This window comes from Myiozetetes cayanensis, unplaced genomic scaffold, assembly GCF_022539395.1.
Source record: "Myiozetetes cayanensis isolate MyiCay16 unplaced genomic scaffold, myiCay2020 scf9, whole genome shotgun sequence".
Taxonomy (NCBI): Eukaryota; Metazoa; Chordata; class Aves; order Passeriformes; family Tyrannidae; genus Myiozetetes; species Myiozetetes cayanensis.
Window position 1 is genome coordinate 13,937,249 of NW_026088185.1, and position 144,179 is coordinate 14,081,427.

A 144,179-nucleotide genomic window follows, 5' to 3' on the forward strand; every position below is an offset into this window, starting at 1 on the left:
CCGGCAGATGAACCTTAGGATTAAAGGGTGGGCTCAGTTCCGCGCACACTGTGTCTCACCTAAAAAATCCAATGCGCAGGCTGGAAGGTGTAAAGACCTTCCCCGGATCTTCGCTCGCGAAGACTGGCCATTATTACTTTAAGCGTCACATATCCAGGGAACACAGAGAAGAGTGTCTTTGCATCCTTCTACAGACAAAGAACCACCTCTGCTTACTTTGTTACCTTGTTTCCATCCACGTTACTGCAAGTAACTCCACCAACATTGGTAAAAGCTGCCCTTAACTGAAAATATCATTTTACATGATCATTTCTCTGTGTGCTAGACAAACCCTCTGTACAACAGACAGTCTTGTCGAAATTAACATCTTATTTATTTTGTACCTTTTAAATCAGTTTTATTTACAACAAGCCTTAGAGTACAGCTCACACGCAGTAGTCAAGCTCTGGCAGTACTGATGTCAGGTAGCTAACACGTTTGCAGATTACATTTCTAAGTCATAGAAAATGAAAGAAAAATTACTTTAAAATAACTGTTTTATCTTCAGGTATAGGGGTCACAGGACACATTTGCAGGTGTCTGTGAAGCCCATTAGAGGGCACTTTCCGGGGAGCCCTGGTAGCACATGGGGCGGGCGGTGGAGGGTCTGGCACACACACGGCCCCGCAGTTCAGTTACTCTCCGTGACGGGGCTCGGGACAGCTCTGCCCTGGTTAATGGCCCCACTCCTCTTCCCTTTCACCAGCTCCCTCTTCTTCTTCTGGAAACACCGAATCACTCTGACTCTTCAGATGCTTAATCCCTGAAAATATAAAAGTCACAATTAAAGTTGTATTCGTTTTTTGTGTGTGTGTTTGTTTTTTGTGTTTTGGGGGTTTGGTTTTTTTTTTGGGGGGGGTTGCTATTTTTGGGGGTTTTGTTTTGTTTTGTGTATATTTTTGTTTGGTTTTTTGTTTGGTTGGTTTTTTGTCAAGGAAGAAACAAACAAAAAACCAAAATAATCTCAAGTGTAATGCCCATACTGACTCCTCTTTTCACAAACTTCTTAGTTCAAATAATACTATGTTGTATTTATAATAGAAATGTTCTCTTCCTTGAATATTGGCTCAAAACAGTATTTGCTTCTCTTTTTTCCTTTGTAACCTTTGATCAGATTAGTGTTGCCCATCTCAAGCATGAAAAGTTTCTAAGACTGTATGAATGGAAATTATTCTACCAGATTTCATCTGGATCTTCTTTCTGAGGCTGATCTGATGAAGGTCAGAAGGCTCACATACGATCCCTTGCATGATCCCAACTTCCCGTGTGCACCAGAGGTGTTCTCCAGTGTGCATCCCCACAGCCTGCCCACCACCTGCAGAGCTGTCCTGATGCAAGAGAGAATTGCACCTGACAGCGAGGGCACTGCTGGCACCAAAGCCATGACAAGATTGGATCATTTCTTACATGGAGAATGTGTTCTTTTTGACCTCCAAATACCATGTGGGGCTGTGTGAAAAGGGTAAATACCTATCATAGGACATTTGGAAGTTTGAATTACCTACTGCTGGCTGGTTTCAGCCAATAAGTGAAGTAGACTCTATGAAAATTAATCAAACTACAAAGTTATTTTCTGTATCCCATGTTCAGTACAAGCAAGCAGGTCTCAATGAATGGGCCAAATCCCATTTTCTCAGCTCTGCCTTGTTGTGATAGAAGAATTCAAGCAGGAAAAGGAGGTAACATCAAGCTAAAACAATGGCAGACATGACAGACTGCAGATGAGGAGTTGTTATTTTCAAAAGATTTGAAGAGCAAATGCACAAGATTAACTTCTGGGCCCCTAGTTTTTGAAAAACAAAGTAGGAACATAACTGTTGATTTCAATGAAACATAAGCCTTTTTAGGTTTCTTGGTGTCATTACTGTCCTAACATAAAAAATGTTTGGTTTCATTAAAGATCATACATTGTTCTTGTCACCATTGCTAACTGCTGGAAAAAAGGCTTCCCTTTTGTATCACTTCCTCTCTGTGATGAGAATTACATCACAGCTGCTTTAGACAGCTACTGCTAGAGAATCAAGCACCCTACAAGTTATAGCACTTGTAAAGGCACAGTTTTCAAAAAGGTGTGCACCCTTATGGGGTAAGATCCAGATCCAGATTACCTCTAATTATGGGTTAGAGGAATTGGTGATGGTGTATGTCTGAGAGTCATGGAGCCAGCTGCCACTAAACCTGAAGGTTCCTACGTTTCACTGTTTATGTCCACACCACTCCAAAGTATGGGATAGACTTTTTCCATTTCTATCACTTGAAAAAAAACTTCAACATAAGTTATTCCAGTTCAAGAAAGTTACAAGTAACTGAATATGGTATCTTACAAGGGGTTGTACAACAGTCACCTCCACTTCTAGCAGGAGCCCATCACTCTGTGCTGGGCCTTGGGTTCCCCTCACTTTTTTCTCCACACAAACAATAGTACATGTTTCCCTGGGAAACTGTTGTTCAGATGTAAACCAAACAAATACATTAACACTCCCAGGCTACAGTTCTTGTAAGTGGACCCTGCAATAATCCAACCATTTCCAATTAAGTAACTGTGATACATGAAGAAACACTTTGATGCTCAGCTACCACCAAGCTCTTAGCACCCCCTCTTTAGCAATACCCTTTAGTAAGGCAAACACTTTAAATATGATTTCACCTATCTATATGTTAATGGACATTTGAGACAAATTATATTATATATGTTACAGAGCCATTTCTTGCACAGTTCGCAGTACCCCTGTGATAGCTACTCTTCAGTGTTTCAGACAGGAACTTCTAGGAGCCAGAGCACATAATTTTCAAAGATGAGAAAGGGAAAGCTGGGGACAGAAAAGAAGGTCTGTGATATACAGTTAGTATGACGAAGCTTCATGGAATGGTATTTTTTGTAGAAGTAAATGTCAGGGGTGGACCAGAAGAGGCCTACAGAGAGTGGCGAGAGATGCAAAAGAACTACAAGGAAGGCTCAGAAGAAGAGATCTCTATCGAAGTCTCCTAGTAACTGCAGCTGCGCAGAACTGCTTGGGACCCAGCTACAAGGCCGCAGCCTTGCAGCCTTTGCAGATTCCCATGTCTCTGCCCCCAGGACAATCCTTCCATTCTTCCCTAAGCTCTCCCTTCCCCTGGCGTGACCAGACATATTCTATGCAGCCTATCCCTCCAAGTTCACTTATCACTAGCTCACGGGATTTGAGGTTCCCCAGCAAGAAACCCACCTCTATTCCTGAACCTTCTGTATCCCCCTGTATATAAACTGTCTTCTTGTTCTAATAAACGCCATTTTGTGGGTCACATACACTTGTGTGTGTGTGTGTCCTGTTTCCCATACAAGATGTGCCGCTGGGTCTGTCGCGGGACCGAACCCCACCCGCGATAAATGGCGCTCTGAACGTGGAGCTCGAACTCATCTTTCTTATATTAAGAGAGATCTCAGCTCCCGAGAGCTACTGATAGACTTGGATTTCCGGAGTCCGGTCTATCCCAAAGACCCCACTCACAGAAGCCACCAGTGGGCTTTGCCCACTCAGTCTTCAGCCGCTGTTACTGCGAGAAACCAGCTGCGTGAGACCCCGGTGCTGGGACAACCCGCGCCGAGCGAGAGGAACCGGGACCGCGCGCCGCCGCCGCCCGAGCAGCGCAGCTGTCCCCCCCTGCCGCCCGGGCAGCCGCCGCTTCGGACGGCACCGCCACGCCGAGCCGCCGCGGAGCCGCGCCGCGCCGGGAACCAGCGCCCAGCCCCCCTCCGCGCCGGGACCCGAGCAGTGCCTCAGCGGAACCGCCCAGGCTCCCGCGATCCCCGCGCCCCCGCACACGCCACTGGGAATCGTAGTCGCAGCCCGCTCCAGCGTCAGACTGCGTTTGGAGAACCGCCTCGCTGAAGATAGCCTGTGAGTGATCCTAGAATCCTTTTCTTCTACTTTCAATATGGGCAACACACTTTCCAACTCAGAAAAGCAGTTTTATAAACGCATTAAAGCCATACTACTCTTTGAGGGTCACCCCATAGATAAAAAGTCCCTCAAAGCTTTAACGAAATGGCTTTCCAAGAACAAGCTCATTTCCCCAGATTTATTAACCTATCGGCGGTGGTACAAACTAGGAGACACGCTGGGACATGCCTTTGAACAGGGCGATAAAAATGCAGGTCTCTCTCTCATGTCGTGGCGTGCCATCCTTCCACATTTGAAAAACCAGAGACATGCCAAAAGTAACGACGAAAGCCCTACTCTTCCGTCCAAAAAGCCCGAAAAAACTACCAAACCCCGCCCACCGCCCTCACAAGACAGCGCGGACAACCACCCCCCCACCCTAAAGCGCGTGAAACAGCTAGGCACGCCCCCACCCCGGGATGAGGTCAGCGCACAAAGTGACTCTAGCCCTGACTCCACGCCCCCTCATTCCCCGAGACCACGCAGCGCCCGCCCCGGGGGGAGGAGCCGGAGCCTGCGTTTCTCTGACTGCACCCATGGATACCGTGCCGCGAGTAGAAACCCTGCAACAACAGACACCCCAGCCGGTGGCAACACAGGCTGTGACTCCCCTACCGCAAGCAATAAGTGGCAGGGTCCGAGAAAGCAAGCAGAAGATGCAGGGGACTTGGAATTGCTGAAAGTTTTCCCGGTTTTCCGAGAAAGCAATCGCGACCCCGAATGGGAACCGGTCCCATACCCCATCCTACGGGACGCGAAAAAAGCGGTTACAGACTATGGTTTAAACTCTCCTTTTGTTTCTGGAATGCTAGATTCCTTATTTGCAGCATACACCCTGACACCAACTGACATACGGGTAATTACCAAAGGGATTTTAAACCTAATGCAGTATTCCCTCTTTGAACAAGAGTGGAAAAAACTCATAAGGCAATATGCTGAGAACTCACACCATGCACTGCGAGTGCCTGTGGAAGATTTAATTAATGAATTGTACGGGGAGGGTCCCTACTCTTCCAGCAGAATGCAGGCAAGGATACCCTTCGGCAGGCTAGATAAAACAAAAAGCCTGGCTTTAGAAGCCATCAAGGCTGTGGCAGAGGCCTCAACCACTTCTCCTTCATTTGCACACATACAGCAAGGCCTTAAAGAACCCTTTTATGACTTTGCCACCAGGCTGAGGGAAGCAATAGCTCGGCAAGTGAAACCTTTAGAGGCCCAGGATGCCCTGTTTATCCGATTAGCTATAGAACAGGCTAACCAAGATTGTCAGCCTGTTCTCCGTTCCTTGGTGAACCCCACACCCATGTCCATGATACAAGCCTGTAAAGACATTGGCTCAAGCAAATATGAAAGCAAAATAATAGCAGATGCACTGATTGAGGCAGAACCAGTCAGAGTACAAGCCATCACAGAAGCAATCATGGAGGCACACAGAGCTAATAGTGTGTGCCACAAATGCCAGCAGGCAGGACACTTTACACGAGACTGCCCTAACCCAGATCCTAGCCCCAAGTTTCCTAGGACCCTGTGTCCCATATGCAAGAAGGGGTATCACTGGGCACGCTACTGCCGCTCCATTTTCAACAGAGATGGGGAGCCCATCCGAGCCAAGGGATGAGGATCACCTTAGCCAAAGCCACCAACACAGACACAATGTGCCTTTCCCTCGACAGCGTGAGTCATCCTTTTAAAAGCTGTCTCGTGGGTATACCTGAGTGGAACAGGTTTATCCAAAACACTTCCCTTGTAGATAATTTCCTTCCTTCCCCAGACACTATTTCCCAAACTCTCCTACGTCTAGGTACCCTAGATACTGATCCCCAAGAATTAGATCTTTTAGGCTCATCTGTAGCTACCACTTGCTTTAGGTTCACACCCACTACTAATCGCCTTACCCTAGAACCTAACATATCCCCCAATTCTTCCATCTATACTAACACCACCGCATGGTGCAATTACTCCCAACCTTACCCTCTTCCCACTGAACGTTTCTCTAGACCCACAAAACTGCCTTCCACCTACTTTCTTATCTGTGGTGATAGAACGTGGCAAGGCATCCCGAAAAATCCAGTGGGAGGGCCATGTACCATTGGAAAACTTACTCTGTACAACCCAGCTAAATTGCAAATAATCAGGAACCAAATTTCTGACAGACCCAAACTCATTCGAAACAAAAGATCCTACATTTTAATGCGCACCAAATCTAGACCACTCCCAGTCGTGCCTGATTCTAAACCACCGGCACGTAAGGCCCCTCAAAACAATCCAGCCAAGGAGGATAAACTAAACATCCATGTTCCACCAGACTGTGACCCCAAATTTCAAACTTGGTCCCATACTCAGAAATTCTGGGGTAGTTTTCCACTTGCCAACATTGGTGCAGCCAAAGCCCTCTCCACTCTAGCCCACATGGCCTGCTGGATGGCCAGCGAAGCCAATGCCACTTCCCTCGCCATTGGGAGCCTGCTAGCAGACACCCTGAAAATCAAAGAAGCTACTCTCCAAAATAGAGCAGCCATTGACTTCTTACTTCTTGCCCACGGCCATGGTTGCCAAGAATTTGAAGGGCTGTGTTGTCTGAACTTCTCAGACCACTCTGAGAGTGTGTTCCAAAGCATCAACACTCTAAAACAACTAGTTAATGGCATCACCATAAACCAAGACAAAGGTTTTTCAGGTCTCTTTAGCTGGCTTCACTTTCCTTCCCTTTCTGATTGGGCCAACAAGGTTGTTAAAGGAATCATTTTGTTTCTAATTGTCACTTTCTCCATCCTTGTCTTCCTTCCCTGTCTAATTTTTTGTGTTAAAAAATCCATGACTAAAAGTTTTTCCCAAGCTTTTCCAGTTTCACAAAACAGAGAAGGGGGAAATGTCAGGGGTGGACCAGAAGAGGCCTACAGAGAGTGGCGAGAGATGCAAAAGAACTACAAGGAAGGCTCAGAAGAAGAGATCTCTATCGAAGTCTCCTAGTAACTGCAGCTGCGCAGAACTGCTTGGGACCCAGCTACAAGGCCGCAGCCTTGCAGCCTTTGCAGATTCCCATGTCTCTGCCCCCAGGACAATCCTTCCATTCTTCCCTAAGCTCTCCCTTCCCCTGGCGTGACCAGACATATTCTATGCAGCCTATCCCTCCAAGTTCACTTATCACTAGCTCACGGGATTTGAGGTTCCCCAGCAAGAAACCCACCTCTATTCCTGAACCTTCTGTATCCCCCTGTATATAAACTGTCTTCTTGTTCTAATAAACGCCATTTTGTGGGTCACATACACTTGTGTGTGTGTGTGTCCTGTTTCCCATACAAGATGTGCCGCTGGGTCTGTCGCGGGACCGAACCCCACCCGCGATAAGTAAAGACTTTTGGTTATGTAGTTTGATTGTAATATTAAATATGAAATTGTAGTAAATGGAGGGAATTTTCATCAATGAGCATTGCCCATTGACTTTCCCATAGCAAGTAGCTATTAATCCTATTTCATGATTTTTCCTAACCTCCATTTGGTATCCTGCCTTCAGCTCTGCCAGTTATTTAATGCCACAGTGTCACGTGGACGTAAAGACTCCCAGGGCTTCCTGCTCTGACAAATAAGTGCACAAGACTTGATGTCTTTATATATAAACCTCAAGATGTTCTGACAGCATCAGGTTGTCTGAATGAACTGACCCTCATTATGAAATAAGGTGCTCAACTACACAATGAAATGTTAGTGTGAATCAACAGGTAAAGAAATTCCTGTCAGTAACATACGAACATGCATGACAGAAAGTGCTGGTGGCTGTCCTGAAAAGATTCATTTCATGCACAAAGCATCAGACTTTTACAGTGTAAAAAATTGTTTGGAGAAATAAAAATACTTAGTTAAATTATAGCAATCATACCCTTGGATTAAAAGTACATCCAGCCACATCATATTGCAGGCTGGTGGTCACTGATGAAGCACAGTAATAAAGATGAACATCAAACATAGACTGTAAGATTTTACTCGTAGCAAGAACACAAAACAAAAGCAGAATATTTGTTGGGTGATGAGGGAGATATTAAGAAGATATTGTTTGTATGTAAAAGCACATGTTCCAAGTTAGAAATATCAAGGTACTGGTTCCATGTAAACTACACAAGCTTCATAATATCAGTTGCAAATAGTGAGGACTGCAAATGCTGATCTGTGGAGTCACTTTGTCTCCTCAATGTCCCTTATTCTAGGCAATGGATAACTCTGAATTTGTGGGCACCTTCACCATCCTGAAGTGCAGGCACAGGCCTGCACTGTCCTGATGTTGCTCTGTTTCTCTCACTGGGTGCCCTGCCCTGCTCTCCCCTTAATTAGGGATGGGGCTTACAGGGTCCCAGCCATCTCAAGGGGCTGTTCCCAATCTCCTCTACACCTGGCCCAGACACTGCTCCACAATGTCACAGCCTAACTGGGGTTCTGTTCTTCACCTTGACAGCAAAAAACTCCCTTCCAGACCAAACACTGCCCCTTCTAACCACCCCCTGGCATCCATTTCATACACTCAGTGTGTTCAAACTTACCTTTATGCTGCTTTAAAACAAAACCTGTCTGAAGACTGCTAAAGCCAGCCAGACAAGGAATTGTTTTTCCTCAAAGGGCTTTTATTTCGGAGCAGGTAATTTAATCCAATTAATGTTGATAAGTAAACCCATAATTTCAAGCCATATTCAGCAGCCATGCACTAATATGATTTGAACTGGTAATTCTTTTAAGATGAAGTCACTGCCTCAAATAATATTTCTATATTTCTAGGTAGTTATAAATTATGAGTGCAAATGGAACAACTTTCTGGCATTTTTGTAGTCATGGAATAACATCCATGCTGTTTCATCATCAGCTTTTGCTTCCTTCCATCTGACCAAAGCACCAGATTAGAAGGCTAAGCAGTGTCACAAGATATGAAATAATAAAGTGCTCCTGAATTAAGTAAAAAAAATTAAAAAATACTCAAGTAATTAAGGCAGCTCCCCATCCTATTTAACACTTCTTCCTTCACCCCGCTTCACTGCCCAAGGAAGAGTGTTGACATTTACTAAACTCAGGATTGAAGTCTGGTTGGCAGCTTGAATTCCCTGAAGCTTGAAGGGTATTTAGTTTTATGATTTGGAGCTGATCCTCTCTCTATCAAAAACACATTTCCAGATTTTCAGGAAGCAGTGAAAGGCAAAGCTGAGCCACAGACAAAACAAGCTGATTTTCAGCATTTCAGAACTCGAATCACTTTGAAATTATCATGCAAACAAACCTGGCCAAAGAGGATAACAGCCAAATAAAAAAGTCTATTTTATGCCAATGCTAAATGAATTATGTTCATGTTCCCTCAGCAAAAATGAGAATATCAAAAGAAACATCATATATTCACACAACTAAACAGGAAAAAACCCTATTCTCTTTAGTGGTACATTTTGTTTTGCATTTATCAGTCAAATATGTTTTGACTTCTCTGATATGTCTTCTAATTTTTTCTCAACTGAAAAGAATTCTTGATTTAAAAAAACAACAAAACAAACCCCTCAAAACCCACCCAAAAACCCCATACCAAACCAAAAAAACAACAAAAAAATGCACATAAACCCCCAAAACAAACCAGACCAACATCAAAAAACCCCACAAAAAACCCAAAAACCAGGAAATTTTAAAAAACCACAACCAAACTCCACAAGAAATAAACAAACAAACCCAGAGAAAAACCCCAAAAGTAATGTCATCAAAATCAGCATCCACCACAGGTCTTTGGCTGAGTGCAGTGGAAGGCACCTGTGAAGGTGACAGAGCCCAATAAGAGCTGATAGGTCTTCCAGGGCAGCCTCCTCCAGGCATAGGGATGGCCCATACTGATACAGATTAACAAATAGCTGTTTCAGATCACAGGCAACTTTGGGGCACCTAACAGCAGCCTGCCTGTACCAAGGAAAGTTACCTAGAAGAGGGACAGGTCTGTTCATGAATTGGAAGAGAGTATATTCTGACTGGATATAAGGAAGAAATTATTTCAGTGAGTGTACTGAAGCACTGGTGTGCTTTCCCAGTGAAAATGTAAGGTTTGTCTCCAAGGAGCTTTTCAGTACTGATCTAGACAAAACCTTGAACAACTTGGTCAAATTTGGTGCTGATTCTGCTTTATGCTGCACGTTGAACTGTGGGCTTTCCCAAGGTTTCTTGCGACCTAAATAACTATAGAGTTTTATGAAATCAAAACTCTGTAAATCCATCTTACAGTTTATAACAGTGTCTTAATATTAATTGTGTGATTGAATGCTACAGTTGGGAGTGTCAAATGACTCCTTTCTCTGGAAAAGGGATGAAGCGCCTAATTGCACCAGTCAGAGTGATTTCAGGAACAAGGTTTCTCTTCACTCCTTAAAACTGTGGGACCACACTAAATCAGTACTTCTGTACTGATTTTGGAAAACATACAAACTCATAATTAGGTTATGTAGTCCACTGTGATCTATACACACATATATATGAGTGACATATTGTTTCCAAACACAAGGGATGAAAATAATAGCATTAAGGGGTTGCATCAGATTAAGTGCTATTGTGTTTCCAAAATCAGTGAACATGGACCACTTATTGCACTTGACAGATACACCTGTGAGACAAAATCTCACACGGAAATCACACCCTAGTCATGACCCAGTGCATAGAAATGTAACAGAAAACATGTAATCTCCTGAGATGAAGATACAGGAGCTGGCTGTCCTGTGGAGGGAGTCCTGGCACACTACTGCCTGCTGCTGAAATGGCTTATCTTCCCTCTGGAGTTTCAGGGGTAGATCATTGTCTGAGTCACTCACTGCCTGTGTGTGCTGCCTGAGGATGCTGACTACCACTGTAGTTAAAAGAGTATTCTCACTGCCTGCAGATATAACAGATTAAAGAAATATACTGTAGCAATAAAAGCAAAGCCCATGCACTCTGTCTCTAAAGAAATCCCCCTCTTGCTCAGCTAGGCATCTGCACAATGGAAGTAACACAGACTCTCAAAACTCCGCAAGAGGTTTTGCCAGATGTTTCCAGAAGCATCCAGTGTTCCATGTTAGGGAATGTGCTCCCTTCTGCTGATCACTGTCAGCAGGACAGCCCTGAGCCTGTCCCTGAAATGGGTGCTGCAGTCCAGCTCAGACAGGCACAGCTCAGCCTCAGATCTGGGAGCACCACAATGTGGGAAGCATGAAATGCTTCCTGCTCTTGGCACCTCTGGCAGAAGCTGAGGACCATCAGAACCCACAGGAGCAGCTGCCTGGCAGAAATCTCTTTTGACAGAAGATGAGTAATTATTAAACACTTTTCGTCTCAGTGACTTTCTTCAATTCAACAGAATACAGCTTACTCAGCCTCCATTCTCAGCATTTTCTGTTTCATAAAAGTTTTTAAAAAGCAGGTTTACTAATCTTCAAATGTTCATTGTCAGGTACATGCCAACTACACTGACAAATTTACTTAAATGCAAGAAATACATGTCTTGCCTTCCTTCTGCCCCATTTGGAGCAGGTGTAAGAAACAGAGCTGTCATCACTGGTCATGGAAAAACTCAAAACATATCCCCTGCACAAATACATCCTAGGCATTTCGACTTTCTTGATAAAAAAATCAGTTGTTTGGCTGGAAAATAATTAAATCCTACTATATCAATTTTTTTGTTTTAAACAGCTGAAATACAGAAGGACATATGTTCCATGCCAGAACAGGACAGGAAACAAGTAAAAAAATACTACAGTTTCCCAAAAACTTATTTTGAGCTTTCTCTTGTTTCCTCTTTGCATAAATAACCTGTTATCTCTCTCCTTCATCTGTACAATCAGTTCCTGAAACCTTTAATCCATTTTTACTTAATTAGGTGGTTTAGATAAGCTCTCCTTGCATACAGGTCATAATTCAGTGCTTAGGCTTTTCTTAGTAATGCTTAAAAACCATTAACCCCATCCGTTGTCCTTGGAGCCAGTCTGAAAGCTTTCTGGCACAAGTGCCTAGTGGTCTCTGTCTTCATCCTTTCCAATTTGTTGATGTCTTTGCCTCTAACATTTCCTTGCCCTCTTTACAACTTTCCACTGTTGTAATACTTTTCCCCTTGCCATCCTCTGACGGTCATTTTTCCCTCTCTCCAGCCTCTGAGGACAGGTGGCAGAGGCTGCAGGTTTTTTTCTACTGTTAAAAGTACTCCAAATTTTCAACCATGTACTTCTCAAATACAAAAATAGTAAACACCTTCATAAGGATTCTGACAGATAGTTTCTTACTTCTATCCAAATTAAAACTCTAGAGTACATCTTTGATGCAAGCTTGTGGAAGTCTAAGACATTATCTCAAAGCGGTCAAAATCAAGCTCGCAATTTTCAGTCCTGTCCAAAATGTTCATTTGTTATCAACAACACCATCATTTTCTCCTGAGATTTAGGCTCACAATTTCCGATTCCCAATCGCCTATATGTCCCCATATGCAACTGTCTTGCATATTTTTCTTTCTTAATATGTCCAACATGGTCTTTACCCTTTATTCAATCATTGAAACTCTCCTTATCCTGGGGTCTTCACTACTACCACATCTCCTTCTCTTAAGCTTTATAAACACACATTTGCTCCCGACACTACTTTCCCTTTGGAGTTCCCTCCATTGATTCATTCCAAGATATTGCAGACTAATGGTGGCTATTTATGCTTTCAAGGAAAATTAAGTTTCTTCGCATATAATGAGCATCATCTGCACTCAAATCTGGAAATGATACAGTTTGTGTACTCAAATTGCTAGACTTTTAAATTAGCATTTTCTTTCTCCTGCAGTTCTGAAGAGGTGCAACTATCAGCCTCCATGAGCATTTCCAAATCCTCCTTAAATTTCTCAATTGTGGAATTTCAGAAACAACCTAAGAACATTTTTGTTGCCAAACTGCTGCATTCCTCCCCAGCACTCTCTATTCATTCCTGGTTTTGATTGCTACACCCTGGCTGGGACTTCTCTGGTGCAACAATCAGCTCCTGTTAAATGTTTGAATAAGGCTTATGTGGCATAGAGCTAATCCCTGACTTGGGCTCCTGGATGCTTCATTAACATCAATATGATATGAAAAGAATTGTGGCATACAGTGAACAGTGGAGGATTACTGAGTATGAACTAAAAGCTGGACGATGCCTGATATTTGTTTGCAAACAGAAGATGCCTTTTACATACCTTTCCTTGTGTTTCTTCATTCCCACCTAGAAGAATGGCTTCAGTCTGACAACCTGGTAGCTATTATTTCACCTGCTGATGCTCATGTTCAATAATCACACCAGATGACCCGTGCAGGAGGCTAGTCCTGCTCCCAAGCAGACCTGGCAACAAGAGTAGCTGCTCAGCTTCTCTGAAGGGAGCAGCCCTGGTGTGTCTCAAGGCAGCCCTCTCTTGGGTGGTCTCTGAGCCACACGCAGTTCAAAGAACCAAAAGGTTTTCTCTAACATGACAGGAATAAAATACACAGATCCAGACCTTGACAGTTTCTATATGTGTGAGTGAACAGAAAAAACATGAGGGAGGGAAGATCAAATAAAAGTAAATGGATGTGGAAAATTTGGTTTACAGATGTTGGCAACTGTGAAAAGTCTGCTTGACACAGCATTTGGAAGTTTTCTAAAATTTGGAAGGACTCTGAATGGTACTCATGTCTATCAGCTTTTGTTAACCAAAGTATTATGGAGGAGTAAAACCAATCCCTTGAAGCTTGATAACCAACATGCAAGGGTCACCCTTACTCCTGTGGGCGACAGGTCTGAACATAATCAGGACATTTTTTATTACATAGGGTTTGGTCCCACTCCTCCAGAAGTTAATGAGATTTTCTCTTACTGTTTTTAAAGGAAGAAGAGTCAGCTTTTGCAACTGTTTATAAAATATCATAAATTACTATTATATGTGGTTTAAATTTTGAGATATGAGATTAACAAAGTGACAGAGACAATAGGTGCACTAGATACTCTCAAACTCCTGCTTAGATTATCCAAGAAAAAGCAAAGTCAGGCTGTCACTCTGTCATTTACAGCTAATGGAGTCTTCAAAGGCCAGCAGACATGGTGGACCTCCAATGTTTAGAATAAAAAGAATGTTGAGCACCACTGTGGTAGTTTAAGCTATGTTGACATTTTAGCAATCTATAAATCAGAAAAAAAACCTGTGTGTGTTATATTATTTTATACCTAAGCTCAGGCTGAGAAGGAGAAAAAAATTCCCATGTGTGTTATGATTATAAGACCAAGACATGATTCAGCCTTACAATTTCATCTCCTTTTTTCTCTCTCTCTAACGTGCATGACTAAATTAAAACTAATGATCTGAAGCATTGGCAAATATGACAGGTTTATGTAGGTTGCATATCTGATCTGAGCAGACCAGATCATCAGCATATTCAGCAGGTCACCATGGCCCCACAGATGTTTGTGAATGTTCATTTGGAAACCCAGCAACAAGGACTGACTAATTTTCTAAATGTCTGCTGGTTGCTACTAACTCTTCTCTTAGCTCCAGTCATACAATACTCAGTTGTCATGGTGAGCCCTTTAAATGACAAATGTTGAGGCTCATGTTACTTTCTCTCAGTCAAAAGACTCACTGTTAAACTATCACAATGAAGACTGTATGAGAACAGCAAAAATCGTGTTGCAAATGTCTGGCTACTTTCCATTTTGTTTCTCAGACAGCACTTTCCACTCCATTTTCCCCTCTCGGAAGCGGTTTGAAGCAGCACTGGCTCTGTAAAAGTAGCGTGAAGGAGCTTCTTGAGCACAGAAAGGCTTTTGTTGGTCCTCCACAGGCTGGCCAGAACATGCACCAGAGAGAGGGGTCAGCTTTGCTGTGGCTGAAGGGACTGCATCTCCACTTACAGCAGCCAAAAGAGTAATCAGAGAGGCTTTTGTTGCCCCAGGCAACTTCTGATAGTATGAAAACATCTTGTTCTGCTGGTTCCTTCCTTCCTTCCCATGCTAGCCCTCAGACTGCAGAAGTCAGCCAGTCTTCAGAGTTCAAATGAAGACCAGAAGCTCCTGCAGTCAGGCAGCCAAGCGGGTGTTTCAGCCTGTATCAATCTCAGCCCAATACTAATTACCCTTTGGAAAGCTAGAAAATATTTCTTAGCTGATCCTGTGGAGGATGGCTCTTGGTCAAATACCTCAACAACTTGATCAGAAAAACATGTAGAGATGATTTCCACATCAGTAATGAATCCAGACAGCACTGCAAGGCTCTCCTCCTGCATGTCTCTGGTCTGACTGGCAGCCGGAGGCTGAATCAGGAGAGGATTACGGTTTTTCAGCGGACATATTTTCATCCCAATTTTTCATAGCTCAGAGAGAGGCTTAAAGCTGTTGATAAATGTGCTTGAACTCAACCAGCACAGGCAGACCTTCAAAGATGCTGTGCTTTGACAGGTCCTGGGAAGCTTTTTAGATGGTCAGAACCTCCTCTGAGAAGGCAGCTGTTTGGAAGGCAGATTTTACCGGTGTTTCTTTGCTGGAATTGCTAAACTCTCACTTTTGACACCAGCACCACTTTCAGTCAGGCAGCTGTCTGCCTAAGAGTAGGTCAAAATCACAAGATGGTAGAATTGTTCACTTATGTCAAAGGATTACAGTAATTTGATCAAATGAAAGGCCGCATTTTCAAACCTGAATCATAATAACAGAAGCCAAAGCTCTGCTACTGTCACAAAGTATGCATTAGAACTCACTGAACTTAAAAGTTTATGAGTAACATTTTCTAAGTGTGGTTTCTTTAAGTTAAATCATCTTATATTTTCCTAGGCAACTTCTGTCATGATTCGCCACATGCTTCTGCTGGATAGTTTATGTATCCAGTTGGAGACACTCTGTAGGCTGACTATCTTAAAATAAGCCAGAAGGCTAAAAGTGGGAAAAGGTTTTACAGCTAAAAAATCACATCAGCGAAGACTTGGGAAAGCTGATGCCAAAGATGATATGAAATGATGCTCAATATTTCAGCTATAGCAGGTAAGTCTGTTTAGAGTTAGGGAAAAGACAAATTTTAGTTATATAGACTGCTATGTACTAAATGAAACAATGTTATTTTTCTACCTCCTGTAAGTAATATGGGAAAAGTTAAGAATAATTAGAAAAATCTGAACTTTCATGAGAAGTCTTAACTTCTGCATTCTAAAATATACGCCATCATTCAACCTAAAATATGGATGAAGTGTAGAATTATGTTGAAGGCTGTGCTTTATGCCAGAGATTGAATTATATAAAAATAGGGGTCCTTTCCAAGCCTTGAAATCAGGGGTGTTTACAAAAGGGGTCCTCCTCTTCTCTCTTTTTCCCTTGTTTTCTGCTCAATGCTGTGACAACATAAAAACTGTCCCCACGGGATGTCCAAGGCCAGCCTGGGCTTGTAGATAAGTATAGGTGTCTATCCACCTTTAAGTGCTTTAATGTCAAATGCAGTTGTTTATGATTCCTTGTCTGGTCAGAAGAAAGACTTCTAGGGCCTGATTTTTCACTAGGCAATCTATAACAAACCCAGAGTAACTCCATGCCTGACTTGGTTTAAGCAGGATGGATTCATCCCAGAGCACTTCTAAAAATGAAAGTAGTAGATTTCAATAGCTGAATATTTGCATTTCCTTGGAGCTGCACAATTTTTGTTTGTTCACAATTAGAAAAAAACCCTGAAATTTCACATTTCCCTTTATGAATAAAAAGTAAAAGGAACCCCCCCACCAAAAACAACTGATATTAGCAGTATCAAAACATGTAGTTTTGCCTAGTTTGTTAAACATAAATATCTAGACATGCTATAGGAAAATGAATTTGATTTTTTATACACATTCAAAGCACAATGGAAATTAAGCTTTTTTCCTTCAAAACCTTACTGGAAAAAAATGCTTTACAAAACATTTTCATCTGCCCATGAGCCCTTTCCAAGAAGTTGTGTTTCAGTTTTCTTTAGGCATTCTCATCTGACTTCAGCATTAGTTGACAGCATTATCCAGCTGCTCGCTCTTTCCTGGACAACTGCAATGTGGCTCTACTGTTTTATATTTTGGCTGCAATGGGGATTTTTCTGAGGTGAAGAACCCTAAGCAATTGAGGAAAAATCTTACCGCCACATCCTTAGGGGAGAGAATACTTGAAAGAGAAGGGGAGGCTGTAATACTGAGGAGAAGAAGCCTGAGTATGTGATGGGGTGAATGAAGTCCTGTATGTAATGACTTAGAAGCTTTTGCTTTTTCATACCTTCTTATATTTCATCCCCAGGCCTGGCATGGTATCCTCAGCATTCTTTTCAGGTTATATTCTGGATCCATATTTTCTATTTTTGTTATCCTTTTTGTGGCTATTACTTCTTTCTGTGGTCTGGGGCAATACAGAACAAAATTTGTTAAAGGTTGATTTAAATCTCTTGCTGAATATTCTGTGCAGCCTGATATTTTTAGGATAAGGAGGAAAAGCTTTGCAGTGAGTTTTCAAAAAGAAGACAGGAGCAAAATCTTCCTTGGTCACCCAACATTCCAAGATAGTGGTTCTTTGCTCTACTTCCGTGTGTTGTGTGGCTCTCACTTTTAATTAATCCAATCTGTTTTCTTTTTGTCAGAAGTCTATAAGCTTCTCTATTAATTTGCTGATGAGTCCTCTACGGAGTTATAATGATAGTCTTAATTGTGATCCTTCTTCTGATGACAAAGATAGGATTTTGGCATCAGCATAGCCTGGTATCAGTAACATTGTAAACGTTGAAAGTTCAAGTATTTTATAAACAACTTCAAAATTACAACAACATTGTGATGATTAAACAAGTGATTGATAGGTTGGTGTTTACATCAAATTATCCCCATTGCAGTTGCTTCATGGATGGCACATGAATAGCAGTCAATTACTATTTTTCATGTTACAGGTACTGTAACTGTAGTACTTACACCCAAGCAGGAATCCGTCAGAAAGAATGAGCCTCTTTAGTTTCCATCACCTCAGTGCCTGGGAGTTGCTGAGATCATCTCAAGCAGCTGGGATCCATTTCAGAAGACTGAAGCTGAAGATGGCTTTAATTCCTCCCCTCTCCTTCTGCAGCAGGCATTTCATGCTAACCAAAGAAGAGCCTATGGTATGAGCCACGAATCAAGCCAGCTGAACTCCGTAGGAGTATTTCTGGAAGATCAGATGCAGTCTCTCTTCTGTTTTCCCTTGGTGCTAGAGAGCTTTTTGTCATTTTAAGAGCTAATTTATATGGGGCTTACAGCCTACTCTAGTCCTAATTCTTGCTTCTGAGACATTTTCCTAAGACAAGGATCACCCAGATAAACTGACATGTAGAGACCTCTCTTCCAGAAGCAGGGAACGTACTTCCACAAAATATGTCACCCGTTAGACTAAAAGGTGAAATTCAGATATAGGCAACTGTGGGATGATATTTTCATGGTGTTGTCATATACTGTGTTGTGAACAGTTTACAAGTAAAACTGCTGTGGCTGGAAGGTACTGCCAGGGATTGTCTAGTCAATGCAGGGTGGGCTGGAGCAGGTTGCCCAGGACTGTATTCAGTCAGATTTTGATTTTCTCCAAGGATGGAGATTCCATAAGCTTTCTGGGCAACTTGTTCCACTGTTTTACCACTGCACGGTAAAAAGTCATCAAAAAAAAAAAAAGTGCCTATCATTACTGTTTCGTGACATAACTGTATTTATATATAAAACTGCATCTCTGGCAGATGGGTTCCCTAATTTTCAATACCGTTCCCAGTGTTCAACTACGAAATGCATGCTAGCCCCTGAGAACCCAAGTCTTGTAGACTGCAGCTAAAAACACACTAAAGAGCTCTGTGCACTGATCTCTGGCTGCCCTGAGCAACCATTAGCCCACGTCCCCAGATTTATCTGTGACAATTAGCTGTCACGCACAAAGCTCCTAGCCCGGTGTAGGCATCAGCCAGTGATCATTTTCACTGCGTGCTTTGGATGACTCCCATGACTTGGGAGCATAAAAGGGTTTGCGGTGTGCATGTGGGCTGTGTGGAGCCAGCTGGCCTCAAGAGAGAAGAAAGCTCTTGGGCAGGTGTAGCTGTGAGATCTTACACTAACAAGCACTTTGCAACTTGACTGCTTACCTTGTTATCCTAAAAAATAAACTCATACAACAAGAAAAGCATGTCCTTTCTCTCATATAATAGGTTTGTAGGGTTTAGATATGCTAAGAAGCTTTGGTTTTAACCTTTTAACCTTGTCCAATTACAGCTCTTCAGACTGAGTAACCAATACACCCTGCATGATCTCTCATCATTTTGACCTACTCACCTTGTTGATCAAGTCTGAGACTATGCAAATATTTTCATCTGCTGGAATCTTCTCAGATACACCAGGCTGCTCTGAAGAGCAGGGTCAGCACATCTCCCAGTAGGTTCGTGCAGCTGCTTGTGAGGACTGAGATTTGATATCAAAGCTAGAGAATAAACACCATGAGGTCCTGCAGCACACAGCAACTTTCAGAGACTTAGGTGGGGTCCTCACCAACCTGAAACTGAAGCGGGAGACCAGCCTGGACAGCCAGATGGCTTTGTCCACCAGCCAGGCTGGTGGCACCAGAGGCATGGGGAGCTTGGCCCCATGGAGCTGGGCTGCCTCATCAGCAAACCAGCAGCAAAACAGGAGCAAATGGGCAGGTGCTGTTTATCCGCTTGCTGGGGATCCTGCTGAAGAGCCCACCCAAATGCAAGCTGATGCCTTTAACCCTTAAGAGAGGGTTGGTGATCTGTTAAGTCCCAGTGCAGCTGTCAGCAGGAAGGGGAGGAAGCAGATATGCTGGTTAGTCCTAACCAAGGGATAAACTGTGATCAAACACACACCCTGGTCAGTGGGCAAGTGGGAAGGGGGATGGGAAAGCAGTGACTCTTTTCTACACAACATTGAATCAGAAACACCTGGTTGGTGGAGAACAATTCTCCAAACTGCCCAACCACAGAGACTTCAAAGGGAGATAGAGAACAGCATCGGTTTCATGCAAGGAACAATTTCCACAGAGGAAGGGTACAAATCCCTTGAGTCAAGGGAGACAAACCACAGTGCAGCAATTTATGGTGTTTTTCACAATAATATAGATAGATTTTCACACCCTTAAAACAAGTTTAAAACAATTTAGTACACAATGCTTATGCACAACCAGAGTGCTTCTCTGGTACAAAAATTCAGTTAAATCAAAGTCCTAGCTTAGACACCAGTGTCTGACAGAGTGTCTCTGATCTTTTGGGAGAGGAGAAAAGAGAACAGTGAAAGGTTTAGTTTGACATCTTTAGTAATATTTTAAATCTGAAATATTTTCATTTTAAATTGTTCAGCTAACGGACAACTGAAACCCCACCAAATTCTTATATTTAACTATTTTGATTGCTGGCAAATTAAAAACCAATGTTAAGAAACCCATAAGTCAATATCAAATGCAGTCACCACAAACTATTTGCATTGCAATAGATACAACTGGTCTCACTTTGTAGTTGCTATGCGCAGCAAAACATCGTGGCAAAATCTTTTGTGGTTCTTTATTGTGTGAGTGGCTTGAGCTTCTAAGAAACCTACCTCTTCTGGTTTGCCTAAGGCACCAAAATACCCCAGAGCCAGCATCCAGTACAACCAGAATGTAATTACACCATAGAAACACATTATCTGGCACTCAGAACTGTCAGAGCCTGAAAACAAGTATTGCTCTCATTTTTTCTGGGAAGCACAGCCAGAATATCAGTTTACTCAATTTCATTGTGCAAAATATAGATAAAGTATAAAAAAGGTAGACTCTTCTCTAAAGGTTTAGACACATTCAGATCACAGTCACCAATTCTTGAAAAATGAGTTTTAAAACTTACTTTCCATCTCGCTAAAAGTCAGCTGGAAGAAAAGTCAGGCTCTAATCACTCATGGGATTTGGGAAAAATCGCTGGTATAATTTGCGTTGAAATTACTCAGATTTAATATAATTCCACTTAAAACCGTTGCCATCCAAGAGTGGAGCTGCACCGAGGAGTCACCAGGGGGAGCCTGCATGCCAAAAATGCCACTGACTTAATTTTTAACATCCCCGTTTTCTTATGGCTCGCAAGGAGATCGAAAGCTGAGTTTACATAATTTCTCTTCATTGTTGAAAGAAAAAGAAGAGCCTGGTGCCTCCCACTGCCTTTGGAGGCGATGTCTGGCCCGTGGGTACTCGTATGCTGGGATGCAGCTGCTTGCCCCGCCGCCCCAGTCCCTCCGCAGCGTGTTCCGCTCCTGCCAGCTTTCCCTGCTCTGGTTTAAACTGGCCTCTTCTTCCTTGTGACTGACGTCTCGAACTGGACACAGTCCCAGCTAGGCCGGGTAGGTGCCTACGGGTTTCCTATGCATTGCCAACTGCTCTCCAGGGACAGGAGCAATCTTGGTGTGTCCTGTGTCCCTGTCACCTGGAAAGATGCCGTGGCAGGGAGTAGCCCAGCACCGTTTCAGGGTTTACCACACGTGTATATATGTACTTCTTGCTGTGTGCCAACATACACAGTAATGGTGTACCTTGGGCTGGGAGAATCACAGCAAGCATTTTAGGTGTGTGTTTTCCTTCTGGGCAGTCACTAGATCCCACAATTTCTTTAATTGTATTTCTAAAGATACTTTGTAGATTTCTCAGAGCCTGCTGATCATCTCTTCTGGTTATAAAAGACCCATGAAATAACACTGGCTCATAGGCTGGGGGAGCACTGAAAAGCCTGAAGTATGCTCCCTCTGTTTCAAGAAAAATTAGCAGCTACACCAGATGAGAGCCTTTAAACAACATCCTCCTGGCCTGTGCAGCTCACAGGAAAATGAATTCCTTTTCAGATCCATATGCTAGCTGCAGTATTTCCTGTGTTTTTCTGGTCACAGTCACACACATAATTCACCAGAGTGTTCAGTCCTAGCTGCGAGTCTGAAAGGATGTGGTTGAAATCTTCAGGCTGCTCATGTTCTTGTCTCCATGCCAAAGCTCTGGTGGATGGTTTAGGGAACTCTGTGTTCTTGCTAAACTGGGCAATGTCGCATCCCAAGGGGTGAAGAAAGGGAGAAATTATGGAGGGGAGTAGAACCACATGGCTTTCTGTAGAAAATTTTTGTTTTTCAATAAATTCAGACTAATAGGCCTCCACTTCTAAAGGAAAAAAACCTCAAACACTAAAAAACCAGACAACATCCCCACCACAGGAAACCTAACACAGATGGTTCCTAAGAATCAGGACCATGGTTTCTTATGGTTTCTCATGGTTTCTCTTAGCCTAACCCCAGAAATAAGAACCTTGTTGTTCAGAGACGGAGATATTACAAAGCTAACCCACTACTTGGACATTGACTTGAGTCGGGGTGATACCTGATGGTAGGAAGCAAAACAGCTGACTGTGAGCTAGTGTCCCTGGAAGAGCAGCTTGTGGCCAGGAGCTACTCTCATGGAAATCATTGCATTTTTCAAACCCCTCAGCTCTGATCCCAGGAGGAGTGAGTGCAAGTGGTGGAAGCTCTGGTGACAGGCTGTGAGCCTGTGCCTACTTACACATGCTTGTAAGGACCAGCTCAGCTGATGGAATCTTAGCTGGAAGGTCATGGAATGATTTTGCTGTGTCACGCTAATGCCACTGCTCAATGCACGGTGGTGCCATTCATGTTACACAAATTCACTATTAACCTTGAGCTTGCCTGTAGCTTGTCATTCTGTCTTTCGACAGCTTTGCCTTAGGGGGTGGGGGGTTTTTACAAGTGAAATCTGACTACATGGAGAGGAGGCATTAATAGACAAAGAAGAACTGTAGAAATATGCAGTTAGATACAAATGTAGGGAAGGACTTTCTTTTAAGGGTAAATTAAATGAGGCAGCAGCCCACATACTATGGAGACCTTTTAGAAATATACTATTTGGATAGGTACCTCTGTATTTTCACACTGCATCTATCTCTATCTCCAGAAGACCCTAATATAAATTGAGCAAGCTCCCCCACTGTTTCCCCATCTGCAGACCCCCTGGCAATGCTGTAGGAGCAATGTGCTCTCCCCAGAGGGCCTGATTTGTGGCACAGAGCCAAGGAGCAGTGAGGACCTGACAAATGCACTTGCCTCCACAGAATGCACAATCCTGCACCTCCTGTCCAGGAGCCCAGGATATGTCAAACACTGAACAGGAGCAGCAACATGTAATCTAGGTTTTCATTTTTCTGTCATGCTTGGGATCAAATTCCAGATTTATAATGCTTTAGATGAAACAAAGGGGCAATTATTATTTACTACAATAGGACTCACTGGAGTCAGTGGCTGCCATGAGGCTTGGTTGTTAATGTCCAGTGTAGAACACACAGTTAAAGCCAGGAAATAAAATTTAATACCCTCTTAAATGACTGGCTTCATAAGAACCTCACATCTTCTCAATATTATCTTTTCTTCAAAAGCTGTTTCAATTCGGAACACAACACTGCCAAAATCTTTTTAATTTCACTATATCTTATGATATAAAGTAACCAGAACAACAAATGCTGCCCTCTCTGGGCTTTCTACTTTACATTTTAAAATATGTACTATGTACTATTCTTTTTCTATAATATTTTGTTATCTCTTAAAAGGTTGCCTTTTTAATGTTGTTGATTATGTTACTGCTTAGAAACAGTATGATGTTTACACAGCTCTATATTTCATACAACAATGTTTAATAACACTATTTTCAAGTCATAAATGCTGTTGCACTGATATTTCTAAGATTAGTTTCTATCATAAAAATAAAGCTGTACCCTTCGGAGGGGGCCAGTTTATCATTCATTGCACAAAGATTAGAAGGAATTATCAGATACTTGGACTTTACACTGAGCTGAATGAAGTCAGTGGAAATACTCCCTCAGACTTTGGTCCGTGTTACCACACGTGGTAATTCAGGGACTGACATTAGTGCTCGGCACAGCCTTTTCTTTTTCACTCTAGGTAATAGTGGCAGATGACAAGTTATAACACAAACATCCCAGCTTTGCTGTAGAACAGATGTCAAGCTTAGTCTCCACTGAACACCTCGGTCTCTCTATAGGTACTGCAGTATTTATAGCAGCCAAGGCCAGAGCCGTTTTGAAACAGGAGCCGCCAGCTGTGTGAAGAGAAATGTATTCAAAGCTGCCAACAGTAAGAAATTAAATACAGACTACGGCAGTGTCTGCCAACATTTTGGGCAGTAGCATAATGGTGGCAGCCAACTGAACTTGAGATGGCAGCAATCTAATGCATCCCTATCACCAAGGCAGTGATTCACTAATTAATTTAGGGCTTTTTTTTTTTTTTTTTTAATTGTATCTACTGTCATCATCCTACTGTACAAGTCTGAGGAATTAGAGAGGAGGGTAGAGTGAATAGGAAAGAGACCAGGCGCTGGAAGGTAGCATCTTTGTAAAGATAGCCAGGAAATTTGTTCAAGGCCATCCTGCATCAAGTGGTATGGTTGCATCAAGGTGCATCTGACTAGGATAGAGGTAAGAACAGTATATAAATGAAGAGAACAACTAGTTTTGAAACTGAAGCTGCACCTTTCTTTTTTTGGACTTGATTAAGGAAAAAGGAAAAGACACAATGATACAGGACTGCAGCATAAATCTTCTATTCCCAGTGCTACAGAAGGTCCAGGCAGACACGGGTCTTCCACCCAGGAACCCAAATGTACTGATGGCACTTTGTCACATCACAGCACATGAACAAACAAGAATAGCACACGCAAATAATGTGGCAGAGCTTAGCCTTCTGTCACCCAAGAAATTACATATTGAGATAGATCTTCCACCTAAAATAAATATATTGAAGAATGGGTGCCACCTGGCTAAGGAACAGATGCCCCAGGAATATGGCAGCTCTGCTAAGCAGTTAGAGGAAGACTTTGCCCCAGCCCTGGGAATTGCTTCAGCTACCAGACAGTGCCTGCTTTCTGCCCAGTTATCACAGCCCTTTAGCCTACTGGAAAAGGCAGGAGGCTTTAAACTACACATTCAGGATTGAGAGGATAGTTGAAAATCATCTCCTTCTGTTCTGGCCTCATGGCTCATGTAGCACAGAGGTCTTTGAAAAAGGATCATCATTGGAGAGATTGGGAAAATGTAACACACTGAGCCAAAGTGACTGACCCACACAAGAAAAGTTTGACTGAGCACCAGCTTGGCCTTGATGATAACTGTAAGATGATTTATATTGTGGCTAACATTAATTTCCTAAAAATTAAATTTGAGCCCATGTTTGAAGCAGAAACAACAATAAAAAAAGACATGGTATTTTTCTTTCTAGCACAATGTCACTCTTCATGTTCTTACACTGATATGTTTAGTTAACACCAGAAGCTCTTCACAGAGTTTGCCATGTAAGAAGGCAGCCCATACAATGATACAAGTTTCTCCAGTCACCACTGAAGACTTAAAAACTTCATTCCTCTGCCACTTGAAGTAAATCTAGCCTGAGATTTTTGTTCCACAATGATTCTCGTGGGCTCCAAACTCAGTGCTTACCATACTAACAATAATCCTTCATGTCTCCAGACTCTACCCATGTTCGTTGTTAATCTTCAGTCACAAAGTAATGAGATGCATCAGACATCATCAAGCTGGCCTAAGGGGTTACAAATTTGGATGAGGGCCACATACTGTACTAATTGCTTCTAATAAATTACATATTTCAGGAGGGACATCATGATTTTAATCATTTATTCTGCATGTTGTTTCCTTTGGAGAGAAGAACAAGCAGGCACTAAACAAGCCAAGCATCTGAAATTCATGGCAGAAGTTAGAAAGAGCTCATTTAATATCAACCATCATTGTAAATACTAGAATTATGCATGTATCAAATCCCTGGGTCTGAACACTTTGGGAACAGCCAGTGAGTTCTGGCTGTTTTAATGACTCAAACCAAAATGATGTCTTTGAATGTTCCTTAAATTTATAACAAATCAGATTTAATCCCATTTCAAATCTTGTAACTGGGGCCTATCTCAAGAAAAAGTCTTTGTTTCTATGCAAAGAAAAATATATTAAGAGGGGAATTTAAAACATGTATTTCCCAAAAGGCTGAGAGGGAAAACAGTCAAACATACATTTCACTTCTGTGGGGAAAGACTTTAATTATGATTTGATGGCTGCTCATCACAGAGGTGGCCCAGTGAACACAGACAGCAACGGGAACTTTCTTTAAAGCCTGCTGAAATTGGTAGGGTCTTGATCTGATCTAAACAGCTTCTCATAGGGTGAACTAAGATTAGTGAAGGTTTCCTATTTCCCTGACCTCTAGCACATCCACACCGGTAGACTTGCTGTTAATGAAATCCTCTTGGGAATGTGTACTTCCTTCACAGGGGAGACCTTGATAGTACTTAAATAGCCACCAGTATTAATAGCAATAGCTGGTAGATAATGCAGAGGGAACTCTAGGGAGTAATGCAGGTTTGGGAACAGCTCAGGCTGTCTTCCATTTGTCTTTGTAAGGCTTTCTTCCTGTCACTGCTCTCTGCATTTCCTTGCAAGGATGAGCTGAGATACCAAACAAAACATGACTACCTAGGTAAAAGGAAACCTGCCTTGGCACAAAGTATGTTTTGGGATGGAAAGCTGCAGTTGCAGCTCTGAGACTCAAATGTGCTCTTAATTTTCAAGTGGTAATGAGACATCAAGGAAGCACCATTACCTGGGATAAGTGCAATCTATTTCTGCCTTGGCAGTCTAAGCTGCCTTCACCTGGTTCCTCTCTATTTGTAAGGTTTATTATCCCACTATAGACTTCTCTGGCAAGTGTGAGGGGAAAAGGGTGAGGTTCCAGCAAGACTTCCAGGGGCTACTCTAACCCACCAACCAGAATAATGAAGATATCTCTAAAGATGCTGTTTGTGCATGGATGGATGGACAGATCTTTGTGCTAAAACAGCTGGACATCTACTTTGGTACAGAGGAAAAGGACCAGAGGATTCTTGGGTTTGTCACACAGAACAAGAAGCAGATTACTAAAGAGGAGAAAAGGGCCTTACACAATGAGAACTGACTGGGAAAGATTGCCCCAGGTAATACTGGAGACTATTCAAATTGTGAAATATTTGTCTGATTGCTTTTATGGTATTTTTCATAGGGAGGTTCAAGCCAATCTCTGCACATGAAGATTGAGAGCTTAAAGCATGAGAGAACTGGAAGCTCAGGCATAAATCCTGAGTAACAGAAGTAAAAATTACACTAACAAGGGAGATAGAAATAATGAATCCTCAGTTAAGAGTGCTGCTATACCTAGAAAAAACTGTGAGGATGTAAATCACAACATACAGAAAATATGATGGATTAGTTTGGTGTAGTCTTCAGATACTGACTTGAGCTAACATTGCTTGCTGCATAAGAGCATGGAATTAACAAACACTAGTGTGGCAGGTTAGAAGAAGGAATATCTATGAAAGTAAAATGGAAAACCTATTTGACATCCATTAGGTTTGGTAATATAATACTAAGAAGCACACCATACTGAGCTGTTATCTGGTTGGCTGGCTCAGTCCCTCTCCAGATTACCACTTAAATCAATAGCTCTCACATTGATTTTTCCAGCACACTGTATTCCAGTAAAAAGAACAACGCTCCGAGATGAGTCAGCTATTTATTCTATCTGTAGGAACTCTGGTGTATTTTCATTTAGGAAAATAAAAGCAGGAGCCAAAGCACACAAAGATATCTAGTAATAAGAACCTGCCTGCTGCACCATAACATGACACAGGCTCTGCAGACACGCAGGTTTGCTACAGCTTGCTGCAGCAGCCACAGGCCAGCCTTGAGCTAGAGTAAACTGCTGTAACGATAGGACTGAAATATTTGGGGATTATCTTCAACAGACCATAACACTGAATTTTAGTTTAGTAAATGCTATGGCAGAGAAGAAAAATATGCCCATATGTATATCACATCATAGAATTACAGCATCATCAAATGGTTTGGGTTGTAAGAGACACTAAAGACCATCTCGTTCCAACCCCCCTGCCATAGACAGGGATGTCACCCACTAGACCAAGTTGCTTAAAGTCCCAAAAAACCTGGCCTTTGATAATTCCAGGGATGGAGCATTCAAAACTTCTCTGGGCAATGTGAACCCCTTCCCTGGGCAATTTACCTAAGAAGCTGATCTTCATATATTTACCATGACATGTAGAACCTCAGCAGTACTGTATTTGCATTTATTGCATATATTTTCATGTATTTGCATATTTCATGTAACATGTACTATAGTTCTGGTATTGTAACTAGTCATCACTGTTGTCTGATGTTGTTTCTGCTCTTTTCAAGCATGTTTACAATTTCATATTTTATGTAGGTTCCTACAACCACAACATGCAGGTTCATTTACTTTCTCTCTTCAGCTTAGCTACAAATTCAGAAACCAGCAAACTTTCTCTCATCCAGTATTGTAACTGTTTAAAGAAACTTACAAAAACTGCAGCAAAAATACTTTCAGTCCAAAGAAGAAATTACAGTGTCAAGAGCTACTAGGAGATTTGGAGTCAGGCTGAAGCACAACTCTGCTCGCGGTTTCTCTTGACCCCTTTCTGCTGCAGGCATAGAGAAGATCCTGCCATGACCCCTCATCTCTCCCACAGCTCTCCACATACACCTGCTGTCTCGGCTCAGCAACTGTCTGTGAGGTTGGCCTGTTTCTGGGAACTTGAGTTAATAGTAGCTAAAAACTACTAAAACGCCAGAGAAGATAACAAATGAAAATATTTGTCCCTCTTGTTCACTACCTTTATTATCTCCAGCTTTGACTGTAAGGTACTGGATTATAGTCTATCCCACCTTCCATTAATAACAGCCTCAGAGGCATTCTGTGCTCTGCTTTGTGCAGTTGACAAGATATTTCAGGTTAGCTATGATCTATTTTGAATCACATGCTCTCCTACTTTTGTACTCTTCCCTGAGAATTAAGTTGGTGCAGAAATAAATTATGCCAGGCACTTCCCGGGTCTCAGCAGAGTGTTACAGGTAACTCTGCATTGGCTGCAGTCCTTGAATGAAGATACAAGGACCTATTTTACATAGCTGTTCATTTGCACAGTATTTAGTTTAGGCTTGTAAAGGAAAATAATACAGCAGTGAGATCAATAGGTATTATTTTTATCCCTGCAGAGCATTTTCCTTCCACAAAAATTATTGTAATTGACTCTAATAAAATTATTTCTAATATTCAGTACACACACTTTAGCCCATTTTGACAAATAGATAGTAAGTCTTTTGCGACAGCTGAGTGATGTTTTAACAGTGTGCAAGACAAATACTAGAGAACTGAAGCTACAAAATGAGACACATAGAACTGTATGATAGGCTGATATGGTAAATCACCTAATAACAGCAGCAGTATTCCACACAATGAATCAGATATCCTACCTTTTGTGCCAGGTAATAAATTATGTTAGGCAGACAAAGGCAAATTTATGTATTCATTATCAAGAGTCACTTGGCAGAATAGCCTTTGGTCTGCACTCTGAAAATAATTCTTCTTGACAAATGTCACTTGGAAGTGCTAGTGAATCACTATAGATCTTGCTTCAGTGCAAGCACCATCAAGTCAAACTCTGTTCAGTTACTTAAGAAGCAAGGCCTAAGTGTAGTTGCTCTGATCCCAGCTGATATTCCTGCTGCTTTTGTATTTCTAAAAGCATGTTAGCCCTTGAAACGTTTAGCAAGACTTCTCATTATATCTCATCTTCCCAAGAAAGGCTTCACACTTCCTATGATCAGATACGTATCCCACAATTTTGGCTATTCTCCTTTTCACAGCTGCCTGGAAAGGGAGACAGAAGATGGTGGAGTGGTTTAAATAAGAAACAGAGAACCCTATGGGGCCAGCACTAATAGATTTTACATATTCAAGAAACTCTCTTCAAAGTTTGGCATTGAATTATCTGTTATAGCAAACTTATAGAAGTCTCAAAACTTTTTGTTTGTTTGTTTGTTTGTTTGGTTTTGTTTTTGTTTTTTTTACAAATAAATTCACCACTGCAGCAAGATTCTGTGCTGAGGATAAATAAATGGTCAGCATCAGGCAGATGGTCAATGCCAGACAGTGACTCCAAAGTGTGAAGGCAGCGATGGCTGAGCACGAGCCTCCCGCAGTTGTGCTGCTCATGGGCAGAGCCACCGCTCACACCCTGGTGTTTCCTCTGCCAGAGAAGACACTGAGCCATGGCACAAGGGGCAGGGGCAGGACCCACACAGTACCTTTGAGGGCAGGAGGGGTGAAGACACTCTGCTTCCTCTGCTTGGGAGAGGCGCTCTGGGACTGGGGAGGGACGAAAAAACAGAGAGAGGCGGTAAGAGACGGACAGAGGGAGAGCTTTCTGTTCTGGGTCTTGCCCCACAGCTGCTTTCAGAGGGTGCACACACTATCTGAGGAGTTTCTCTATGACTTCCAGGCAAGAGAGACCCAATACTACTGAAAATTACTCTTCACCCTAAAAAAATATTGTTAAACATCAGATTTGGATAGTCTGTGCTTTTAACAGTCTGTGTAACTGATTCTCATAAGGCAAATAAATGTTTACATACATTAAAATAGCTGCAAGATTTACATTAACCAATATTCCAATTAAGTATAACTTATACTTGTATAAGTAAGGTAGAACTAAAATTATTAATAAATACATTTTAACATAAATAAGTGGAAAATCTCTCTCCCTTCACTTTCTCAATGTGTTCTATTACACTTAAGATAATAACTTCAGCAGCCAATCATTCGGTCTTTAACTGAGACTGATTTGAGTGTTAGATTTAGATACAGTTAAACTTTTTATGGCCCTGAAATTGCACCTATGCACAAAAAATAAAGTATTCCAAAATAATGGTAGCAAAATTACACATAGAGTAATAGTATAATTTTACCAATGTTTAGTTAGCAAAAACTAATGAATACATTCAGTGCTAAAGCAGAGCAGCTTTTGCAAAATGAAAGGAGCTAAATTGGTGCTCATTTTATACCAATGTGAAATATGTTCATGTACAAAAGACAATAAAGCTACATAAGGTCACACCCATAGCTAGCTTTGGAAGACATAAGCACCATATCACACTCCTAAGGAAAAGCCTAAGGAAAAGCTGTGTGTAGGCAAGCTAATCAATTTCTATTTATATTTGATCATAACAATGTTGCCTTTTCCTAAGTATTTTCTAAAATTGCCTTTTATATAGACCGTGAATTTTAATCATATCTATTTCTTCATGGAACATTTGAGACAGCTCTTAACAGAATCACTTTCACACAAGTATGGCCAATACTATTACCTTACCTTATCACAGTGGATGGAATGATAACATTTATAAATAAAACATTGTCATCTTTGGAAAGAGAAAGTTATTTATACACACTATGGGATAGGTTGTTGATCCTCACTTCAGTCTCTACAAGTCTGTATTTGAGTCCAAATTTGAACTAATCAATACCTCCTGTTGTTATTTAAAATGCTGCCTGCTGCTCTGGGCAATGGGTGAAGGAGAAGGAGATGAGGGATTTGCAGGAACTATGCAAGGGAAGATTAGAAAACAAGATTGGGGAGCCCACTTTTAACTCTTGTGCAAACAACATCACTGCACTGCCTGCTGTAGGCTTGGCAAATGATGGAGAGAGTAGGGAGGAGTTTGCAATGCTTTTATAGACCAGCAGCGACCTGTAGATCCAAAGCAATGCTTGGATGGGTTTAGCTGGCAGGGGCACCTTGGGCCAAGGTTGTTATGCTTTGCTAGGGCACGGCAGAAAGGCAGAGGGAAGCTTGCCTCTCCCAGTTACAAGCCACAGGGAGAAGGAGAGCCAGCAGACCTGACACACACAAAAACAGGGCCATGTTACTGAGGATGGCATGGCAATGGAAACAAAAATATTAACCAGGATGAATCAGGCTGAGTTTCAAAAAGGTTTTAACAATAGACCTATTTTAACAATAAATATGTTTAAAAGAAAAATAAAATTCACTTACCTCTGCCTGTGAGATGCTTGTTCTCTTCTCATCTTTTTCTACAGAAAAAGATATGGAAAAAGAAAAGTTAGTACAGAAGTGTTTCTCGGTGCTAACACTTGCAACCCTACAGCACTGTTGTAAATAAGAAATTAACCTTCTGATTTACAGCTTTTCTTTCTTTTTTGTATGTCTCAGAAAACCAGAGGCCTTAATTAGCATTTAGACATCAGAACTTCATCTGAAGCACTTAACTCCCATTTTTTGTCTGTGAATAGCAGTAAGCAATGGAGTGCCTTCAGCAGCAGGTCTTCTGTCCAGGCTGGCAACAGGGCTCTGCACTTGCAAGTGGGGCTGTCAGGATACAGGATTGCTTTGCCCAGGGACTGCACTTTCTTTTATAGTCAGAAAAGGCTTTGATTGCCAAATGTCGTGCAGCAAACTCACAAAGGGCTCTACGCACTCCAATTATAATAACTTCACTTAGGTTATCAATATAACAATACTGGTACTGAAGAGCACCTTGAAGTAATATGTAAAATTAACAAAACAAAGTTTAACAACGAGTAATCTTTCACCTTAGAAATTTCATTACACTACTGGACTAAAATTTTTCCTGGAATTTCTTACTTTTATTGTCTTAATTTGCTTTGGACTATATGCATGGTAGAATTGGCAAAAACTAGAGATTTCTTATAAAACAAGCATCTCTGAGAATCTGCATGAACAACTAAGTCAAATTGTATGAAGCAGAGGAGGCTCAAGGATCCTCCTAACCACACTATATAACTAGTCTTTGCACGGGCTAAATTCTTTTGCTACTGCTGTCTTGATACAGTTGAGGGCCAGACAATGTCTGTCTTCTGCCAATGATTTCACAAATACTTGATGAATAACACATAGAATCTTTGATGCACTCTAGTTTGGAGCTCTAAAATAAAATGCCATTAAAAACAGTGACATCAATCTCTCACTGCACCAACGCCCTTCTAAAATTTTCCACTTGCAGATATCAGTGTGTCATTTTCACTAAGGTGTGGCAAATCTGTAAATGTAGGTACAAGGGAAGAATAAGATCCAGGCTATATCACTTTATGTGACTTATTTTGTAGATACTGGCTGGTTGTGGTGTGCTGTGTATGAGGGTACAAGCCAGTCCAGGCAGCTGGATCACATTTTCTATTGCTTTCTTTGCCATTGTATCTGTGCATCTTGCAAACATTAATTGGCTTACTGGATTTTTCAACGCATGTATTTCCCATTACCTGAATGAAAGGCATTCAAATCCCTCATACTCAAGGTTAAAAAGTGTAGTTGAAAACAGTGCTGATTACTAAAGCATGATCCCACAGATACAGAATTAGACAGGACAATCAGGAGGCCAGTTTCCTGCCATTGACATTTGTGTGAACTTCAGTAAGGTCACTAAACTACTTGACTTCCCTACCTGTAAATAAGCATAGCAGAGCCTATTTCAGTATAGCAGTGTCTATTCAACTCTATAAAACACTTTGTGGTATGAAGTCAGGATGGCCAAATGGGGGATTATTTATGTGCTTGTAATCTTTTTTATTGGTTGTACACCAAACAAAGCCAGACTTTAATGAGTCAACACTGGATGGTGTTGTTTTTTTTTTTAGCTCAGGATCCTGGATTTAGTTCGGAGGCTGAAATTTGAATAAATCCGGAACTTTCAGAAGAGAACAAAGAAAAGTAAGTTACATCCCATTCCCTCCCAAAACTCTAAATTTGTCCAGATTAAAAATATATTTTGTAAACCGAAGCTGAGAATTGCATAAGGAACAAAAACTGTGATCAGCAGCTTTGTCAGGTTTCAGGTCTTGATCCTGAGAATGTGCACAACTGTAACCCTCTGGGCTTGCACATTTATTGTTCTAAGTGATGTGACATTAAAACTACCAGAATTGGAAAGTTTCCAGCCTTTCCACCCAGCAGCCCTTATACAACAGGCAACTTTGGGAAAAAGAACTGGTCCTATATGGAGTTAGAGAAATCATGCAGATCCATGGGGCAAATAGTGTCAATGAAAAGCACCAAACACGGACATTTAAGAGTGACTTACAAAATCACATACACCTCCCCACACACACATTTTTCAAATCAGTAAAGAGAGATCAGAAATTAACCTAAAGGAATGAAAGATACAAACTTGAGGCAGCAGCCATGAAGTGTTTCAAGTGAGATGAAGAGAAATGTAGAGCTGGCTGGAGATGCAGTTTGGTCAGTGGTATATTGTGACATGCATTTTTGAGGACAGAAAGAGCACCACATGCTTATTTTTGACAGACATTACAATGGTCAAGACCCAGAGGAGATATAGATTTTTAAGGACAGGTGGCAAGAAATGGGAACAAGGGAAGCCTAGACCCCTATGAATGACATAGACTGAGGCAGAGAGCAGAAAATAAACAAAAATTCTTTGTCTAGAGGAAAAGATGAAAGGCAAAGGGGACATGGAAGGAAGATACAGTAGCTGTGTGTAGCTGAGGTAGCAATGAGACAGGAAGAATGGGGTTGTAGCAGCAGTAAAAGGGGGAATTTAGTGATGACAGAGCAGAGCTGGAGTGCAGTGTGGGCTGGAGCTCAGTCAGGAGTTCTCTGCCTGGGGAAGTACTTAGAGCCATCTTGGTCTAACTGAAGGATTACATTAATAATTGTGTGAAAATTCTTCCTTGCATAAATAGTGCTTTTCCAGTGTAACCTACAATGTTTTGAAGGCAATCTAAATTAACTAATGAAAGCACGTCTCACTAAGAAAGTATCCTTGTGAGAGTCAATGGAAGTAGGAATTAATACTCTCACTGGTATCAAGAGATCATGTAGAAAACCTCTGTGAGAACAGATTTTATGATGAGAATAGAATGTACAAGGTAAAAAAAACATCATCAGTTACCTACTGCAAATCAGACATTCCAACCCACAGAAACCAAACAAGCCATGCATCTCCCACCCTCAAATTCATCAACAATTATAAGCTGAATTTCTTTACTGAACTCTTAGAGAATAAATCCCTCCTGAGAAGGGTCAGGAATTAATCAGAAAATAAATCACAAATAGCAGACTATGATACCACTTGATTCCTAGGACAGGATGAAATCCCTTGTTTGTCAGTATCCTCAAGTTCCCACTGACTACTACGCAGGCAGGATTCTGTTCAAAAAATCATAGTTATACAGAATGAGAAATTCACTTATCATGTTTATAACTAGGCAATTATATCACAGAGAATGTGAATTCAAATGATCAGCTATTTCTCTTTTATATTAAACAAAACCCTAGTTCTCAGTAGATAACTTCTCCCTACAGGTTTGCTCTCTTTTTGGGGCTGGAAGGGAAGAAGTCTTTTTAATGATGCTCCATTTCTCTCCCTCACAGAATGCAACATTGTTCACAGAACACAATATGGCTGTGTTGTATTCCAAATCTCAACATATGGTTTTTTCCAGTTAAACTTATTCTCATCTGCTCTAATTACCTAACAGGGATCTAATTACTCAAATAATTTCTAGACAATTTTTGTGGTTTCGTTTCAAAGATGTGGAATAGAAACCGTAGGAAGAGCTGATAATGGATTTGTCCATACCCAAGTACTGGAAAGTGGAGGTATGCAAAAACAAGATTGAAGCTTTGTTTAGAGGGTTTTTTTACACTTGTGCTGAGATAAAAGCAGCAGAGGACTTTCTCTTATGCTGGGTGAATAATGTCTGAGCCTAGTGTGATCCTTACCTCTTGCAGACTGGATAATACCTGGCAAAACAAACAGGGTTTCAGCCTTTAGTCAGTGTCCTCAGGAAAAAAAAAAAGAAAAGTCAATGAAAGGTTCCAGTCTAAAGGATATTTCCTTCAGTCCAGATAGGTACACAGACTTTCTGAAACAAAGCCTTGTTTTTTTAAGGAGAGACACTTCTGAAAGCCCACCTACCTGCACAGACCCCCTTTCAGCATTAGACCCGTAAGCTTTAGCCTTTACCCAAGGCAAAAATCTCACCCACTTGCAGGGAAACCTGCAAGATTTGGCCTAACTATATTGCTGAAATAAGTGGAAGAAACACCAGGCAATTTGTCTCCCAAACACTCTTGTTAGCAGAGCTCTTTTGAATCTTTATTAGCCAAGCTGATATAATAAGCTGAGCTCCCCAAAGGTGTCGTTACACGAAGTCAGAAAAGAACCAAGTGGGAGGAGGCTGGTTATAGCTGTGGTCACAACTGCTGGGTGGTGCTGATCACTCTGCCCGTGAATCCCCACTGCAGTGCAAACGGAATGTCCATGCTGGGGAAAGCTTTGTGGTCGTTTTAGAATAAGATCAAAATTCATCTGCCTTTCTTCTCCCACTGGATAATGTTAATGCACTTGGAGCAGCTATATGGGGCAAGAGGTGACCTGTTTTAAAAGACTTGGCCTCTGATATCACCCATGGGCTCTGCAGTGGTCTCATCTAGCAAAGGCTTATCTCATCCAACTAAGTACCCTGCTTGCTTTCCCCTTTTCTGTAGGGTTTCAGTCAGGCACTGGAGAAATAGAACAGATCAGAGAGGCCAGCTTTTACACAAAAGCAACTCAGTAAGAGGCTGGTATCATTGTTGGAGAAAGCTTCTTGAAGAGACTTTGGAATTTTCCTTGGGAAAATACAGCTGAGCAGTTTCAGATCAAAATCACAGGAGGCTGATAGGTTTGGATTTGGTTAATTTTTGTCATATTGTCTAAATTTTTCTTGAAACTAATAAACATTATAGTCTTAAATTGCTCAGATAGTGGGAATAGCCCATGAGCTCCATGCCTATAAGAGGTGTTAGTTAAAGAATTATTTAAAGGAGAATGGTTTGAATCTGAAAGAGATGAGACTGGTGAACAGACTTCAGGGACACAATAATTAGTCTGGAGTCACTTTATAATCCTGCCCTCGCCCCTGTATATACAGTGTCACTGGAGGGAGCAAAGTAGATGAATAGAAGCATGGATCCAGCCTTTCACATGCAGACTACTGCAGGGCACCCCAGGCTAGTGACAAATCAGATACTGCTGCTGCTATGAAATGGTTCAGCCAGTTTCATTTGATTGCTTTAGTTTTGATGAAATATCTCCCTGGCCAAGCAGTACTGTGTCCATGAGCAATATGTACTGTCAGAAACTGTGAAAGATATGAACCAGTTGCTGACTTCTGATCAATGTGCTCAATGATGACACAGAGTTGGAAAAAAAAAAATTCCCACTTATCCGTGTCCTGTAGTGAAGAGGAGGGTGGCTCTCCCTTCCTGCTGTGGGGTTGAGGGATGCTTGTTTGCTTGGTTAGTTGGGGTAGAATTCCACCAGCCTTGCTCGGTGTTAATTGTGCAACAAGACAGACCACTTGTTTTGAATACTTACATTTAAATGGCATCGATACATGAAATTTTAGGAATGAAGAAAAGAAATGTATCATTTTCAGAATAATCCTTCATTGCCCTGCCATTTAGTGGTAGAAAAATTTGAAATTTTCTGAAAATTTTGTTTCAGTCTTTTCACATTTCAATTTCTCCATCAGTAAAATAAGGATATTTTCTTACCTAACAGCTTGCCTCACTGGTGTTTGACCACCATCACTTGTATAAGCCATTGGTATTTGTAAAACAAGCTCACTGAAATTTGATTTAGAAATTGACTGACATAATATTTTGTTTTCTACTATCATAACTACTTTTTCTTTCTTCTAAAGGACATAGCAAGATTAAAAAATATTTAATACTTTGCTTTTGCCAGAGTTCTAACTACACACTGCCATATCAGGTAGCATGTCTTTGCTTTTAAATAAACCACTGAGGTAAGCAAAGGAAAAAAATTCAAATCAGACAAACATAAAAAATGCTTATGTAGGTAATTTTTTGATTTTTGCTTGCTGTTTTTTATTTGCCAGTATCTATCAATGAAAATTTGTCCATGGGTTTAGATGTCATTACATTTAATTACAATAAAATATCCTGGTAAGTATTTCTGGAGTGAGGATATGTTTCTGAAACCATTCACATTGCAAAAGCACCTCATTAAAGTCCCGTATCCCAGCTGCTGTGGCAAGCATTGCTGGAAGGACTGCTCCCCTCCTCAGTCAAGTGCTGACAAGAGAGACCATACATTGTGGTTCGGCTGCATCTCACACACTAATCAGCATCTAAATTACTGCCTGGCCCTTTAGGGAGCACTAATAACAAGATTTGTATAGGAAATATTAATAAAAACATATGGGAGAGAGGAATTCGCTGTATACACAGGCATTTACGCGCCTATCCTGCCAGGTGTTTGTGGTTAAGGTGTGTAGCGTGGGAAAGGTCCTACACTGCACTGACAGCACCGTCACCGAGGGACCTCTTGTCACTCTGTCTCACAGATCATAGTGCAGCTTTTCCTATCTAGGTCCTCACTGTAACCAGCCCTCCATATTTCACTAAAATGCTACAGGCCAGATGAATCTGACCGTTAGAATTTTCTTTCCATGGAAATCAGTTATTTACATAATTCTGTATTTCCCACCTTCAATATTCAAGTAGCCATTACTAGGACTGAGAAGAGCAGGGGCTGCAATCTCCTTCGTTAAACCAAAACCTTCCTAATGGTGCTCAGTCAGCCACCAAATGAAAAGAACAATCATCCTTTTACTCCCAATACAGCATCTGATCCAAACAGTATCTATCTCTGATCATACAGACAGTATCCAAGGACCCACTTTAAAGTGCACAGCCACAAGAATATGAAATAAAACCACCTTTCATAAATTACACAGATCAAAATTTCTTTAAAACATGCACTCTGGTACCATAATCTATTCTGGAAGAAACTGGAGACATGACGAACCTCAAATGTGAATCTAAATGTATTTGTTTACATCACATGAATCTCAGAGGGGCATTATAGTGCCTGATTCAACCACCTTATTATTCCAGATTCATGCCAAACTCGTGAAAATCAGTCTCATTTTACTAGCATTAAACTAGAATATAAAAGTGATGAATGAGGTCTCAGGCCCTACCACAGAACAGTCATGAATTATTACAAGCAGCATAAAAATCATCCTTCTCTTAAGCATTTTGTTTCCAAATTTTCATTCTCCCTTCCTAAAATACATACTAAATATTAATATAAAACAAATTCTAAAGAAGTACCATAAATCAAATATAGCTTCTCAAAATATACTTTGGAAGAGAATTAAATTTTAATTATTTTCTCCCTTCTTACTAATGAGGACTGAGTTGTTCTGCTTGTCATCTTGGAGTTGCACTTCTACCTGACTTTGTGGTGTTCCAGTTGCTGCCAACTCTGTAAGGTTTTTTCTGATATTGTCCTGGTTTTGAATGACAGGACAGAAAACAGACTTTGTGGAAAAACCTGTCATGAAAAAAATACTTCCATGCAGAAGTTTCTCTTCTTGGTAGCACAAGAGGCCCCGTTCTGCAGTCCTGCTTCTTGAGAGAGAAGGTCAGGTGAGTGAGGCATGGGGAAAAGACCTTCCTGATGTGAAGTCCTGGATCTATGATACGGGGACAATTAGACCTGGCAGGTCTTCCCAGAGAAAGTAACCAACCCAAGGAGAAATATGCTTGAAATAAATATTCTGTTTGGATAACTAATGTATAGATTGACTTTAATTCACAATATAAACAATGCTAACCTTGAAGATATTTTCTTCTAGTTGCTTTCTAAGCAGCACAAAATTCTCTGAAGGTAATGGAGACAGCTTCCAAAGAAGAACTGTGTAAATAAGAGGAACCAGGAGAATGTAAGTAAAAATATGTTGGGGTTTTCTTTTAATTTTGATCTCTCAGATAAGACATTTTATGGACCAAACAAAAACATTTTACTAAATTACTAGGAATGACTCTGAGCTAAAGTTTTCATGTAATTTGCAGTTGACCAGTGTGGATTACTGGCATCAGAGCAGTGAGGAACATTCGGCAGGACCACAGGGTGTCACTGTGGACAGAAGCTCTAGATCTCCACCTTGCTTTGAAGCTCCCTCAAATTTACTCATTCTCAGTTAACAGCAAAATATTTCTTTCTGTTTCCAGCACGACAAAGTTAAGCTCAATCAGAAATCTGGGGTGCCTGCTATGCTCTGACCCTTGGCAAAGAGGAGTTTGCCAGTGCCTGGCTTGGCTGGGTGATAAGGGGAGCAGAGTGGTGTTCCAGGCAAAAGGACTCCCATAGGAGTTGAAAAAAAGAGAAAAAAAGCAAACTACTTTCTCATTTAATAAAATAGTTGTAGACTTAGTGCAACTGGGAAAGATCTTCAGCCATACATAAAGTGGTTCTTAGTCAAAACCCTTGCTCGTTATCTAAAGTAACTAATGACAGTCATATCAATACCCATTACATCATTAAAAGTCCAGGTTAACTAATTCAATTAAATAAAAATAAATGAGACAAACTGAAGAAAAGTCCTGTGATTATTTATTTGAAATTTAAAATCCTTGGTCTATTGGGAAGGTTGCTGGTAAACTCAGGTCTCAAAATGAAGAAAGTAAGACTTGAAAGATACATGATGATCTACATATGACTTTTATGCATAGCTATTTAGGATGATTAAAATGTCCCATTTAGATTGAAATACACATAAGAAAAAGATCCCTTATTGTTTCAGCAAATAAATGTAAACCAAGGTGATACTGATTTTCTGGCATGAGCCAGGAGGGAATCTGACAGCCTTCATTTCTGGGTGCCCCAGGCAGTGCTGGAGGGTCAAACTGAACTAGAAGAAAACGTAAGAAAATTAGACTTTCACAGAGATATGGAACAAGGCTAAGGACAAGGGACTGCAAAGTAGATGCAAATCACTATGTGGTGTCTCAAAGTTTGTCCTGCTGTGTAGAACAAGAACTCACCTAATTGTTGGGTTACATTGACACAGGGTCTACTCTGACACAACAGCTGACGTCAATAAAGATTGCATCTTTGCTGTAGGGACTAATGGCAGTTTCCACACTCATAGCATAATCTCACCAGGCCTGAAACCTGACAGTGAAAGAAAAGATTCACACAAAGGAAATAGGAGAGCAGTGGAGATAAAGAAGGGTTTTGAGAGGTCAGAGGAAGGCCAGAGACGTCAAGTGACTGCCAGTAAATACTCAGAAACTGGTTCAGAGCGGAAACACGAGTCTGAAATTAATGTGCCCAAGCAAAATATACTGCTAGACTGCTAAATGTTTGCTCATAATTGCTACTGTTTTACCAAATGTTCCCAAAGCTCCTACACGAAAAGCTTCCCAAACAGCCTGGAATTTGTTCATTGACTAAGTCATAATTATGTACTAGTTTGTGAAAAGACTTAATATGTTCATTAACTATTTTCAAATACAGAAGTAAGCCAAGTACCTTGAAAAGGCAGCTACCCAAGGTTATTAATTCATCAGCAATATTGGGTAGTATTAGTAATGTGCTACTTTACAGCTGCTTGCTTGCTTTAGGTTCAGTCTGTGTTCAAATGACATAGCGAGGACATTCAAGATCTAAATACAGCTAAGGCCAAGATAATGAAGTAAAATACATGCTTACCAGGAATACAGTGCTAACCAATCCCCTGATATACATTTAAATAATTTCCTAATAACTTCATGTGCAGGAATCAATTATGATGGAAAATTCTTTGTATCGGTGTTACAGCTGCAATAGTTATCACTGTGAGCAGCTCCTTTCTTGGCTGCGATCTGTAGGAGTATTCTAAGCTCTAAAATAAAAACCAGAAGCAGCAGCCAAAACCAAAAAAACACAAAACCCAACCCAAACCATCCAAACATTTCTTAGCAGGCTATAGCTCATAAAGCTGTTAAAAAAATACCGTATCTGAACAGTTATGTTTGTACATTCTGGAAAGTGACATTTGCCAGGGAAGAAGAAAACATACGAAACAATAAAACTCTTCCTTAGCCAGTGATTATTAGTGCTGCCTTAGCAGTTTCCTTCCTTTTGGAATAATACCTCAAAGATTTCAGTCAGAATGTGTTGTAAAGCTAATCCTGGCCAACTGCTCATGGCTTGCTTGTGGTTAGAATGCACATGTAGAAAGCCCCTGACATACATGTATCACCTTACACATGAATCAAGTAAGCTCCTAATAATAGTTTTTGGTATTTAGGACCCTTTTTACAGAAAGAAGAAGCAAATACCAGTTTTGTAAATTCATTGTTTGGTTTTCCAAGCTTTCCAGAAGTCTGCAAAACGAGGTTTCATAATCTCATTCTCGCCTTCAGCACAACTAAGTGGGCTGGAACAGACCAGGGCAATCATTGTTAGCTCAGAATAAATCAGCTGTAATTTCCAATGGCATTTTTCAGAATTTCTACTAATCTCACTACACACCAGAGACAGAGGGGACCCTTGGTTTTGTTTTATACATCTCCATTCTGTACTGTCAGAAACACCTTGCTGGGATTCCTGTGGAATGAGCTGTTCCACACCCTCCCATGGGATATGCTGTACACATTAAAGCTGAAGTCACACACCAGCATCAGCATTTTAAGAGGCTTGAAAGCACACAACTAAACAATTACAGCCCTGCTGTCTACTTACTGTATTTCAAAACAGACAGTTAAAACCTAATGTAAGTTAGGATCAAAAATCTCCTGGTTCTTAATTCTTTAAAGTGAAAATTCTTTTTTCTTCCCTATACCCCCACTCACTTTTTGGTTCATCACTACAACTCCACTTTAAAGAGAAAAGGTTATGAAATAACTCTTAGTAATACAAACATATTACTTTCAAACAGCTGGTTTTTAGGTTAAATTGTTCCCTGATTCTGTAGCTGTCACACAGATCCTAATATAACAGGGAAAAGGTGGGGCAAGTGCTTCAGTTGATCCCAGAGATGCTACCATTTGCTGGTGGTCAAAGAAAGAGCAGGACAGTTTCATGCAAATCTTTTCTTTCTACCACTGCTGAGAACAGCTATGGCACAGAACTTCAGAAAGACTTGAAGGGAACACTATCTCCACACTCCATTGAGCAGTGGAGGCTCAGTGCAGAAATGCTTAGGCTATAGGATGTCTAGGTACCAGGATAAGCTGTATTGTAGCTGTATTGTAAAGCTCACTGCTTTACTGAACTTCCTATTTGTGTTTCTCAAGCTCATTTTCTGCCTGGTGTGACTTTCTCTGCTCATCTCATCAGAATGAAGGACAAGGCCTCAGGTGAAAAACACAACCTTTACAATGCACCTTCATCTACTCAACACTGCTAACTCTGTTCGTGCAGTTTGTTTCCACAAGATGAATAATGCCAAGACATCAGTTCTCTGGGGTGCATCATCATGCCTGGTATCCCAGGGAAAACACAAGCAAAGAGTGAGCATGTCACTGTGCTTCATTCTGCTACTACTCCAGTAAACCCACTGGAGAAAAAATATTAGAAATTATTTTAGATACAGACAGAGGAATAGCATTTTGAAGGGGAGAAGGAGAAAACAGAGCTCCTTTCAATAGACACATAGCTTAATTCTACCCTAGAACTTTGGTTACTGAAAAAAGAGACTTGACTGGTCCAGCTGATCTTGTTTCCATCGGCTGATGACACAGGCAGCTCAGGCTCACAGGAAAGCAAAGCTAAGCTCTACACCTCCCTGCACTCTTGGTGAGTATCTGCACCCTTCTGTGTTGGCAAAACCTTTCATGACTGACACATTCAATTTTTTTAGAGTCTCGGCTAGCTTTAGGTCCAGATTCATTAAATTCCCACTTTTGATGTATTTTGAAGTGAAGCTTATAACTTCAGTTACGCCACATAAAGAGTTAAATTTTGTCTCTAAAAGCTCAATAAATGGGCTACCTTGATTGATGCTTTAAGTGCAACCCCTTCCCAATATTCTGAACGTAATGAGGTTAGCGCTAAAAGCTGGATTTGCTCTCATCTGTCTGCATTATCTATTTATTTCACACACGTCACCATGGTAAATGAGTGCTGCATTAAGTACTAAATAGCAGAGGTCAGAAAAACCCTGTGTTGTATTTTTTCCCCCTTCAGCAAGGCTGAAACATCTATTAATGCATTTTAGTTTATTACCTGATGTAAAATAAAAAAATACAACCTCCCCTAGTATTAGTACATTGTTGAAGTATGATTTAAACATAATCTCAAAACGAACTAACTCGACACTCTCATTCAAAATATTTTGTCTTACAATGTCTAAATAGACTTAACTTGAAATAGTTGCTGAAATTTTTTACCATTTAAAAAAGAAATTAAATCCCTCGAAATATAAGTAGAATGTTTGCCACAGGCTAAACTGAACATATTTTCTCCAAATTTTTTTAAATGCCATCAACCTCCTAAACTGTATGCTCATAGAATATATGATATACGAAATATAGCTCAAGTATTTTGACTGTAAGAAGTAGTTCTTACACCTAGGTTTTTCATTTCTTAAATAGAAAACTCACCACCTATTCAGGATTCTCACTAAAACAAACTACATGAGGTGTAAAAACATTTGGCACAGTGCAAATCTGTTAAGAGCCCCTCTAGCAAAATATTAAGCCTTATGAATGCAATAAAGTTAGAATCTGTCCCACTAACTTCCTGACCAGGTTAGGCAGCTGTGCATGTTGCTGTTCCCTATCCATGGCACAGCTCTGTCATGCTATATGCACGGAGGTGATAAGAAATGTAAACATTCCAAAAGCTTATCAGTCCTCACACTGAATGATCAAGCAGCTGGAGATCTGTAACATGAAGCCATATATATTAAAAATTATCTGCAAATAATCTCCTGAGGTGGAAGAAGGCTGTTTCTATGGTACCTTTGTATAAGGAACAAGGAAAACAGATGAAGAGTACAAGGTCCAGCTCTAAAAATACCTCATTCACTTTCAGATAGTTCCATGGACATTGACCCTTCCAACACAAAACTAACAGGAAGCAGGGAGCAGGAGAAATATGTGGTAAAGTATGTGGTACTTAGAACAAAGTAAAGGGTACACATTAGGAGCTTAGCTGCACTGATAATTAAAATGTATGTCAATTTTCATCTGTTGGGTATTTCAGGCCGGCACAAGAAAAATGGATTAAATGCAATTCCACCCAAACTAGGAGTGAGTAAACCTTTCTGGTTTTGGCTTCATGTCCTCTCAGCTGCACCACTTCTCTGATCTAGGCAGAAATCTGAGTCCTGGTTGTAAATATCCAGCCTCTATTTCCATCCACCAGAGCTTACTCAGGTGGTGTGTGCAACCTGCAGTGCCCTGTCTCACAGAGAGATGCTGGGCTCCCCTGAAGGGGAGGGACTCCTGCTTGTTTTGACTCGCCAACTAGTAGAAGCAACCAAGCTCATACAGGCTTATATGCCATGTAAGATGTACCTGTGCAGTTGTCAATAAACACTGAAAATGAAAGAAGCATGGATAAAAACAAACATGAAATTAAGTAAAAGAAGTGAATTTTGACCAGAACACATACAACACCTTTTTGTTTTGACTTTCTCTGAGTAGCTGTCAGACCCTTCTCCTCATTAAAGCACTGCTTATTGACTAGAGACAATCCAGACTTTGGCACTATATGAAATAGTACAAGTTTCCTATGTTTCACACTATGTGGTTAACACAATGACTAAAATAATCCCAGGGAATGTTTCTATTTGTGAATTAATGTGTTTATGCCCTCAAAAATGGTGAAAATATAGCTGGCTGCTTTGATGACCATCTTTAGTTTAGGCCAAGCAGTGCCCAACCAAAGCAAGCCTTGTCCTCCAGCCTGCTCTTCTTACTACAGGAGCCTGACAGCTCTTTTGACAGGAGGTGATAGTAACATATAAAATACTCACTCTGTCATGAAAATGGAGCATATTTATGAAATGGAGCACTTTCTTGAATGATGCTAAGGAAAACTTTTTAACTTTTTTTAAAAATTCATTGTTTCTTTTTTGGAACCTGTGAGCCATTTCTTCTGGGCTGCATTAAGAACAGCTCAAGCACAGGTTCCTGACTGTTTTCTTTCTCTTTCTTTCTTTTTTTTTTCTTTTTAAAGTACTTAAACTTCTCTTTTTGTTTTCATGGAGTCTGTACTCCCACTGATACATGTGAGGAACTTTCACTGTGGTTTGTCTCAGGCACTTCTGTGAGCCCAAAATGCAGAGTAAACTCAGAGCATCTGAGTACAGTGTATGTGTGTATGTAAGAAAAAGGGATGCAGTTTGCCACTGAACATTTGCAGTCACACATCAGCCTGCAAACAGCAGGATATTTTCAAGCATGGACATTTTCATATCTGTTCTGGAATCTCTATCACCTGTCACCAAGTATTATGAAATGTTTGTTTTATATATTTCATTGTTTCATTGTATCAGATAGCCCTTTCCAGCACAGGCTGAAAGAACATGAAGGTCCTCACTGCCCTGACAAGAAGTGTCTGATCTCTGAGCATCCTGGTGCCATTGGTAAGGTATACTGAGCTACACAAATCTTCTGGTGTGAGGGACACAAATGTTTTTCATTGCTTATAGCCATACCTCCACATATACAAAAAGAGACAGCATATTTAAATGGTATACTTATTCAGCATATAGAAAGGCCAACTATTTTGACCAAAAAGAATACAGTTAATGACAGTTTTTATTAATGTACTGCTTTTCTGAGTGCTTTATTATCACATTAGAAGTCTAGATTTGCAATTGAAAACAGCTGCTATTTGGCTTACTCACTTTCTAGTTCTTGAACAAAAGTAAGCAGTATGTCCTACCAGAATCTCAAGGTTTGGAAAAACATATCGGTTTTCATGAACTCTGAGACCAAGAGTTCTCTGCTGATTCAAGTTTCAGTGAGGTTTTTCCCTGAGAAAATATAGCAGAACTGCTTGACAATGCCCAGAAACAGCTGCCTCTTACTTAGTAGGTCTTTTTGACCACAGTTTATTTTTTCTTGGGAGAAAAAAATATGTGACCATTAGATGTAAAACAAACATATTTATTCACCTAGAAGCATTATCTAGCCATATTAGTTGCAAAAATTAATGTTGTGCAAAGCATATCACATTTATCTCCTCAAGGATGTGGTTCTGGTACGGTTTGCATCACCAGGAAAGCACATCTGTATGTGGTAATGAGATTTATTGTGCAGGGAAAGTCCAGAGGGCCTAAAACCAACTTAGCATAAAAACTTTAACTACTTTGGGTTGCCATGGAATTGACACAGGTGTAAGGACAGTTTTTCTTTCTACCACCCACCTGGCTGTGTTGTTTGCTACTGCACTAAATACTCAGGCTGCTCATGAGGCATCTCAGCAGAGCTCTGGGGAAATGGTGGTGAGCTGAAAGGCATGAATCTCCTTCTGGATAACAGAAAATCATCTAAGAACAAGAAAGCAAACCTGCTAATGCTGAAAGATAAGCTGCAAGTATGTTCCTTGTCTGAAGACAGGTACAGCTTGCTTTCTTCAAGTTATGATTTCCACTGTTCAGTAACCTCAGATGTACTGAGTTGTTTTATATTGCTTTTGAACTGATAGTATACCATTTCTGCCTCGAAATGAGATTTGGAAAATGCAAAAAGGCAGCTTTGGAGAAGAGTTATCAAAACATGTTACTACGCTTTTCTTATTTCCAAAAACTGAGTAACATTTACATTACAGGCAAGGAAGCCAAAACAGGCAACAAAGTAGAAATGGTACACGGAAACAGCAAATATGTAGAAAACATAGAAATACAGTTTATCTTAATATTTACCCATATTCTAATGCTTCAGTCAAGAAGACTGAACACTTTGACACAAGTTGAACAGTCTTTGCCAGCCAGACTGTTTGATGTTGTGTTGGCTCTGTGACAAAGCCAGTCTGTACAGGAACACTGGCATTGTTTTCTGATCAAAGCGAGCCCTAATGGTATTAAACCTGAGTTGTGGTCTGACATGCTTTCCTCCCTCAGATATCCCTTCTCCACTTTACCACCAGCTTTTTCTTGAAGCCGTTGCAGTATGATATTCTGCTAGCTTAAAGCATGGTCAGACTTTTATTTCAGATAATAAGAATTGATTTTCATATATATCCTGTTATGTTTGGTAAGGAGACATGAGGTTATGCATGTACAGAAAAGGTTGCTTTTAGGGTATGGTGATATTCAGTTTCTGTTGACTCCAATGATATTGCAAGAGAAATAGGAAGCAGAAGAGCTTTAACAATTTTTGAATTAAACTCTCGTGCAGTATAATACTTAAATACATCTTTAAAACTAAATGTGTTTATGTTCCTTTTATAAAGGACAGACATGAAACAACTGTGACTATAGCAGAATACGAGTGGGTTACCCCAGTAACACATGCAGCATTCTACAGAGGATGAGATACTTCTCATTTTTGTATCACCTTATACTTCTCTTTGCTTTCACAGATAGTAAAATGGTCTTATAATTTCAAATAAAACTGATTAAATATTATGAAATCAAACATCAGTTGCTCAGAAAACGTAGCTCCATTGGCAGCAACTGAGGCATAATAGATTTAAGCAACTTCATAATTCGAATCTCAGTTTGCTAGTGCTAGCTTCTCTGCTCTGATGTGACACAACCCATCAAAGAGCACTTTATAGAGCACTTACGAAAAGAGTTAAGAGTTTATTTAATGTTATCATAGAATCACAGGATATGCTGAGTTAGAAGGGACCCAGAAGGATCTTCAAGTCCAACTCTTGGCCCTGCACAAGACCATCCCTAAAGAGTCTGTTGCTTCACAAACTTAAATTGTCTACTGCAATCACTGTTACTGCTGCAATTCAAATTTCTTTGTTCTTGACTTTGATTGCAATTATATTTGACACCAACCAGAGTGAACATCAGAAAATGCAACAGTACATGATGCTACAGGCTGGATATTAACTCCTGTAGTCACATATATCACCTGCCCTTAAATCATTCAGTGTGGTCTAACACCGTCTCCGTGGAAGCAAGGAAATCAAGCAGACTCTTCTTATAGTTTTTTAGTACACATCATTAGTTTAAAAGGACTTAGCCTTAGTAGGTATTCTATCTTCACTTTATAGCACAATTGACCTGACCTAAGTCAGTGATGACATATTCCTGTCAAAGCTGTAGCAGATATCGGGGATGGATGGGAAGACTTAGTAGAAAACAACTTTTAGATCTTTATACAGAAGAACTCAAACTGAATTTATTATGAAATTCTGAAATGTCCAAACACATTTTACTGCCTTCTGGTTTCCAGATGGGTCCACATCCAGATCAGAATACCACAAAAATGCTGCTTTTTTCCTGCTGCAATCAGAAGCAGCTGTAACAGAAGGCTATAGAAAAGTCTGATTCTTAGAAAATGCCTGTCTCTGTTTTCAGAAAAAGAGAAGTTTAGATAATTAGATTAAACTTTGCAGGGGCATCCAAACATTTAGAATTGCATTAGGATTTCAAACTCTTGGAAGCATATTCTTCACTAGCTGTTTGTTCCTAATGAAGGAAGTAGAGTACTCCAGTGGGTAAAATCCTCAAGACAGGACTCTAATTAAAAAAGGTGAGTTTGACAGTATCATTGAAATTCTCTGCTGCTCCATTTCCCTGTTGATCTAGGGAATCATATTTCTAAAGCAATTTTTTGGAGTGTCAAATTAGCAGCCTTACTATTATTATTCTTTTATTACATGCAACCATGTGCAGTGATGAATTTACTATTTTTGGAGATAAATTGTATTTAACATGTCACTGAATTCTATTCAAAATCCAATAAATGATCAGCATTTTGGGGGTTAAATCAGCAAGGTGTCCAGAATTCCTAGCACTATCTGACTCAGAAATTTGAAGGTATACAATAATTTCAGAAGCTGTACAGCACCTTGCAAGATTGAGACTATAAAGATTTTTTTAGCATTTGCACTTGCTTTGTAAATCTATTGTCTGCCTTTCCAACCTGGCTTTACAGTCCTTGTATTCAGCAGGTTTACACAGGTACCTGCACACAACCTGTTCAAAACACTTGCCCATATCAAGCACACCACATGGAAATACGCATTTAGATGCTCATGCATGAGCCACGTGGTGAAGGACAGGAAAATGGAGCTGTTGTAAAGTTTTATTTTTATCTGACTTTACATAAAATTTTAAAAATAGGACAAGATTATAATTTAACCAAAGAATAACCTCATTAAGATTAGTTCCCAGAATCCAGAAAGAGTGGATAATACCTAAACTAATAAATATAAATAACTGAAGATGAATACTAAGTTGGGCTTGTATGGAAGTTGACTGAAACTTATAGCAATCCTAACTCAAAATAAAAATGATTTATTTAAAGATTTATTATGAACATTGCAGGAAAGGTGATAACAGACATGCACCACTTTGTTTACAGTAAAATTTCCTGTAAATTAAAGGGTTCTTATTATCTGATTGGTTTTGATTTGGTATTGTACCAGGTATCTGTTTATAAAAGGAAATATGATGGTACAAAGTGTACAAAGTGAATTGCAAAAGAGATTAACAGTCAAGGTGAATTTGTTTTAAATTAGGTCCTAGCAACATAGACACTGTAGATCCCACTAGGGTAAGGTAAGTCAGTCTGAGGCAGATTTTTCATGTGCCATTACTGAGAGCTGAACTGCTTGAAATTGAGGCCAGAAAGCTACTCTCCAAACTGGGATTGGGGTTACACGGGTCACTGGCAGGGTCAGAAGCAGATAACCTTAACAATATGACACACTTGAACTTCCTTGATCTGTGTGCTGAGCTGCAGTGACCTCAACTCCAAGAGCCAGGTTCTCAAAATGCTTCTATCTGTATGTTTCTGCGGAATTTCAGCTACTGGTGATGTTGATCAGACCTGGGGACCAGCAGCACAGTGAAGCAAGTAGAGATCCTGAAAGACCTACGACAGTTTTGTTTCACTGAGGTGCCAGTGCACACAGTAATGGCCTTAGAGGCACATCAGTGAGAAAAACCCTGAGCTGGTTTTAAAAAGAGAATCAGGTGATTAAGAGATAAGACAGGAAAAAATGTTGCAGAGCACTACAAAGGAAAAATTTGATATAAAGTAGGCACTGTGTTTCAAAGGGATTACGTGTTTGGTATTTTTCCATTTTTGCAGAGCTTTTTGGCTTATAATACTGCCTAAATAGCTTATTAAAGAACTTTTCTGAAGTCACATTTATGTGACAAAGTATGTTGCAATCTCAAGTCATTCCATCCCACAGAAAATTTTCTGCAAGGAGTCTTGGATGGAGATAGTGTATTCACAGTTGAACAGGAGTAATGAAAACACACATTCTATGTTTCATCAGAAAACTAGAAAAGAACCTGTTTTGTAGAAGCAATTCCTTTGGTTGAATTAGCCCTGGAGCCACCCTGGCATCTCTAGAGATTAGACTTTGTAGGTCTGCAAATCCTCCACCCAAGGAAAGGAAATGTTTGTGGATGGAACGGCTGGATCTGGGTCATATTAATTCTCCTTGTACATATAACAAAAGATTTACATGGAGTATAAAACTGTGATAATATTGACATTATCTGAAGGCCGAAAATTACACATATTCATGGGGTTTACTCCAAACAGTCCTAAGATCTTTATCTAATATTTAGTGCTATGACATTAATGCTGGATTTTTAAAATCATGTAGTTAATAAAACCGGTTTGCAGACAATCCTGTGCATACAAGTTCAGTGGTCTAGAAGGTATGTTGGCACCTACCTGGGGGCACATGTTCATTCATGATGACGAGTGATGCTGGTGTAGGCCTTCTTTTCCTGATCTGTAACAGGTATAAACCAAGAAGAGTCATTAGGGTCCATCAGATGCCCCATATACAAAGCAAAGCAAAAAATCCATCTAGTGCCCTCCTGAGTATAGACCAGGCAAAGTCACAAGAGAAACTATTTAAAGAACAGCAGCACTTCACTGTCTTTCTGACAGTTTGTGTAGTCTGAAGTGATCAGGGTCATGCTCTTGCTTGTACTGGCAGAACAAAGGCATGGGGAAAGCTTTCCAAAATACCTTGAGGATATTGTAACCATCTTAAGTTTTTGGATATGCATTGCTGACAAGTATCAGTCATATCTTAAAATATTAACATTTAGCTTTGTGTCAGAAAGATGATTGCAGTAGTTTGTGAGCTTGTATGTGCAAATCCCTAGTGCTGTCATAGTTCTCACAAGTAGTAATTAGTAATATTTTGCATGTGCACTTCTGAGTTGATGTTACAGGTATGCCTTCCAATGAATTTATATTTCTAAACTGTGGCCAGAGGTGTAACTACTGTTCTTTAACTTAAAAAAACTCCAGTATTTAAGATTTTCAAAAAAGTATTTCCATAAAGCACTATACAGCAGATCTTTACATATCAATATATAATCCTGAATTGTATGCAGTTTTTAGTATTCAGAGTTTATCTGGGTAACTACTTTTGTTCCATTAACAGTGGGTGAACTGCATGGTATTGGACTCCCCTCCTATAATGCACACATTTGCACTGAAAGCTTTTTGTTGTTTCACTAAAGCCTCCAGGCTTGATATTCTATTGAATTTAAGAGAGGGACCAAGAGTATTTAAGCTAGAAACCGTTCTGATACAAAACCTCAATGTCAATGCATTTGTTCTTTTTTATTTGCTGATCCAACATCTGTATTTAGTTGGATTCAAATTTTGCTTTCAGAGGTGTAAGTGGAAAATTACATCAATCAGGGTTAATGGGTTTATTCCAGATTAGCATAACTGTAGCTGACAGCAGAATTTACTATTTTAATTTCATCATATAGCCACAGTGAAACTGTATCACACTTGGAATTAAACTCACAACACACACACAAAAAAGGACTGCTCATAAATACCAGGCAGAATTTGGGCCACCGCATTTCAAAAGCCATGGGAATTCCAGGAAATCCTAATCCTATGGTTTTCACAGATTTCAGAAAACTACCAGAACACATTCTACTTGAATTTATTGCAGAACTGTTTAATAAAGTATGGACATCTTGCATTTCAGAAGCACCTATGTGCAAAATTAGGACCCGCAGCAATTCTCTTCTGCACGCTTCTAATATTTTGCTTTCAATGGTCACTCATAACTCATTGTTTTCTTGCAAAAGTGTCTTCCTTTTAAGAGACATGACATCAGAATATTCAGGAAATCAGACACCTATCCTAAAGGTGTAAAGAATTTCATAGCTAATGGTACAGAACAGTCAAGGTTATAATACTCCCCTGGTATCATCTAAAACTAGACTTACCCAAATAGAAGCAAATGCTGAGAAGGACTTGTACTGAGAGAAATATACTGGGTCACCTAATTAGGATTTATCCAGTTTTTCTCCCAAGACTCCCTGTGAATCTTTTTATGCACGTCTACGCGTATCTGTACACAATAATAGAGATATCTTTTTCTCCTTAGATGTCTGTACTGCTACACAGATATATATTATGTGTATGTTTTGGGAGTGAGTTGAAACCTAAAATAGTACATACACAATTCCAGTGGACATAAGTCAGGCATATCTCTATACGTGTATATTTTTCAAACATGTAAAGCACTGTAGGAATGACATAAAGGAGACTGTATAAAAATCATGAGAAATACAGGAAGTAACTGAAGTGATGACTAGAGTGCAAAACATAACTAGTATTTTCTCATGTAACATAAATGGGAAATAAGAGGTCTTCTGCCCAATATATCCGTTAGGTACCTATTATCAGCTTCATGTTTTGCTTTATGTACAAATAATATACTTGAGTTGATTTGTTGAGAATGTGTATTCATGTGAAGTGTATGTATTAGAGTACAAGTGCAGTTACAGAAAAGCACAAAAAATATATACTGAATAAACCTACCCAACTTAAAGAAGCCTTATTCTGGCTAGAGGACATATCCTTCTCCCTCTTTAGGTATATCCAGATATTGCTATCACCTCCAGAGCATTTAATCTACAGTTTCACTAATATAAGTTAGAAAAGCATTTAGGCCACAAGTATTACCTGTTCTCTCCCCATATTTTGCCCCCATTCCTACCCCATTCCCTCAAAACAGCAAAAGAAACTCATCTTCCTTACCTGCTCAGCTGCCTCTGGATCTATTTGACTCTGAAACAGGGGCACAGCAAACTGTATTTTTTTGGGGCTGTTGGGCTCCATTGTGATGCTGAGGTGAGTCAGACGAGAGAAGAGCCTGGAGCTTGAGACTGGGTCTGCGCCTCTCCCCAGGCGCCGTCCCCACAGCCAGGCTGAGTGCTCCGCAGTAACAGCTGGAACTCCCGACTTAGCACGGGAGTCTGCGTGAGTCGAGCAACTCCCTTATTCCACATCCACAGAGATGCCACTAGCTTGGCTATTTTCTTTTTTTTTTTCCCCCTCTCCCCTCTCTTCAGCAGTCCTTCAGATCCTCTCAGCAGAAAGCTGAAAGGAACAATAAGCTAATTGTGTACCAGCTCACTTCTACATATGCCAAGCATTCACTCAGAAGCTAATTGAAAATGCAATACTAGCATTGCATGGCCTGGAGCCCTGGGATTTGAAAAAGAGGATCTCTCCACCATATATTACTAACTGGCTGCTCAGAAGTGCAATGCAAGCTCCCTCTGAGTATTGCTGATGGGCTCTTAATTATTGATGAACACAAATCAGGAAGTTTTCAGATTTTGGGGGTGGAGGTAGCAGGAGGGGTGGATGCAATAATTCGATCTCTGTTACAGTATGCTAGAACTGCTCTCCTCTTCTCATGTATCAAACAACTGCCTTTGATCTTTCCAATCTCTTTAAAATCTTACAGGTTTAGAATCTTCTAAATCTTATAGGAAGTTTTTGATGATGATGCTATGCAGATGCCCACACCTTCATGAAGCTTCTCTGGTGTGCTAAGTAGGTTTGCACCTCAGGCTGGATTTGCACATTTAGACTGTGATTTCTTTTGGTGGACTCCATTTCACATGACTCCAGATACTGAGAACATCCACATTTAAGCCAGCTGTCTGGGCTCCCTCATGCTAAACATATCAATGGGCATTTAATTATATCCTAGTTAAGCAGAATATAGTGTTTACTTGAGATTACACTTTCTCTCTGCTAACTTTAGAAAAAGGAAAGATGATTCTAGTTATCTCGCTTTTAAATGGCTAAAATTCAGAGGCCAAATACTATTTCAGGGTACAAAATCTGTGCTTTCTTCCAAGACCAGGAAAATAATTTGGTCAATCATATCAACAGTACTCTCTTGTGAATATAATTATTTTCACTTGTCATTTCGTGTTAATTCAAAAGAAGTGTGTGAAACGATACACAGCAACCACTGGCTTAACCTACCCCTTTGTAAAACTCAGAGGAATTTGAAAACATGTTCTTTACTCAAGCCACTGAGAGCACTAAGGATTTTCACAGCTCACCACAAGCTTATTCAGTCACTGAGTATTTTCCCACCTGTGCCAATGGAGGAGACAGGGAAGGAGCAAGGATCATGGATAAAAATAATGCTCTGGCCGTACACAGCAGAAAAAAACAGCAAGTCAGGGCCAGAACACTTGTTTGGCTTTCATTTTTACAAATGAAAACTGTGACACATCATCAGAACACCGGAGCATTTCTGAACAGAAGCAAGCACACAAGCCAGCTGCTTTATGAAGAACCTGGTAAAGCCCAGGAGGTGAGGATACACTACAAATTAAGGATCCAGTTGGCTTAGGGATCAAAAATAATTCTCAGTGAGGGCTAAAATTCCCCTCCTCATCCAAATCAAAACTGCTGTGAACCATAGTGGTTTCCAGCTGACAGCTAGTAGCTGGCAACTTCCTGTTTGATTTCCTGTGATAGCTTTAGGTGGCATTAACTTAGAATTGTAGAACCACAGAAGAGTCTTTCTTCTTGGTGGGAGCCTTCTGAGGATACCTGGTCCCTCCTGATGCTTGAAGCAGGGTCCAAGATCAGGTTATTCTGGGCCCTCTCAGTCTGAGTCCTGAATATTTTCGGTGCTAAGGTGAAATGCTCAGTTTCATTTACCAAAATGAAGGAAAGATGCATGTTCAATGTTTTGTATGATCATGTTTAAGCCTTCACTGCTCTCACATAGACAAAACATAATTTGCTTTGTAGACTTCCACAGACAATTAGAATCAGAGTGCAATTGCAGCAGTTCTGCTGGCACAACTAAGTCTAAGACACTAATGTAAGAGAGAGGCAGATGCTGCTTTCACCAAGGACAATTAGAGAGTTGTTTTCAGGACCATCTAATTATCCAGTTTCACAAGTCCTTCATGCACAGACATGCATGATGACAGCTTCAGACATACCAGGGATATATACATACATTCAGGGATATACCAGGGGGGAGGACATAAACAGGGATCTGGAGTTGTGGCTTTCCTCTTGAATTTTCATACTTAAAAGAAAATAACTTTTGTTTTCTCAGTCCCAGATAACATGAGAAAAATGTTTTCCAGCTGCTTTGCTACTATATTAATAAATGACATATTTTAAATACCGAGTTTCTCTATAAAAAACCTGTTTGCCATAAAATATCGATTCTAGCTATCTCTGAAATTTCATGTATTAAATTGTGCAATTACAATGATAGTAATGTTACTGATTACAGGAGCTATAATTATTAAATAGGCTTAAAAATTTCTTACATTAATGATAAAGTAGTTTGAAAAAAACATTCAGAGAGTGAAAATTTATTAAAATATTAAATGCTCAAAGGATAATGGTGGTGCATTTCAACTCTAGATTGCTGGACATTGCTGCCTAAAGGAATCATGTCTCAAATGCATTGCCATCAGTGGTATATGAGGAAAAAGCTAAACAATCTTATGAAGAAACAAACCAACAAAACCACTTCCTGGCAGGTTCCAAAGGGAGCCAGGCAACAGGACAGAAAAAGACACAAGGACAAATCCTTAATGGGGCTGCTACATCTGGGAGAGAGGCCCACCAATAATGTGACGTGGAGGTATTTGCTTCCTGCAGCTCTCCTCTCTGTGCCTATTTGGAGCTGGCTGCCCAACAATCTTCACATGCACTGTAACAATAAAAGTATTTTTTAAATAGTATAAAAGGCACATTTGAGAGAGCACTCAGATACAGCACTTCAGGATTACTACCTCAGCTCACTCTTACACCTAATTTGCAGCACTAGAAGTCTCCAGGCAAAGTGTGTTTGCATTTTCTATAGACTGCATCATAGTCTGGGGAAGAGCTGAAACACATTTAAGCACTGCCAAGTCCTTTTAGCTCATCTTCTGTTTTTAGTGCACTCCCCACAATGTTTCAAATGCCTTCATGATTCAGCTAAAACTATAATGGAATTAAAAATAATAATAACTTTGCAAGATCTTTCCTTCCTATGTCATTCACTAAGTTCTAGTATGAAGGGCTGACCCTAAAATTTTTTGCTCAAACCAGCTAAATACAGGCACTGCAAACAGGGTGACTCCCACTGAGCTGCTGGAAACACAGTCTGCTATTTATATACAGAAAATGCAAAGAATTTAAAATCTGCAAGGGTGGGAGAACATAGATCAGCTCACATCTGTTGCATGAGTACTAAGTGCTGCCACAGGCAGGACAAGAAGAATAATAGAAAGTCTTGTCAAGCAGTGACAGAGTCAGTGGCACATTCAGTGAGAGTTAATGGCCTGGTAATAGCCTAACCCAAATTTCCATCACCAGTTCTCATCCACAGAACATCAGGCTTGGACTTGCCAATGTACTAACTATACATGTGGATAAGTAAAGCCTAGATAAGTAAAAAAATACAACTATTTCTATTTACACAATCTTTTTAGCTAAGATGATAATTTCTTAGCAGTATAGTTTTAATCAGAATCACTTTAGTTACTTTACTGGAGCTCATAAGAACTGCTACTGTCTATTCCTGTCTTCCTCTGAAACTCACAGCTCTCCAGACTGTCAAGTAATGTACAAACATTTACTGCTGGATCCTATCCACTACCATCAGTAGAACACACACATCCAAAATATAGGAAATTAGTTGGATTAAAGGAACCTAACCTGATTAGATGGTCAAAAGATCCATGTGTAATATGGGCTATAGCTCAATAGTGCAGAAACCAAACTCTGGTACTGGTTTTAGGAAGGTATTTCAACAGGAAGACATGCTAGAATTTGCTTCCTTACCAAGAATAGGGTAAATATAATACATTTTTCAATAAACAGAGGTGTAGCCAGTGTATAAAGGTTCTAGAATTAAATTATATTATTTCCATATTAAATATTTAATGCAAAACTGACTACACAACTGAATTAAACAATTATATAAAATTGAGTTACTGTGATTTTTTTTTAAACAGAAGTTAAAATATAAACCACAGAGATAATGACAGAGGAATCAACTTTCATAGTTTCAGAGTCTGAGTTATAAAACTCCTGTGTGAACACACACCAGCAGTTTGAAAACGAAAATGAAAAGTCACCAACTGGCTATAAAAGCTCAATATGCCAAATTCAGAACATGTTTTTAAATTCTCATTTTTGATTTTGACTCTCCTCAGATGTGCCTTATTTCTTGCCTTCTCCTCCCTCTCTGAGGACATGCTAAACCCAAAGCAGTCACAGCAATCCTCAAGGTCCTACCTACAGCATCTGCAAGGGAGGGATTGAACCAGCTGCACGTGTATTTCTGACACAGCAGGAGGACGGTATCTGGGTTTTGGTGACCTGGAGAAGGTGGCTGAGGCACAATTGTTTGCCATTTCCTATACAGGTGGTGCCTGCAGCAGGAATGGGGCTGCTCCATGAGCAGGGACAAGGAGCTAAGGGCTACAGCAACTCACAGATTTCATAGCAAGCAGAACAGCTACTCACTCATTGAGGTAATTCTGGCTTTTCATCGTGCTGCTCTCTCATTGCTACCTTTTCATTACTTAACTGTTGTCCAGGCTTTCTCCTTTTATCCTGACAATAAAAGAAAAAAATGTTTCTCTGTATATTCACCCATCCCTCAGCAAGCATCTATGCAGAATCATCTAATATACAAGCTACATCAAATTATCAAGTGCTTTTCATTTTTTTAATTTGTCTTCTATTTTTACAACTTTTATAACAATTGTGTGGGTTTATTTTACATCATGAATATGAAGGCTTACCATCACATCCAAGATCACATATGAAAAATCAAAATAAATTTGCTTTATGTCAAATTACTGAGTTTCCTCTTTTTCCTGAAAATCAAATCATGTATCATTTTTACATTATCATTTTAATTTAGAAGAAAGTGTTGCATTGGGCTGAAACCATCTAACCAGCAATTATTCCATTTTACGATGCCACCCAACTTTCAGAATTCTAGGTTTGTTCCCTATTGAAAAAATCCTCCAAATCAAAATTTTTCCAGTAGTTTAGGTATGGTTTTGATTTATACTGCTAGTCATGACTTGAACTACTTGAATTTCCAAACTGGGCTCTTGTTCCTTCTCCCTATTCAGCATCTTCCTGTGGCCAGTTTCACTGAAACAGATTTACCTGTGATGTAGCAGAATGAAAATGTTCTGACCTATGTTGTATTTCCAGTGTAAGCCATTTGCTCAGCAGTACACAAAATCAAAGGCAATACAAATGCTGTCCCTCAAGGCTAAGCAGAGTAGTACTTGTGAACATCGGTGACTGGACTGCATCAGCAAGGCTCTAAGTTGTCACCTTAAAATAGACAGCAATCAGAGCAAACTGGCACTGAGAAAATGCTCAGCTTGGAGCATCTTGGGCATCACTTGCCTTCTAAAAGCAGGCTGCCAAGGGCTTGCACACCACAGTTGCAGAGAATGTAGAAGATACAGGGCACCTTTCCCTCTATGAAGGTCATGGTCAGCAAAAGTACCTGAAAGAGCTTCAAGATCTTATCAATTCTTTCGGCAGGGCAGGGCCACTTTGAGTCCTCTCCAAACAGTGTTGCAGAAACTACCTGCAGCAGGAGCCTTTCCTGCTTCATACTCACCTCTGGACACGCAGCTGGCTCTGTGGCCATCCTCAGTCCTTTCCTTTCCAGGTCTCAGACACACAGTGCTGTGGGTGAGCGTCAGCAGCACCTCTCAAATGGTGTGGGGGGCTGCTCCTGCCTTTCCAGCTATTGACTCCATCTGCTGAATGCTGAGACACCTCCACATTTCAGCAGAGGTGATTTTTGTAGCTTTTCACTATAACAATGGGGGCTAGAAACATGCTTACTCACCTTAAAAACAACAGCTTGTAACTGTCCACTTCAACATTCCAGTCATGTCACCGTGTTTTCGGGATGGTGAATAAGTCACAGCTTTCCTGCTGCACAGTGACTTCCAGCTCCTGCTGTCTGTTACCAACACTCTGTGCATCAGTCTAGAGGCACTTCAGCTGGGTTATTGATTTGACCCCCAACACTAGCATGCCAGCCCTAGGCTCATCTCTAGGGAGCCTGGTTTATCTCCCTCCCCTTTCAAACCCAGTTTAAAGCCTTCTCAAATCAGCCCTGCCAACTCATGGGTTAGAATCCTTTCCCTCCTCACAGGTGAACCCCACCTGTCTCCAGTGGGCCTGGTACCATATAAGCCACCTCATGATTAAAGAGGCCATAATTCCACCAATGCATCGGTCTTTAAGCCACATGTTGATTAGGTGGGTTCTACTGTTATTCCTATAGCTAACTAGCAGTGACAAAGATCATTATCACAGTGATCTTTAGAAAAGCATCCAAAATATCTCTGGAATTACTGTTGGCTTTATTCACAGCAAATCTGATTGACCAATATTTATCAGCCACTAATAAAGGTGTTTTAATCTGCATAAAACTCACATCAAATTCCAGGCTGGCAGAAAAAAAAAGGACATGACTAATTTGCAAGGAAGGTAGCAGTTTGAATCATTAAACAAAAGAAAAACTCTCCATGCTCAGAAAAACATTACAACTGGATTGGCATTACTAAAGGATAAGCCACCCAAGTTAGGTGTGTGTCCAATAATAGTGATGGTCGTTCCTAAGGAACAAGCTGAATTGTCAATAGAGGTTGATACCAGCACAGCTTAACCTCTATTACAGAAACGCACCAAAATTATTTTTTTTTAAACAGGACTTTATAGATATTCCTATATCTACATAAATGTCACTCAGAAAATATTAGCTGGAAGTGTCTTTAGGAATGGCAAAAATCTGTTATCCATATTACGGAAAAATAGATGCTTTTATATTCATTAGTTTTAGTACAGTTTTTAGAAATGTAATTTTGAAACGCCTTTATGTTAAATTATGCCCAAACCTCAGAAATCTGCCTGGATGAAAATTTGGCACTATTTTTAATTTTTCTGTATATGTTAAACACTAGGCTTTGCACAGCTGAGATCAAATGCTCTTACCTGCTATGAGCTGAAGTGCCCCAGATACTGCAGGACGTTACCTATAAGTGACTTCTCTTGGCAGAGCAGCAGAAAGTCAGGCTGCCACCTCCATGGAGGATGCTGCTGCTCGACTGCCACCAGGTCCTGAAATGCTTTCCTTCATCACTCCATGAGTGCCACAGTTGCCACCTTTCTTGGAAAGGCGCTCTGAGCAGCACATGGGCACAGGATCTTCCTTAGTGGTCAACTGTGCTAATTATCTGGCTGGGGGACAAGGGGAGTATCTGCTGATGCAAGTATTTGAGCAGGTTTTGGGTTTGTGCATTTGCAAAAGGTTGCAGGCACTAAGGTCTGTCTGGCTGATCTCCTGTAGAATTCAGGAATGGAACTGTGTACTCATTCAAGCTGCCAAGCAAAGCAGGTATCTACTGCAGCTTTACCACTTCATATACAGATTGCTACTTGTAAGTGCTGTGAGGGTTTATATTTCAATTTTTAAGCATGCAGAATAAGGTATTTAAGAGAGCTCTGGCTCTACTCACAGGGACAAACTCTGAGGAGAGGTCAAGACTAACCAAATGCTTGGAGCCACAACAGAGGCCAACGATTTTAAGAGTGTGGTTTTAAGTGCTATCTCACAATTCCTATACGTAGGGGCTCCCTTAAATATCTGAAAGATTTGGAAACTCAAGTCCTGAGCTTTCCTGCTGTTCTCCATTCTGTGTACTGTTTGATCAAATTTATATTTCTTATTTTGCTTAAGAGTAAACCCTGCAGAATGAAAAACACTGACACAGATTATAGGCAAAATAAATATTTTATTGGTTTAATATACACTTTTTTAAGAAATCAGCCCTTGTGTGTCTTCCTAACACAATTTAAAATTTTATAAACTTTTTCATATAATATTGTAATATTTGAAACTATTTTTGATTTAAGACCTTGACAAAGTGTAAAGAGTTTTAGTGGATGGAAATGGCAGAGGAGTGAAGAGATTTCAAGCACAGCCAAAAGGGATATTACATATCCATTAAATGTCTATTTGACCATATAAAAACTGCAATGACTTCCAATTTGCTCCATTGGAACAAACGCATATTCACTAGGCTAACTGAAAATATACTCAGTGAGGGATGGAGAAGGAAAAGAGATTTTTTCCATTTTCCCCATAATACAAGCAAGGTCGTTCATCCATTCCAAGTTGCAAATCCTAATTGCTTTCAGAAGATCAGTATTTTTATTGCGTTTTGGTTAATATGAAGCAGAAGAGAACTTCTCTTGGTATGACTACGAGTAGTCAACACCAAAAAAAACAACCCGGAGCTTAAATAAGGCACTTTCCTATAGACGGATGAGCAAACAGTAAGGAAGTAAATAAAATTAGTTAAAAGTTGTCTTCTACACAGAGATAAGGCTTTCAGTGTCAGAACTTTAAGTAGTTTTAAGTAACCTCATGTCATTCTACCACTCTGCTAATAGTAACCGCCTCAAGAATTAACAGCAATTTTTACAACAGCATTGTTTCCTTCCTCTGAAGTGGCACTAAGTAACAGCAGTGGAAACCACTATTGGTTATTTCAAGCTCTTAAAGTGGATCAGTTATTGCACAATAAATACCTCATAGAGGTCAGTGTTTGGGGAGGAGGGTTTGTTGTGGGGTTTTTTTCTTTTTTCTTTTTTTTTTTTAAAGCTAGGCTGAATGCATACGTGTTATTTATAAACTGGTTATGTCTGGAAATCTTCAAGTTTCATGATGCATCATTAGACAAAGAAATTAGCTACATAAAAATTTACAACAGGGACATACAAATAAATACAAACCCTTTCAGAGCGCCACAATTTTGTTGATGCTTTAAGGAAAGTAACGAACTAGTTAAAGTGTCTGAGTCTTTACAGATGAACTCAAGGAAAGGTACACACCACAGAACCAAACGTCGAGCACAGTAGCCTATCTCAGCAGCTTTAACACGTCCTGAAGCAAAAACAACTTGACACTTTCACCAGTGTGTGCTGCCCAAAGCAGAATCCCACAGCATTTCCGACTATATCCAACCTTACAGAAAAAAAAAAAAAAAGGCAAGATGAAGATCTAAATTAGATTTTTGGAAGTCTGCTTGGTATGTTTAAGTATGTATTTTTAAAACATTAATATCTATGGGAGGCAAACTACAGAAATCCTCTTGCATGATGCATTCACATTAAAGTCATCACAGAGCATACTGGAACTAAAAATCAAGGCCCACTGTATAAAAGCTGGCAGTAGAATGGGCCAACTGTAAACCAGCTGATTCTCCAAAGCTAGCCAGGATTATCAGTATTCTCTTTATTTAACGAACTTCAATTCTGATCGCTTGTGTTTCAAGGGCAAAACGCAAACAAAGGAAGATTTAAGTTAACAGTGATATTTCATACGATAAAATAATAAAATCTGGTTCTCACAGATGCCCAAAGATTACCTGTAGTACCAGTTTCATGGCTGTGCATCTTGTTTTGCAGTTGCAGATCTGCCTTGGGGTGATACAGCTGCTAACAATCCACTTACTATTTCTCGTCTTATTTCACCAACAATAGATTCCTTGATCTGAAAGGGATTAGCCAAAGTTTTAAGGTCAGTAAGTTACATAACCAATGGATAAAACTAAATGATATTACAGATGTGTTTGACACTATCAACATATGAAAGCATACACCACCAAAAAGCCAACTTTCAAAAAATGCAAATGGAAAAACATTAGAAGAATGGAAAAATAACTGTAAGTAATTTTTAAGTTCTTGCCAATCATATAAATGAAAACCAAACCAGTTCTGTTTTTCCATATGGTAAATATATTTATGTTTTACACTTAGAATAACTGGTTTTATGTTAAGAAAAAATACATTTTAACTATGCAAAGTTCTGAAAATAGCATTTCAGGATATATACATCAAAAGCACTCCAAATGCACTGCTTCTTGACAAGTTATTATTCTCTTGAAAAGGAAGGCAGGACTGATCTACCTCACAAATGGAGTATGAAAGGCCCAAGTACATGAACATCAGCTGTTGTTTTCATGTAATTCAAAAAGGATAGGAATCCTAATCACATACTTCCAGCAGGAAAGACAAATAGAGAACTTCAACAGTTGCTTACATCATCAGTTGACCACTGGGGTGTGATCTGTGCAAGCAAAGGCTATTTTTCACAGGATTGTGACAAAGCATTTTTCCATTAAGTTTTATATAAAGCACACCTAGGAGTTTCTAGTAGCAGGCATCTCACTGTGGCTAAGGCTAGAATAAAGGAAGAGCAGAGCGCTGATGGCTACATTAAAGGAAACAAAGGAGAAAAGGAGGCAAAACACAGTTCTACAAGAGCATGTTATCATGGAAAAGAGCAGGGAATGACAAAGAAAAATACTATGGGCTTCTTGCAAGTACAAGAAATCTGTGGCACCAACTAATTTTTTTGGATGGTCCTAAGGAGGGACAAATCAGATGCAATTCCAAGGACTGGGGAGAACAACGACTGTGAGAGGGTGCAGCGGGGTAAGAGACAGAGCCTGGCCCAGGGTCACACACAGAAGCACTCATCAGCCCACTTAAGCAACATGCTTCTCTTTTTCTTGTAAGTCTCCCCTTTTCCTGGTGCGTCAAAAGGATTAAGCAACAACGTCAGAAGGGTGGCAGCAGCATTAGCAGCAGGTTATTTATCCCTTGTTCTCTTTGGCAGGCAATTCAATCCCTAAACCATTAGTGGCAAAGTTCCTCATTTCATTACTACTTTGCATCAAGCAGAAATTCAGAGACTATAACATTATTGGGAAACAGGTTTGCAGTGGGGTTGTTTGCTGATGAACAGAAAAAAGAGAAGCCAGTGCGTAATAGGACCTGTTTTACTGTCAGCTGAAAGTCTAGAGGATGTCTACACTGATACAAACACACTGATGTACAAAGCTTTAGAATCACTGTCAGTGTAGTAAGGGCTTTGGGATTTAGAAATGCAGGCACAGGAAAATCTGCACAGAGCCCAACTGTCCAGCAGGCCACAGCTGTAAGTGAGCCCCTCAGTGTTCTCTCCATTTTTCTTCTTCAGTGTCACATGGGGTGGGTTTGCGAGTATGCTACAAAACAGTCATTCTGTGCCCTTCTCTCAACAGACAGACAAAAATAAACCTCACTTTCCAAAGAAAACTGATAAAAGCTTCCCAAATTAGCAAGTAAATGGTCTAGTATGACAGACAGTCTTCTGACAGGAGACTGGAAGCAAAGCAGCTCCTGTTCTATTCTCAGCTCTTCCAACAACTTCTGGCTTGACCTTGGTGGATCATTTGAGCCCTCTGCTTCTCACCTTCCTGTCTGGATGATAACAAGGCAACCTCCACTGCTTCTTTTCACTGCCACTGCTTCCTCCCCCCTCTCCAGCCTCAGCAAGGTCATTCCTGTGTGATGAGCACAGCACTGATTCCTGCAGTGACTCAGTACCACGCGTCTGTCATGACCAATGGCCAATATTTGTCTTTTCCCTTAAAAATCATTTAGGGCAAGGTGCACATTCTATTTGCTCTGCAGAGGACACAGCCTGCTGCCAAGGCTTCCTCTGTACAAAAGACAGAAAAGCAGTCAATGAATGCTTCATCAGTTATTTTTAGCAGCTGAATGAAAAATTGATCATTTGAAGGAGGAGAGAACGACTCATTTGTGGTACATATACTATGTTGGTGCAACACTAATATTCAATATTGCACTGATGACATAGTACCATATTCATAGATAAAGTTTTACAACAGTAAACCAGTGATCTTTCTCCCAAGTAAAGAGTTACCATTACTGTAATATGTTAGTGGTAAATAAAGATCTGATTGAGAGTGAAATGTGCCACTGTGTTAATTCTGGAGATTGGTGTTCTTCATCTACTAATGATAAATGGGAACAAGGCTTTTCCCAGTCCTCCTGCTTCTGATCTTGAGGCACATTTCCTATAATTAAAAGTATTATTTTCTACTCTATTTTTTTCCTGTGCCACTTCTTCATGGCAGCAGCTGGTGATTTCTTATGCCCAAGATAGTAAGAGGAGGAACCCAACACTTGCACACTGGAAGTATGAACAACATATATTTTTGATCAGTGTTGAGCTAACATGCATTTGAATGGAAAATGGTAAGGAAGATTCTCTATCAGACCATCTCTCTCCCATAAAGACTCATTACAGCCTCTTAAAACAGATGTTGACAGGAAAATCATACATTCCTTTATAATATAACTCCATTAAACGTCATTTACAATAGAGAAGCATTGGCAAGATCAAAACTTCCACTGCGCTTAAGTAGAAAGCTTTTTCAACTTCCACATTTTTTAAACTGGAGAAGAGGACAATGAGAGGGTCTAGTGGCACTCCTAGTGACACCATGACCTACAAGTAAAGCAATAAGTACTTCATGTGATACTCCAGTGGAGGTTAGGCTGTATTTTCATCAAAACAAGAGAGCTACTATTTGGCATTTTAACATTTCATGCTGTTGAATGTTTTCCTATGGGACTTAGTCCATTAATGCTAGAAGTTAACACCACGGTTTTTTTAATGCCAGCAAATAGTTACAGGTCAAAGCTCACATGCATTACAGCCCACCCAGGCATATCACACCCACTGCCTGACTTTTCTTTCCCCAAGGCCACGCAGCTACAGAGAATGGGGGGAACAAGTAAGTGTTTAATATTTGTGAGTGCATACACCAGGAATGCATCCTAACAGATTTCTTTCTTTTGACAATGAAACTGGAATTCCTTTGCTAATGACGGGGCTACTTAAGCAAGTCATATTTCAATTTATGCTCTGTTTTAGCTCTTATGAAATACAAAAGGTTTTCCTGACCAGTGTTTAAAAGCATGTTCTGGGTCTGCAAAATCTACCTGTTCTGGGTCTGCATAAAATCTACCAGGTGCTTAGAGCTAATGCATCTCCACTCTGATTTGCAAAACTTATCCTGAGACTCTTGAGTTGATATGAAACCCATTGCCAGTGAAGTGAAACTGAGGAACAATCTGTCTGTGTGCTCAAACATTCACAAAGTGAGTCAAGCTCAGTTATTTGCTGACTACTCATCTTTGAATAGTAGCCTCTCAGTTCAACGTGGATTCCTTCAGCATTACAATGTCCTCAATGCCACACAACCCAAATAACAATCTCTGTGCAAAGAGTACGCAACTTTGTTTGCTATCAATTAATGAAGCTAAAGAGGAACTTTCACACAGGCTAACCTCAGAGAAAATATTGACTGAAATAACTCTGTCCTTTGGATCCAGCTCTCTATTGTCTCTGCTGCTTTTGCAGGACATTTGAATTACAGTTCTCCTTCCCATCTCAGTTTCTCCTTTAGCAACCCTCCACCACGACACCCTCCCCTGATACACAGCCTATGTACACATACACACAAATGCCCCATTCTGGTTTCACTGCAGAATCAGTAGCAAAGTGCAAGGTGTAATAAATATCTCATGTGAAAGTCCCTGAGCATTAGGCAAGGAATCACTTCAAAAAGACATGAAAAAAAGAATGGACCAGAAAGAGAGAGAATTTGGGATGTCTGGGATTATTTTATGGTATGTCCAAAACAAGGCCTTTCTCAAGACTCTATCCAACCCTAGCTTATCTTTAGAGAAGGTGGCAGCAGGAGGATAATGAAGATCAAGACATCTGAATGTTTGTCACTGTCTCATTCTTCCCTTGACTTTCAAAGTAGAGGTGTAAAGTTGTAGCATCACGAAGTCCACTGTAAAGATCACTGATGGTCAGCGGTTCAGCTCCTAATACTGAGTACAGGTCTGGTGGTACCTCGCTGTGAGCTGACTGCAGTACCCTTCCTTCCACAGGATAATGCCACTTTCCATAACTCATGCTACTGACTCTAATGGGGCTACTGATGGGATGAAGCACTCATTACTCAGCATCATGAGGCTACTCACTGAAAGCTGGTCTCCATTTCACCTCGCTGCCAGTCTTCACCCTCTTAACCCCAGATGGTTAATGCCTGTGGCTATGCATTATTCTTTGCACTCCCAGCTCTGATTATTTATGGAGTTACTCAAAGGTAAACAAAGTAAATAACTTTGCATGCTCTGAGCTACCCAGAACACTCCTTAATAATGCTTTACTGCTTCACAATCTCCCTGTAAAGTGCCTACACATAGCAAAGCCCACAGTGAGTCACCCAAGAAAACATCTCTACTTTGCACAGACAGATCCAGCAGAGTCTTGTCATCAGATGATGAATAAAAGGCTACCTTATGGTCTAGTACACTGCCTCTTTCTGCACTAAGAAAAGGGGTGAAGATGTGGAAAAAGATTCCTCTGTGACTACAGCTCCTGTTTTATCATGAGATGAGTGACCTGTGTTTCATCTGTTTTAAAGACAAAACTAAGGTAAATCCGGTTCCAATTAGTCACAGCCTCAACACAGGCAGATCTGGAAGGTACCACAGTGTTACAGCCTGGCCTGTTCTACATTTCTAGGCATGACACCTTGCCTGTATTTTAATTGGTTTACAGCAGAGCCATGCAAAAGCTTTAATAGACAAGCTAAAGGCTAAGGGTCCAATGACCCTCAGCTAAAGGCTAAGTGGTCCCCCTCCAGTAAAGGAATAAAAACCACAGGTTCTCCACTCCCATTTCTGTATTCACAGCAGAGAGTTCACTCCACTTTTTCACAGGCACTTCTTTTCAGAACAAGTAGTTTCTTTGACTTCCTTTTCCCATTTATATTACTTGCCAGAAAGCAGATCATGCCACTAACAAACAAAACACACAGTTTTAGTCCTGTTTTTTAACCTGACCTACAGGAAAAATAACCAAGCACTCTCCACTTTCATTGACTGCCAATAAAACTAGTCCAATAGTATTGGTCCAACATCAGTCTCCAAGTCTGAAATAACTTCTCATCTGCCTTCAGCTTGCTTTACTTATATTCTACAGTCCTTAGAGGTTGAGTAGAGAAACTGGGAAAGTATGTTTACCGTTACTACAGCATTGTTTCAGAAACATTATTTCACCATTCAAATGACCTCACTTTGGCATTGTAGCAAGCAAACATGACAGAATTTTTTTCTTGGGAATCTGAAATACTACTGCTTGCTTACTTAACCAAGTAGTAGAGATGACAAGTTTTTTGCCACCCAGACTTATAGTAGCAACTAGCTATTAATTTATGTACTAACTGCTATCACTGAAAAAACATCTGCTGCTTTGCACATGAATACAACTGTGGCTCGAACATCTAGTGACATATTCTGAGCCTTCAGACACAGCACAGTAACAATAGAGAGCCATGGCTTGAGAGGGAAGAGATTATGGCAGCGGACAGGAGTTACAGCCAGCCTGTCTTTAGGTTTCAGCAAACACTGCTCAAACATCCCATATCTCAGCCCCTCCTTCCTCACCTCCCGTATAACTTGTTGCAGCTCCTCCTGCTCCACAGTTTTGTGGATTTCATCAACTGAAGGCATGAGAGGGACTTTTTCAACTTGCTGCTCCACCTCTGGCTTGGGGTCTGCAAGCTCCTCAGAGCTTTCCACCTGCTGTCCAGTGCCTGCTCTCACTGGGGGAGTTGGTGTTAAGGCAACAGAGGCTCGGTACAACTTCTTGCTTTGACTCTTAGACTTTCCTGTTAGTTCAGAGGATCCAACACCAGCTTTTCTACCAGCATGGCCAGAGCACACCGAAGAGGAATCCGAGTTTCCATGGGAGAATACGGACTCTGTACCCTCTGCTGGGAGAGTTTCCAGTCCAAGATCTCCCAGTCCTAAACCCAGTTCAGACTTCAGAAATGACTGCTCTCGAATCAGTTCAGAGACCTAGGGATTCAGAAAAGAAACAGTCTTGAATAAGCATAAAAAAAAGACACATACAGACACAACTATGTTTCCTTGCTATTTATTTAATCACTTACTCATTCCCTCCATGTAACAAATACAGTTATAAAATAAATATATGCTTTGCCTTTATGACTGCAACAAAGAGGATAATAAAAAGGAATGTGCTTTTTTGAAAGCCAACATAAATAAAAGTTGTGGCAGTTCCCCAAGCCACTGACTTTTGCAATACTGATACATCTTGCCAGAGCCATTGACAGAGACACACGTAAGGGCTTGACTTTTGTTCGTTTGTTCTTTTCTTTCTGCAATTTTTGAACTACTTGTTTTCAGTAGCATAAAATGCACAGAAATATAAAATATAATTTTCCCTAGAAAATTCACCCTGTAGCCATTGTATCACCTAAATGCAAACATCTCACTTCTACATATTCCTCTTAAAAGCGAACAAGACTTTACAACTACTTACACCTATAGTTGAATTTGCTACAGAAAAATTGCAGCTGTTCTCAACAAAGTTATTTAAGGGAGTAACTACATGTCAGATTAATCTCCTGCAACCTTTTTTAAAGTAAACCCTTTGTGGTTCTTTTTCTCAGTAAAACATACAGTACACAACAATTACTTACTGGTTCAATGACATTCAACGGAGATGGACATGACAGATTATCAGCACTTCTGCTTCCATACATACCCTGAAAAATTAACTCAGGTTAATGCACTGAGGATTTGTTTAGAGCTGTCAGAAGCTAATATATATAAACATGCTGCATCTCAGACAACTTTCTGTAAAACCAGAAACTTGGAAACGGGAAGCAAAGCTGGTTGTAGAAAGTTTATTTCAGTAATTTTTAAAGTTGGCCCTCTTCTATAAAAGGATTTACAAATAAAAAGATATTTATATGGTTCAAAGAATGCAAGTTTGGCTTGAGATCACAGTAACACCATATTTTCCTGTTCTTGGGTTTCAATATTTTTCCCATGACAAAATACTGAAGAGGAAGATGTGGCCTGTGCTGTTTCTACAGAAGACGATTGGCTAAGAAAGAGGAATGAAACCCAGGAAAAGCATATGATACTTTTTGTCTGTGCTTCTTCTGTTTGGCTGATGACAGAGTTGCAGAAAAAAGAGAAACAGTCTTCCGCTGAGTGAAAAATAGGAGAAAGTACATTGCCACGCCACCAATAAACATACACAAGCGTCTCTTTTATTCCCCCTTCTTCTGCTTCTGGAGAGTGTTTGTGGGAGCAGAGCTTCTCCCACTGCTTTACAGGGAGCCATATGTTCATCTGAAAGAGCTACCAAAGGTAATAGAGGGGAATACTGAAGATGACAACCGGATTTTCCTGGGGTTTTTTTGTGCCATGGATTGACAGAGGTAGAGAGAAAGAACACTCCATTTATTGGGAGATAAATGTTGTGAATTTCTCATCTCTCTGCTCTCATTTCACAAGAAAATCAGTGTAGAGAAATTCCAGAAAAACTATCACCATCCCCCAATTATTGTAGACGTGAGCACTACCTACCAAAACTGAGAATTCAAGGTCACGACATGGAAAAAGAAGAAAGCACTGATGGAAGAGGTCTGCCTCTCAGACCTAAAACCTCAGAAAGTGTGTGTTGATACTTATTATCACCAAGAAAGTCACACACCCTTTTCCCAAGATGAAATGCTGACTGGAAATATGAAAATATGACCCCTGATAATACATACAGCCTCATTAGATTCCCCAGATATCATCCCACTGTCAGAGTTTTAACAGTTATGAGTTATTATTTGTTCCTGCTCATTGCAGGAGGGTTGGGCTAGATGACCTTTAAAGGTCCTTTCCAACCCAAACTATTCCATGACTCTATGACGAACATTACACTGAGAAAACACATAATGTCGTCATAAAAATCATACTTACTATGTGTGTCTGAGGTCTGTAAGGTGAAGACATGTGCAGACTTCTCAGCTGGTCTTCCAAAGCAAGCAAACGCTCTTCTAACTGCATCTCTAACTCCTGTAGCTCCATGCGGACAGACTTCCTCAGGCCCTGTAGCTGATCAGCTTCATATCTACACCAAGACCATCACAAAAAGAACAAAGCATTCACTGCACTCAGCTGCACACCACGAAGGGACGACTGAGCAGGACAGCACCATGAGTGAAGGACTTCATACAAGGGAATTCAAAGTGGAACACAGAAAAGTCACGGAAAATTTTCGCAGCGAAATTAGCTGAATGCCTATATAGAACAGAAGTCTTTCTCCACCTACAGAAAATATATATGACTTCATGGAGAAAACAAAACACAGTGTATCACAGAATATTCTCCAAAAATTTTAGCTTTAAATGCTTAAATATGTGCAAGCCAAAGAAATCAGCATTTATACATAGGTCTAATCAAACCCAATTTAAAACTGTTAAGAACAACAACAGAGCAATGCAGCAATCGCATCTTACTTCTCCTGTGTGGTTATAGATTCCCCAGCAGTTGCAGCTACATTTTGGCCAGGAAGTCATTGTCTAAGGACAATCTAACTGATTTCAACCATGTTTACTTTTAAAGTGATGGGTCAAGAGCTGATTCAACTAAATTAAATATATAAAACCAGTTTTAAATATTATTCCAGCTCATACTGCAACTTATGGTGAGCACAAACACATGGAGTCAGAATATGAATGCCATCTGTAGCCCTCCAAGTAGCCACTGAAAGTTGGAAAAGCATCTGACTGCTACAATGTTCATTCTTATTTACACCTACAAAGATGGGCGGGGGAGATGAAAAGACGAAAATCTTTAAGACTTTTTCCCTTGCAATATCCTTTGTTCAAGTACCCTGTCATAAAAGTCCTTAAAATCTGCAGCTGTATAATCACTTTGGAGAAAGAATGAAGAAAAAAAATCATCAATTAATAGAAATAGGGGTTAGAAGAAACAATGAGCAAAAAACTCTAGAATGAAGAAACAGAGTAAACAAGGTTGTTCAAACTGAAACTAATAGATTTCTTGCTCTGATTTCAGGGGCAGAGACATATTTCCTGATACGTCAGCATATTTTCTCTTTTTTTTTTTTTTTTTTTTTAATTAAGATCATTTTACCTTTCCTCTTCTGTCATATGCTGATAAACTGTGGTCTGTTGACGCAACATAGTCAACTCCAAATCCATCATTTGGGTTCTGAATAAGTTTAGATTTCTCCTCACCACTTGTAGCTCCTGGAAGGTATTCTGGGAAGGGGAGGGGGAAATACAAAAATTAATTACATGGAAAAAATAAATTTGGATCCTGTAACCACATTTTCCCAGATGAGCCTTTGAGTTAACAGAACCTCAGCAGCTTCAGCATACAATAAAAGCTGCCTGTTGTGCATGCACAGTTTCTCAAGAAAACAACATTTTCAGCTGTATCATACAAGGAAACACGTGAAGGGGTTTCTATGTATTTAAATTAATTCCCTTTTAACACCATTTGCAGGATGAATCCTTCTGTTATCTCTTGAGAGCTAAGACAAGGAATTGCCCAAAGTTAGCACAATCTGTGACACATTTAGGATGTTTCTTTGTATTTAATTTTTACTCAGTACCACTACATAGGCTCACTTACTTCATAGAGAGGTAGAATGGATGATCTCTGAGTAGTGTAACCAGTGGCAGCTGAAAGATCCTGACCCCTCATCACTGGGTACTAGGGAAGAAAGAAACAATTTGAAATGGGAAAGTCAGCCATCTCCTTTATGAACTCATCCTCTCAAATCTGCAGACACTTCAAAAGCAGCCACTGTTAAAATGCACCCTTTTTGGCATTGAGATTTCTGCTATGCAAATACTGTGTCAGAAATAGGAAACCTTAAAAAATGGCAGTACAACCTCTTAAGTAATGCATGTGCACCAATGCTCTGCAATGCAAGTGTGCTGTGGGTGAAAAACCAAATTAATCCTGTCTGACACAGTGAGTAGAAATAAAAACTAAGTTTTTCTGCACAAATTCTTTTATGTCTGAAAACTCAGTAGTCTTAATTGTCTTAGCTAATGATAAAAGAACAACTCCAAACCCAGAACCGAGCAAATTAAACTGTGTCCTATTTTGAAATCATAATTACAGTCATGTTTGTTGTGGGATTTTCCTCTGTTCTTAGTTTGGGGGGGTTTTGTTCACTTTGGTTGTTAGTCTCACTCCATTGCCTACATCCAAAGAGCCCTGCTTGCTAATGATTTCCCACTAAAACAAGATTGTTGAAGGATTTCTATTTCCATGTTGCAACAACATATGGAGCAAACAGATAAAATTCAGGGGTTATTACATGTAGAAACATGGCACAACAAAGAACAGTGGAAACAGCAAAAACATTTACCTTTTCAAACATGAAAAAGACAGCTTGTCCAATACAATTTTGAAAGAATTCAAAGGACTTTTGATATGCCATGGAAAATTTGAAGCATGTCCATTCATCCAGAGAAGTTTTGCTCAAACATAATCACATCAATGGGGTGGGTGTGTTTCTCCTCTGTCAGCTTTTTCTTGTTCCCTATTCTATCAGGAATTTATCTACTCTTTATTCCTTCCTAAAATCCTAATCATATGTTTGAAACATCTCAACTTTTTATTTAGCCACTGGTTATGCTGTGTGCCAAAACTGATCCCTGCTGCAGGAAAAAACAGGGAATACATTTTCATACAAACCTCTGCAATGAGAAGGGCCAGGCCCCCAGAAGGGAACTAGTCTAGACAATATATGCTGGAGGAAGAAGAACAAGTGGTCTTGGAGATGTTACCGTCCTCTCTAATGCTTTCTTTTTTTTCTATTTTTAAACTGAACTAGCTTGAGCATGAGTTCTGGTTTAGTACAAAGGTTTCTTCTTCAGTAGGTTCAGTTACCGTGGTACGTGTTGTAAAAATACTGTAGCACACCTTACACATATCAAGGCTGCAACTGGTACACATAAGGGAATTCTACAAAAAGGTTAAATTCTGGAAACACTTCCTCCCAGGCACACCATCCACCATCTTAAGCAATGGCTGACTTAAAACAGTTGGTCACAGCTTCCTGCTGCAGAGCTGGTCACAGTACCAAATCTGCTCCTAAGAAACAGGGACAGATGGTATAACCAAAGGAAGAATGGACTCACCTCTAACTTTTGACAAATGGCAAAATTAATGAAATGACAAGTCCAAAAAAGCCCACTACAGCCTACCACCTGCAATATGGTACAGCCAGACACGTGTCTGCTCTTGGGCTAAACCCACAGAAATTGCAGAAGGTCTACAACTGAATAATCTTCGTGCATTCATGAAGAGAGTCTGAACTGCTCTGCCCACAGTCTCCTGCAGGAGCTTGCAGGCCCGTAAACTGGATCACTACCTAAGAAAACAGCGGTACCAGGATGGCAGAGGAGGGACAGCCAGCAATCAGGATGGCAGAGGAGCAGAAGGTGCAGCAGAAATTGGTAAAATACCTGTGCTTACATTCTTCAGCATTTCTTTTCTGAGTGATGAGATGGACAAAATTTCACATGCTCTGACAAAATCAATTCTTAATAAATGACTATCAGGAACATGTTGACTAGTTCCAGAGTTGAAAGTACAAATTGGCATGAAACAGCACAGAAACACATACAGATCAATCAGTGACATGATTAGTGACGGTATGCAACTTGCCAGGAAAAAACACATTTTTATTAGTTGGATAGGAAGTATCTCAAAGAGCAGAAGAAAAGTCAAAGGACTGACCAGACCACTCTATGATTCAATGAATCTGTATTTTTAAATCTAAAGCTAATGATTCTCATCTTAAAATAATGGCCGATAAAGAGCACACTGGTTCTGCCTCCCACCCAAGGATATCTATGAAAGCTAAAATATACAAAAATATTTTAAAAAATCCCAAATCGATCTGGGTCAACTGCAACAAGAAAGCATTAAATGCAAAAATAATGGCACACCAGAGAGATGATCATAGAATCATAGAATATCCTGGCTTGAAAAGGAGCCACAAGGGTCATTAAAGTCCAACTGCTGGTAGGACAACCCCAAGAGTCACACCTAAGACATGTGCCTAAGAGCACTGCCCAAACGCTTCTTGAGCTCTGCCAGGCTTGGGGCTGTGACCACTTCCCTGAGGAACCTGTTCCAACCAGAAATCTGGGTGAATAACCTTTTCTTAATATCTAATCTAAAACTCCCCACTTTAGACACTTTAAATTTGCCACTTTAAACAGAAGCTCCTAAAACAGCAGCAAAAAATAAGATGCCCCTTTCTCCAGGGGCAAAATTTGGCTTCCTCTTACCTGTGAGAGGTTCTGCAGAGAGTTTCTGATGTCATGTAGGACCCTGCGTAGCTGCATCTCCACAGTGGAGGGTGGGTTGGTGGCAAGAGGCCGATGAGGGATTCCAGCATGCCTTGGAAAGAAGGGACAGCTGAAGGGGGAAAGCATGGCACTGAAGGAAGAGCCAGAGATGCTTGGGACACTGTGGGTGCTGAGCGTCCTCATGTGCTCACACAGCGGTCTGTCCTGCCACTCGGTGGGGAGGGAGTGGAGGGAGCACGTTGACTGGGACATGTGTGCCGGTGAGTGCAGTGGGCAGCTGTGTACCCTGGTGGGACTGAGCTCCTCAGACAGCCTGGTGGTCCTGGTGTGGGACGCTTCTTTCTTGGAGGATGACGGTGCAATAAACAGAGTGGATTTGCAAACTGGCTGGCTGGCAGCTGCCTCATCCTCGCTTTTGTCATTCTCAGATGCTGCTTTCTCATCATCCTCCCCATGTGTGTACTTGTAGGTGAAAGAAGGGGGACTGCACAGCGTCTCTTTTCCTGGAGTTAACTGGACATTTACAGAGGACACCACTTTCACTGGATTCAGCAGTGCAGTTGGGAGAGACTGAGACCGCCTCAGAGGATAGCCTGATTCAGCAAACAAAAGTCTCTGCTTCCTCAGAAGATCTTTTGACTTAAGCAGAGTGCATCTGCCCCTGGAATCAGATGAGCTGATGATCCTCATCTCGGCTCTTTGCAAGGCGACTTGAACTCTATCTACAGGTGATGTGGAGGAGCCACCACCTTCCAGGGACTCCATTGACTTGAGGATATGGTGTGTGTGGTACTGAGGAAACTCAAACACACTGCCTTCCTCCAGCAGGTCCAATTCTTTCTGCCCGCTGGAAATGTCTTCCTCTTTAGAGCCAACCTCCCCTTGGACTGTCTCTGATATATGAGATGACTTGCTTTCTTGTCCTTGATTTTTTTCAGTTTTATAGTCAATAGCTTTTCTATCTTCACTCCTGTTACCAGAAGGTGCCCCTACCTTTCGTCTCTCTACTTGAGAGATAATATCCTCTTCATCATCATCGTCATCCTCGTCCTCCTCATCATCATCTTCTTCCTCCTCCTCAAACTTATCGAAACAAGGTAGTTCCTTGGCTATCGGCGTCTCCTGTTCCTCACTGTGTGATGTCACAGTTGTCTCACTGTCACAGCTGTCAGCACTGCTTCCCATGCCCTGCAAAGACTCCTGAACCTAGGAAACATAAGAGACAGCAAAGGTGTAAACATACTGGAGACTCAACTACTTCCTCCTCAGGAGTCAGTCTGAGAGTCCAATTCCACATTCATCAGGCATTAGAGTGGGGAACAGAAAGAGGAATGCAGTTAGTGTGCAAGAGACACAGTGAAGGAGAACAAAGGAACCATGGAATTAGATATACTAGAAGCACAATAAAGTATGGTACTAAAATTTTATTTTTTATTTTTTAAGGAGAAAACACTTCACACATTCGTTTAATTTGACAATAAATTCTATACTGCAAGAAAAATAGAAGTGGCATCAGAAGAAAAGAGTAAAAAGCTAGTATTTTAGGGAGTGATGACTAACGAAGAGATGGATGGTGGTACATAGCATCTCCCATATATAAAGGTTCACAGCACTGAAATGAAGGGTAGTATTAAGAAATGTATGCAGAGAAGTGAGGAAATCTGCAGACTGTAGTGAAATTACTGTTACAGGACAACACTAAGGATGGGAAAACCAGTCTGCCCTGTTTTAAATTACAGAATTGTTGAAGACTGATAATCTCACTTTAGGATGCTAATCTCAATAGAAGATTGCATTCAGTACTATTTGCTCATTCTTCCTTCCTTACTCCTGACACTTCTTCCCCTTTTCATTGTAAATCACAGTTTAAACCAAAGCACGTGTAAGGGAGCTGCTAATTTAATAGGTAACAAATGGCAGGTAAAGCATCTATGAGAAAGGAAAAAAAGAGGTCTATGCATACTCTTTAGGTTGGCCTGATTGGTGTCAAGTGGACAAGACATCTTCCTAAAAGAACATGGTATAAAGTACAGTCTCAAAAGTTTACCATAGCTGGCAAACAAACTAAAAATTCTCCCATCTCTGATTTTTACAGCTCTTGCTGTTGTTAGGATATTAATTATTAGTTCCTTACAAAGACATTACTTATGGTGTATGCCAGGGTATATATAGTTCCTTCTCCAATCACCTAGAAGATTTCAGTCATGAAGGTCATCTTCATGCAGGTTCAGGTACTTTTCAAGTGAAAGGTATTATGAGAATAAAAGATTATAATGTCTAGGTGAAATCATGTGGGCTCTGTGTGTGTATATCCAGGTCTCTAATCCTCCACTGCATTCTTCAATTATGAGTACGGCAAGTAAAACTTCACAGACTTGGATGGAGAATTCTTCTAGCTTCTTTGGTAACATAAAACTCCCTTGCAGACTATCCCATCTCAGTATCAAAATCTCCCTCAGAAATCTTTATTTTTGAAGTCAGAGATGAAAGGCAAAGTGGTTCAAATTTTGAGTTTTCTTCTGAATTTCAGAGAAAAGCTATGGCTGCTAGAGTCAATTATTTAACAGTAGATGGCACTAACTTACCATAGTTTTAAAAAACAATATAGACCTCTCTGTATCCCCTTCATCTTTTCACAGGTTCTCTTCACTAGCTGCCAAGTTCTCATTACCCCTAGCCTCAACATTCACCCCTGTTTTCTGAATTCAGCCCAGCACTTTGTCTGAATAAAGCAGTGAAGGTGGCAGAAGAGAGCCTAGCAACTCCACGGCACAAACCTCGTGCACTTTCAATACACCTTTTCAAAACAGCATAATAGAAAGTAGAAAAATCTCTTCCCTTCACAGCCAACACAGACAAACTCCACTAGTATTCCAGTGAAGGGGTAGCTTCAATATGGTTTTAATGGACTCTTAATCAGGTTGCAACCAATAAAAAGACCAGGAGTGACCATCTCTAATCTGAGTCACCTTTTAACATGCCTGTCAACTTCAGTGCAGCCATGGTTTAGCAGCGAGCAGAACAACTCAACCTATTATGCCCTTTGCAGATACTCACGCTTATGATTTCCTTTATTCACTTTCTTCTCTTGAAAAGCATAAGCTGATGTTTAAGGGACACACAAAGACTAGCATTGTCTTGGCTTTTATTCTGGTACTCAACTGAAAAACTACTAGACTGGAAAGCACAGAATACCAGTATCAAAAGGGAAAAGCAACACTGATGGATGGGAAGAGTGAAAAATCTCTTCCCAGTAACTGCCAAACAGCTTTTAAAATGCTTGGTGTGCCACATGGAAAAAAAAATACAGTAGTATGAGAAAATGTTCAGCAGATGCAAGCCACAGAAATGAAATTACTAAAGGTACCCAGAATCCCATCTCTCTATTCCTTCATGCTGCTAACTGATGGCCTTGGGGCCAGGGTGTGACTCAAGGCTTTTCTCTGTCTGACTGGCAGGCCAACAACATCATGGCCAATACTGCCTGAATGTTCTGGGAGAAGCAAGAGAACAGCTCTCCAAAATATCAGGTACAATGCTGTGCAAACATGTGCATTGAGCAGACATCTAAACACCACGCTGGAACAAAAGCTTTCCCTAAGACATGCAGTCCCTGGTCAGTATCACGGCAAGGTCTGGGACAGACATCAAAGGAACTGGAACAAGAAAAAGTGTGGAAGCTCAGATTGACTAAAATTAGTCTACCTTCACAGCAAAGTTAGTATGAACTTGTTTTTACTTTCTCAGTTGCTAACTTTAAAAAAAGAAAAAAAAAAAAAAGAAGAAAAAAAAAAGAAAAATACGCAGTTGGGGGGAAGAGTAGGAAGGCAAAATGATACAAAAATTGAAATGATCAGCAGAATAGTGATCATAACCTTAATTTCTATCCACTACAGTCATGAGAGAAATGGACTTCAATCCTGGAGCCTCAGACAATGAGAAAAGATGCTCAGAAACAGCAAAGAGGACATATTGAATTTAGAGTTTATTCCAGACCCAGGTATACCCAGATTAACCTCTCAGAAAGGCTTTGCAAATTTGAACACAGTTCTGTAAGGGACTTGGCTAGGTCCAGCTCTGAAAATTATGATTTTATAGGACCTAGACTGATGGTCACAATGGCATCCAAACATCAACATCCCTCCTGTTCTCCCAGGTCCCTACTGTCCCACAATAATCATTCATATTTCAACCACATTATGGGAACCTTACCTGAAGCTGATTAAATGGAGAACAATCTGTGGAGGAGTCCTCAGCAAAGCCGCTGCTGTCAGAGTGCTGACTCGCTGTCCGTAACAGCTGGTCTGCTTAAAACAAGCAAAACACAACTGTAATTATTTTACAAATCATAGCCTTTCAAGCCCAATCACATTCAGTATGTGCTTTCCTTTTACATCAAAGTAACATTAAGTGGACAACACAATTCCTTTTCAAGTTCCACTTTGAACAATACAGAGAAACAACTTGTTTGCTTCAAGCAAAACCTCTCTCACGCAAAGCCCTAATTCTGAAACTTCAAGCAGCAGTGGAAGAGAAACCACCTTTTACTTTTTTCTTTCCTGTGCTGTGGAAAAAAAACCACTCTGCAGATATTGCCACTGCTGGAGTTCCCCTTCCACAAAACTGCATCACTGGTTAATTCACATGCAGGCAGCAGAAGAGCTGATTTTGTGTTGACAAGTACAGATATGACACCCCTCCCAATCACAGAGATAAAGGAGATCCTTCTTCTCCTACCAGCCTACACCACCCCACACACCCAAGGGAACAGCATCACATGAGCAGGGAGGGCGATGGAGGGGCCTCTGCCAACTGCTGGAGATAGTCCTCTGCTGGTTTATAGCACAGATACAAAACATCCCTTTACATATCAATGGGCAATCTGCCAAAGCACATTCCCAGCGCTCATTTTATACATGCAAGATAAGATCCTCCTGCTTGCTCCTTTCTACTTACATTAGGTAAGTGTTAAAATAGCCTAAAAAGGCTCTAAAATCCTCAGTGCTTCCCAGGAGTTATTTTCTCTGGTGCAAGCACTAGACTTATAAAGCTGCTTTGCAAGGAGATCTCAGCAAGCTCTGCAGTACACTATTGCACGTATATTGTTCCCAACAGGAGACAGGAAGCACCCACCAAGTGTGGCTTTACCTTACAGCACCATAAACATTTTGCTCAGCCTGAGGACAGCATGGGCAACAACTTTCTCTCACCTCTAGGTCTTAGGAAAAGTGTACAAGCTTGGAGATAGGAAGCAACCACAGTGGCCTCTAGCCCTTATACCCCTGCCACCTACTCCTCTTCACCCTTGGGCAAGAGTTTGCTGCTGTCTTCTCAGAGGCTTAACATAGAATTTTGCCCCACATTCCTTCAACCACTTAAATGCCATCACATAATTAATCCCAGTTCACAGCTCAATGCATTGGAATGCATTATGAAAACTGTTTTGAAACTGCTGGATATTCAAAACTCATTTTATTTAGTATTAGCTGTGTTGAACATTGCACTAACGCAGAAATAAGAGCCTGCACAGTTTGTGAACACCAGGAGAGGCAAACTGCCTGCTAAGCAGTGATTTCACACAGCTTTTAGGGAGTGCCTTTCAAATTGTGCTGCTGTTCTGTTATCATGGTTGCCACAATATCCTGCAATGATAAACAACTTTTCTACCTCAAGACAGACATCCCCACCCAACTCCCAGTAAAGACAATGGAAATTACTTCCCTGAGAACTGGACTAGATCTTATTAACTGCCCAATACAATTAATACAGCTGAAAGAGCATGACATGAATAGGTTTTCACTACAGCTGGGGCAGGTGGGAAGCTGTTACCTCCTTCAAGGTGAACAGTCACCTGCTTTGGCCTCTCCTCCATCTCTTTTCTATGTGATGAATTTTAATTTAAGAGAAAAAAGCACTACTAGTGAAAGTCTTAGCCTCTCTTAGGGAAGGGATTCCTACTAGGCCAGATAAAGTAACTCACCAGGGTATGTACTGGCATCTGTTTTAATGTGCATGAAGTTTATTGCTGCTCAAGAGAAATACTGACCTGATGTTCTATTTCCTCCTGAGTCAATATTTCCTTTTCAGCTATAAAAATGAAAATTACATCTATATGTTTCCTCAAATCAGTTCTTGGTCTTCTCAGAGACACAGTAAAAAAGTTAAAATCAGTTTTTTGAATAATTTTCTACAGCATTTGTTATTTACGCACATGCTTTGACAGCCTTACACAACACACACTGCCAGTCAGTGGGTAAGCTTAGAGCTGAGGCATTCACACCTGCCTCACTGTCTTCATGCATAGCAAGAGACTGGCACAGTATGAACGGATTCAAACTATTAGTTGCACCTAAGGAGTCATCCTCCCCTTAATGCAGTCATGCCTTGCTTTCTGTGTTACAGAGCTGCTAGGACTATTCTGAACATTTTAAAGCAAATCAGAGAAGACATGTTTTCTAAGTGTGAGCAGTCATCTTCTACCACACCTTACCCTTGCCTTTTGCAAGTTCTGAGCTCTCCATTATACCACTACGATGTAAATGCAGTCAAAACTTATAAAGAGCAGGAATCTCTACTACTTCAGTAGCAAAATGACAAGGTTTGGTTCTATAAAGACCGGAAATACCAACTACCATGCTGGCATATACTGATACAAGACAGTATCCAAACATCCTCCTTGTCAACTACCGAACCAGCTGAACAACCTGCTCTATAGCACCTCAATATATCTCAGATTCAAGCAAAGAAGGGGGAAATATGAAAACACGTTTTAAAAAGCTGCAGAGTTACATTCAGATCTTGATTAAAATGCCTCCTGGCAGTGAAGCATCTTAAGAGTTTTTGATGAGATATGGCTCTCTCCGCTTCACCTCAAATGCAGAAAACTCAGCACCAAAGCTTGGGTAGTAGAGGCCAACCTGGGATCATCCCTTGCCCTGTATAACCCCAAGGCAATTGTACCTTCTGCAAAAAGGTCACTGCACAATGCTCTGCCACCCAAAGCTACCACACAGTGGAAAGCCTCTGAACTAATGGGAGAAGGCCTGGAGCAGCATAATAAAGAAAGTGTGGGAGAAGAAACCGGCTAAGATGAACAAAACCAGAAGGAACAATCAAACTCCCATCCCAGTTAAACAGAGAACAAATAAAAATGCCCCTTGGACTGCTGTTTTGAGCTGTACCAAAAAAAAAAAAAAAAAATCAAAGTATATTTAGGCACTTTGGTGAAGAAAAAAATGTGGGTATTCATAAATATATTAAATAAGCTGAAAAAGTTCTAAACAAAGAACAGATGATGAAGTCTGTGGTTTACAACACATGAGAACACAGATTCATCAGAAAATCCCTATTAACAAATTGAATAATTCATCTATTGTAACATCATAATCAGCTACCAACAGACTGTCAGTTTCACCCCTTCTGTGTCACTCAACTGCTCACACAGAAGAGGAGAAAAAAATACGTGGAAACTGTCCACTAAGCTTTAACATTTAAATTTCTTGTACCTGCACTACTTGAAAAGGTTCTAATGAACGTCGTATGCTATGAGATAATTAATAAATTAAAATAACGTTCCCAACTTTGATATAAATTACTCCATTATGGGACTAAATATCACCTGTTCCTTTTTCACGCATTGATCACACCCTGCACCCCAGCACTAACAAAACCAGCCCAGTAGGGAGCCCTGCTGCAAAAACTCAGTCCCTGGGTATTTCCTAGCATCTGGACAGATTCCCACAAATACTAAATCTGTTCCAGATGTTTTCTTCTTACTCCCCCATCTCCAGTCTCCTGTGGAGCTGCACCCACAGAGAGCTATAAATACAACATTATATTAAGGACAGGAAGTGCTGATGATGTGCTTTCTTCCCTTTCAAGAGCTAAATTTTCAAAATTAATCACTATCAATGTCAGATGCCTTTAAAAAAAACCCCAGGTTTTTGGCTACTCAAAATTTTGCAGAGCCATTGACGTCAACAAACAGAGACGTACAAATTACAATGCCTCAAGAATACTTTGTCCTCTAGGCATCGTACCTATATTTGTCTTGTTTGTTGGATATTTTTTGGAATGGAAGGTGCTGCTGTGTAACTATGTCAGGAAGAATTTTGTTTTCAAACTAACAAACCTTTCTACCAGATAACTTTGCAGTAAGCTTTTTTTTATAGTGGACACTTTGCAGTGCTGTATGTTTACAGTGTGAAGTACCTGAAGCTTTTTATTCTTCTCAACTGTGTTCCTGAAAAAAACCCCACACGTACAAAAATACATCTGCATTTGAGGTCTGCGACAACAAAAAACAGATTGCCAGGTTTGGGCATAAGGCATAAACTTGTACAGTCCAATACAACCTGGAAGACGTAACCTGAAAACTATGTAACACTAGTTACTACAATACAGAATTTCTTCTATACTATATAAAGGCTTTGACATAAAAAAAGTACTATAGCAAAGTAGGCATCTGAAAGTCACTTTGAAAAATCTAAGCTTACCACTTATAAATAAATCTCATCTGAAAATAAGAAACATGCTTTAATGAGTGAGTCGCAGCAGCAACAGACTGTGTTGTTCAAGCATATCTTAAGTCTCCAGACCATTTCAGTAGGAAAAGAGAATATTTTGGGGTTTTGTTTTTGGTGGGGTTTTTTTGTTTGTTTGTGGTTTTTTTAATTTTAATACTTTACAACCTACTAAAGGTCTTTTTAAAATGCCTTACAAACTGTTGTAAATGTCAGAGAAAGCATCCACAGTCCTCTGTTTAAATGTAAAACGACCCAGCAAGGTTTATAACAGTCTGTACCAAACAACACTAAACCTGCTAATTGACACAAAGAACCCTCATGAGAAAAAAAAAAAGTACTGAATATTCCTTCAGGGGAAGCATTCACATGGAACAAATTTTTTGTTTATGAGTGCTTATGCACAGTAGAGCCAAAGCCACTAAAAGAGGTGGGTTTGTAGGAGGATCATGAACTGAAATCAACATTGCATCAAAAGACCTGTGCTTGAATTTCATGCTGATCCCACCTTATGAAATTGCTAATGAGAGTAGCATTTCACATCCAGACACGATGGCCAGCATCTTTAATAAGAGGCCATTAACTTTGGATGCCTTTAAACTTGGTGAACATCCACTCCCTGATAAAACAGGTCTCTATGTTGTCTCATGTTGGATAATTTGCAAAAAAAAAAAAATGGCTACAGTTTTTTAAATGTTTTGGATAAGTTCTCCACCAAACAGTCTTCCTCTTGGTAATTTTACTGAAACCTACACAGAACAAAGTCCCAAGATTTCCACATCTTCCAGGTGAAATAAAATGCTGGTCTCAAACTAACTTTCAGCAAATGTGCAGGCATCCATATTCTTAAGTCCCAGAAAACTCCAGGCAACACTTGCATCATAATAGAATGTCACCATTAATGTATGCCAAGTGTATTCAGAAATGGGTGGGACATACTGCCTGGGAAACATGAGCCAGCATACTCTGCTTCTTACTGAAGTCCCATTGCTGGAACTGCTGGTACCTTTCAGTAGATACACACAGGGCCATCTGACTTTTTCCCCTTGCATGGTGGAAGAAGAGGGCAAAATAACTACTGGGAACACAACACAAAATGAGCATTTCAGAAGATGAAAAAAATTATTTTTCTTCTCCCTGACTGCAGCTCCTGGATCCTTAAACTGCTCTTCTCCAAAAAGCTCTTCCTAAAACTGACAAGGCCAGGCAAACAAGAGACCTGCCCTGTAAAAAGTGCATCTCTCTTTTCATGTAATCACTTAAAGTATGTAGTAACAAACTCCAAAATACAGCTAAGGGAGAAACACTGGGAACAGTTAGAGATGCAGTTTCTGGCAGTCCTTCTTAGGGGCCTGTGTCTGTACTAGAGGAAGCCTAGTCAGTACAATGCTGGGTTGTGCAAAGCACTGCTGAAATAGCAGGACAAGCTATCACCAATAACCAGGCATTAACCTCCAGCACTCAGTCCAGAGCATTCTCAACCATGTTAATGCAGTTCAGCTGACAGCTCACAAGAGTATCAGTCCATTTGTGAAAATACAAATAAGATCACCTCTGTTTCTTAAGACAGGTTTTTCTGTTTCCCCTTAGTATCTAGAGATGCTATTCATGTTTCACCAAAAAACTGCATTGCAGCTAAGTATCTACTAAGTGCAACAAGCTCTATTTCTTCTTAATTACATGTATTAGAGAACAGACCTCACTTGCTAACATGGGCCAAAGAAACAATCACAAAAGGAACTGAAAGATCAACTTTTTCCCTCCCAAGCCATAAAACACATAAATGAGACTTTGAGATGAAAGAACAAAACACACAAATAAGAATTTGAGATGAAAGCACGAGTATGTGAGCCACAAGAGCCAGTGCACAGCGTTTCCCCTGTGAAGGACTAAAATTTCCACGTGGGTGTAGAGACACTAGTCTTCTGTGCAGCCAGCCTGCAGACAGAGCAGTAGTGCATAGGAAAAACCTACACGTATCATGCAATTTAGGTTTAAAACAATGTAATTTTAGCTTAAATGGGTATCTTAAATTACAGGATCTACTAGGGGAAAAAAAAAAATCCCACACAATCTGAATTAAAATTTCAGGTCATCTGAGCTATCATCAGTTGTACAACAGTGAGAACAGCCAGTGAGGTTATAGGGCTGTTGTCTTGCCTATAATTTGGCTGCCACTTCATAGTAACATTCTGTGATTTAGCTAAACAAAAAAAAAAAAAGAAACAAACAAAAAAACCCAACACAAACAAAAACCCAACCCAACAAACAAACAAACAAACAAAAACACCAAACAAAACAGATATTTTTTATTGCTAAAGAGAAAAGAAACTTCAGAAGTTTAAAATATCTGAATCAGCCTTTCAGAGATGGAAGGACACTCAGCAATCAGCTGTCTCCCAGGAGTTGAAGTCTACTCACCTTTCCTTGATTTGGTCACTGCTAGCTGGTGCGTAGCTGGAACATGTGGTAGATCCCCCTCTGTACTCTGAATCTGTTGGGAAGAGGAGACAAATATTTTGCCAGACAACTGGAATATGTTCTGCCTCTTAAAATGCCCAAGCTATATATACTACACATGAAGGACGTGGTTTTGTAGTTTGGTCTTTTCCTCCAGCCTAACAGCCTATTCTGATTGAAGGAGTGAATCATATCTCCCTGAACAAACTTTCAGCAGGTGTTCAGCAATGCTCCTGCAGGAGAGCAGTGATCCTTGGATAGCACCTCCCACCCACAGTGCAGGACTCCCCTCTGGTTATGCTCAGCATGCAAAAAAGACCTCGAAATCAAATCCTGTGACAACACAGTCTTCAGTTCCCCTTTGGCAAAACACTAAAATTACTGTGTGAAAGCACCTCTGACCACCTTTACACTACTATCTTTTTCCATTCAGAACTCTTGGCCCCTCATTTGTATATAAAGAACAAGCAAAATACATTTAGAAAAATGCATCAAGAGATCAGCACACCAGGACTGTCATCTGCCGCCCTATCATTTCCCACAACCCACCAATCCTCCAGCAGAAGGACCCAGACCCTGCCAGAACCTACTCCAGACTTCAGCATGCCACTACTCATGGAAGTACTTCTTGTGCCTTCCAGCAGAAAAAAGGAAGGTAATGTATTCAGAGCCATGCAGATTTCATCTGGGAAACTTCTAACTACACAAAAATGAATCCTACTACTTAATAACTTAGTGAAACACAGCCTTATTAAGAAAGCAGTTCTCAGGCAACCATTCAAACAAGGAAAAAAATATGCCTAAAATCTCAACAGGGAGGCCTTTGTTTTGTTCAAAACATAAAATATGTTTTCTCTTTTGTGTGATCCAGAAAAAATCCTAATGGATCACATGCAAGTCTCCATGCACAATCAACTAATGCAACTATTCTCAACCCTTCCCTCTAATGGGCTGCCCGCCCAATTTCAAAATTACCAAGCAATGAATTTATCTCCATTTTTTACCAATTTAAAAATGTAAAATCATGATACCAATGTTTATAGGCCAAAATTAGTACTTGGCTAAAGAAAGACTCATATTTACATTGATATCACGTGTAGAGTAGCCACAAGGGTGCATTTTCTCAGTTACAAGGTTTTTGAGAAGTACTTGGCCTGAACTTTTCACCATTAATAAGTGAACAGCGTTAATCTTGCATAATAAACCTAGAGGTTTGTGTTCCTTTAGGAAATGAAGACTGTAACAAAGGGGAAATCCTTATTTTGTCCAAGTGCAGGGGAGCATAGAAGGGGCTCACCTTTCCTTAAGTTTAGGAAAAATTTAATTTTTTTTTTTTAAAACATGGAACAGCAAGTTTTACAGACACTTTTGTTCAAACTGGCCTTCCAGGAAGGGTGTCTTGATTATGATGTCTAAATTTGTAGCCTTCCAACAGCTAAGCCTCTACTCATTTAAATACTGTCCACCTCCTGTCCTTGGCTGGGAGACAGCATTCCAGCTGCGTCCGCAGCACGGTGCAGCTCCTCAAGCTCCTCAAGCACACAGGAGCTCCTTCCCTGTCCCTGTCAGCCAATATTCATACTGGTAAACGACCTTCAGGACTGTAATTGGCCAACTCAGGAGTGGGTGTTTGGGGGAAATCCTGCCCTGACTCACTCCCACAGTAGTTATCTTCACAGCCACAGACTTCCGAAGGGCACTCAAACCTCCAAGGCATTCATAAGCATGGAAAGAGCTTCCTTGATATATCTGTCATCTTTCTTATGCATATGAATGCAGTCCAAACCAAGCTGGGAAAACAGGGGGAGGAGTTACTGTTACTGTTTCTAATACAGTTTATTGTTCATTATACCCTGCTTAGAAACACACAAAAATAAAATCACGCTGCCAGGAATTGTTCTAAATTTTCTTCAACAAAACTGAATTCCTCCCTCCCAGGGATCTGTAGGCAGTTGATATGTATATGCTGTATTGTATAAACAAAAAATTCACCACAATCCCATCCCACATCACATGTCATCTTGCCAAAACAGCTGTGTTTATGCCCTGGCATCACTGCACGAAGTGTGTCAACCAAAACTTCACAAATACATCACACTTGTGTAGAATTCAGCAAGTCTTTACAGTCCAAATTACACTGCAGCAAAATTCCACTCCTCTTTTTAATATATACATACACATATATATAAATCTACTCATTGTTTAAACTTTGCCCTAGGGTACCAAGAAATGGATGTCTCCTCTGGGATATGCAGCAAAATGCATTGCTACTTGGTCCCCTCTGATTGTGCCAACGCAAACATTTGTGTAACTACACAACAAACCGGATCAAGAAAATCATCTGGCTGAAGCCAGCAAAAATAAATAAATCAAAATACACTGGGTTCTTTTTCCCCTCTCAACTGGACCAGTCCTTTGTTCTGGTTCAATAGATGGACAAACAACATGTGGGTGAGGACACAGTGGTATAAACAAGTGGTAGGAACCACAAGAGCTGGATTACCTTCTCTGCTTAATGAGTGCCTTCAGCTACAACATTAGTTGATCTAGAAGAGCTTGAAATGACGATGACACTACAGGACCTACTAAATCATCACATCATCATTCGCTGTAAAACTCTGGGGATTTTCTATTCACTTGCTTTCCGCCCTCATTTCACCAATGACATCACAATCCTTCATTTTAAATATCTACTTCACATAGACAAAAATGTTAACTGCTGAACTTTTAACAAGATTCACATTGAAATGTGTCCACCAAAACATCTGCTAATTTAAGAACTGTAACACAATTCTTACAATTCAAGCTGCAAGTCTACAAAAAATTTGCATTCTTAAATTTGTAGACCACATGTTTACTAGGCTAATAAACAAAGCACTTACGGGAACCTGGAAATGAAACTCCCTTTTGGAAAATTATCAATTAAAAAATGGATATATGCATTTATGAAGATATTAAAAGGCAACTAGCACAGAATTTGTAACTTAGCCAACCCCAAAGTCACATCAGTGGCTTTCAATGTGCTAATTTCCAGGGAACAAATCAACTTATAGTAGATTGTTATCAAAACTGAAAGTTGCACAAGATGAGCACCTCACCCTGCATGATAACCCCTCTTCTGTTTCATGCAGCAACACTCTTGCTTTATTCACAAATTTATCCTTAATCAATATCAATTAATAAACTGAATTTACTTTAAGGTAACAAAAGCAATGATTTCTAGCTAGAAATTTAAGTAAAGTAAAAATTTAAACCCAAAGGTTTCAATATATACACAGCCTAACTTAGATCTATTTACACATGAAAACTTCCTAAGAGTTATGCCAGTGATTGTAATTACCTGAGCTTGATTTAAAAAAAAAAAAATGACAAGTATCTTGCTGACTCTCAGGAACAAAAACAGCAGCAGCAGCAAGTTACCTCCTGAAGAGGATCAATTAGAGCAGCCTACAACTGCTGAGAAAGTGCAACAACTCAAAGAATGTAAAGTATTCCTGGAGAAAACACTGTCAACTACATGGGAGGGAACATTCTCTGCTGGTAGATAGCAAGGTATGTAAACTGTATGCACAAACAAAGTCATGTATCTTCACTCACCTCTTCCATCTCAAAGGAGTCCTTCTGCTGCAGCATTAGATTCATTATGGACGGGTTTGCCAGTGGAGCGCAGGGGTCTCTGCCCGGCGGTGCCACGGACAGCCTTTGTGTCAGGACGCTGCTGTCAGATGTACTGGAACTGCTGCTGAGGCCTGGAGAGTCCAAAAGACCAGATTCTTCGCATGGTCTGTCCTGGGCATTTGCCAACGTGCTACTTTCCACATCCTCTGGAGGCACAGTCCCCTCTCGCGTATCATCAGTCACAGCAGGAAGGTGTGTAGGTTTATGTGTGTTCCCAGCCTTTGTCTGACTACTGGCTATCTCCTCCTTTACAGTAGCCAAAAAAGAGGGAGAGTCTTTCTTTTTAGAATATTTCGGTAATTTAGATTCATTTTTAGCATCATTGTCCTCGCTCCCTACTTCAGCTGGACTCTTCCCTTTTTCAACAGGTGAGGGACTTGAGCAGCTGCTCCCATCGCCTTGCTGTGTGCCACACAGATTGAGTTTTGACAAAGTCTTCATTAACCGACTAGCTGTATTGCTGCGGTTTAAAGGGGGAGGGCTGGATGCCTCTTTGCTGGAAGACACCGAATTCAAACTACCAATTTTCTGCAAAGGAGTCCCAGAGACTTGAGAATACAAAGAGGAAAAAGCATTGGCCACAGTAGTAAGCACTTCAATCTGACGAAAACGACCTACACAAGAATGAAACATAAGGCAGAGATTACAAGGACATTTCCTGTCATCACATCCAAGACCCGTTGATCTATCTCTACACGATGCTTTGAATTCTCAAAGACAGCTCTTTCTTCATAACTGAAGAGGGAATTTTGATCACAACCTCTGCCTACCCCCACAAACTTCTCCTACTTATATCAAAGGTCCCAAAGGCTGACTTAACACTGTAACATGGAAGTGATACCATACTATGAAAAAGAAAAGAAAAACCATTTCAAGAATCTTTAGTAAATTTAAAAGAACAGCATGGAAAGCTGTCACAAAGTAAAAAAATGGCACATGTATGTGAGTGCAAGTTACTTTACAAAAGGCTGTGAAGAAAGTGTTACTTGCATTGCTCTCTCCATCTACAACTACAAGAGCACATTTCAGCTATGCCCTCATTTCAGCAACACTCATTACTGACCTAACAAAGCTCCTGTCCAAGTCAATAGAAATACTGTCCCAGATTTCAACAATGACAGAAATAGGTCACTGCCACCCAGAAACTGAAGAACACAAGAAACAGAGGGATATTGCTATTTGTTTCAGTGCTCTAAAGCTACAACAGCAGACAAGCTTAGGAGTAAGAGATGGAAATGATACAAACCAGAGGCAGCAAACTTTACAGGATGCCTTTCATTTCCCTCCCCCCCACTATAAACCCCTTCCACTCACGCCAAGGAGTACAACCCTGATAGTCACCTCTTGCCATATTTAAGACCAAGCAAGAGTTTTATTATGAAATCTGAATGGAATTTGCCCTTTAGGCTGAAAAGGGGTTTTGCCAGAATATTAGACACACACCTTCTTTTGGGGTTGTTTACATAGTTAATAAACTCATAAATAAGCTGTGCTTCAAAAACATACTTACTTGTTAAAGCAAAACTTGGATTTTCCACTTCCATCCGCTGTATTTGGGCATTCAAAAACACTTTGATATCTATCCCTCTGGCAAATGATGATGAATTAAAAAATCTCGCTGGAATTTTTGAAGCAATATCTGGTTCATCTCTTCCAAACCCAAGGTTATAGAGCACTTCTTCAGGATCTTCCTCATAAAGCTCCAGTAATTCAGAAACACTAGACAAATGAAAGATGTTTACCATCTACCTCTCTGCTTTCAAGATTCAGTCCCTTCTGCCCAACTGCTAATTCACCCCAGTAGCCAGATTGTTTTATTGAACTTATCAACTCCTACAGCTTGGACTACTTTTGGAAATAATTGTGGAGATCTCTGCATTTGAAGTTTTGGCTCCTATCACCAGAGCCACTGGCAGACACATCGCAGATCAAATCTTGTAATTCATATCTGCAGAGCTCATATTTCAAAATGCCATTGAAATTTCAGGCATTTCTAATGTTTAGGTCCATTTGCTGGCATTTACTGCTAACCACAACTGAAAACAAACAGAAGTTTTTCAAGCAACAAAATGCAAATTCCCTTCTCCTTGCTATATGCAACAATGCACATAAAACAAGCCAAACCCATTTAACTGAGGAACAGACCTTCAAAACACAATACTCTTTTACCTTGAAACAGTTGCACTGCTTTTTCCAGAGCCGGTAGAGTTCATACTTCTCCCCTTCTGATGGAACTGCAGCCTCCTGTCCTTTGCCAGTACACCATTGCTGTCAACACAAACAGAGAAGACCCCTGTGATAAACCTCTTTTGTTCAGGAACTCGATTCTCTGTCTCACTGGAGAGCTAATCCTCCAGCACTGCTGAATTTCTCTTTTCCTCTTCAGTGTTATCTGGTTTATATTAGCCATGTCATTTATTGAAATACAGTAACAAAAGCAAACCCTGGGACGCCTCAGTAAAAATGTACATAGACGGTAAGAACTTGAAGGCAAATGCAAGCTCAGAAAACAAATCCCTGATCTGCCCTTGCTGCCCCACCCTCCCTGATCCCACCCTCCTCCACTAAGGAAGCCCAGCCTTGGGCGAGCAGTGCTTGCCATGCCTTTCCCTGACTTCCCTGTGCTTCTGCCTTCTCCAGGACAAGCTCTCCATGGCAAGGCCACCCTCTCCCTGCCTTGGGTACCCAGCTCCCCCTCACCCTAGCTGCCACCCACCTGCAGCACAAGACTGCAAACCGCCCTGGACCTGGCTGGGGAAGCTGAAGAGGCTCCAGATTGGAAGAAACGAAGCAAGACAAGTACCAACCCAGACTGCTGGCCAGTTTCTTTCCCATTCCCAAACTATTTTTTCCCAGCATCTGAAGAAGCTGCCTGAGTATTAGGTGGTACCCTGTGCTCAAACATACTTTTATTGCCAATCTCTCTGGGGGACAAACTTTTTCAGGGCGAATTTTACCATATAAATCCTAACATACACACAATCCTACCAGAACAGCTACCGAAAAACCAAAGAAGATAGAAGATTCACCCAGAAGTGTATTTACAGAGCCCGGCTCAAGAGGAGTAGAGAAGCTGCTGCCCACAGCAGCTGTGCAGTATTTGCTGAAGTGTCAGTGAGGTTCTAGTTTCAGCACACTTTATTCAGATGCTCTGACTGTAAAGCAGGAGTCTCTCCTCTCTGAAAGTCTTTTTTTTCTCCACTCCCAAAGGATATCTGTGACAAGCAAAACTAATCTTCCCTTGAAATTTCTGAAATGGTGACTGATCAGAGAGGCAAAGAAGGTTAATTATGCTAAGTTACTAAGATTTGTCATTTCTCTGTTTTCCTCCTGCAACTCCAAAATCTATGTCAGGTCTCCTGGAAGAATAAAAATCTGCATTTTTTTTTTCTGCATCTCTTAATGACTGGTTCTGTGCTATCTGGATCTTCTCCTTGCCTCTCATGTAAACAGACATGAGCAGAAGAGCTTTAGTTCTGTGGTAGCCCCCATGAGTTTCACTGCCCATCCTCCCTCCTGCCCTCCAGTATAAATATTCCTCTGAAATAAACAAACACACAAAAAGATGTTTACCATGTTTCCATTTGGGTATCACTCCGTAGATGATTAGCTGCAGAGAAAGAAGAAGAAGTTATGTCCAGACCTCTTCATAATTACACTTCCACAATCAGTACAAAGCAGCAGACAATGAGCACATTCACCAATACTCCCGCATAAACCAGATTTTTCTTTTTCCATATAAATGTGATTCTCAAGGGCTGATATAAAGATGATCTGGTTTATTCAAGCTCTGTTTAAAATAAAATCTCTCGTGGACACACATTTGCATACTGTCATTAATCATATAAACCTGAAATTTAAATTGCGATAAGCTCGTAGTTGTTATATAAACCATTTATTGCTTTGCAGCTGAAGGCACGATTACCAGCTGCAGGGCTGTTCCTGGGTGGGAAGAGGAGGAGGACAGGCAGGCACGCGAAGATTGCTCCAGCAGAGAAAGTAAAGAACACAAGAAAGGCAGCTGGCCCCATGGCCAGGTGCTGAGACTGTATTTGTTCACCTTTTCATCAGCAAAGTGGGGCAGGGCCACGGCTGCCTGAGCTGTGCAATACATGGACAAGAGCTCAGTGAAGCCTGTGGTGCTGATGGGGCCAGAAGACATTCTTGGACTTGAGAAGGCTCTGGAAGACTGGTTGTCAGGTACCAAGCCACCTGGTCACCAGCCTCTGACAGGGAAGTCAGCACTTTCTGCAACCACACTGGCCGAGCACCACATGGGAACATCCCAGGCAGCATTATTCTTTCAGAACTGAACCCCACTCTTAAATTATGGCTTCCCCAAAGAGGCAACTCAGCATTAACAAACTTGCCCCAGGACAGGCAAGAAGCCTTGCTGCCATATGTTACAGCAGCCCTCAGAATCAGCTGTGGAAAGAGCAAGGTGATGTCACACGCGCTGCCAGAAACCCTACATCTCAATTTGCTGTGCCAGCAGGGTAAAGTCAGCAACCGAGAGTAAAACACAGAAACCTCCTAGCCACTCTCTTGGTTTCAGAGGCATCACAAAGAAACTGAAATGTATACAAAACACAGATCCCATGTCTGTTTTTTTTTTTTAAATATTCTTGCCTACATATGAAGGTAAGCCTATCTATAAGGATTATCCAGTGCCTAATTTGAACCATAGGTTCAAATAGCTCAGCAGTGGGCTGGGGTCCCTGCCCAATGCCCTCTGTACCATTCACACAGGGCTCTGGCTTGTATCTGGATTCAGGCAGTCACAGCTGCACAAGGGCAGGCCATTCATACCAGCCTCAAAGGGGCTGTCTGTCTGGCAGGGCACGCAGCACTGCTCCAAGCAGCTCTGTTGTCCCCTTGTTCTTGGATGGGAAGCACAGCCCAGCAGAAACACCCGCATCCTTACCCATAAAAATCAACCATCAATTCTAGTACTGGGACCTTTTCATTTGAAAAAGGGGAAATTACCTTCTGCTAAGTCATGCTAAAGACTCATAAAAAACAAGTCCTTAGAAACTATAAGAGTAAAAATTAAAAAGAAAAAAGTTTCACGGTGTTCTAAAATGTATTGACTCTTGCATTCTTGGTTTTATGCTCAGACCTTGGATTATCATTACAGAGAAACTCTTCCTATGAAATCTTTGTACTACAGGCAATCTAACAAGTGGAAAAGATTGTCAGTAAGAAAATTTAATCCCATTCAATCTATTGCAGCAAGGGACTCATTTACTGCTTTTCCACCATTATCAGATCAAGGTCATTACCAGCTAAACCTTTTACCTTACAAGTCTTAAATCTTTAAAAATTAAAGATATTTCCTTGCTCCAGGCCTTGTCCCACTACTTTGACACCACTGGCAAGACTAATGTGGAAAAAATGGGCTCTCTACCATACAAGTTCTGACACTTTGCAAAAGCTGTAATTCAAAAAAGATTAAAAGCTAAAGCTGGAGAGTGGTTATGTCTTTTTTTTAAATACTGAAAACAGATAATGTCTTATATCCCTGTCCTGCAGTTAACCACAGGACCCGGTTTGTAAGGCAGCTTTTTGCTGTTTTACTTCAAGATGCTGCTGTTAAAACAGAACCCACAGTGCTTTTGTTAGTTTGCTTATGGACATCTGTAAGAAGGTGATCAAGAGAAACGCCAGAAGTCTTTTTCACAAAGACATAAACCAGGAACAGCCACATCTCCTTCCCCTTAAAAAACGGAAGAGAAAAGAAAAGGCTAGCAAAGCCAAGCGTATAGTGGCTGATACAAAATACTTACTCAGCTTTGGTGCTTTTCATTTTTAAAAGCACTTAGCCCTTAATGGGTTTGCCTCTTGGCTGACAGAATTTCATTCCTCCTCTCAAAAACCCGCACATGCCACTCCCAAGGGATTCAGTGGAAGTGGGGCATGCAGGGCTGCCAAGAGTAACCCACGGACAAGAAGAGCAAGTAGGAGAAATCACTTTCTCACAGCCCTGGTGAGTGCTTCAGGCTATGCTGTCACTGTGGGTATTAAAATGAGAAAGCAGAAGCAAATTCAGGGCTGCCTCTGACCTTTGTGTCAGAGACCCAGAATGTTTAACACTAGCAATAGTCTAAATAACTTCAAAAAGCAAATCTTCCTGTATTTTTCTATGTGCTTCATCCTGATTTTCTAGCCAGTGCTGTCATTCAAAATAAAAATCAGATGACTGAACATAATTTTTTTTGCTAGAAAAAGAGTCATAATCCTGCCACACCCACCTTCAGCTCCCAGGGATAAGTCATCTTCAAAACTTCCTCCATTTCTCACCAGCATGCCTGAAAACATACAGTTTGCAGTTCAACAATTAGAATGCTCCAGTGTTTTCCTTCCAGCAGCTTATCTAAAGATATTAGAAAGATATTTCATTTGATACAAGATTTAACCGGACTATATTTACAATCCCTGCATTACTCATGCAGTAAAAATGCATTAAGAAGTGAGAAGTTACATTTCAGGACATAGAAAAATTACTTTGAAAGAGAACAATTATAAGACTCTTTTAGTTTTGTGCTCAGAAACATCCCTGAGTCAATGTACAAGCAAATTAACTGCAAGCAGGAATCTGGAGGTACCACTCAACACAACACATCTGTGTCTTCTGCTGCTCGGTTATCTATCCTCCAGACATCTTACCAGGGGGATCCAGAGTCTGAGTCCAGCTTGAGCATTTCCCTCTCACCTCCCTGTACTGGATTAAGAGTTGAAGTGAAGACTACAGGTACAGCAAGTAATTCCTCTGCACCCTGTCACCACCTTCACATTCCCACTGTACTTTGAACTTTAGTATTTAGACCTGCTCAGTAAAACTTTCAGGTGTGGCAACCAGAGTTATTAGAGGCAGAGACTGCCTAATGATTGCAAGCTTGGAAGGAAATTACCTCCCTGCACATTTGGGGGCTTTTTTTTAGAGCTTACTTAGATCTCCAGAAAGTCTTATTCAGGTTCTTTTCCTCCTTCTCCAATTTCTTGGGCACAACTGCTCCACTGTGAGAATAACTCTGCAACACTGACCACGCTGTGGTTTGTACTCCTACTAACCAGCCGAGGTCTCAGATGAATGTCCCTGAAAGCACAGTTACCAGCAAAAGAGGTTTCAGTAGATAAAGCCCTTCCTTACCCTTCAACAGAGGATTGCTTTGCTCATCCAGGGAGGCTCCCAGAGGCGTTCTGAAACCACAGAAGAGATTATTACTACTTTTAAAACTTGCTGCTTCATGTCCTTCCTTACAGCATGTAACAAGCTTGTGATAGCAGCAGTTGTCTGTCCCTCCCTCCGCCCCCAGAAAGCACAAACATCTGAGGACTGGCAGTAACTTCCAAAACGATCCTCAGCCCTCTACACAAATACACCTTGTAGAGAAACACAACAAAACTTAATAACTGCAAAGCTCAAACACCTTGAGGGGCAGCAGCCCCCTGTTGAGGAAAATCATGGGCTTCTCAGCAAAACACCCAGAAAAAATGATTATGGGTTTTTGAATGTACTAATTCAATCTCATTTATGCAGCAAAAACTGCTGCCATTTTTCTACACATTTAAAACTTTTTGGAGAGAGAGGTGGAAAGCTGTATTTAGGTGATCAGGAAGAGTCGAGGTAAAAATCTTGACAGCTATGTTAGCTGTCACTTGCAGTTCTGATACTTCACACTGACTCTTACTTGGATGATGCCTCCTATTGCTAGTTCCCTGAAGGGTAAGAGATTTGCAGAACCTCATGGTGCTCAGAAGGAGCAGCAGAAACCACAAAAATGACAGGTCCAATTCCTCTCTGGGTTCACGCTACGCTTGTTGACATTAGCTAGATGTTTCCACATTTTGTCTCTGAGATATATTTAACCAAAGACTTGTCACTACTAAGTACAGCAGCATTAACTTTCAAGGCTCAAAACAAATTCAGAAATATATTACTCATAAAGAAGGTGAAAGCAGATGATTTATGTGCCTATATTATGCAAGTTTCATTTGGATTTTTAATTAGACAAACACATAAACCTGCCCAAAGACCTAAAAGTAAACAGTGCTCTGATACAGTATTTATTTTGGTGCCATGGCCAAATTAAGCAAGGAAAATTTGCATCTGCATTCTAACAGACCTTACACTTCACAACCTTATTTTTCTTTCCCCTGTGAAAAGAGCTCACTCTTTCCACATGTGGCCTGCTGATATGGAGCAAGCTCACTTCGATGCGCCTTTTGCAAAGCAAAGCCAAGCCCCACCACAGTGGGATACCAAGGCAACCAGCCAGAGCATCCAGGTGCATAACTGTGTTTCAGGTGACAGGACAGACTCTGCCAAGGCTCAAATCTCCTGCGTTTCTGTGTGTCTGTCCAGTCAGAGACTAGAAAACATAGGGTATATTGTCTAAACCTGTCATGCTACAATGAGCCTTATGTTCTGAGGTAATAACTATGCTGGTTGTTTACTCCCTGGCTTTGATGGGTGCGCTTCCAATCTTCTTCCTCTCCTTCCCTGGTGGCTATTCCCATGCCTCTTTTCAATGTAGAAACTTGCTGGTATTGACTTTGACAGCCCAGGTCAGTGCTACATGCACTGGCAGGCAGAAAACCATAAAAGCAACCACCAAAGCTGGCGTTTTCCTTTAGAAATTAAGTCCATCACCTCTAAAGCATGTTAGCAGCTACCAGAAAAACATCCCTGTCCAACACCCCTTGCTGTCCTGCCTGCACTGTTGCACACTGTTGCCATATACTCCCTGCCTTTGAAAAACTTGCATTTAAGAACTATACACAACCTGAGTTTAAACAAGGAACAAGTACCACACAAAAATCCTTTTGGACAACAGCATGAACAGTTCTGCCTTTCTAGTCCAGGCTGGTTTTCACCAGTGAGGCCCATGGCTCTGCCTCAGAGTAGCCCTGTGCACTTGGGAACATTAGGGCTGGGGGACCCTTCCACTTACTGTGCCCTCAGGATGGGGTCTCCCTGCTTGAAGGGACATCATGGCAGGTCCCCAGAACATCCCAGCAGCCTTGACACAGCGGCAACACAGGAACAGAGGAGGGAGGCCAACAGCAACAAGCAGGCAGTAAAGAGCAAGTAAGTGGGTATGTGCCTGAACCAGAGGATCCTAAGGATTCTATTTGCTTTCACTCATTTATTATTGTATTTTAATATATATAGCAATAAGTTCTCTCAGTATTGGCCTACAGAAGAACTGACTGAACTCTTGATGCCCACACTGCCATGGGACACAGGTACCAAGCAGGTAAGATGAGGATACACAGCCTCGGGGCTTCCTCTTGGCGCATAGGTTTGTTTGCTCAACTACCAGTTGTGGTCGGGTGGTCTTCCAGAACAGGACAAGGATTTTGCACTGTGCTGTGAAAGTGTTTAAACCTCACCTTTTAAAGCCTTAATTGGGCAGGAGCCCTGTTTATTTTAAACTCGAAGCAAAAAAATCTCTTCTTTGTGAAGCATTTCAAGAACTCACTTCCTGCAAATCTACAGGAGATGGCTCCTAAATACCTCCCACATCCCCTGTATTACTGGCAGAGTTTAAATATACTCAATCAAAATAATAGACGTCATCATAAGAGTTGACAACAATTTCTTCTTTTCTATCTGTATAATACAAACAACCGTATTTCAGCTTTTATAAGGTTTCTTATTACTCCAAACAGCCTTTTTAAAGTACCAGGGAGAGAGCAAAGGAGGCCTTTCTCAAAGGCGTAGGATTCCCAAAACAAGAATGAACCAGAGACTGCTGGGTAACATCTGGCATTTCTTAAGCCTCCATAATTCTTATCACAGTATGATAAATACTTGTTTTTTCTTTTGAGTCTTTATTTTAGTTGTTTATTTAAAAACCAAAACAAAACACCAAAAACAACAACAAAAACAAAACGACTAAAGGTGTTTTTTACTACCAAGGTAAATAACATGTGATATTAGGAACCCTCCTCTCCTCCAAAGCAGATGTGAAACAGAGATGCCAAGTAATAAGAGCTCTAAACCACTACCATGAATATCAAGGGACAGCTAGTAATTCTTCTTATCCATATTAGAACAGTATTGAAGCTTTTAGAAACAAACAAAGGAATAAATCTTATAAGCAGATCTATTTATGCACTGGGTTGATATTAAGTTTTTTGGTACTGCTGCAAACTCAAAGCAGAAAATTATATTTTAAAAGTGCCAATTTTCTTCTGATTTCATAAACACAGAAACTCAGACAAAATGGGAAGGACTGCTTTTAGAAAACATATATGAGAGAAAATACTTTATTTTAGTGATTGAATTTTCACTTGTAGTAATGGCTACATGGTAGCTTGTTATAGAGCTAACTTGTAAGAATGAGGTTGTGCGATGAATCAGAAATAAAAGCTCTGTCTGTATATGACCACACTTTGCAAAAATCAAAGTTCCAAGTAAAACCAGTGTTAATAAATAAACAAACACAAAATGTTGGAGTTAAACAAATAAGAACTTCCAGGAATGAAAACAACTGTAAATTTCACTGTGGTTTTTTTTAATAAAACACTAGAGTATCTGCAGGGCTGTTCTGTCATCTATTAACATTGTCCTCTTTGCCTATGTACACTCCTATCAAGAGACAATCAGTTCAAGGTTTCTACACATACAGTCACTTAGAAGACTGCAGGTTGAATTATCACTTAACCACCCATGCTAGCTACTGCTTGCACGTATATTAGACACAAAAAAATAAACTATTCTGCCGTTTCAAAACACAAGGGACTGTGCACCACTTCAGGCAGCTGGCATTGCACCTACCAGACATGAATCGTACATGCTGGCACCCTGCATGTTAGAGTCAGAGGTTAACTCCTGACTGAATCCCTTGATTTAAGAAATATTTTTTTAAAACGAAAATTTTATCTTTACTGGGTGAACACAAGATTCTTCTGAAAGGATTTACAACAGTTAATAGCTATACTTTAAAAGACTCCTGTGGAAGGGCCACAACAGGTTTCACAAACATGTGTCATATAAATTTGCATTTCTGTATTAGCAAAAGACTAAACTTCTGCTAAATTTCCTTTTGTGTAAAATATGCAAACAGAGTGTAAAATAAGATACCCATATTTTAGGAATCAGCTGCCAGAGATGCAAACACATTCCACAGAAGTGCGTGGTGCCAGTTTTAACAACAGACAGTTACCAAAGTACAGGAATAAAACTGCAAACTTTGTATTATTACTCAAGATTTTGACCATCTATTAGATGTCTATGTTGTCAGTTTGCAGCTTTGTGATATTCCTTAAATTCTGTATGGAAGCAGTAAGGACCACAGGACCAGGGAAGGCTCTAGACAAAAATCCTGCAGATACAGACAGAAGTAACACTCTAGTATTATGAAGAATTTCTCTCTCAGGGGCCTCTTCTCCTTCCACTCCTCCATTTTTTGCCCTCCTCACTCAAAAAATACTTCTAATAAAGCACTAAATTCATAATACTTATTTTTAAGGATATACTTTGGAAGACCAACAGAACACCAGATTTGAGGTAAAGCTGGAAAAATCTTCTCCCGTTCTAGCATTTTGGAAGAAGGGTCTGTCAGGTCTTAACATTATATTTTTAGGATACAGTATGATATCAAGCCTGTAGCTCTCAATACCCCCTCCAAGGCACAGCCTATAAAGATCTGAAGAAAGCTGTACGGAGGACCCTGTAGCTATAAAGTAACCCACACCTCAGTTACAGAGTAAGCTCAGTCAGCTGCTTATTGGATCAAAAGATCACAAAGGCACAGCTAATCTCAGTGGTATATTTTCATCTTAACATAGCTGCTCTCAAAAGGAGAAGGAAACCAGAAATAACAAGTAGGAGAGGTCTTGAAATGTCATTGTTAGCTCCTGGAAAGCTAATTGCTAGCTTCTCCCCATCAACTCCGGCTCTTGCAAGGGCTGTTAGGACTGACTGAATGGAGAAAAAGACGGGACAAAAGCAGCTGCTACATTTATGTGCTTTTATGTGACTCAGGATGAAAAAAAACAGTAATGTCATTTTGCTCCAAACACCAAAGATTATTTTGTAACAGTAACAGAAACACGGACAACATATAGCGTGCCTCAAGTTAATGACAGAGGACATTAAGAGACTACGATAAATCAAGCTAGTCTAAACTGTGCCATCACTCCTGAAGGCCCAGATGCACAGAGACCACTGCCATGGAAGCAACCATTCCTTTGAATTTGCACCAAAAACCAGCCAAGGGAACACCGGAAGCTTTAAACTGGAGCTCCTCGGAGAGAGACAGTGCAGCTTCCAAAATAATGCTGCCTTCCTTACCCTCAGCTGAGTTTCTCCCTCGGTGGCTGAAAGCCTTCAGGCTCATTAATGAGACACCAAGGGGTGAGCAGCTGCCGAAAGCCAGCTCCTCTCCGTCCATAGGGACACACGCCGCTGCTCCGCTCGCAGCCCCGGCTGGAGTCACGGCAGGGCGCTCGCAGCGCAGCGCGTTCCGTGCCGCGCTCGGCTCCCCGGCGCTGCCCACGCGAACCCGCGGGGACCCGCCGGCGGGGGCGGCGGGAGAACCCACCTGCAGTCCTTCAGCCATATCGCGATCTTCTCGTTGGGAACGCTGTGACAGCCTTAGGGACAGAGCAGGAGAGAGAAGCCGACAGTCAGTACCAGCGAGGCCGCCCCGAGGGGGTACCCGTGGCCCGCGGGATGCCGTCCCCCAGCACCGACCTGCTCCTGCGGCCAGCGGCAGCTCTCCGCCGACGAGATCCTCCTCCTCCTCTTCCTCCTCTTCTTCCTCCTCTTCCTCCTCCTCGCCGCGGGCCAGCGCCGCTGCCGAGAAATCCTCCGCTTCCGACGCCTGCCAGGAGTCGCGGCTCTTAGCCCAGGCCTTCCTCTTCTGGGTCGCCCCTTGCCACTCCTCCGCCGCCGGGGGCTGCTCCATCGGGGCGGCGGCGCCGGCGGGAGTCTCACGCCGGGAGGCGAGTGCCGGGGACAGCCAGCCTGCTGGGCGAGGGAAGATGTGCCTTCCGTTTGTCCGTCCCTCCGTCCGTGCGGGGGCCGCCGGGGGGCGCGGGGCTCCAGTCCGCGCAGCCCCCGGGAGCGTCCCCGCCCCGCCCCGAGCCCGCACCCCGGCCCGCCCCCGGACCCGCTCCCCGCAGCCCGCCGGCTGCCCCCGGACGGGCGCTCCCGGCCCCGCCGGCGTCCGGGAGGCAGCGGGCGAGCAGGCGCTCGGCCGGCCCGGCTGCCCGCGGGTACTCACTCACATGGCGCGCCGCGGGGAGGCGGCGGAGGAGGAGGCAGCGCCCGCCCGGGCTGCGGGCGGCGGCAGCGGCGGCTCTGACTTCCTCATACCGCTGCGGGGACAAAACTCGGCAGCCACGTGACGGCAGCGGGGCCGGCGGCAGCGAGGGGCCTCCCGCCGGGGCCGGGCCGCCGCGGGGCAGGGATGCGGGGCAGGGATGCGGGGACCGCGTCGGCTGGCGCTGGGACAGCGCAGCCCGGCGAGCCTGGCCGGGCTCGGAGGTGCCGACCTTGGCCTGGGCCCGCAAAAGGTTCCAAACTAAAGGAGACATAGAGCAGCGAAGAGAGACTTTGCGGGGTTTTATCCAAGGGGAACGGGAGTGCTGAGGAGAGAGAAGGCACAAGGAGATGAACAACTTGTCTGGGCACACACAGCCTTTTGTCTCGGTTGCAGGGTGTAAAATCAGATCAGCCTCTTCTCGGGCACGGGCAGGGGTCTGCAGGGACACCAGCAGCATCAAACATGTCCTGCTAAAATCTTAGGTGCATTTGAAACTTTTATGATGTCCTTCAGAATGTACACAAGCTACCAGAATCAACTGAACACTCAACAAAAGGTGAACGAGTCCCCATGTCTAGGAAGGAGGGAGATACCAGACAAAGGGCTGCTTTCACTGTCAGGGATGTAGAGCCGTTTCTCAACCACTGTCTCCTGATTGAGGTGCCAGCCAAGGTCCCTGCTGCAAGAGCCCCGTGCCAGGTGCCCTGCCCACCTTGGCTGCATCTGGCCTGACAGCAGCATGGCTGAGTCAGTCACTTCGGGCATAATGGGCCAGCTGGTGCCACCCTGGACAGCAGGACCTCACTGCCTTCCTGCCTGGGGTCAGACTGTCACATCCCAGCCACTGCTGAATGAACCCTGCACACCCAGCGAGCTCACCTGCAGCCGTGGGCCTGGGAAAAATAAGCATTTGTAAAAGGTCTCTTACAGCATCTTCAGGAAAAGATGCTGAATTAGTAAGTACAAACAGCAAAAAGGACCTGAGTCCTCTGCAGGTTTTAAACCAGCACTGACAGGCAGGCACATGAGATACACATGTTTAAAGGCAAATCTACCTTTGGAAGAAACAGGTTAGCAGTGCCCAGTAAATATCCTTTTATATTCTAGCTTTATAGTTAAAACCTTTCAAGGAATTTCTGTGACATTTTTCCCTACTAAATGAAAAATTGACTTGATAAGAAAAAAACATTTCTTTTTCCTGATGCCTGCAAGCCACCCTCTACTTTACATATATACAGCCTTACTAAGATAAATTTTCCCTCATGAAAATGGCAAGTCATTTTCCTAAACACACTCTTAATTTTCTGAATGTTTTGTATTGAAATTAAGCTAGAAGAACAGTAGCACAAAAAAGGTGCATTTGTATTTAATTTGTCTTTGAAAATGTTCATTGCTGTACATATTTCAGAATGGTATTTTTAAATGCCAGTATTTCTTTTAAAAGGTGAAAACTACACTTGAATCTTTCTTGTTGATCCTTAAAATAATCAACATTTTCTCAACAGGACATGTTTCACACACTAGATATTTTGCATGAGCTAATATAGAGCGTGTCCTGAGCCATGGGTGTCCCAAGGGCGAATCAGAGGATCAGCACAGGTTCTGTGCCCTCCAGCACAGCACACTGGGACTTGGACTTCAGCTGAAGTTCCTCACAGGTGTACTTATAGTACTGGAATCTTAAAATCTAATTTTTCTGGCTGTGTTGGCAAGACCCTAGCACAGCATTACTTTGACATAATGGCCAATATTTCCATTTTATGAGTATGCATAAATAGATAAGTCTATTTAAGATGGCTCTTTGAGGCTGAGGTGTCTGGATGAGAGCTGTGAGGGAGGCAGGGAGGGCCCAGAGCAGTTTAACCCCTGCCATGGTTTTGCTGTCTCGGAGGGAGCACAATTGCTTCTGGGAAGTTACAGTTTCACTGGCACAGCTAAGTTGCAAGCTAAAAGCAGCTACTGTCTGGGCGTGCCAATACATCCTTAAGGAGTTCTTAATCCACAAATTACTGACATTATTGTCTATAATTGCTTGTCTGTTGTGACAACACTTACTCAGAGAATGTCTGAAATGTAAACAGCAGCCAACAGCTTTTTGCAATGAAGTCCTGCCAGTACAGCACTGGGCTCTAACTTATTAGGATAATATCTGGCTTATTATTTCTTCTAATACTTGTAACCAAAAAGTGAGTTTGTTCTATAATGAAAGTTTCTCTTGCTTCAGAATATAATTTGTTAGTTGTACTTCAGAGAAATAATTGATAGGGAAAAAAGTCATGTCAAGTCTTCTGTCACTTAAATCAGGCCAACTTCTTTTTTCCCAAATTATTTTGAAAACATTCAAATAAAACATTGCATAGGCAGTAATTAGATAAGAGAGAAATTGTGCTTTACATTATAAATTCCTACAGGAAGACTTACAGCCACAGGACCATTAGCAGTACTACCAAGCATCACAGAAAAAAACACAGATATTTTAAGAATAATAATAACAGCTCTCCCATTTGTCATCTGGGTGTTGGCCCTGAACATATGAATGTGTGTATAAATACACACAGAGAAATACAATTTAGCCCAAAAAATAACTCTAAGTCACTGTCTTTTGTTCTTAAAAGAGCAAAAACCTTTGAAGAGGACTTAATTCAATTTTTGCCTGCAGAGGATTCTTTCAGATGCAGCATTGTCTAAAAAAATACATTCCTACATAACTCAAAGATATAAATGAGGTGCTTCCACCAGTTCCCAAGGGAACTTATTCCCATATCTGAGTCCATTGTAAGTAGCATTTTCCTGCTACAGGAAGGCTGGTCTTCCCCATGCTTTTGAGCACATCGTTTCCCTGATAGATCTGTACATCAAGAGATCCTTCGGTGTTCAGGAAGGATTACACAATTTATCTATATTCCTCCATGCAGTACAGAAGGATAAGGATAAGCCTCTGGAAACCATGGAAATATTTACAGGCTGCATAGCTGGGCTCTCTCGGTAGCATGGTCAGAGCCTGCGCTTCTTCCTCTGTTACCTCCCCAGGAACTACAGACAACCAGTGCTCCCAGAGTGGGAGCAAATGGGATCAAGAGCTGTTGGTAAGGTCTGGAATGGCCAGATTTGGAAGCTGTTTCCTCTGTTTTCCAGCTCAGCAGATGTTTAAGTCCACCCCATCAGGGTGACCATCTGGATGTGGACAACATGCTGCCAATCAGCCACCAAAGCCCCACTGGGGTATCTCACCACAGAGAAGAGACTTTGCAAGTGGGTAACACATACAGAAGCTGCTAGACAGAGTAACTAGGAATAGGCTTATAGTTCAAAATAAAAATACAATAAAAACCGCACCACCACCACCAAAAAACACAACCAGAAAACCCAAGCAAAACTCTCTCTGTGCCTAGTGTCTTCCTTTCACAGAAGAAATTGGAGTAATTTCACAGGTTGTAACATTTACAGAAGTAGTGCAATAAGACAAAAACCTTCTGTTGGACTTTCACATGGCAGAAGAACTGGTTCTTGACAAGGGGAGAAACTCCATACTGCTGCCTAATGTAAGTTGGATCCTGGGACTTGCAGCTCTAAGTCAGCGATGTTTCATGACCACAATTGGATTTCCATGTTACTGGCAGACAAAAGGGAGGAAGAGCTAACAAATAGTTCACCTTTGCAAGCACTGTAACAAAAAAATATTCCTACATAGTAACAAAACTATGATAAATACTGTGAAGTTATTTGCTTTGGCAAGGTCTGTGTTTAAGAGCTGGAGAATGCATGAAGAAACACACAACCCAGTGTCATGCACATCTTTAAAGTTTCCACAGCTCCATCTTAGTTAAAATGCTTTGTTACATTAAGCAATTTCTTTCTAAGCCAAGATTATTTAAAAAGAAAAAAGAAAAAGTCTACTGAGGCCTCTGTTATGCTATAAAGAGAAAGACAACCTGGCCAGACTGGGTAGTATCCATTCAGATGGCCCACTACAGGCATGGGCAGTTTGGTCTCCTGGCTTTTGCATTACACATCCTGCATCTGCAAATGAGAGCAAAAGGCTGGAAGTTGTTCTTTGCAGAGCTCCTTCAAGGTGCTGGTAGCTGGGAAGGTGCTGCTGCCTTTCTTCAAGTTGCTTTAGCAACTTCCCAGCTTTTCCATGTGTATATCTCATCTCCCTGCTCCTTCCATTCTAGTAATGGTAGGAGACTGACCAGCCCCTCTTTCTCCTATACAGCATCTGTAGTCTGTTACAGAAAATACCTCATTTTTTCCTGTTCTTTTTTGTTTGTCTCATAAGCCATTATGTATTGGTTTAGGTCTTTTGATAACCTTGTCTCTCTCACTGTGCTGATATCAATCATGCCCATAGAATCTGCCATTTCAGACCTTTAGGATCTTCTTAACATACTTAAAAATGGAAACTCCACTTATTTCATATCATCATGTCTTGCCAGAACCAAATCAAGTAACTGGAATACTGTGTTGCTAAGGCAGAACATAGTGTCTCTGGTATCCTACATATATGGCATAAAATGATAAATAATGAAAATTATGCCATGAAAAAAATGATATTACGTATTCCCTATTTTTCCTAAATTTTCATTTTTAAAATTACGTATTTAAAGTGAAATGCTGCAAGTTAAAGATAATTACATCCAGAGCCTCATTCAGGTATCTTTTTCTGTAAAGGAAAAAAAAAATCATATAATTGACTTGGAACCATCATTGTTACCAGACAGATGTTCTTTCTCAAATATGTGGAGTAGAAAGGATGGACAGTAACCTGGCAGTTTTACTCTAATAAATTAAAGTGTTAGGACAGTGTCTGTGGCTTTGCCTGTCATTTTGTTTAGACATGAGTGATATGCATGGTGTTTCTATAAGGTAAGAAACAAATGCATTGAAATTAATGAAAAACTGCATCTTTTTTCAAACCAAATGTTGCCTGGTTTATTAAGCGACTTGTACTTCTGGTACCTCTTGCAGCAGTAGGAAGAAGGAAAAAAAGCCACTTCCGTCAGGGCGTTTACAAGAGGTATAGCATAGCAAGAGGAAGTTTCTAAAGGAAGAGCCGGATATCTGTACTGAAGTGGATTACAGCTGCACCACCAAATCAGATGGAGAGAGCTGAGGCCAAACATGGAAGAGTAAAAGTGGCTTTAAATCTTTCAAGATGTAAATGGACTTCATGTCACTGAATTATGTCAGTGGGTAGTTGTAATTTTTGATGTTCATATTTTTACCAAGAGAGCAGGCTAAGAAAATAAATCCACAGATGTTTAAATTTAGCGACTGTGTTCATTCCCTTTCTGAGCCCCGCCCTTACAAGACTATGGCATTGTGGCCATGTCTGTTTATACATCTGTGTCCTATACTGTAGGAATCTGTTTTCTGCTTTTACAGTTGAATTTACAAATTCATTTACAAATACTGTTCCTGCTCATATGCTTTAAACCTTGTGTGTTCCAAATGGCTGACAGAAGAACTATACATGAAAAATAAAGCAGATATTTACCTGCACTTAAAAGATCTTTCTTTATCTTATCTTTTACATTCAAAAGCACTCAGCTAATATTTTACTCTGTTTAGTCCTGTTTCTGCTCTCCCTGGGATCCCTGATAAAACGTGTATTTAGAATAATTAAGCTTTTAACATGCATTGAGATAGGAGTAGCCATTACAATGTCCACACTCACAGTGATCTGCAGGAAGACAAAACAAGGGAACTCAGCACATCCAGGTCTGACCAACATACCATACATTTTCTTCAAAATCCATTTACAAAATTAATTGAAAGAATTTTTTTTCACCAATGAATCAGTGAAATAAAGTCTCATCAGCTCCAGAATGAAGACAGTCAGTTTCCTATGGATTTAGGTTGGGTATTTTTGCTTCCCCTAAATCAATCATTAGAGCATTTGTAATGTGTCTCTCTTCTGCATATTGCCTGTTGTCCAATAATGGACAACTTCATGGTGCAGCCTTTGCAACTCAGATCTCCAACTATCTATTTTATGAAACATAACAAATACTTAGCATCATTGAAACCTCTTCCCTCTCTAGATTTGGGCTGAAATTGGTTAGTGAGATCATAAATTATGACCAGAGGAGGAGAGGAAAATAATCTATGTAACAACTGTTTTTGTAGAAAATAAGATTTAAAAAAACCCCAAACACACAAAGTCGATGTAAAGGCTGTGCATAAGTGAGCCCAGAGGACGTGTTCCTTGCTTGTCATCTGAAACTGAGCAGCTCAGGGCACCTGAGCAGTTACTTATAGAAATATGCTTTCAGATATTTACCCAATGTGCTAATTCATTTCAAGGGTTGACTCAGCTTTGAAATTAATGCACTTCCTTTCCCTGGGAAGTACAAGAAGTTCCAAAGTGATAAGAGTATTGACTTTGAGGCACTGACCAAGTTATCCTATAGCTGTGACAAGTGGTAGGACAAAAGCATCAGGAGAAAATTCTAAACAGAAAGGAGTAAGAGTTCCCAAGCAAAACCACAGCTAAGGTGGGCTAGACAATCTTGAGAAATTCACATTATTTGCTATAAATCTCATTCACTCAGTGCTGAGACTTTAGTTCAAACAATTCAGCTCTGAAAGGCATTTCTAACCACTTGATCCTTGGCAGTGGGATCAAGGGAGAGAGGTACGTCGGTGGAAGGGAGGGGAAGTATCGCAGCTCCTTTGAGCTAAGACTTGGCCAACAAGAGACTGCCAATTAAAAACTATTGTAGAAAGAAACAGAAGAAATGTCTTACTGTATTTAAAAAACCAGTTTATAATCCCATTAAAATGAAGCTGGAATAAAAGGAAGAAACTAGTAATTTTCTCTTGCATTATGCATAATGTAACTATTCTGAATTTAAGTGTAGTTAGAGAATTGTATTAAGGCCAAATTTCCTGTATGAAGCTTCTTAAAGACAAAAAGACATATTTGACTTCATGAGCTCATCCACACCAATCAATAAATTCTAAAGAAAGATTTATTTACACAGTTCAATCACTCCTTGATGAGTCACTATGGTATTTCAACTCTTTTCCATAGATATTTAATGGTCAGATGGTATCACATTAAAGAGGATTTTCCAGTCTAACAACTCCATCTGTTGCATATATTTTTAAATGCTTTTAAATGGATACTCCACTGTTTGAAGTACAGGATATTTCTCTAGCTGACTGGTTAGAAGCTGGTCTGATCCAGTAGCAACCAACAGCCGTTCCTGGCCTGCAGTTCTTTGGTGACTTACATGAATTCATTTGATGTGCTCGACAGAAGTAGCTCCCACTGGGCAGAAGGCCAAGTGGCAAAAGCGTCACATTTCTTACTAATCAGGTACGTCATTGCTGTCTGCAGTTATGGCTGGCCAACCTTTTGTGCACAAAAATCCCATTAACTTTAAAATTAGCTCCTTAGAGAGCATAGAAAGTGCTGGTAGTGGTAAACGTGACACCAAAAATAAACGGGAGCAAAATTTGTCCTGCCCAGAGAAATCATACTGTTACAAGGACGTTCAAGCTTTCTGGTGTTAAATTTTCAGAGGGCTTTATCTGTTCAGCCCCCTTTAGATGCAAAAGTAATACTGCCTTTGAGAGCTTTAATTAATTCAAACTCACATAGTTCCAACCCCTAAACTCTGCCATCAATTGCCACATCCATTTACTAGATTAAAATATTAACTGGAACTCCAAGTGCAGCGTCCAAAAATATAAATTCATCTCTTTAAAATTAGCTGTCAGCCAGAGGAAAACTTTCCTTCCTTGCTGTGCACTTGGAAGAGTCAGTGACTGCATGTTCCCTACCAAACTGATTAAACACACAGAGCTCTCACCACACTGTTTCCCACTTCCCTGCAGTTATGTACCACTCTGGTACCTGTGCCTCTCTCCAAGTACAGTCATTTAATATGAGAATGGTTCAATTATTACAGGTAGAAAAAATTAGAGGCAGTAGAAATCAAAGGGTGAGAAAAAACTGTCCCCTGCCTTTTGTGTAAATAAGTTAGGAGTGAGTTTGACTGGGGGAGATACTACAGAGCACAGCTAAAGGATGAGAACATGATATTTTTTTACTAGGACTCCTATCCCTACTGCTAGAGCAGGATGGTATATTTGACACGTGTCCTTTTCAACAGACTTCTAACCTCACTCTAGGAAGGAATGGATCGGTGCATTGTGAATTGGGGCTTCCTGACAGCAACAAGACTTTAGTTTTAAAACACTTCTCGTATATCAGTTAGGTTCCACTAGCACTGGAAAATATTAAATATATGAAAAAATTTAATACTAATGTTTAAGACTATTTTGACCCTTCCATGAAGGGAGGCAGCTGTTTTGTGCTTAGAAGTATGTCATTTGTGGTCCTCCCTTCCTCTGTACCGTACTCCTAACATCCATACCTGTGAATGTAGGGATCAGAGGTGATGTACATTAATCTATAAAAGTATTGAGTGTCACTGCTGTCATGCAGTGATTTCATCTGTGCCTGTCCTGACACACATGCACCTTTTCAGAGCTTTTGACTCATGCAAAGCTGGAGGAGGGCTGTGTGTCCTCCTGTCTTCCTACAGAAAATGTGCTCTTCACTCCTACAAACATGCTAGGACACAGCAAAGTGCCACATGTGCAACAAATGTAGGTCTGGGTGTCCTGGAAGGGAGCACAGGAGACTACACTAGGGTCTTCCCCCCCACAAGTGGGAGGAAGTGACTCTGCAGCTTCCATGAAAGGCTAAAATTCTCAAAGGATAGGAGCTGCTCCCAAAGTGGTCAGAGGAAGGTAAGAAAGGCTGATGAGGGAGAACACCTTCCTCTACCTTCCATCCTCTGAAGGAAGTTCCCCGACACCATCCAGGTGGTTTGGCAATGCCATGGTGCTGAGTAACATTGTGATAACTTTTTTTCATGGCAATACTGAGAAACAGTCAAATGGCATCGCCAAAATTTACCTAAAGTGATCAAAGATGCAGAGAAATGTCAGAGCAGCCTGACATTTGAAGCTATATCAGTACCCTCTCAGGGGATAATGTGCAAAGATTGGGACATTGTTCCCCTCGGTTATTCAAGAAAGCATGTTAACAGTGCATTGCACAGCTGAACAGATGTGTTAAAGCTGAGGTCTCCAAAACAGTGTTTTGGGATCTCATGGGTACAGAAACTTTAGTTTCTCAAGGTGGATTCAATCAGAGTGACAGGCTTACCATGTAAGATAACTCATTTTATTCACCATTACTGGGCATCTCAAAATCTACTCTTTACAGAAAGCAATGACATCTCTAACAAAAATGCTCCAGCACCTCAGTCTTACCACCAGCTTTATCACCCTTCTGTTCTGATGTCCTTTTTTTTTTTCATGGCTGTGTGCCCTCATACACACAGGAGAAGATCACATTCACATAGAAAGACTTATCTGTGAAATGCAGAGGTCATTAATCGCATGAGGCCAGCAGAGCCCCACAGGAAACATCATGCCTCCTTGCTGAAATGTGGTCTTGCTTTTGTGCAGACAAATAAAAAAAAAAAAAGACTGTCCCAGCATTTTCTGATATGGAGTTCTTTGTTTTAAAGATTACATGTGAAGGAATAAGTATCCTGGCACTGGTAAGCACACCATAGGCTAGGAGCTTTTTATTTGCTAGTTATTGTTTGTATTTTAAATGCTAAAGTGAAATGACGCAAGTGCCCTTTTTCTTGTCATATTGTTTGCTTTAGCTTTTGTTGGATACAATCCAATGGTACCTTTACGTAGGCCCCTGTATAATTAAGATAATGTGCACATTCTCTGAAAGGAAATAATTAAGAACCTCTCATGGAGAATGCACTGATTTTCATGTCCTTGCTTTTTAAGTGGGTATAGCTCACACTCCATTGATTAACTTCTTGATAGGCCAGGCATACTTCAAAACTTAATCCCATGTTAAGCTTCCAAAGCAGCTTTCAGCTGAAAAAGTTCAAGCTACTTTGTAGGCTGTAATTCACTCATTACAAACTTGAATGTCTTGTTATCCCTAATTATAAGATGTTCCTTTCTCATTAAAAAAAAAAAAAATTCAATCTTTTTTTCCTCAGAAACATCTCAGAGTTTGGGGTATTTTTTAGGTTTTTGTTTGTTTTTTAAATAAAATAAAACCAAAAAAGCAGCTCTATAAACTGTCAGAGTAATTGTCAGATGCCTTGGTTATAGATGTTAAATCAAGAAATCCAGAGAAAGAGGGATGATTCTTGGGGAAAAAACCTGGGGGTTAAACAACTGAACAAAGACAATAAAGGAATATACAGTTTTGCTATATATTTGCAGTTGCAAACAAAAAGCATAAACTTTTCCATTGCCTATAAATAACAACCTCCCCTTGCTACAAACTCTCTACAGCCTCTGCATGTGTTGCCAACAGGTGAGGTGTGTCCTGATAGTGGACTATCACTGCTGTGAACCTTCCAGGTTGCTGTGCAGTGTAACACCCACTCCTCCCTAACCCAGCAAGCTCACCTGCAAGTGCCCCTTGGGTGCCTCTGCATTCAAACAGCCCCATCTCCAATACACCTCTCCATGGAGGACATTCCTCCTCTAGATCTAATGGGGGAATCAAAAAAACACTGTAAAACTAAACCACATCCATGATACTAGAGGGGGAAAAAATCTCTGCTACTGCTGTGCTTGCCTCCCTTTATTGTGAGTTCAAGATGAGGACTGATTTTTTTTCATCTTTAAAACCTACCCAAAAATTTAGTAGACTTCATATGAGATTTGACATCTAGAACTGGTTACTTAAGTAAAAACAATAAAAATACAATATGCAGTTAGTACAGGCGTATTTGTAGATGATCAGTGTGCAACAGTAAAAAATGGTTATTGAATAGGTATTTGGTAAATTCTGAAGTCTGCAACTGAAGACTAAATAGTAACTGTATTAAACCAGGAACTGCTTGACTCAACATGCTTCAGCTAAAATTGTATCAAAGTAATTACAAAACCTGATTAAACAAGGCTTCATTCCCACATGCAACTCCACCTTAGTGCCTTGGCAGTCTTAAGCTGGTAACACCCTTTTACTGGTTTTCACAAAGCACATTAGTAATTAATAAAAGCAGAGCAGAGGAGTTCATGTTTATTCCCAACAAACTGATGGTGTCTAGGGAATCAATGCTTTCTGACAAAGAGTGATATGATGGTTCAAAAAGCCTACTTTGCATCAGTTTGTGTTCTTTGTCTGACTTCAAAGGCTGCAGAGTCAGTTCAGCACTGAGGATCTGTGCCAGCCACTGCTCTGGAGTCCAAACAACCCTCCTCACCCAGTTCTGCCAGATGAGAGCTTATTTGCTTAAAAAAAAAAGGTCCTAGTGCTCTCGGTAGTAAAGACTGATAAAGCATTCTCACTTCAGAAGTCAATCAGAAGAGGAAATCAATTGCTCTAAATACAGAGTACTGTTTTTCACAGCATGCAAACTGTATCCACTTACAAGTCTTTTGTACATTAATATGGATCTTAATGTATCAGTTTTTGAAAGCCAATGCTATGATAGAACTTATGCTGTGAATACATCCGTCAGCTGAGCTTATGGCTTGCTGGAAAATTAGATACTGAGATTTCAACAGGGCTTCCAGCTAAGCTCCTATTCACCTAAGTAAACTGTATAAGGTTTCAAAAACTATGACTAAGACAACCGAAATAAAGTAGTTAAAAACTCCATCCAAACAAGCTTCATTAGTACCATCAAGGACATCCAAACAATCTCATTTCAATTGTATTTCAACCTCTCACCCAGTTTTGGAGAACAGAGAACATTTCTTCCACCCCCTTCCTTTGCAAACTTTCCATGCTTCTTCTATTTAAATGAAAAAAAGAAGAATGTGCAACATTTTTTCAGACCAGTCACAATATTCCAGCCTCAGGAATTTGTTGTCATATAAGGTTACCTCAACTCTAGTGCAGTACTCGAGTATTTTTGACCCTTTGCTAACATAGGAAATGGATTAGAGATGGAAGTGAAAGACCTCATGTCCCTCTGCTAAACATCATAAAAATCACATACTGCCAAATAATCCTTGCAAAAATATATTAAACAGCTAGACTATTGACTCTTCTACTCTTCTTTGACTGCACCACTTCGCTGCATGGGTGGGATTTTAAGTAATTTAGCCTTTCCAAACAGTTTGCTCTGAAGAGAGCATTCTGTGCCCACCCACACATTCTGAGGGCTGCATGGACTGTCCTCACCAGTTTCCAAGGGACATTATGCATGCTGTTGCTCCAGGAGGATTTGGGGAAGGAATTCTTGTCCTTGGGCACAGGAAAACTTTGCTCTTAAAACTAGCAGGGACAAAAAGACACCTCAGAGTTTTGGGCACACTCCTCACAGGATGATAGGGCAGCTTTGGAGAAAAACCACTTGAATTGTTCAGGTTATCCCATTACATAAAGCTGACAAAAAACTCCACTGCGGAGTTGGGACGTGTTTAAGGAATGCATTTATATGTACTATCTCCCAACAACAGATAGAAAACTTTTTTACAAGTCCAAACATCACAAAAACAGTGAACTGCTACAGAAGCAGCAGTGCTGCTCCTGACTAAAAGTGCCAAGCTGCTGTTCCTGAGCAGCACCCTGTTGGGGGTAGTTTTAGCAGGTGTAAAATGTACCAGGTAACTTGATTTCTGTTATTGCTTTTCTCTAATATGAAAATTAAGGGATTGAAAATCAAATTAAGTCCTTTCTTCCAGATCTCCTGAATAAATGTAATGGGTCTAATTCCTGCAGATAGGTTTGCTCCCCAAAGAGAACAGCATGTGTACTTGCTTCTTCTGAATGTTAAGCTATTGAACAAGCACTACCAAACCTGTTAGTTATATGGATTCACAAAATATTTTCCCATAAAGCATTAATCCAAGACAAAGGAGGAAATGCAGCAAGATACCTGCAAGAATGGTACAGCAATCATCCACACAAACAGACACTGGATATGGTCAGAAATCTGGCAAATCTCCCAGGCCTTACATAAATCTCACAAACCAGTGCCTCTCATCTAGATTTGCACACATGACACTGTGGCTTAGGCAGAGGTACAGGCACTGGCAGTAGCTCTGGCTCCAGGTATCAGCACAGCTGGTCTTCTGACTACAAACACTCAAGGCTTTGAAGAGAGGAAGCAACTGTTTTTATATACCTGAAAAATTGTGCCAGAAGGAGGATGATATTCAAAATTCACCAAATTGTTTCCTTTTATTACAAGCCAAACCACTGCCATTAACCAGCATTACTTGGGAAAAACCATTAACTTGGTTTTCTCTGATTAGCTATTTCCATTATAAAATTGTCATCTTCAGTAGTCAATTGCTGAAGCTGTGAATTCAGATGGACACTCATTACCAAAGGTGTTTAACTTAGGTCCTTATTCTCTCCTGATAGTAAAAAAAGTGAAAATACAGAAATAAAACCTTTTAATCCCAAAGTATTACCCATTTAAGGCATTATGAGATAGTTCTAGTCACACAGTTTACCATATTGAGTAGAAATTAACTGATTAGCATCTCCCTAGTAACTTCAGAAAATTAAAGTACATAATCTTCTGACATAACAGTTTTCTTCCCAGGTGGAAGATGCTTTGTGATTCACGGACTGGCAGCACAGCTGCTTTTTTGTCCTGTTCTGTGACCTGTCTGGGATATAAAGTAGCTGTTAGAGCAACAGGAACAGCTGCACTACATCTGAATGCTCCCACCATGAACTCCAAAGCTATCTGACAGTTATGTAGTAGAAAAAACACAGAACATGAAAATGTTTGGCACAGGGCAAGTCAGTCAGCCAGAGAGCAGGTTGGACGCCATTCCTGACAACTGTGAAAGCATCTGCAAGCAGATATTCCAACATCTCCAATTCCTCCTGCAACAGCTCTTTGGAATTTTTAAACTAAAATTGTTTTAGTTTGACATTTGGAGGCCAAAGGCAAACAGTTGATACTGCGGGGTCTTTGTGAAGATTAGCTGGTGGTCAAATCCAGGAGTCACTAAACTGCAGCTCTGTCACGACCAAACCTCTACAGCTCTACCTGCCTCTATTAGAACAAGCTGAAGAGATGCCCTGCCAAGTCAGAGAATTGCACTAATTTTCTTTCATATTTTATGTACTGCAGTCCAAACCTTCTCCTTTGGTTTGGTGATAGGACACCAAAGACCTATCCCCATATACTGAGGAAGAACCCTGGAATATTCTGTATTTTATGCATGACTTCTTTGCCAGCAGAACAATTTATGGGGGAGGGAAAACCTAACAAACAAGCCTGAAGTACATTAATTTTTAAAGCTCAGATTTCTGAGTATTTACAGCTAATTCCTTTGTTTGTAATGGTGATGGTTCCTTTATGAGCCCAGTGCAGGGGGTGCACCACCCAGCAGTTATGAGATCACAACATCCTGCCAGGCAGGCAGAAAAAAAACCTCATGTTTTGTAACTGAAGAAGTGGTGAAAGGTCCCAAGAGCATGAAACCAGGTTTTGGGGCTTAATCTCCCCTTTGTGGCTACTCTTACACCTTCAACCTCTAAAAGTTCCTCCAATGAGGAGAAATCCCAAAATATCACCTGCTGAGTGCAGCAGCTGGTGGGCACAAGGACAGCATGCTCTGTGGCTACCCAAACCAAGATAAAATCATCATCAAAATGTGCACTACTACTCTGGAAATGGGCTCTTAAGGCTGCCAGTGCTAGTAGTGCTCCATCAATCACTGATATCACTGTGGGATTTTTTTATAAAAATATACCTTGAAGAACAAACCAACCTTTCTCCCCTTTGATTGTTTAAGCAGATGAAGTATTACTCACTAAAATATTAAGTGTGCTGTGGTAATGAGGACAGGATCCCATACACAGAAAAAGATGATATGGTATTAAAAGAAAATTCTAGGCCTTTCTTGCATCCTGAAGGAAAGAGGGATAGAAGAGGATTTTAATTATTAACTTGGATTAGCTATCACACTACCTGAGAAACTGCCATACGGAACATATTCCAGAATAGTTCATACTCTTAATGGCCTCGAGCCTTCCAAGAAAAAAATTCTGCATTACATAAACTGATATCAAAGTGGCCTTGCTTTTCCTTTCCCTGGAGCTACAAATATATGAGCTATGCAAGAGCCATTAATGTGCAGTTAATGTGTCCAATAAAATTTGTAGTGAAATGTGGTTACTTGCAATAAGCATTTGGATGGAATAAAACTGTAGTAGTGGGAGACTTGAAGAAATTCCAGCTATGTTACCCTCCCACTTTAATTTCTTCTCAACAAAGTTCCTTGCTATGATTACGGTTGTGCTGAGGACCAGAGTGTGAAGGATGTAAGGCAGGAAGAAGGGTCAGCTATTCAGCTCTTTAATTATCCAACTCAATCATCCCTAAAAAAAAAAATCAACTAGTAATATCCATGGAAAGATATCATAGACACCTCCTTTTGCAGAGATAGAAAAATAAATAAGAATCAGAACCAATGAAAGCAATGTGAACAGCAGTGGCATTATCTTACAGTCTCTTTGAGCCTGTATCAAGTTTCCATCACTATTTTTCAGATTTGGATTTTGTACTGGAGACACAATTTTTGATACTTGTAGACATCAGTGTCCTCTGATTCTGAGACATAAGTTTGAGGTGAACAGAGAGAGAAAGGAGAGCACAAGTGAAATGATTTTTCAGGCTGTGGCCTGGCTTTAGGAGATCTGCTTTCAAATCTTCTTCCATATTACTTCAGTAAAACAAGCAAGAACCTGTCACAGGCACAGAAAAGAGCAGGTATACAGTCACTTGTGCAATTTTGGTTAGTAGAAGTACATGGTGGATAAAATGGATCCAAACTCCAGCTGCTGTGCTCTGAGCTAGTGAATGTGCAGAGAGCCATAGGGAACAGTGTGGCTCTGTGCCTTTCAGTCAGTTGTAGTGCTAACAAATGCAAGAGCTCATTGTTTCTTCGACTTCTTTTTGCTTACACAAGGACAACATTCCTCACTATTTTTCTCCGCAAAGTAAGTAAGGGCATTTCAGAAAAGAGCAGCTGAAATTGATGTTGCAGAACATGCAAGTGTCACGATGAGACTGACTCTAAGAAAAGCATGTTGTACACCAAACGCATCCTGTGTGAGGCCAATATTAACCTTTGAATGATGGGATACAGTGACTCCATTGATAGGCTTGGTAACCCACACTTCTTTCTGGATAATCACAATCTGAGGCAAAGTTAGGATGTAAAATAGTAATAATCCTCAAAGCTTTACACACATGCATATGTGCACAGGAAGACACACTTGCAAATAAATCCCAAACAGAATAGCACCCGCCTGGCTTTTATCTCTTTCAGAGAGCTCTTACCTCTTCATAAACCAGGTGCCTCTCAGGGCTCTCCACCCCCTCTCCCTAAGAAAGCATCTGAATCAGTTCCACCTAGATGGGAAGGAGTGAAAATGAGGTGAAAAAAATCAGATGTCATTTTGGAGTTTGAATAAATAGAAACATAATTTCTGCAGTTCCATTTCTGTCAGATTTGGCTTTTCTGTTACTTGGGTGCTTTAAACAGCTGTTTATTTGAACATAGTTGTGCAAGTTTTTTTACAGCTTGTTAATTTAGACTTGAGACTACAGCATGCGGTTCGCTTCAGACATAACTAACTTAAAATAACAAAGCCCAAAAATTCCTTCTTAAGAAGCTCAAGGCCATTTGTTTAAAGTCTGAAAAGGATCAGGATCCTGTAATTCCAGGCACTGTTATGAAACGGGTGAAAAGTTTCCTTTCTATTACCTGGCTGAGTGCACTCTGCAGCTGTATCCCGCTGCAGAGCCACCACAAAAATCAGCTTGTTGTGTGCGTGCTGGTTGCAGAGAAGACTCTTGCTGCAAACATATTACAACTAATGTATCACACCTTAGAGGAGAGGCGACTGAAGGAAAACTAGTAACTGAAACATGATGGCTTTAAAAAAACAAAAAGACAAACCAATCACCAAACAAGTGAACAGCACGATATCGTTCACAGTTTCATAGCCTGCTGCTCTCACAGTTTATGGATGTGTCAAAACTGGGAAAAAACAAAATTTTACTCATCTTTAGCACAGTAAAGAGAGAAATGCCACAGACATGACAGTGATAAAACAAAACTTTTCTGAGAATGTAGCCCCCGAAGGGCTTTGCTGTAGCTGAAGTTTGAGAACAACTGTATAAATGGTGCATAGCAGTCAGCAATGAACTAGAAGAGCCAAATGCCAAGAGACAGAGAAAGAAAACAGAGACAGAAGAGATACATTCAGGACTAGGAGATGCAAGTTTTTTGTTGTAACAAAGGGCAACTTCATACTATGTAGTTGGTAGAACAATATCAGTCTTTGAGATGCTTTTATTTAGTAAGCAGTTCTTTGCAAGGCAAGCTACATTTTCGGGTACTGAAGGCAAGTGTGGGCAGGCACTAAGAGGGACAGGGATGCGTTAAGAACTGCTCCCTTGCCTGGGAGAATAACCTCAGCTTGAAGATAGCGAGTGGCAGAGCAAAGAACAAATACTTTGGAGAAGTCACAGAAGCAAAGCATCAAAAGGCATTTGCTTCAACTTACTGTTTCCCTTTAATGGCTGTAGGCTGAATGTATGATTTCCATTCAGTCTCTCATGCTATTTTTACCCCCATGTATGGACATGACATCTCTCCTCTTCAACCCAGGCCTTTGGAGTTTTTCCCAGCAGTGTGAAGGAACAGAGAATATGACACTTTTTATATTTAGCTACTGTAGTTTTAAGTCAAACATGTCTGATTTTCAATAATGGATACTTTGAACCCACAGCAGGCTGCTTAAAAATTGCTTTGGTTAAATGGAAAACTAGCAAACACTATTACTAATACAAAGGGCATATTTGTCTCCACCTGTTATGACTAACAGATTGTCAGAGAAACAGAAAACATGAGAATTTAATGCTGTAGTTTACACAGAATATTAAAAACATTTGCTTTTTGAAGAGTGAACCTGTGATTTGATAATGCAAAGAAGGGAATTTCAGCTGAGTTGTCCAGTAGTTTCTAGATGAAAGAAGAGACACAGCTTATAGACAGCTCCAATTACAATGAAGTATTGATAAAGAGGAGGTGTAATATTATTTGCAGGCACAAACTCATCACTCAGGAAGGCCAAGTTGCAATGTTTATCTCTACAAAACGCCAAGAATACTTTTCCATTGTATAGCCAGTAACTACATTACCTCGCAAATCACTTCTCCATGGCCTACTGTATTACAGCCTTAACCCATCTCAGAATTTATTTGAGCATTATGTTATAACCCCTGCTATATTCTTCTGAGGCTTGTAGGATAGCTGCTGCATTTGGTTTTGATGGTACAGGTGGTGTTCAGTCACAGGAATGGAATTTGCAAGCCTGAACTGAATGCTTACATCCTCTTGCAGTGAAAGGCTTCAGTGCCTGTGGCTACCACGCACAACACCCACACATAAAAGTGCCTGAAAAGCTTCTCTAGATTTTAGCCTCATCCAAAATACCCAATCATAGACCAAATTTGCTTTGGAGTGAAATGTCTACATCGTTCTTCAGGGAAGAACAAGTTTACCCCTGCAATAGCAACACAGGGCACAATATAGGGACTCTGAGTCTGCTTCGTACAGGTACTGGGATGGACCTCTGCTTTCCCAGCATCCAGACAAAATGTAGAAGCAGCTTCTTCCTGAGCAACCAGAAACAAAACCTTTATGTGCCCCCCAGAAGAAATGTCTCTTATGAGGAGACCACAGTGCCAGGCTCTCCTGGCACTATGCATATCTTATTGGTACACCACAGCTTCATGGTCTTCACAGAGAAGGATGAAGGGGTCCCTTTAGGAGAAGAGCTGCAGAGTTTCAAGGTGTCCTCTCTAGAGAAAACATGACCTGCAGTTCCTTTTGTCCACAAGCAGTGCTGAGCTCATTTCTCACATCCCACTTTATCTCCAGGCTGTTCAATAATGATGTTCCTCTCTGCAAACCTGCTGTACTTTTCAATTACAGTGGGTATGCAAGTTCTGTGCTTTTGCTGACGTCCATTTAATTACCATATGTTACTCATGCTCACATGACATTTCACAAATCAGCCTCACAGGCAGGCTCTGCGAGAGCGATCTCAGGTGACAGAGAGGCTTATTTATAAATGCAGTGGCTCTGACTAGGCTGAGTGCAACTCTCAGAGCCTACATAGCTTGTCTGGCAAAAACATGGATACCCATGCATGTCCAGGTGTTTACCTGCCAGAGCTCTTGTGGTCTGATCTTGGGTGCAGGTAAATGGGTTCTCCTTTAATTTGCACTTTAGTTCTCTAGATCCCTTTTAGAATCTAGTGTGACATTATGTAACACAAACCACCATAGCAATTCTGCAGATCATTCAGGATAAAGTTTGCTGAAAGTCAATTCATCTTGTTCTAAGGGTAATTGCTACAGATGACTGTACATCACAAAAAGACAGGTACTGTTCAGTCAGGAATCCTAGCCTCTCCAAAAGGCACGAAGGGACACAGAGAGGTAGAGGTCGGCATGTTTTCCCCTAGGCCAAGCAAAAGAGATTGCTAAAACAGATTGTAAACCTTGTTAATCCAAATGCTTCCACTGCAAACTTCTCTTGCCATCACTGCTGAAAGATCCAGGTAGCTGCAGAAGCCAGAGACATGCCACAAGCCAGCAGGCAAAGTGAGCCTCTCCTGCTCTCCAGACATGCAGCCCCCTAGGCACAAGCACCCACAGGGGATGGTGGCTCCCTCTAAAGCTGTGGCTGTAGGGTCTGCACCCCTGTACTGAGTGAGGGCAGCCCAGTGACAGCCCCCAGCCCAGGGCATCGGGCACGTCGATGGGGATGAGGCAGGTCTGAGCCAAGTAAGAGGAGAGGAGAAAAGGTTTCTTGCCCAGTACACAAAAGCAGACCTCTCATTCCTTAGCACCAGCTGACACCAAGACTGTTGGGGGAGCAGAAGGTCCACATTAAGCTGAGAAATGAGCACCTTAAGGAGGTATATTCCCCTGTTTATCCCTTGAGGTCATGGTAAAGACTCAGAGTAGAAGTATCTTAAGCAACAAGCTGGTAGACTGGAAGTGGGAAGGTGAGAAGATTGAGATGGAAACAAGCAGCTGGGAATACAAAAGAGGCATGAATGACTGACAAAAGTGATGACTGCAATTTAAGAAACACAAATACCTCAGTTACAAAGTGGAAAATAAAAAGCACACCACGTCAGAAAAGGTTATCAAACATCCATCATTCATTCAATTAAACATTCTTAACTCAAAATTAATCATAATTCTTAGCCTGTTAGTCTTATGAGTTAAAGATTCCAGATTTCCCAGCCCACATTCTTATGTCAGAAATAGGTCAACAACAATACAGCAGGATCGCTGGCATTAGGGAGCAAACTCACAAAGTGTAACCACAGCGCTAAGACAACATGAGATAATTATTCACAGTACCTGGCAGCCAGCTTGGAATGGATTTATTATTAGTCTATTAAGCCTTTCTTCTTTAACAGCAATCTTCACTTACATATGTATCTTCCCTTCTTGTCATCATGAAAACCTAATTCCCTTTCATGAAGGTATAAAATCATTGGCAGAACAAAAGTGTTCTCTTTTAATGTGCAACATGTTTGAACATCAGCTGTTGCCTACTGGTACTCTCCATCCATTTGCAGAGCTGAGCTTGTTCCAGTGCTGTCAGGGGTAACTTAGTTACCAGAACATGACTTCCTAAACCCTTCAGGAGAATTGGGGGATGCTGAGGCTGTAAGCACAACACTGCATTCTCAAAGAAAACTGTCTGTTTCTTGGCAACTGGATAAACACTCTCAATTAACATAGTCTAGTCCACATCTGCTGTTAAAGCATTAGAGGAAATATTTGAGCCCTTTCAAATTGTTGATAATGAAATTACACAGACAAGAGATTAGATTGTTCATTTAGAAACTGGTTTAATTAATAGCCTGCACATTTTATTTGTACCCTTTCTAAAGTCCATGATTCATGTTTCATTTTCTCTCCCTTCTTTAACATCTCTTGCTGTGGAGTTATGAAAGAGAAAGAAGAAAAAAATGCCCTTTTTTTCCCCAATTATTTCAAGGCAGAGTATTAGAACCTCTGCTGAAATATACCTACTTGCTTATATGTTCAATAAAAGTCACATGCAGCAAAAGGATTAGGAAGGCCACTTGACAGTCTTGTGTTCAAGGCTCATTCTGGTCAGAGCATTGTGTTTCATCTTCAGTGCCTATAGTTTTATATACATGTATTTTTTGTTTTTCACAGATAGGGAGTATTACTCTGTTCCTTGTGCTTTTTCCCCCTTGTGAAATGCTAACTTTTGCTGTCAGATTCCTGCCTTAGAGCTCCCAGGAAGCTCTCTCCATTTTATGGTTTAAATCCAAAAGGTGGTGGGAGTTTTACCTTTCAGGCACAGTTCAAAGGTTGATAAATGTCCCTAATGAACTTGTAAACACATTTGTCCAACTAAAAGGAACTGTCAGAGATTTCTAGAAACAAGAGGGATGCACTGTCCTCACTGTCTACTTGATGGTTCTTTTCTACTCTAAAGCTTCTTTTTCTGCTGCAATTTCCATATGCTAATTCCATTTTTAAATTCTTACTGCATAGAGCAGTCACTTTGTTTGAGACCAAGTAAATATAATTCACAATAAAGTCATTACTTACCTAGAGAACAGTTTTAAGTAAATAGCATTAAAAAAAAAATCATACCTTGGGCACAGGAGCTCCAAATTTCCACTAGGAAAGAAATCTTCACTAAGAGTCTATTCTGGGCTCCTCACAGAGCACCACAGACACTATTATTGACCTGGCCTATCCATGAACCTCCTGATATTTTTAGTATGCCATCAAGTAAAAAAGTATTTCCTACCTTAAGAATAACTATTGCTTCCTACACTGCCTCTTTTTGGAGTGAAAGCTAGAGAAAACTTTTATTACAAATGATAGCTTTTTCCAGGACTGTGTTTGATGAAGCCACTTTCTTTCCCTATTGATCAACATTACATACTTATATTTTGTTGAATGACAAACAATAGCCCAGGGGAAATTAAACACTGAAATCTGTAGACATTCTGGAACAATATTTGTTTAACAGCTGCCGAACTCTGGAAGTAACAGCAAAGAGTATTATGTAAGAAAATCCTGTAACCCAAACAGATAATATTCTGGTTAATATCACATTGAGGCTCTACTTGCTTAAAACATCAGTTGTTATAAGAAAACAATGTTCAGCTGAGGATCTACAGTGCGGAACTATTTGTTCAGTCCAGAAATGTAACAACTCAGAAATGTTCAATCAAATTCAGGTAAATATAATTGCCATTTCTTTAAAAGGAAACAAATATATATTACAACATATTACTTGGTCTTGCTTCATCTTTGGAAAAAATATTTCTGGAGTGATAGATTGTACATTAGATTGTTGCAGCCTTCAGAGTTAAAATTGAATCCATAAAAATAAATCTGGAACTACCAAAGGCTGTAAAAGTAGACCTGGACAAAGAACTGACAGAAACAAATGAACTAATGGGACCTATATTTCTTAGAATGTACCAGATTTCATGCCATGATTGTTTTATGATAGTAAATGGAAAACAAACTGTTATTGTTTAATCTTGGTAAATAAGAGATTTTTATGAGCATTGACCCAGAAGAAAGCTGACAGTTTGCCAAATAGGTATGTTTTTCCAGTGCTACCAGACATTTTTAACTAAAATCTGAAGCCAGCAAGTAGATTAACATAGCTTTAAGTGACCTCATAAATTGCATATTTGTTTGGCTGTTACCAGAGATACTTTAAAACTAACAGTGAAAAATTATTATTTCAAGAGAGGCCATACAACTTTTATCAAATTAGTAATGCTACTTATTCATTCCAGAGGGATGAGATTTCAAATAATTATCCAAATAATTCAAGTCAGTGGTTATTAAGTTCTGCACAAATTGCTTCAGAGGACTTCTAGAGGCAATCTTGTAGGAAATTGATTAGGTACCGGTACACCTGGTAAAAATATATAATTTTCTGAATAAAACAGTATAATGTTCATTTGCAACAGTTAAAAGTTCCTATAAAAAAAGTTGGGGGAGCTCCCTCATCTAGTTTTATAGGGTTACTTAAGTACAACTAACTGGAAAGTTTGCATTCAAGAGACTTGATCATAAATGTGCAACCTATGAAGAGAACTCCTTGTCTTCTGCTTAAACAGACCACAAAATAGTACCAGAGCAATTAAACCAAGAGCAACTTTTCCATCAGTTTTGTCAGAGTTATTCCATATGAAAATAACACCTTTTTATCTCATCCATTAGTTGATTTTACTGGGATTAAACACAGTTTTATGTTGTTGTAAAAAAAAAAATCAAATCTCTTTTCCTGACACATTTTTCTTTTCAGCAGAAACTTAGCTAAGGAGATCTATTTATTTAAGAATTCCCTGAGTGTCAATATTCTTCTCACTCCAGCTCCTTGAAACTTTCTGACCATAGCAAAAAAGACAACTTTTCTCCTTTGTGCTGTTCTCAGTGGACATCTTCCCTCAGGATGGGGTCTACCTCCCCCACTAGCCAGAGATACATGCTGAGTAGCCAGACATGGGGCCAAACACAAGGTTCTGGAGCCAGCATCGGATCACAGGCACAAGTGAACAACCAGCCCAGGGGAGAGCAAGATGGGACAGGAAGGGAGAAAGGAGGACATTCAGTAGTTTCTCCTCCTGTTATACCAGAGCACTCTTGTAGAAACACCAATGTTCCACTCTAGACAAAGTATTTTTAAATTTTTTTTCCATTTAGCAACAGCTAAGTTGCCTTTAACTACAGACATCAATGCATAGGATGAGGACAGGAATATAGAGCTGACTATTCATGGAAGGTAAGGCCAGAGAAAAAGATGATAAAACGCATACAGTGCCAGTTGCAAACATTGAGGCTGAGCAAGTAGTAAAAAACCCTCTGAAAAGAAGGACAAAGAATATCTGTTTTACTGACCTTAAAGGTCCCCTGGGTTGTCTCTGCATCATTGCACAGGAAATAAGGTCAGGACTGGGACTGCTAATTTCCCATTTGCTTTTAAGCTTCAAGAATATGACAGTAATTCTGATGCTCAAAACAAGCAATGGGAAACATGAGCAAACACTAGAGGAGAAACAGGCAAAAGGACTAAATAACATCCTCCCCCTCCTTTTTTTTTTTTAACCTGTTAGTACAGGTGGGTTTTTAGCACATCCTCTGCCTCTGACACATTAAGTATTTCTATCCTTTCTGCTAATGTCTCACTAATGGAATTTGCCCAGCCAATGCTTAACTGTACTGTACCATCTTTTTAATTTTTAGCTTCTGCCATGCTCCCCTTTCAAAGGCTTTTCTTCCCACAGTACCAAATAGGGTCACCTGGAGGGATCCCTGTCTATCCAGAAGCTCCGCAGCACAGGACGCAGTGTCCCAGCAACCTTTTAGGGAGCATTCACGAATTACACAGGAAGTCAAATGTCCTGGCGCTATTGCTCTGGCACAATTCCTCTCTCCCCAGACAGCACTGCCCTCTTTAAAATGGATACCACACATCCACAGATCTGCTATTTTCAGATCTCTATTTCTCTGAGAGCCACAATGCTCTGCTCACTCACCACGGCTGAGGATCAGCTACCGCGAGTGGGCTACAGCACGTGGGGTCCACTACTGTACCCCTGGCAGGCTGCTCGGCTTGGAAGGGCTCTTGCTCTCTACTTACCTCTGTGGTTTTCCTTTGTGATTCACTGTTTAGACACAGCTGCAAAGGGCATTAGTGGGAGAGATCCAGATGAAGAATTTAGCTTTGTTTTTGTGACACTGGGGTTTCCAGTTAAGTTTATTTAGGGTAATAACAAGGCCTCTAATGAAGGTAATGCCTCCGTCACTGCCATGCCAGTGCTGCAGGTGCAGTGAAAAGCTAATACTCACACTCAGTGTGTTATGAAAGGTAATTTGAATTTCTGATGCATTTTGGCACAACCCATGTGTGCCAGCTAATGCTTTTACACACAGACACCTCCAGAAAGGGGCCTAATTTTACACTGTCTTTGTTATTTGTGTGGGTGGCCTGCCATGATCCATGGAATAGGTGGTGCAAACTGGCTCACAATTGCATTTCATGTAGATCCTGGTTTCTGATGCACATTACCCTAACTGTCCACACTTGGAAGCAGAGCAGAAAAACCTGTTCCTGTGCCTACAGAGAGGCCTGGTTAATTTCTCCAGAGCATATCATTGGTGTAAACCAATAAATATGCAGTGCAAATAAATTCGAAGAGACTTGAATCCCTGCATGAGAGGGACATGCCAAAGTAATTAAAGAAGTTAACCCCACTTTCTTTAGATTCTCCTGCTTAATGTAACAGCTTTGAGACACCAGTTTCATGGGTAGACTAATAGGAACAACTTAGTCTAACACCTGATTAAAATAAACTTTTTAACTCTGGATAATCTCTCAGTGAAGCCAGATTTCCTTTTTGAACAGTGAAAATCCTGCTAAGCTCACACTGTGACAAAAGAAGCAGTAGCTCTGTGTGAAGATAGCTATAGTTATAGTTTGTATGGCTGTTTGTAATATTCTCCAACTTAGGCAAATTGACTTTGTGCATTTTGCATGCTGTTATCCTACACCTCAGTTAAATTTCTCACACCAGCCTAACATGAACCACATTCAGCTCCAATTTATGATAGTAGAGATCCCACCTATTTACAGAGGATGAATCTCCCCCCTTATTATAGCTTACCACACTGCACGTGGCAAAGTCCATACACAGTTGCCCATCTTGTCAGTGCAAATTCACCACACACCACCCCCTTCCAGCCCATGCTGTGCAGCATTCCAATCCCTCCTAGGTATTTCTAGCAGCATGTCAATCTAACTTAAGGTACTGAAGTGTTTGCTTTTCATATGTTAGTATGTTTCTTCTACTTCTTAAGATATAAAAATGAAGTACTTAAAAGTTCTTAAATAAATATAACCTCCCATGTTATTACAGGTCATTCTCCACTACAGGCTAAACCCAGTGTTCCCTAGAATCATAGAATGCTTTGGGTTGGAAGGGACCCTTAAAGGTCATCTAGTGCAACCCTCCTATAATGAGCAGGGCCATCTTCAACTAAGTCAGGTTGCTCAGAACCCCATCCGGCCTGACCTTGAATGTTTCTAGGGTTGGGGTTATCTCCTGTCTCTCTGGTCAGCCTGTGCTGTTGTTTCACCACCCTCATTGTAAAAATGTCTTCCTCGTGTCTAGTCTAATTCTACCCTCCTTTCATTTAAAACCATTACTCCTAGTCCTATCTCAATTTGGATCATAATTAAGGAGAGAAGAGAATTAATTTGCTCGTCCCACACTGTATGCCTAAGACCTCAAGGTCACATCACATAGCAGTGCAAACAAGTTGTGCCAGCACAGCAGTGGCCTTGCTGTTTCAGGCTCCTCTCCCAGAAACAGCACATGCAGTAGCTCCTTTTGCAACAGCTCTCAGCTACTGCAGCATTTCCAATACAACCTTAGTTTTTGCTTTTGCATGCCCAAAAATTTCAGTAGCAACAGAAAATGAATGCAGGAGAGTAGTTACTGCTTTAACATTTCAAAGTAAAAGAGAGCCCCTTTTAAGGGGGAATGGATATGCGTGCTCTGAGAGACTCATGCTGAGGAGGGGGATCACCAGGAAGGGAAGAGCCCCATTCAGACCTTGCTCATCCTCCTGCACTGGCAGGGAAGGGTAGAGCTGAGGGTTTCAGTGTTACTTGGTTACTTGCATTGAAAGGAACTGGGTTTTGCCATTGAGTACATTCCTCAGATTCCTTTCTTCTGTGCTTTGTGATTCAGGGTTGGAAGTCACTGCTGAGAGCACAGGAAGTTAAAAATCACCTTTTTCAGTCTCCTGTCACCTCAGGGTACTTTTGTGATAAACTGACCCAGGCTTGAAGAATGAAGCACCTCTTATAGCCCCAACCACAAAACAATTTACAAAATAATGAATGACTGACTTTACCATACTCTCAGCTGGCACTGTTTGGTGGGAAAGTAGCCGTGCCCATTACCAGGAGCACAAGTTGTGTTCCTAGTTATGAGTCCAGCTGTCAAAGGGGCCAAGGGCTCCTCTGGTGCCCACTGAAAGCAGAGCTTTAAAAACCAGCATGGTACATCTTATCCACTGAAATTAAACAAAGGTTTTCCATGATTAAGACCTACAGTTTCAATGCTCACCTCCCTGCTTAGAAGAACATCAATGAAAGGTCCTAAGGGAATTTAAAATTGAAATCTGGGCAGCCAGGATACACCTTTGTCCTGCACCAATACAGTGTGAAAATTCAGGTATTTCATGGTAAGTGTAATCCACATGGAAGTAATTGTAAGATATTTACCCTGTGTTAAATATTTAACCATACCATAAATGAAAAATAGCTCAAGTGTATACTAGAATTTCTTCTCTTTCAGAATTTTCTATTTAGAGTCAGTACCACAGTCTATGGGGCAACATGCTGCTCATTGCTTGTGATTCAATCCCTCCTCCAAGTATAACAGATTGAGTTCAACCAGCACCTTGGTAACACCCAAAGTCATAGGAAAAAGCCACCATCCAGTGCTTGCTGAAAGTCAGCTCCTGTCTGTACAGCTGCAAACTTCACACATACACGACAGAAGCCCCTGACAGGAAGGCAGCTCTAAGTGCCAACTGTGAAAAGCCAACTGTCAAAGAACCAGGCACCAACCTTCATGTCAGAGGAACGACCACAGGACAGGACTCAGCTGCACAAGAAGCCAATGCTGATTCCAGCCAGGAAGCAGAAGACAGGATTCCTCCTTGAGTCAGATGTCATCCTCCCAGAGCTTTCCAAGGTGAGGTAACTATTTCACTTTATGGTTTGCAACATATTTTTTTTTCCTCAATTTTTCCTTCCAACTGCATATTTTTATAGAACTTCCTTTACTTATTTAAATACTGGCTTTAATTATCCCAGGGAAAATTTGCCTGTGATTTTCTTGTACCTACTTAGAAAACGGAACCTATAAAGGAACAAAAATCCAGAAAACTTTATTTTTGCATTCATTTAAAGGTATTCAGTTAAAAATCGGAGATAAAAAAGTGAGGGTTTTTTCCAAGCAAGTTTTTAACCAGAAAGCTACAATAAATTATGAGAGGACTGCTAAAGGTCAGCATGCTATAACAGAATTCCAACCTGTTAAATTATTGCTATACTACGCTTCCAAGAAAATCTGTATTCAACATCTGTTTTCTTTACAGGAGACCATTAGGAACAGGCAGGCCAAGTCATAGTCTCATTCTGCACTTACCTCAGGTTTTGAAAGGACAGATCTGTCCCTCTCTAGACACAGGACAAGATTAAAACCTGGTCTTGTTGGACTTGTTCACTACTGTGATGTTTTCAAGTTGATTTGGAGTCAGACATTACCCAAAAATCAGTATTAATGAGGAAAACAGGAAGACAAGCTGGAGACAAGCCAGCTCTGCTTCTCATCATTTACACTTGCTGCTGTTCAGACTAATTTTTTATCAAGTCAGAGCAGATTTCTCTTTATGACATAGCTGATGAAAAACTTCCTGAAAAAAAACCAGTGGCTGATAGTCAAATTAGGAATCAGTATGGAGCTCAACATCCTGCTGCTTCTGAAGAGGTCAGTACTCTAAAAAAATCCAAACCTGCACACATGCACATCTCAAAGAGCTCTGCAATTACTTAAAATTATGGAAAGCAACTGTTTCTCCCTAGCGTGTCCTAAAACAAGCATTTCCCAACACTGTCAGTTTGTTTTTGCGAGACCAACACATGAAATACGGAGGCATCTGGATACTTCAAGGTCAGTATGGTTATGGATACAAATGAAACAGTAAAATCAAGTCCTGCTCTGCAGAAGGACTGGCCTTTCTGGGCACTGCCTGAAACAACCAGACCAGAAGCATTCCACATTTCTCCCACCACTGCTATTGCTTCCACCCTCCTCCCATCCCTTCTTTCCCTCAATTTTAGTTGCAGTTCCTAATTCTGACACAAACACAAGGCAAAGACTAAGAGAAAAACAGACACTTCTGGATGTGGTGAAAATTTTGAACATGTTCAGCCTCTATCAAGGTTGTCATTATGCAAATATTTGATGACAAGCAGAGAAGAGTTTTCACAAATAGAAATCCCAGGACTTACAGGGGAAAAGAGAGCTTGAATACACCTGGAACAACAAAGTGCTCACAAATTTGGGGCAGTGCCCTACCTGTGGCTTACTGTGCCTCCAGGAGCTTTTCCATCCTAGACCCAAGGGAGTAGCACCCATCATAGGAGCCTGGTCACAGGGTGTGGGGTCATTGACTCAGACACATTCACTATCTGTCAAGTTACACAATGCAATAAGGATAAAAAGTGAAGAGAAACGTCCAAAGAGATTATCGTGACCGTCTGAGGTGCAGCACTGCTTTTTAATTTAACAGTTTTCAAAGGGTCACCTTTCTTGTTTCCCTTATTCTTTCCACATGAACTGTGTTGCTACAGCACAGACAATTTCAAAATGAGAGCCATACCTCAGGTTAGTACAGGGAGAAGTTTAGCTTACCATGGGATCCTTTTTATTGCTATTATTGCCTTTGAATTATTTGTGATCTTTAAAAAGATTTCTATTCCTCAGTTGACCCACATGCAGGATATTTACTTACCCCCTTAAATGACTACAGAATTTGTACCTAAGAATGTTTTTGTAATAAATCTTTATCTGTGCAGAACTATTGACATTTTGAACCCACATCATGGATCCTGAAGTCTTTTCAGGAAAAAAATGATAAAGAATTGACATGGCATAAAATAAGGGGAAGAGGTGGACTGTAAAAGAATTGGAAGGGCTTCATTTGACATATGATGGAGAGGATACAGAGCAGAACTCAGGAAAAAGCAGGAAGGAGGAGGGAAGAAATGATAAGGTGCTGCATAGACCAGTGATAAAATGGGTTACCCACAACCGCACATGTGCACCAGAACGGGGCTTGGTTTATTTTTCAGTGAAAAGGATTATCCAAAATTAGTAGGGCAGAGACTCCGTTACTCTGTTGTAGCACAACTGCACCCACCCTAAGTAAGTAACTGCTGAATTAGAGATTATTCTACCCAAGGGTGACCATGTATTCCTCACCGCACACACTACGCTGGATGTAAAGCAGCCTTCCCAAGGGCCTCACACTTCCTCCTAAATTTGCATTGTTTTGTATGATTCTTTGCTTTGTTTCCCTGTACAATGGAAAAGAGAGTTAAACCACCCCCTCCTTCATAAAACTAACATTTATAATGAGGTAAATGCAAAAAAAAAAAAAAAGAATAAAAAAAGTGACATTACATACAAGTACCACCATGATTTCCCCACTATAACTGATCTTTATCTAAATGATGGGATTGTTTGCAGTAACACATCTCAAACAGAACATTAAGGCAAACTAAATACATTAGCTTTAGATTTAAAAAGGTGTGTACAAGACAGAGTGGCACAGCAGTATACAGAAACAAGGACTTTCAGAAGCAAACAAGCATGAGGACCTCAGGGACAGGACAGTCACACCTCACATTCTCTGGCAGGTCCTCTGGTACTGAAATCCTGAATCAGCATTAAGAGTGATTGACCTTGCACTGACCATATAAACCCCTTCTGAAAGGACTATTGATGGGTTTAGGTAGTTTGCTAACACAAGTGTTTGTGGTATCAATAACAAAGCTTTGATGAGCAGAAAGCTTGACCCATCCTTCACCCCTTTGAGGCAGAGCTGAAGCAGGTTGGGAAGAGAGGATGCAGAAGCACTTTGTTAGACCTGTTGTTTGAAGAAAGGTAAGCATAATGCCACTGAAAGGATCTCGCTTCTTTGATGTTATGGTAGAGAAGTTCAAATTCATGGCCTTTGAAGAGAGATCCATCTGGAGACTTGTTATTTTCACACAGATGAAACAATTACAAGGAATAACCTTTTCCTTTATCCCTCAAGGAAGTTTCAAGCTTAGTTAGCAACATCAGTTATTTCTATGGCAACAGACAGATATAAACACAGGATTACAACCTTCAACAAAGGATCAAGAAAAGGAAGAAATTGGACTTGAAGAAAGAAGTGTCTGGAAGAGCTGTAAGAAAAAAGGTAGAAAGTTACTAATTTTCTTAAAATGTATATTCCTTCTTGTTCCCAACGGGACTCCTATGGTTATTATATCTTTTTGGTAAAAATTTGAATTCAAAGAGGGAAAGACATAGGACTGTACTTTGTTTTTTGCTGCAAGCATAGTGGAGTCAAATAGTTGGGATTGGTGACGGCAGAGCATGATTGTCACAAGCATGAAGTGGTCTTGCCAGGGGGCCATACAGCTCATAAAATTAACTTTATGCTAGGAAGTGCATACTTTTATTCTGCAAATTCTGCTATAGAGGTGGAATCTTAAACGCATACATACAAGTAAATTTAGAATTCTCACCTACACTTATTCACACTAAATGGAGATGAGTGGGCAATTCTAGTGTTGTCAAACCAACAAACAAACAAAGGGAAAGCACAGATGATACCTTTTAAAGGCTACCTTGCTGTGAGCCAAGTCACCATTTCCTTTCGCCTGTGAAGCCATTTGCAGCTCTCCCAAGTGCGATCACTACTAACACAACAGCAGCAAATCCTTTGCTTCTTATTAATGCATAAATAACTTCACAAAGCATCACACATCACTGAACTGAGTTCTGTATAAAAAGCAGGTATTTCCTCTCCTATTTTTCCCTTACATTTTCACCAGCAGAGTCAGCAAGACCTCTTGGCAGGGGGAGCCAAGGGAGCAGCTGCCCTAAAAGGTGCCCAAGGGCCCATTTCCATCAATGCCTGCCTGGGGCTGTTTCAGCGCTGACCACCAACAGCAGAGTCCGTGGGGCAGCCTGGGCCAAAAGCACGGGTCCAGTTGCTATTCAGGCAAATTAATTTTGAGCTGGTTTGAGTGTGCCTGGACAAGCTGCAGTTACTTCTTTGGGTTGCCCTACAGCAGACATTTCATAGAAACATCTGTCTCCTTGGGTCCTAGCCAAAGGAAGAAAGGTCTCTTTGGTGTTTTGGTTTCTTTTTAAACACCACTCTCACTTATCCCAGACACATACTTCTGTGTGAGGCAGAGAGAAAGGGAGAGCCAAGCCTATGCAGAGACTAGCAATGGATTTGAGGCACAGCCCAGTTAGCAAAGGGATCTGGGAAGAGACAGGTGAATGGGAAGCTCCCAGCAAGCAACACACAAGCCAGGCCATAAAGAAGGCTTTGAGCACTCATAGCTAATCCGGGGCATGCCAAGAGAGTGAGGGTCATTCATCCTGAGTTAAAAGTAATGAGGTCAGAAAGCCCCTGCATTTGTAGAGGAAGGAGGGAGGAGATGTCCAGCCCACTAAAAAGCTATACAGAAACATCTGCTGGATGCAGAGGGCTGACCAGCCACTGGACAGTTTGTCAGGAAGCCAAAAACAATGATAGCAATGAAATAATTGGATAATGTTTGCTAGCGTTAGAAGTGAAAGGAAAAACCATTAAGCATCTTCTGAAGCTTAAAGTAACTATTTATTCTCAAAGGCAGGGAGGATCAAAAAAGCACATAGTGCAGACAGGCCTAAAGGCAGGAAGTTCTCTGCATCCTTCATCACCTTAGCCAAGAGAGATGCTGTGCCTCATTATTCACTGGTAATATCCCAGGCCCCAGAGCACCTTTTTGCTTTAAAAAGCCCCAGTGAAAATTCTCATTTTCCTATCCAGGCATAGTAGCCTTTTGGAATTCAGGTGCAAAAGCCCTGCACAGTCTCACCCACAAGTCAGCTCTGGGCTGGTAGGAAGATGAAGTGACAGCAAATAGAGCCAGGCAGGGCAGATTGACAGAGCCCAGAGTCATCACTAACTTAGCAACAACAATTCCTTGTGTGCTTAGAGCTACTCTCATCACTTCTAAAACTTTAAAAATTAGTCTATTCTTTGTAAGTAAATAATTCACCCAGGGCCTGATTTACAGTACAACTCTCAGTGAATATACAGTGTTCACATGCTTTCCCTATCAAAACAAATCCAGTTGCCGCTAAGGAAGGACATAAGAAAGGATGACTGTTTTCAAATTGCTTTCCAAAGAAGTGGAAGCTGTCATAATATTTAACCTTTCCTCTACTCTCCCACCGGCACACACCCCTCCTCCCCACCCCACCCCGCCACTGGTTCCCACACCCCAGATATGAAAGCAGATAAGGAGGTCCCCGCTTGCTGCTTCCTGATGGTGAGTCATGGCTCTGAGTCAGCCTTTGTGTTCCAGGGAACCTGGAAGACTTTGATACCTGCTGTTGATTTTGGCAAAACCACCTCTTCTTGCTCTGAGGGTGAAACGATTTACACACATCATTTTTGGTCTGAAAATAGCTGCTGAGATGCAAACAGCAAAAAAAAAATTGCCAAGTATTTTCTTTTCCTTGCACTGCAGTAGAACCTCCCTGTCCTGGGGCACAGCTGCACTAAAGTGAGCCGCAAAATACTGGCTTAAACCCTGAGGATTGGAGGAGGATGTACTTACTGGTCCTATTTTATGCACAGAAGGTACCATTATTGATGACTTCAGATACAACCACCTCTAGAGCAATTGGTCACCATTCAGTGATGACAGAAAGGTGTTGTCAGCTGCTGGATCACTGTCTGATTCCCATAGTCAGGTTAGCTGAAGTCAAATAGTACCAAATCCAGTGCTGACATCAGTGAACCAAGCTCCCTCCTCTGTTTTCCCTGTTGCATTCCTTCTAGCAGAGTCAGGCCACTCTTTAGCAGCTCACATTAAGGAGCTTTGCACCAGGACATTCAGACAGGAGAAGTGTCTTTTCATAAACAAGAGTTTGCCCCATCTCAGTTGAGACATGCCAGTAATGAGGAAAATTCTGGCAAATACACCTCTCAAGAATCCCTGTGCATGTCTGCCTAGCCCTTCTCTGTCTCCACAGATCAGCACTTCATAGTTATACATATAAAAAAAAAAATCCCTTCATTCTTGGCAGAGAACAGCTGCCATATTTTTATTAACATGTTTGAACATTACATCAGCTGCTCATCTCAAACATTCATCTGCATCATCCACTTCTGTGCCTACTTTTGTATCTATTTTACAAAACCTTTAATTAAATTAATTACACTTTAACATATACATATCTTAATTTCCTTTTGCAATCATATTTCAGACATCTTTTGATCTCTTATTGTGATTCCAAACTACATTCCTTCCCTTCATGTTTGTTTGGTAAACACCTTTGCTTAGTCCAGATTCATTAGCATTTTAATTATTTTCTCACTCCAGGACTTCTCTGCTCTCCCTTCTTCCCACAATATGGCAAATTAGGCCATTTCTAGATTAAACCCTAAATTCACTAAAAAGTTTTAAAGCATGACAGCAAAAAGAAAACAGAAAAACGTTATCTGTAAAAAGTACAATTAGTTGCTACAATTCCTTTCAGAGTGTAGCTATTGTTAAAGAAATTATTTCAAGGAAATTAGATTTAATTTCTTTAATAAGAATTTTGCATGATAAAGCAAAGAAACTTGAAACATGCCAAAGCACATGAAAGTAATTAAAATATCAGTAGTAACAGTAACTTAAGTTTGCTTGACTGAGTGTTGAGAAAGGGAAATCCTGCCCTGCTAAAACTTAGCAAAGATTTTAACCTTAATTTGTAATTGACTTTGAGAGTGGAAAACAGCTTCAGTACTCTTCCCTACACATTTCTGTTAAGCATTTGCTTTAAAAATAACCTACTAAAAAAACATCGCACTACAGAGCACTTTTAGTTACTTTTTCAATTGTACATATGTTTATTATTTTAAAATTTGGCTACTTTTTAGAAATTGCTACAGACTTTAAAAACCAAAGTGAAATATCTCAGCTAACCAGAGATGTCCTTTCCTCCCCCATGTCTGGTCAGCCATCCAAGTAAAAGACAAGCAAACAAAACAAAGTTTTCTCAGCTCTGCACATAAACAACTCTAACAATTCACCATGCGTCAGATCCTAAAAATTCAGGTACATGTTTCTTAGTATGCTTTGGTCAAGAAAAATTTAACTTCCTTTTATTCATGTTTAGACCTCACTGATTGGTGTGATGAGTGAGAACATGCACACAATCAGCTATATGGGTCAGCTATTAAATGATTGTCCTTTTCTTATATCGCTACATACAAACACCTTTGCCAAGCAATACTTCAGAAAAGAAGTCAACTAACACCAATCCTTCTAATCCCATAAAACAACACCAATCACAAGCATACTTAGCATAGTCAGTCTCATTCAATAATTTAGCACTCAATGCTCATTCAGGGTAAAGTCTAATGTTGGAGCATTCAGATGGAAGAGACATTCACAATACTTTTAGGCTTTGGTTTCATTGACAGAGGGATATGTTTTACCATGGGGAGAAAAAAACCCAGATGTTAAACTTTAGCTCTTCTGTGAGAGTGGAAAGTCCTTAGTTTTCACATCATGTGAATTCAAGGCTACAGAAGGGATAAGGGTCAGACCTACTGATGGCAGCCTAAAAGCTTTTAATGCTTTTACTTATCTTTGGAGTTAAGTCTGTATGCAACATTCTTCTCAGGGAAGGTAGAATCAACAGCAGTTCACATCTTGAGATGGCTCCACTAAAATACTTCACTGCCTTTTCAGACAAATTCACTTAGAAAGTGAGTTGCTATTTTAGTTGAATCCACTTCCAAAGGAAAGACAGGCCACTTATATTTACATTAATCAAAATTAGCTTCTGATAGTCATTATATAAGCAACATGAAAACACATGCATTGCACAGCTGGCTTTCCCAGGCAGAAAGTTATCTTACTACTTTGTTTCTTATCTAGGAGGACAATTTTCTTAGCACAAAGCCCTCTTACATGCCTTCAAAATGCACCTGCTTTCCTTACTGCCAGTATTCTGTGAGTGCTGTGAACATTGCACCCCCTCGTACTCTCTCGTGACATCAGCAGGTATCTCAGACTGGTCTATCTGAACCCCTCGAGGATAAACAAACAGAGCAGGATCTGCTATTACAGGTCTGGGGCTGCAATCACTCCCAAACATGATTGCAAGCAGAAATCCTGTTCTTCTGCAGTGCCCTTCCAATTTGTGTCTAAGATGCATCAATAAATCCCCATAGGAAACTGATGCAGGGCAAACAGCACATAAGGCAATCCCTTGAGGTCCTTATAGCCATTCAGAGGCTGAAATAGGATGTAAAAGCAACACAGGAGCTACCAGAAGAAATACGATGTTACTTCCTACAACTAACAAGATCTTTCCAGTCTGACCTACCACATCCAGTCCTGCTTTCCTAATCCTCTATGCAAGTTGCAAAAGTCTTCTCAAGATCCAGCGTATCTGATTTCACACAAGCGCCTATAAATGTAGGGCACTGATATTGGGTATCTGTCCTACTTCAGATTAGTTTCAACTAACTCCAGAAAGCTTATTTGGCGCCTAACCTTTCATTATACAAACAGGACAAAAACAAACAGGACAAAAAGTGTGTCAAGAGACTTCCCAAGTGCCAATGCACAACACTTAATGTCATTGCATACTACAGATTTGTAATTGGCACCCATAAAGTTCTCACAGTTTTTGCACCAAAACATCAGAAATCCTCTTTTGTGGCTGCAGTCCATAAGCTATGGGTGTCATTAAAGCATAGAAATTATCACCAATAGGATCTAGAATGGATTCTTAACTTTCTGTGGGAAGTCCTAACAAAAAGCATTCTTCTGCTGTGATATGCAGGTTTCATATCTTAAAAAAAGCCCACCTAAATCTTAGCAGAAATAAGACCTACACCCCACACATTTGTTCCTAATTTTCCCTCCATTTTTTGTTGTGTTCTATTGTTCACAAACAATAGAGATGCTTACAAATATATTTTTATGCAAGCTCTTTGTGATAAAAATAGCTCCTTTCACAATTCACACTGACAGGCAGCAGGATTCTTGCTTCTCCTTGCAAACAAACATGCATGTATTTGAGCAGGTCTTGCTGTCCCTCTGTTTTCCTCCCACTAGACATTGATACAGAGAGAGATAACAGTGCTGAAGGAATGAGCTTACTGATTTGTACACACACAGCAAAAATGAAAAGTAGGCTGTTTGGTGTTGAGGGTGAATTGAATTGATCCAGGAATTCCTTTCCAACACTATTATTTATGACAAGCAGTACATATTATTGACCAGTGAACATACAATAATAACATAATTAGCTTTCACTTAAACAATTACCTCCTTGTCATTTCCGATCCAAGTTCAGGAAGTGGCACAGACTCAGGAGGGCAAAGGGTTGCAGTTAACAGGCACAGCTCACTGCTAGAAGTGCATTAACCCTGTGCAGTACATTTTCAGATGCAGCAAGAAGTCAAATGCAGCCCACAGCAGTACCCAGAGGAAGACTACATTTCTACATTCATTAACATTTGTGAAGTTACTCATTAAATCCTGACTGAGTCCAGTGTTGTGAACCAGTCTCATGTTTCAGCAGACAGAAGATCCATCAGCTCCTGTTTGCTGGGATCATAACACCTCACTGAAAGCAAGCTCCAGGTTTTATGTGCAGTAAAGAAGTTCCTTCCTCACCCTTCCTCAAACTTTGCCCTGGAGGAAGAGCCACCATCCAGACTCATCTCATGCAAATACAGTACAATATAGGACTTATGTACAACTACCTCCACTAACTGGCATTGTGGAGGCCAGTTCAGTTCCAGGACTAAAAAATCCTACTGAGACTCCTATTAACAATTTCACTGGCATCTTCTGAGTATGCCTCTCCAGGAAATATTTCACCAGAAAGCTACTCTGCCTTGGTATAGCTAGTGAGGAAAAGCCACATCCTTAATTGGTATGACCATATCCATCACATCTCAGCTTATTCAGTCTACATAGGATTATACTAGCTTTGTATAACCTACTTTAAACAGAGAACAGATGAAAATTGTTCTGAGAAAATAATTTCTTGGGACTGACCCAAGAGAAGCATTAGTAACATCTGGTAAATAAAAGAACCATTGAGGCCATGGTATACCTTTTGTTTACAGGCATTGTGTCATGAGGCTGAGAGTACTGGGAACCAATGAGTTTGGAACAAAACAGATTTTACACCTTAACCGTGGAAAAGAGGATAGAAAAAAGTCTTTCCAGGTCCTTGTTCAGCAGTGAGAGCACTCACTCACCACATGGGGAAATCCAGAGTAAAAAAAAATTGGTTCAGATTTAGAAGGGACAATACACTGCAAAAAGGTACCCTCAGTGCTCCCCCATGGATACTTTCACCCATCAGCCAGGCACCCAGGTTCCTGGGCAGGTTGCACACAAAGGTGTCTAATCCCACATGAATCAGATCACCACAATCTTGCCAATTCTTTTCATTTTTTGAAAAAGCAACAAAAGAGTCCTCCCAGACCTTTTCTAAATCACTATTTCCCCATCTATAATCACTTATTCAGAAGAGTACACTAGTGACACCTCTTTGGAAACTCAGCAGATAAAATTATGATTGAATTGAAGAATTAGTTTCTAACTTCCCCCTTTTCTACTGTAGAGCCAAACTCCTCATTGTTTTAATTTAGAGGAAAGATTAGTACCAATTGTGTTTTGCCTCTTTGCTCAACAAAAAAGTTACTTAATGTTTCAGGAAATGAGTTAAAGTGAAAACAGCCATCTTTTTCACAGCTCTAAATGCTTAAAAGAGATCTGGTTTGCCCATTCTAACAGCTTATTCAGGACAGACAGCACAGGTAGTAAAAACCAAAAATATCCCTGAGCTATAATACTAAAAGACCAGGCTAGAGTTAAAAATTATTTTCATGTCTAAAATTCCTACAGCTCCATAAAACTGCCAAAGCAGGTGCCACTTAAGATAGCAGCAATTTTTGTGATGGTGCTGGTTCTACTAGCATCTCTGTGGAGATGTTCACAAACTCATCTTTTAGGGCCAGAAGTATTGTTTCACAGGCATATTAAGTACAGTGTTAAGAACACAAGTAATCTAAAAAGAATAGTGGTATACAGGACACAAATAGATCCTGCCTCAGGGAAGATCTCTGGGTGTTTCAGGATGTATGACTAAGAGGCAAGATAGAAGAAAAGGCAGCAAAGGGAGCACGACGAGAGCGTTCCATACCATTGTTTTTGAAATTAATGTTTATCAGTTTTCCATGAATCACCAACCACACTTTAAATACCAGTGCCTCTATTCTTCAGGAGACTATAAATACATCCAGTTTATTTGGCTGTTCTGGAGAAAGCTGTGAAAAGGATGACTTCTGTTCTTAATATATAGCAATGATGAAGGGTTGTCACAGGACTGCAACAACACATTTTTCTTTTTCAAGATGTGAATGTCAAAACAGTGCTGCACACAGTCACATCCCTTTCTGATGGACGAGAGCCTTATCAGTCTGTTTGATAATAATACTCCTGAAGTTTTTTTGACTAGACTTTTTTTCTTCTAATGACTCCAGCCTACAATACATCACTGGTTATATTGGTTTGTGTTTTATGACACTTGGTTACTACCCAAGCTCAAGATGATCACCAGATGAGTATTATTGGAAGTTTAAATCTGCATAAATCCATTTCAGTTAATGGAGCTATAAACTCTTTTTATTTGCTGTTTTTTAGCAAATATCAGTTGTCTTGTACTTAAAGCTGCACTCAGATTTTTTCTCAAGTTAGAAAAGTAAGAAAGAGTCAAGAAACTTGGGCACTATTATACAGCAGGACCAAACAAGGGATCAACTCTTTCCTACACACTTTCTCACAGGGAGGAAGAAAGTGGAGAGCCAAACTACTGAGCAGCACAAACACACAGAGGAGCTGCTGGAGAGCAGACTTCTGTCTCAGTCACCAGGACCACTCACTTCCTTCCAGACTTCAAAGAAAATATGAAAA

The 144,179-nt window shown here is 40.7% G+C and overlaps 2 protein-coding genes across 4 annotated transcripts; both read right to left on the bottom strand.

Moving 5' to 3' along the window:
* Positions 1–351: 351 nt before the first annotated feature.
* On the bottom strand, positions 352–54,341 carry PPP1R1C (protein phosphatase 1 regulatory inhibitor subunit 1C). The gene is given in 6 exon segments (XM_050339542.1): positions 352–802; positions 30,172–30,232; positions 31,920–31,957; positions 51,543–51,603; positions 53,895–54,019; positions 54,022–54,341. Coding segments are annotated over 6 exon segments (498 nt in total). The 5' UTR covers positions 54,146–54,341; the 3' UTR covers positions 352–713.
* A 7,605-nt stretch (positions 54,342–61,946) lies between these two features.
* On the bottom strand, positions 61,947–104,284 carry ITPRID2 (ITPR interacting domain containing 2). Of its 3 annotated transcripts, XM_050339524.1 has the most exons (19): positions 104,188–104,284; positions 103,652–103,924; positions 103,500–103,551; positions 98,096–98,145; positions 97,197–97,253; positions 94,519–94,555; positions 93,115–93,213; positions 92,456–92,664; positions 90,865–91,559; positions 87,229–87,301; positions 80,498–80,592; positions 76,265–77,491; positions 73,584–73,664; positions 73,080–73,207; positions 71,901–72,051; positions 70,619–70,684; positions 69,558–69,971; positions 63,605–63,729; positions 61,947–63,201 (listed from the first exon to the last, which is right to left on the bottom strand). In XM_050339524.1, exons 2-18 carry the CDS (start codon positions 103,863–103,865, stop codon positions 63,619–63,621), a joined length of 3,759 nt encoding a protein of 1,252 aa, XP_050195481.1. In that variant the 5' UTR covers positions 103,866–103,924; positions 104,188–104,284; the 3' UTR covers positions 61,947–63,201; positions 63,605–63,618. The 3 variants fall into 3 exon arrangements, with proteins under 3 accessions (XP_050195481.1, XP_050195480.1, XP_050195479.1); XM_050339523.1 differs by lacking the exon at positions 104,188–104,284 and having other exon boundaries at positions 103,652–103,981; XM_050339522.1 differs by lacking the exon at positions 104,188–104,284 and having other exon boundaries at positions 80,498–80,589.
* Between the last annotated feature and the right edge of the window lie 39,895 nt (positions 104,285–144,179).

Excerpts from the sequence above, each read along its gene's own strand:
- ITPRID2 (XM_050339524.1), bottom strand. The coding sequence starts at position 103,865 with ATGGAGCAGCCCCCGGCGGCGGAGGAGTGGCAAGGGGCGACCCAGAAG. Across the intron at positions 73,665-76,264 it reads CTCTGCAGAACCTCTCACAG|TACCCAGTGATGAGGGGTCA; the intron begins GTAAGAGGAAGC and ends TTTCTTCCCTAG. Across the intron at positions 70,685-71,900 it reads ACAGACCTCAGACACACATA|GGTATGTATGGAAGCAGAAG; the intron begins GTAAGTATGATT and ends TTAATTTTTCAG.